The sequence below is a fragment of the Ascidiella aspersa genome, chromosome 5, assembly GCF_963924565.1.
Source record: "Ascidiella aspersa chromosome 5, kaAscAspe10.2, whole genome shotgun sequence".
NCBI lineage: Eukaryota > Metazoa > Chordata > Ascidiacea > Phlebobranchia > Ascidiidae > Ascidiella > Ascidiella aspersa.
This window is the reverse complement of record NC_139451.1, coordinates 23,552,710-23,696,888: the sequence shown is the minus strand read 5'-3', so window position 1 is coordinate 23,696,888 and position 144,179 is coordinate 23,552,710. Positions and strand designations below refer to the sequence as shown.

The following is a 144,179-nucleotide window of genomic DNA, read 5'->3' as shown; positions in this document are numbered from 1 at the left end:
AAATACAGCCCGCGGCCTACTTTTGCCTTAACTTTTTTTGTAATTTTAAAATATTTTATTGAATAAATTCTACATGGAAGACATCCTCAATTAATTCTATACTTTTACCAGCTTTTTAAAACTGAAGTGTTTATTGCTATCTTTACAAAGAAATTACAATTTATGGTATGTGTATTTCAAAACATTCTTCATCCGGTCCGCCGAGACATTTTTGGTCTATCATGCGGCCCCTTGTTAAAAATAATTGCTCAGCCCTGCTCTAGGGTAGACTATTCTGTTTTCCACTGTTAAAAATGCGGGACGAGGAAATAAAATTAAAGGCATCACACAGCAACAAGTTTGTGATCCCACAACTGAACTGTACCTTCGTTTTGGCGCAGGTTTAAGCGCTGTGGCCGCCAACGGCATCTACGCCGGCTTTCATCTGATCCACACCCGCCAGTATTCCGAGGAGTGGTGGCGCCTGTTCGGCTACAGCTTCTACTTTTCGTTTGTCGGCGGAGTGCTGGGAGTGGTTGGCGGTTGCATGAACGCCTGCTGCGCAAGAACTATACTGTGCTCGTGCAAAAAGTAAAGCGTTCGTTCTGGTTTCCTTATACGGCCTGATGATGCGGCACGCGGCCTATGGTCGCAATTTGTGGCCTCTGACAAACTATTCAAGCGCACCGACTGTTTTTTAAGCGGGACGAACTTCGGTGCAAGAGTATGATTCGAGCCGATTGGACCCTATTTATGTTCGTATAATTACGTCAATCATCAATTAAACGTCTAAACCAGGGGTTCTTAAACTGGAGTCCATTGACCCCTTAGGGGCCCGTGAACTAGTTTTAGAGGGACCACGAAGGCCTAAGTGAAATATTAGTGTATATTTAAAAAGTATTTAATTTATAAAAGAAAACAGTTTAATTAAAAATAAAACGGTTTTGCACTGAATGTATTTAGATTCCATTAAACTTTCACATTTTTGAACCGAAATCAGCAGATTTATGAAGTCTATTTGTACTATGACGTCAATTTGTGGCGTCATCATTTTTTATTTTTTTGTCTACCGTGGTCCACGCGAGGCAAAAAGAGAATTTAGGGGTCCGCGGTAAAAAGATTGTAAGAACCCCTGGTCTAAACCCTAAAGAGAAATCTGTAGCGTGTTTGTCTTATTCGAAAGATGTATTTCAGGTGGTACTGCTGACAAATTTTAGTGTTGTGTTGACAAGCTTTCGCAGAACCGAGCTCCATGTTATTCGTTTGATTGATGGAAAGTGTGTCTCTGTATTCGTTTGGCCGGCAACGGTTTAGCGTTTTTACTCCACGCTCTCGCGCCATTTTACTTTGCTTATGTTTTTTCCTTACTTTTACCTGATGAAGCACGGTGTGCAATATCGTGTCATCACTAAAATACCGTTTTCCAACAGTGCTATCTGGTTTTAGGCGTACGGCTATAGGCATACACATTGTGGAGGTGAAACTAGGTCCACAGCCTTGGTATTTAAAGCAACAGAACCACACATAAAACCAATTTGGTAGATAACAGTAACCCGGAATGTTTGCTACTTTTTACCTGTATTTGTGCGCCTTATTGTTTTTCGTTTTACGAAAACTCGCTGAACTTGACTAATTATTCTAGGTGTTTTGCGTCACATCGCGTGTCGATGCTTTTTTCACTATGTCCAAAACCGCCTCCATTTCACTTGTGTGGTAAAAGGGGGTTTGTTAGTCATCTGGGCACTATGAGTTAATACGTCAAAAGGTCGACTCTAACAAACCTTACTCCTCATGAAACCAAACGCGATGCTATAGCTACCAGCAAAACTTGAAAATCGTAGAGGTAAAAGTCTGTTGTATGCCTTTTCTGTGTTTTACCAAACCGACTACGGTCGTGCAATGGATTTCGTGGATCAACTGCGATTAAACGTTTGTCACAAAAGCAGCGCTACCACGTGACAACTTTTTGCTACTGCTTGATTTTTGTCTCCTTATAAAGTGTAAAAAGTGTTGTTGTGGCTGCTTTCTTTATCGTTTTTCACCCTTTACTTTGCCCTTTGTTTGATTGTGCGCGTTATACAATTTTACTTGATAAATGGTTATCAAATATAACCGCATTGATGTGACGACGCAGCAAAACATATATTTTACAGTTATGCGGCATTTTTAGCCACAAGCTATCACCAATCGAAGACTTGACTTTGTTTGTTTTTGTTTACTCAAGGTATACGGTATAAAATTACGTAAAATAGCAAGTTAAAGGTTTAAAATTACATGAACGCATATTTTGTTTTTATTTTCGACTCAAAAATCAAAATTTTGTTAAAATTTACCTGTTAGGTCAAAATTTGTCAAAATAAGTTCAAGTCATAATCGATTAAAAATGCAGATAAATCGGTTACAAAATTAAAAAAAAAATATAATCAACTTATTGAAATTGTCGTTCAGTTCAAATTTTATAACAACAAAATAGTTTCGAGTTATATTTAATGACATTTGAGCTGAATTATATCTTCATTAGAACAGTGAAAGACACACACAAACATATGTGTTTAATAACATCTGTGATCTAGCCCCTCGGAAGTTGCTTTATGACCAACGATTACGGCTTCCGTATCAATAGTACATCGAAAAGCCATCGCAGACTCGCCGAAATCCGATCTATGATGCAAGCAGAGCAAGCCAGAAAAACAATTGGCCTGCAGTGAGGTTCGAACTCCTTCATTAGAACAGTATAGGCCCACCTACGTATAAGCGAGCAGGCAGAATTCATCACCCGGCCTAATTTATCGGATGAAGTTCAGCTCGAACTTCGTTTTATATAGTTTTTATATCTGATTTAGACAAATGTATTGAACAGTATTTCTTGTTTTTTCTTTAAAAAATTGGCCTTTTTAAGTTGTTTGTCTGCTTGAAATAACAAAAAATATCTACCAAACATTTTTCACAGTTTTGCATAAACCCGAAAAAAAACTAATTTGTGTTCGACCGCTCGTCAGCAAAAAACATCTAAAACATGTGGTACAGTACTTCAAACAACAATATATTGTTTGACTTAATGTAATTCTAATAGGTGAAAAAAAATATTTTGAGGTCAAAATTTGTCAAAATTACTTTTGTTTGCGTCAAAAAATATTCGCCCTAATGATGACCTATCAATCACAGCAAAACGGAAAACGTTGGTAATCAAAGCATTTGCATATTTCGGTAAACTGAAGTTACTATTTTCCACGAACTATTTGTGAATGAAAGGTAACATCCGGTGAACAACAAATGAACTCTTAAAATAAACACAGATAAGTGACTCTGATGGAAGCAAAACAACAGGTAGGTTGGTGTCAAAACAGGGCGAAACATATAACGCCGGGAAATGCTGTTTACCTATCAGACATACGTTCCACGAGGGAAACTTAGCTTTTCCGCTACCGAGTGAATTTAATGACGAGTTAGCCTCTCATCCTGTTGAGTAATTTCAACGTCCCGTCGATGTATCTTACCGTATACAAGTCTGTGTGGGTGCTAAAACATTAAAAGAGTGCGTGTTTTACGACGCACTACTATTAAGAGCCAACTTGGAACTCGGTAAGGTATTCAGGGCAATAAAAACGTAAGTGGAATACGACAATGGTTTTTAATCGAAAATAGACAACGATGATAAAGAGTTTAACAATGATAAGCATGCTGTTACACTCGAACGTGTAAAAATCTGCCCGAACGTATAATTGGCAAATACATTTAAGGGTTTTATCTAATTAAGTTGCTTTGGACAGGTCATTCTGTTAATTGTCATACTCTTTGGTTTTGCATTAAGGGAGTTTAAGAAAAAGTTTTTTTTTTAGTAGATCTTAATAAAAAGTTACAAAACGGTTTTAAGTGAAAACAAAAGCGTTAATTCTTAGGCTTAGTGACATTTCGTTTCCAATCCCGACCAATTGGCAATAGGAATGTTCAATACTCCGCAATTTTTACGGATAGCTGTTGGAAAACCATAATTTCATTAATAATATAAATAGGCAATTTGATAAAATATAAACTTTAAAATGTATTTTTTTAAATGCGCAGTCAAATACCGTTGAGTTGCAACAAACGGTTAAAATATATTAGCTTGGTATCGGATCGACTAAGATCCAAAATTGTTTGAAATTACTAAACCCATATCCTAGTTTTCTCTCTCAATATAGGTAATTTATCTAAAAACTAATTAGTGCCACTGTATAGTTTCGACAAAAGCTAATTGAACAACGAAATGCTGGACAAGTTGTTTTGCGTCGGCGGTGCTTGCGGCAGCGTGTCGTTCTTGTTTCTCATAATCGCCAGCTACACAAACGGATGGATCATCTCCAGCTATCTTCAAATTCACACCGGTCTGTTGTCCACTTGCTATCGCGGCTATTGTGTCAGCGTGCCAATATGTAAGTTCTTTGGTGAGGTTTGTAGTTTAAATTACCCAAAATAATAGTTTAAACTTTAAATCATCCAAAATATCGTTGGATTTTTAGTATACATACAAATTACAAACTTATAGTCAACGGACTAAACTAATGTTAGACGAAGATCGTGGCAACCCTGTCGAAGGTTGTAGTAACACACTAAATGTCTGGTAATAAAAAACAATCATCCATTACCAAATTGTTTTATGATTTTAAGGTAAAAATGCTTTGAACATTAATAAATATCTTATCAGGGAGTAAATCAGGGGTCGGAAACCTATAACTCGCGAGCCATATATGGCTATTTTGATGACGTCATATAGCCCTTTGAATGATGTAATCTTGCTTGCAGAAAATCCAAGCTATATCATTGTTTATCATGACTTGAATAAAACTGCAACCAGACATGACCACTTTCGAACTGTATTTCTTTTATTTTAAAACTAGTCTAATAACATTTTTTCCGTGCTTCACGCGACATTTGTCTTTTCGTGACTGTTTACCGAGTGCGTATATAGACCTAACATTTTTTGCCCAAATCGAAAGTATTCTTCTACATTTACCCAACTATATGTTTCAGCGACTGCGTTTTACGGCATTGTGACCATTCTCTCGCTAGCCTGGATATCACTGCTGGTCTGTAGCTGTCTGACGTGGAAAGGCATATTTCAAGAAGACCTCAAGTCGGTTAAAATAGGAGCAATACTTTCACTGGTGGCAGGTACAATTTTCAAAAGCTTTTTTTCTAAATGGTTACAGTGTCGTTGACTACTTTTTGTCCAAATCCAATAAATTGTAACAAATAACAGAAACGTCTTCTATATCTTCTGAGACTGTAGCATATATCTTCTGAGACTGTAGCACTTTGAACATTAAAACGGCAACCTTTATAATTATATAAACGCAAAAAAAATGTTAATGACAACTTTCCGCAAAGGTATTTCCAACGTTTCATTTTTAGTTATGAATAAAAATCGTTGTCTCTTTAACAGGTTCTTTGACCTTCTTGGGGTTAATAATTTTTCATGCCGTCGCCACAAATACTAGTCTAGTTGGCTTCAGTTACTTCCTGGCTTGGTTTGCCGCGATACTGTCGATGTTCGGTGGATCATACAACATACACAAGTGGAAATCTCAACCAGCACAATAGGTAAACGGTTAAATAGGCTTCTCTCCAAGTCATAAATCCCGTGCATAATGAAGTGCTTCAGAATTAAGGCAGCTGTTACCAGTAAAAAACTTCAGGGAATTGTTTCAGTATATCGCTCGTTTTTAGACTAAATAAAGGAAAAGTGACGCAACGAAATTTGGGATTAGTTTTGTAGCTCATATAAACACTATGCTACCTTATGTTTACAGATCATGCATAGTCCGGATGCAGGAAAATCTTACATCAAAGCAGTTAAATATTAACCTATTCATTATATTTATTATTTAGTGCTTTTCGGTTGGATTTATTGCTTTAATTATTTTCAATTCCAAAATATTCCGTTTTATTTATATGTGTTATATATATACAAATGTGATGAAGATGAAGTATTAGTCGGGAAGAAATTCGAAATGTTTAAGAAATCACTTAAAAAAATAAGATTTACTTTTTTGCACAAATAGCAAGTAAAACAATTCTAACAAAATTAGGCACTTATATAGATAGAACTGTTCATTTTATTTTTGTACTGATGTCGTTATAGGCCTACTGTCATTTCAGCTCTTTTTTGAACTTTTTCTGTAATCGTTTCAGTGTTATCTTTCATGTAAATATCTTGTCTTGCTTGGCCTGATAAAAACAGTTGCCTATATTCTCTACAATTACAGAATAAACATATATTAAACCATGAATGAACTCGAGTGATTTGGTTTATAAGCCAAACGATTGATTGTTAACAAAAACGCCATGCCTGACAGTTTATTAGCATGCATGTGGTTTGGAAAAGCAAATAGTGCACAGGCATCAGCGCTGAAATAGATCCCACAATGTAATAAAAATGTCAGAATGATGTTTTCTCTTGTCAGAATGATGTGTTTTGGCCGACGTTTACCTAATACCAATATGCTTTTTGTAATAGTTTGTATGGAAAACGTGAGACTGACGCAACCAAGTAATAAGCAAAATCGTTGGCCCTATATTCAAATTTAAATCGGCACAGAATCATAACAAACAGACAACCAATTATGTTACCAAGTGATTGCAATAATCTTACAAAGGGAAAACAGGGCATGACCATAGTATTTAGACAGAGAGCTTATTTTTTAAGAAAGTAACGATTGCGAGTGTTTTTAAAGAAAACCGTTTGATTAAAATAAAACGGTTTTGCACTCAATCCTATTTAGACTTCATTTCACTTTCACATTTATTCTGCTATATCAGGTAGATGACGGAGTATATCATAAACGTAATAAAGGAGGAATCTCCAAGTCAAAGTGGATTGCATGTTTACCGGGAAACAAATTAGTTTTAAGTATAATTGCAGGGCAAACCAGAAAGGTTACTCAAATATATTGGCACGTCAAATATTCTATAACAAAATTGCTTCTAATTACGTCAAGGGAAATATAAGCGTCAAATATAACGAGCCCATTTCTTGTTAAAGTATATATATCAATGTGCATTTTGAACTGCTTATTTCTTAAATTGATATATATCAGGAATAGATAGTCAACGCTTTTGGTGGCATTGCACAAGCCTGATTTTACTACGTATTTCGCAACCTTGGGTTTGAATGGAGTTAAAGGTTTTGCTCTGTGGACTGTTTTCGTTACTTCCAATAGTCTTTCTATTTCTGGCAATAGCGACAAGGGGTTGGCTCACCGCCTCGATCGGGTACAGCGGGTTGTTCGTGGCCTGTGGAGATTTTACACGTCTGCTGGGCATCCAGCTACCACTGGGATTGTTCTCAAAAATACCGGGACTGGGTTCGTTGGCGAAGTGTGTTTCTGTTGCAAAATGTAAGCGCAACAGGTGGCTTTGCATTAATCAAGCAGAAATGCGTTCAATATATGTTTTTTTTACTGAAGTGCGTATATAGACCTTCGATAATTCACCTCACTCCAATTATTCTGTATCTTTAAACTTATAAACTAGGGTCGGCAACATTTTCCTAGTCGCGGGCCAAAGCCAAACTCGGATAGCCTACATCTCGGCGGGCCGTACTAAATTTTAACTGACTTTTTTGTTGTTGTTAAAACGTTTAGTTTAAACGTGTATAGTAATGACCGTCACCATTCAGATACTCATAGTTGTCTTCCGACAGCCTGATGTTTTGTTTTTAAACTTTTAACTTAATCTACACTGATTTGATATGTTTGAGATCTATTTGTATTTTACTTTACTTATAGAAACTGATGATGCCAGTATAGGTGAAATATGGATTTCTTTAAAAAAATGTCTTATCCTGGTTTTACTCGTTTTTTTACGTTCAAGTTTTATTGTTTAACTGTTGATAATAATTAGCCTCGTTCGGCTTTAAAAAGAGATGGCGGGACGGATGATTTACATTGACGGGCCGGCTCCTACCCGCGGGCCGTAGGTTGCCCACCCCTGACGTAAACAAAAAGTTCCAAAATATTTTCCATATACAAGTAAAAGCTATTACTCTTTGTGCATTGCACATTTTTGCAGATCCCGGATTCCAAGTAGCTGCGGCGGTGCTAATAATAGCGCTGCTGATCCTAATTTCGGGAACCGCCTGTGTCTTGTATGGCACCAATAGCAATCAACTGCCTAAAATACGCACAGGAGCGGTTTTAATCCTTGTTGCAGGTTAGTTGAAACGGAAACATCAGAAAATGACATCGATATAATGTCTTCGCTCGTATTTAAAGAAAGCAACATTCAAAATGAAACGTTGTTTCTTCATTTATTGTTTATGTAATATTAATACTCGTTGTGTAATAATAGAAATGTATTTTGCTATATTTGCGGCAGAGTATAATACAGCCCGAAATACATTTTTTGGGTGAACTAAACAGGCCAAGACAGCGCACTAAGTACTAATAGTAAATACATTGTTGTTTATCAATACTTTAAGGCAGGGGTTTCCATTTTTTTTTATGTGGTGGCCACTTTGAAAAATTTGAGAAATCAATGCCAACCCCCCCCCCCCCCCCCCTATTTTTTCAACCTTCTAAAAAATTAAGAAACGTCATTTTAATCAAAAAACTGGTTTATACACTAACCGGCAGTAAGAATGAAGTTAACTTAGAGATGATAAATTTAAAAAATTAATATTTTTCAAATTTGTTCATGACCCCCTTAAAAAAGGGTCCCCTAGGGGGTCATGGCCAACAGGTTGGGAACCCCTGCTTTAAGGTATTATTATAAACTTTCATTTTGTGTTTCGCAATTTTATATTAATGCACAAGTTTCGAGGCTCAAAAAAAAATTGACAAACGCTGATTTAGTAGACTAACAATTACGCGACTTTTTCGTTTTAATATAGCTTGTTTCACAATGGCTGGAATGGGAATATTTGTCCTTGTTTCTGGAAACGGTCTACACAGCTTGCTGGGTGCATCTTTCGGCCTTAGCTATAAGCTAGGTTGGACTTCAGTTGCATTTGCGCTTATCGAAGACTTGGTGTTAATCTTACACTTGTGCAGCAGTAATGGAGCACGGGTAAATCTAATTTAGAAGTGTATCTATGATAAAGGGACACCATTTTTGCTGAGGTTTGATGATAATTGTCCCAGGTGGTTGTACAGTAACTATTTTTAAAGGTGATATTTGAAATGTTAAAGTCGTAGGCCTACTGGTACGAGATTGCTCTTCTTGTTTAAAAAATCTACTTGGCTAGGCTACTACATATAAAATCTATAAAGGAAAACGCCCATAACATGAAAACACCTATGTAATATAGCCTTTAATTCCCCGTGTTTTATTTTATTACAGCCTTGGAAGGTGCTTGTATGAGCTAAACCGATGAAGCATTTCACTACAAAATTTTCAGAAATGGATAAATCGCAATATAATAAATTAAAACAAATTGTGTTTAAGACATTTTGACAACATATTTCTCGCAATCTTTGAAGTTGAAAAAATGTCTTGTTTGAAATGCGTTAACGTGTTTCTAGTGTAAGCTTAACTGCTAAATAGTTTGCTAAACAATCTAAAATTTTACGAGGGTTAAGAGATTAAAAAGTTAAATCACCTCAGCTTTCATCATCGGTGATTAACATACAAGTTAGCACACACCCGTAGACATTAGCATATAGGCGCTTGAATATATAGCACTAGACTGCATATACATGCTGTTTTACAACTTAACTTTATATTAGGCTTCAGGTGTAAGTGAGTTTTCCCGTTAACCGTTTATCTTAGTCGGTTTTTATTCAATCAACGCTGGCGCAAGAAAACTTAAAATACACAGTGTAACGGTAAACGATAATACACAGACACAGTTAACTATATATATAATCGCAAATAAATAATAAAATAAGTAACTAAATTTTTTATCTGATGGAATGAAAAATGTTCGGATTTATTTTTTTACATTGTAATTGCCTTTTGCATCGTACGTTTCGTTCAACTAAGATCAGGCAGTATATAAACTGTTGCTACCAGGCATGGTAATATAAATCAAAAACAGCTCCTCTGGTAATGGTAATTGTATTGTACAATTACAATTACCAGAGAAGCTGTTTTTGATTTATATAAGATCAGGCAGGTTTAATAACACAGACAACAAAACACAAATTTATGCTCGATATAGCCTATCCATACAACTACAGGCTCTATTTCCAGCCTCTGTCAACTGATAAATATTATCAACTTGGCTTTCAAGGCAATTTCGACAATTTATGAGAATCATTCCAAATTGTCAAAAATCGGCACACAATCAACTATGAAACAAATGGACTTGATATTGTCAATGTTGTTTGCTGAAATGGGGCACTTGGCTAAAATTCAGAGCCATGAGGAAACTATAAATTTATTCAAGGAATAGAACAAAGTGATAATTCTATGAAACCTGTGCAACATTTGTATACTTAAGTTCATTGAGAACGTTTTTATAAACAAATATCGCATAGGAATCTACTTGCGCAAATGTGAGAATGCAATAAAGCAGAAATACTACTGAAATACAAAGCAACAGGCTTGCATTGTATAACGCTTGACAGAAAAATAACTAAACTTTAGCAAAGCACTAAAAAAAAAATGAAATGTTGCTGCTCTGAAATTGAACTTTTTCAAAACTAACAGTGGAACCCTTTTCAGTTAGAGGGAGGCTTAAAAATTTGCAATAAACGTTGAATAAATGCTTTAAAATAACGATTGAATCACACAACTTAACTATAGTGGTAAGAAGACAAAATATGCAGAAAACTTAACGATTTAAAATATGATGTTTCTGCATTAAAAACTAGAAACAGTAGTTTTGAAAAAAAAAAGCATCGGTAAAAATAGTCAAATTTATTGTAGGGGAAGGTGCAACAAATTTGTGAAATTAAAAAATAGTTTTTAAGTATAAGGATCTCCCAAAGAAATCCTACGGTCCTTACTGAGCACAAATCTCCAATGGCATGAAAGCTTTTGATTAAATCCAACACTTGTGTGTGTGATTCCATAGTTTTACGCCATCTACAAACGTCACTAAACCTGTCTAACCACAAAACGCAAAAAAAACACTGAGCGTAAAAGAATTAATTAATTAATCAGAACAAAGTACTTCATTGAATGGCAAGAAACATTTCCAAACCGGTCTACAGATACTTCTTTGCTTATTTTTAGTGGTCAAAAGCTGTATAACATTTTACCGCCTAAATGTCAAAACGACAAAGCTGAATTAGGGAAACGTAAAACAGTTTCTATAAAAAAACAAAATCCTCCGTACGCACTTACAGACTGATTTCGAATGCCAAGCAACATTTTCAAACAATTTTGCATTTTTTCCGGCACAATTATTTTCTATCATACTTTGCAATTTGCATGAAAGCATCACTAAACCTGTCTCTCTCCCAAATGCAAGATTGGACCATTGTGATAAGAAATAAGTATTCAGAGAGCAAACTTAGGAATCCCCCATGACAAGAAACATTTCGAAGACTGTCTGAACCAGTGCTTGTCATTCTTTCGTTGAATGTGACCCCTTTCATAGACTATATATTAACACTTATTGCCAGTCGTCCATCCATCACTAAGATTTATTGTACTATCTTCAAGTGTTTCTGAGTGAGTTAAACTAGCCCGTTAATTTTTTTAATACAAAGCCTATGATTTAATTTCAAGAAATAAATGCAATCACCTTTAAAGAATTAGACAGTTAACACTCAAATTAACTTAAAAATAACATTTCACTAGCAAATAATATTCAACGTTGAAAAACAAGTTGGCCAAGGAAAGTCTCAAGAGTGAAGTGTTTGAGGATATTCTACACCACAGTATTTTAGCTAATAGTTGATGATGTCATGAAACTTGAGTTTTGCACTATAAAGGCCCGTTTACACTAAAGCTGCGCTGAGCTGAGCAAAGCGCAATTTACATTTAATCTCTATTGTGGCAAACGTTTCACGCTGTGCTAAACTCAGGCTCCATGCAGCTAGAAAAACATATTTACGTTTGCTCGACTACCATCGAAGAGTAAAAGTGAATTTGCTTGGTCTGTTACGCAGCCATATTGCAAACACAATTTTGCGCCCATGTTCAGCTCAGCTGTAGTGAAAACAATTTCACGCCCAGCGCAGCCTGTCGTGTAAACAGGCTTGAAAGGCTACCTATATATTGATCGCGGAGAGCCCCAGTCGAGGAACCATGGAAACTGAACGCAGCATTAGAGCCTAAACCAGTGGTTCCCGACCGTGGTGCCATTTCTATAGCTCAAGGGTGCCGAGAGACATTTGAAAATTTTTAAGAATCTGATTTTTGCTCAACTCTTACAATCCTTTGTGTGAAATTAGAGTGGAATTCCTACGTTTTGTAGAGTTGGTGTGTGCCGCAAACTATTTATTATTTCTGAGGTGTGCCACTAGCCATAAAGGGCTAAGAAACAATGGTTTAAACGAATTCGTCCCCTCCTTCGGCTCCCGCCGCCTCCCCAAAGTCCCCAACATCTTCCTGCTGGTCGTTCTCGAACATCGAGCTGAGGTCCTCCGAGTTGAAGGACTCCTGATCCTCGCCGGACTCGGATTCCGAGGAGGAAGTGTGAGTTTTGGTGTCGGTTGTGCTCCCGGAGTCAAATCCGCCGCTGGAAAACAAATTGAAAAGAAAAAATGTATTTTAAGCAAAAACCAGGAGTCGCGAAACTTATTGGACTTCGGCGCTTTTAAATTTTAACTTTTCGGCGTCCTTAACAGTGATAAAAGAATACATTTCTCGTATCGCTTTTTATTTATTCGTTGGTTGTTGCATTTCAATCTCCTTTTTGGCGTTTTTTGTTGTAACTTTACGTTGTGTTGAGCGTGGTGTTGTTGCATTCCCCGAAAGACATCGTGCGTAGGTAATCAAAACGTTGAAAAAAATAAACAAGTGTCAGAGGAGCTTATTTTTGGTAAAACTATGTATGGTAGCAACGTCATATCTACATTTATCGATATATAGCCTGTGGTCATTAAGCAATGAGGCAACATAAAACTGTGAGTTTATTTCTGTTCAAATTTTACTTTAATAAACCCATTGTGGTTTATTACCACAGAACTACTGACAATGGTACTTGGTATACTTGGTACTTGGCTTTTAACAAAATATACCAAAAATAGTTTACCATCACCGTGTTATGGTTGGGTCGCACATTGCAAAATGCTGTAACCAGTAAAACCTTTAAACAGCAAAAATCTGTATAGCGATAAAAAAATTCGTATACTACTAAAGCTAATAAAACGAAAACTTGCATTGTATCGCCCGCCTGTGCAAGCTATACCAGCATTAGGTGAGAATGGTTTAGGCTGGTCTGAAAATAGGGGCAAATTTGCAATAGAAAGATTACTGTGATGTTTTTAAACGCCAAAAGTTACAGTGGGTTATCGTTTTGAACAAAAATGTGTATGGTTTCCTCGTGTAGTTACATCGGGGTTTAAAATGTAAGCAAAACCGGAAATCAGTAAGCGGCACATGAAACTGAAAATGCTGGATCGTTTTTTTAAGATGTAAAACAATTGTGGGAAAATATTTTAGGTGAAGAATAAGCGGTTTTCAGCATTTTTTTTTTGTTCATCAGGTGCTATACCTGATCTAATACAGACCTTTTAACAAGAACCGCGACTTTCCTTGGTTGTATAACATTGCTCACCTTTTAGCTTTAATATAGCGGGCGTAGCGATCGAGCAACAGAGCATCATTGAACCCGTCCCCACGCCTTCCTTTCTTTCGGTCGCTTTCCAGTTTGGCAAAGTTGGCGCGAACAGTTTCCGACGTCACTGAAAAATGTGAAACGGCACGTCATGATTTTTCGATATGAGAAAAAGATATTTATATGGACCTATGAAATGGTCGGGTAAGAAATACGAGCAAATACCTCGTGGACCATACTCGGTTTTTGAATTATTTATAATAAAAAATAAAGGGTTGCGAATATTTTATTTAGATAAAACATTTAGTTTTTAACTACATACAAACACAAAAAATTATGCTTTCTCACGCGTTTGTTCTTCTTTGGCTATGTGTTTTTTAAAATTGGCTTTGGTGGCCGCTCGAACATTTTGTGTGGCCCGCAACTGTTCCGTCTAAGTACCAACTTTCATTTCTCTCCTATAGTTACAACTATGTGGACCGTTAAAGCAAATTGAAAGGCCCCTCAAAGCACTAAACAAACACTGGCTAATAATGGAGTATCTTAATATTTGGCAAACGGCCTATCAAAACATATTTTGAACAAAAAAGAGGTTAAAATGTCAACGATAAGCAAACCTGTTCCAGTGTCTCGGTGTTGAAAAACTCTCTACTTACCCACCCCCTTTGTGCTCGTCCGAGCAACACAAAAATAGCTATGACCTAAAAAAGTGTACGATACACATTTCAATGTAGAACAAAGACATCGGACAAAATAGGATAAAAAAATAGCTCGATCCAATCGACGTCTGAAAACTAAATAATCACCTCTGCTTTTCTTGCTCTTTCTCAATCGCCTCGCGTGCTTCACGAAGCGAGCAATCAGGGTGACGATTTCGTACCACGTGAGTGCGATGCACAGCGCGGTGACGCTGAACATGAAATAAAGCAGCGTCGTCTTTTCCTGCGGCCTCGACACGAAACAATCCACCTATCACACAAAGCACCGTGTGATGGTTAACAGCTGTTTGGGGAGGTTTGGCTTTGAGTATTACCTGATGGTTTTAACATGTTTAAACTGTTTTATCTTAACACGCAAAACTAACCAACAGTAAGTCATTTTAAACTGACTTAAGTTCCAGTCATGTCATTTGCAAAATAAGTCAAGTACAAGTCAAGTTTTTTTTTAACTTATAACAAGGCTTGGTGTTTAGTACTGATGTTAATAAGCGCAACGCGACCAAAATGTATGTGGTGATTCGAGGATTAGATATACATTTATAATGTCAGATACAAAGCGTATGTTAAATTAGTTGCGATTTCTTTATATATTTTTTTCTACTGACTTATGTACACTCAAGTCGGCGGATGAGAGGGTCAGGTTTGGGCAGGCTGGGATAACCTTTCGTTATTTCCACGTCAGAGCTCTCTTTGTGTCGCTGGCCGCATACCGTTTTCGCTTTTAATATTTCTTATTTACGCTGACTGCATTTAATACAATAATAGTAGACGTCTCGTGTAGTGCTCAGGCATCCGACAGGCCGTCAAGTAGAGAGTCCTGAATATTTAACGTCTGCAGTTGCAGATGGATTTGGTGGGAACAATTATAAAACGGAAACCCTTTTGGTCTCTAAAAAACAAGTTTGCCTTAACAGTTTTATCTCAGCCGAAAAGCTAGCCATAGTTTATAAAAAATAATCAATAAATATTTTATTGTTTTTTGCGGCAGTTGCAGATTTGAAAATAGTGTTAAAGAAGTTTAGAAACCGTTCGTTTTAGAAAGAAATTCTTGAAGTGAATGGTCGGCTGGTCACGCTCTAATATGCTAAGGTTTGTGTAATTATCCTACTTTATTCTTATTTCGTTTTTCCTTGTATTGGTCAAGTGAGAAGCCAGCTCAATGGAAAGAGTTTAATTAGTTATTGTACTACTATAGGATAAGATTAGTGAAGCCAACCATGGTTTGTCGTTTCTAAAAGCAATTTTTCCGTTTTTAATATATCTTTTTGCGACTTTGTGCCAATAGCTAATCTACCGGAAAAGCTACGGGGCCTTGTTTGATTAAGGGTTCACACTAATCCGATGTCGCGACCTCCCTTCACATCCTCTCTGCATTTGGTCCATTGAGCCCGAAAGCCAATCAAGGCACGCGTCGGCTTTCGTCGGCTTTCACGCTAAATTAACCCAGCCACATCCGCAGCGCACTTGATTTCTTCGTGACCGCATTTGATTGACGTCGGGGCAAATCGACGACTTCCGCAAAGCCGTTTGTGCGCAGCTCGAGTCCCTTAAGGCTTTAAGCCCACAGAGTTCTGGCTAACTGAGAAAGTCGCGCGGTTAAGTATGAAACTACGAAAATATTGTGTATTTTTTCCCCGAGCAATATTTTTGTATTTGTGCATTTTTTCTAACCTTCGTATAGCGCACAAATATGTGCAAAGCATTTGTGATTGTGCAAGGTATGTAATTAATCAATATAAATATGTCGAAAGTGCCCCGACTATTTTACGATTGTTCGCGATGTTATCTTCTGTGCGAACTTCCGAGCAATGTTCGGCTTCAAAAAAAGGAAGTATCGCGATACACAAAACTAAATGGTCGTTATAGCTGCATAAGAGCTTTCCTGTCATAATTAGTTTTCCTTGCGGTTTATTCGCCGTTTTATAAATAAACAAAAAGAAAAAGAAAGTGCCTTACTAGCGGCCAGGCATGCAATCGATAACAGGCCATGAATCCGCATTCACCTGTCAAGGACCGCGCGGGCCTCCCGCAAACCAGCGCCCTGCCGAATGATTAAGACCAGCCGTGGCAAGAACCCGCAGCCCTATCGATCGCCCTTACCAGCGACACAATAGCGCTGACCCGACGACGATCAGACTGTGGGACTACGGCAACTTTGTTTACGTAAAGCGTTCCCGCCGGGGTTCGCGCAGCACAATGCGACGAATGAAAAAGTGATTGGTTCAAAAAAATGTATTATTATTGTCCGTCCCGCGCAGCTGCTATCTGCATCGAACACAGCTGGCACCAAGTCGTTTAATTTGGCCAAGGGTAGCAGATGCTTCGATTATTTTGATAAAACACTGCAAACAACTCGGGGGGGACAATGTACTTTTGGGTGTTATTAATTTTGAATAACATTCATACCATGCATCATACCGCAAGTTACCGCAGCGGATATTTTAAGCAGGTACAAAATTAATAAGCAGGAATTTGATCAATATGAGCCATGTTTTCGTATTGCTCCCTATTTTTTCAAATATTACAAAACAAAATCTATCTAACCACATGAAACTAATGCAGTCGTCGACCCAACGAAATCAAAGGCAATCCAAATTTGGGGTCGCGACCGATAGGTTGAGAAACACGGCCGTAAAGCAACGTATCAGTCCGACAACTCACCCGATGCGGGCACGGCCAGCGTTCGCACTTGTACAGCTCGGGCACCGTAAAGCGAAAGAGCATGTACTGCAGAACAAGGAAGGCGGTCTCGAGCAGGAGCCGGACCACGCACTGGAACACGTACGCCACAGCAATCCGTTCTTCAAGCTTCCTAATAACTGCCTTTGCTCGCTGCGCCTTGGAGTGACTTGACGTGACACTGGGTGACGCCCCAGAGCGCCGCACCCGCGAAGAGCGTCCGCTAGATGGCAGTGCGCGCTTTAAAGGGCTTCCGCCGAAAGAGGGCGACTTGTTTAGCTCGCCGCCGCTTATTAAGCGCCGGTGGACCGGTGGCGTGACGAAACGAGCCTGTGACGTCATAAAGCGTTTTTGTTTGGCGCGATGCTGATTGGCCGGCAGCCTGGGAGGCAGGGCCGGTCGGAAAAAGAGCTTCTCGGAAAGTTCAGATGGCTCCGAGAAGGCGCTGTCCTTGTCCGATTGCGGACTCGCAAGCGCACTTGCCGGCGAGTTGTACGAGTAGGTGCGATTCCAAGATGGCTGCCGGCTGCGGATGTTGTTCTGGGCAAAAAATCGAGTTTGAGTATAAACGCAATATTTGGAAGAAAGGAAAGGGTTTCAAGTAAACTAAAAACTAAAACTAAAAAGGTTAACTCCATTCATGAATCCCAAAATGTGGATTTTGAAGATGGGTTTCAGTAATACAGGATTAGTTACATGTCTGTTTACAATTTGGAAAATGTCCATCAAATTTTGCGAGACATGCCGGAATTTTGTCGAACGACTCAAATTGTTAAAGGAAAAAAAACACACAATTTTGATCCACATAAATCGAACAACAAACTGACTCAGTTAAATGTGCAAAACAAAAATTTACTAGGTGAATAACAGTTTGAGATTATAAGCAAAAAAAACAATCAAGTTATAAGCAAAAAACAATCAAAAAATTAACTTACAAGGCTGCACTCCTCCGCCGCCGTATACTGCCTTTTGGTGACGTCATCGTGTGACGACAGATCGAACGATGACGCTGAAGTGGTCTGCGACCAGCCGCGGCGCACGCAGTTTCGCGTTCTGGGCTTCTCGGGCGTCAGGTCGCTGTCGCTGTGACGTCGACGGCGCGGCTTCGGCAGTGTTCGCGAATCTTCGGAATTCCGAAAGCGGCTTTCGACGTCCCTCGAACTGTACGACCTGATATTTCGAGTCTTTACCAGCCTTGCGTTTGTTTATTATTACTGCGAATGGTTTTAACAATTTTTTTTGATGATGACGACATACCTTGTATTCTAGTTAGATGTCTGGATTATTTTTGATAGATATTTGGATAATGTGCATTGGTAGGTCTTTACCACCTTTTTCGTGCCAATAGTAATTAATTTTTTTCCTTGCGACCATTGTACACTTGTGTATTTTTGTAACAAGGTTTCATCGCCTTAGAAGTCGTTGTCAAAAAAACGGCTTCGTGGAAATACGGTATAGCATTACAGAGACAATCTTTTAAGTCTTTTAAGTTTCAAGCCTAATCCTATAGTTAGATTTGACATGGCGCTACGTTTATACCGTATTCTTGTCTGAAAACTTCAAACGCTAAAAGGCACTATACAATTCTGATTAGACCAAATACTTTTTTTATCAGCCATTCGGAAGGCACCCGGTGTAATATAATACATAAAGGAATTAGGGATCGGATTACATCAAATCAAAGCCGATACCCGATGCCTAGTAGTAGTATCGGTAATCTTGCGATACTAGGGCTGTATCGATGGCGATTCGATACCAAATTCATGTATGGATTAGCTATCTAATCCGGATATTTCTACTTTAAAATCCACCTATTTTCTACTTTGAAGTTAAATTTATCAAAAATCAATTGGTTAACAACTAGAGTGCATTAAACATCTTAAACCTGAATGAAAATTTTAAAAATAAATTACTCTCGAAAGTTTGAATTTCATTTCATCAATTACGTCATTTAGGATCGGTCCGGGTCGCGATAAATTTTGGCCGAAATTTCGGGAATCGGAATAAAATGTCAAGTATCGGACCACGCCAAAAGAAAATTTTACACTTCTTACCAAGGATGCAGAGGTATGGTTTCGTATCTGGGACAGCCGGGGTAAACGTCGTGGAACGGCACTTCTCTGTAGTAGTTCTGGTTGACTGGAGGGTCGTGGTTGTAGGCGGGCGGACTTTCCTGCCAAAGGTTTTGCAAATATGTTACTTCACGAAATAGTTTATACGCGACTTATAAAGTGCAATGCTACTTTTTCAATCACTCCTTATAGTGCACCGAAAGGCATTGCAAACTAACCGAATCTTTATAGGGCGTTGAAAGAGGTACTTTTACCATAGGTCGTTATAGGGCGTTAAAAAGGGAATTTGCAAGCCCACTTGCATGTTATGATGATTACTTGTTTGTCAGAGCTGTAAAATTTGTCCTTCAACTTTAAGGGTTATGGGATCTAACACTTGGAATACCAAAATTAGCTGCCTTAATGTAAATAGTCTTTTGACAAATGATTTTACACAGCAGCTAAAATGAATTGTCCTTGCCTAAGAATAATTTCTAGAGTGACAAAGATCAGATTCACTTAGAAACGTGTAGGCTTATAACTAAATACACGGGAGGTTATTTTAAGTTGCAGTATCGAGCGAACACAAATTTTAAGCCACATTTTCCCCTCAACTTTAAGGGGTAGGGAAGTTCAAAAAAGTTAGCCGCCTGAATGTAAACACTATATAGTCTGCCGAAGCAATGAGTTCGCACAGCAGCTGAAATGCATTGCCTAAAAATAATTCCTAGAATGGCAAAGATTTGATTCACTTAAATACTGGGAACTGATTTAAATATGGGACTTGCAAGCAGATAATCACAGACCTATAAATGTGTAGGCCTAAACAAATTTAAGGGAGTTTTTCCTGCAGTAAGGCGCGAACACAAATTTTAATAAAATAACTTGGGATTTGGAAGAAAATTGTCGGCTTATTTACCAGACAAATTAAATCTTTTGGTTTAACTTAACATAATATAAAAGCGAAAGCGACAAATGACAAATGACCAATATAAAAGCAAAGGCGACAATGAACCATTAAAGGCGTTTCACAAAGTGACCATCAGGCAACATAAGTCGGATGTGAAGAAATCGATCATAGCGAACAACTTGGACCAAAGGGGGGGGGGGCGTCTGGGTTTATCGATTATATCCGTGTAAAGTGCAGGCCTGGGTGTCATAAAACACTTCATTAATTCAGCAGGATGACGCTTAGTCGCGCTCTAACGCTTCGTCACAATGCGCTCACTTAACCGAATTAGTCGCGAGAGTCCCGTGGGTCGTCAATTATACTAATAAATCTAACACCAGCGGTCAGGGTGCGTGTAAAGGACAGGGTTGTCGACGGCCAGAAGATATCAGATGAAAACGTTTCAAACGACTTGCTTTTTATAGCTTCTTTCCGCCCTCCAAACGTCGACCCTAAAGTTACATGTGCACTTTTATACGCATTAAAATGGGTAGAAAGTCGTAAAACACGTATACAAGTTGCATTGAATATGTGATGGGATGTTATATATTGGAACCCTTGCTAGATAAATGTCGTCCTCAATTACTGATCAGTAACAGTAGAATGGTCTAACAAAGCTTGTAACGCAGATAAAATACTCTATCAACACCTATATATGTGTGCTTTTTACACAACTTGAAAGAAACAATTTGAAACTGACAAACAAATTTACGAACAGGCGTAAAATCTTCTGTTCGTTAATAGGTGAGGCCTTTATGTGATCTCAACTTAATCCACACAAGCTCAGGTTGTGGTTTATCATGTTCAGAAAACGCCTAAAAATTAAAAAGCCTCTTTTGTCTCGTTAAAACCGGCTTGTTTTACGAAATAAAATTGCTGGAACCGCCCTTGTTGATGATCTTCTATATACCAAAGATAAACTACTATCAACCCAAAGATTAACTACTAAATGGCTAGTCGTTAGGCGGGCCTGAGGAGGAAACATAAAGAAGTTTTACGTCATTCACCATGAAGGAGGCAACTTTGAATAGGTTGCCGAAACGTTGAGGAGAAATATATTTGTCAGAGGGGATGTGTTTTGATTAATATTATGCCTTGCGCCGCCAAACAACGCATATAAAAGCGATAATTTTTCGTCCAAACGTGCCACCTTATTTTCAGTTAATCCGGCGAAACAAGCAAAGGGGTTTCGGCGGACCGAAGCGTAAGCCAATTACGTTTAAGTCTCGCCCGGCTGATACCAAAACCCCACACAACAGTCCTTACAAAACGAGTGACGAGGCCTAGGCACGCTTTCTCTGTTCAACCCACTCCTCTCGTTACTAATTCATGGAGCTTACGCATGTTAGATTTCACGCGCACACCTGTGCCACTTCGCAGCCTAAACTTGAGGCGGCGCCGCGGTCAAGCTTTTGGGCGCAAGAGCTCTCACCTATAATAAGGAACAATACTGGACTGGGCCGCTACCTATAGCTTTGCAGCAGTGATGGAATGACTAAAATCAATTACTTGACTTAAGTCTTTTGAACAAATGACTTGGGTTAAAATTTAATGTTTTCATTTAGCATTTTTTTTATAAAATTGGGTTATGCAGTAATTCGATTTTTAGCTGAATTTGTGTAATGGACACAATGCGATTACATGTAAGATTGTAAGTCAAACAAGACAGCTGTCCTCTGGTCAAGCACATTTAGGTCAAAACAAAAAAAATCGAATCATCATCAATGTGTTAACGTTTAAAATTATAAAGCTATTTAAGTTAATTTAAAATTTCTGCGATAAAAATTAAGGGTCTCAGGAGACGGCCAAGAAGATAATTGTATTTACACATTCCTTGCCAAACAATAAGGAGCGGGTGCTAAAGCCAAAAACTGCAAAGTTTGACATTAATATAAAATGAACATCCGACGTAGGGCACCTCGTACGCCAAAGCTATTAAAGATGCAAAACTAAACAGGAAGGAAATTAGGCTAGATACAACAAAGTCTAAAGAGTAATTAGTGTACAATAAACATCCCCAAAATAGTACCAAGTACTGCACGTTCATGTCCAAAAATGTAGAAATACAACTTTTATTAGACTATCTTAATTGTGCAAAAATATTTAGTGATTTTTAAAAATGCTTAAAAAATATTTTTATTAAAAATACCTCAAGTACAAAGTGTATCAATAAGAATTATAGGGTCGACACATGATGCAATAAAAAAGTTCGAGAACCACTGCTATATACCCTCACAAAACAAATTATTATTTTCCTTAACCTCTTTACTAATTAAAACATAGTAATGACTTCAATTAAAACAGGATCAGACTATGCCGTATAACTTGGTCCAATTTTCGGGGATCGGTTTTAAAAGACAATATCAGCAGAAATCCTTATCCAGAATTGCAGAGTTTCGCCAAAGCAATTAATATCACTAAACTGATATCTTTAAAAAGAACTTGTTTATTTTCCCCCACCTGGTCCGAGTCCCAGTCTTCGGTAGAGCGTCCGTACCCGAAGCTGATCACATTACAAAGTCCTTTGCGCGGAGGCAAGTGGCTCGGCGGGAAATTCGGGGCGTGAATGCGGTAGGCTGCGACCGGCGTGATCAGTTGCTTACGCGATGACGAAATGATGACGTCATCGGTTGGCACCTTGGAGATCGCTTTGTTGTTGTCACTGCTCTTGCTCGAAGAGGCTACTGCTCAAAAACATTCAAGGATAACTTTTAGGTTGCGAGTTACATTACTTGAGTTACCAGTTTATCATGATGAATTGTTGAGTATGGCGATCAAATAGTAGTTTGAAGGGGTCATTTAGTGCTCGAAATTTTACCAGGAAGCAGTTGTATAGTAATGTTGTAAGGGACCGCTTACAGGCGAAGACGAAACTCGGGATTCTATTGACTTATATTGCTATCATAGATCTAAGATTTTTCTTGCTTTAATCCAGGGCCTATACCTTGCTTTGGATATAATAACTGCCAATACTCTATATCAGGGGTTTTTAAACTGGGGTCCCTGGACACCTTGGTGGTACGTGAATTAGTTTCCGGGGGTGCATGAAAGTATAATTAGAATATTAGTATATAATTAGAAAAAGCATCATTTTTCAAAGAAAAGGGTTAAATTAAAATTAACGTTTTTTTGCACTGAGTGTATATACTATGTTTAGACTCCATTGCGCTTTTACATTTTTTGTACCAGAAACAGCAGATGTTTATAGTTTATTCGTATTGTGGCAGTAATTTATGACGTAATCTAAAAAAACCCTTGCCTACACTGGTCCACGCGAAGCAAAAATATTTTTTAGGGGTGCGCGGTAAAAAGTTTAAGAACCTCTGTTTCTATACTATACCATGACTGTTGTTTATATACGTGGTTGTACGAGCATTTTAATTCGCAGCCCACAATACCATACTTGTAGCAGGCTGATATCATTTCTCAGAAAGCTCAATCAATTAATTATAAATTGGCCGAACATCCTTACAATGCTTTGGTAAATCAAAATAACTAACAAGGCAGATATGTTAAATAACATAAATTACTATAAAAACAATATTGTCAATATCATCGACCCAATTTTAATAGCGATGTTGCCGAGGTTAAAAAATAGTAAAAACGTACAGCGTTTCCAATAGCTATGCGGCTTATGCCAAACATTTTTCTTGCACAACTACTGGACTAGAAACGTCAATACTACAGTTTGCAAAATAGTCGAGTGGCGCGTTCCCAAGACTCACAGTTCTTTTTGCTCTTGAAGGTCACCACTTCCACGTGTCTGCCGCTCAACTTGAAAATGTTCGGCAACTTTGCGACGATGTGCAACGCGTAGACGATGAAGATCATTGGCGGCGTGGCGACGATAATTACCTGGAAAATAATTTAGTTGCAGAAGGTATAAATTTTATCGCATGTAGGACAACAATTGTCGTTTTTTTAGGACGATTTAATTACCTAGAAAACAAGTTTGGTTTACCAACGTTTGGATTATTTTAAGACAACCTATACGCAAGTCGGCTTTTTATATAGGTGAATGGCAGCGGATATATATCACAGTAAAAGTTAACTTAAATGAAAGAGAACGCTCGATATGGAGTGATTTAGGAGATTATATGCTCAAACTAATTTATGCACATGTCATCCGAAATAAATTTAATTAACTGCAGAAGGGTTAACATTTTTATCGCGTGTAGGACACCAAATGTCGGTTTTCTTTGTTGATTTTTCAGCAACCACCCGTCTGCAATACAGGAACGTAGGCTTGACTTAAAAAGGGGGGCTTTCGCAGAATAAAATGATTCAAAAAAAGTGTTCGCGAAATAAAATAATATGATTGGGAAATTCCTGCTTTAGAGTTTATATAAAATCACTTTTGTAAAGGATAGCAGTAGCGGTACTTTGCAAAAAAAACGAGCAACTTTATTTTAAACACGCACCTGAAATCCCCAAAAGCGAACGTGGGAAATTGGAGAGAAGTCATTGAAGCAGACGTTTTCGCACCCCGGTTGCTTCGTATTGCATCTGCAAGCATAAACAAACTGCTGAGTTGATATTGATAATAAACAGGGACAATCACATCTTTTAGGTATTTTTTATGTTTACTGGCCCATTTAGTACTGTAGATAACAGCTGACAAATTCGCGTGTTAAATTTACATGAAATAGAACACTCGCTATGATTTGATTTAGGCCATATATGCTCAAAAAATTTGTGCGTATTTCATCCAAATATGAAAAACCTATGTTTACTTTAGAGAAAAGGGTAGACTCTGTTAAAACAATTGCTGTATTTGCTTGAAGAAATGTGGGGTGCAATCGTTTCTTTCGAATACAGCACACGAATTTTCGTATAAATTTAGAAAAAAAAAACAATTAGAAAACCTTTCGATATTAATCGACATATATTAAAAATCTAAAAGTCATAACATTAGATAAGTTAAACATATAAATTCAAATGCAAAACTTTAAATTAAATAAACATATTTAATGTAAAAGCCAGAACATTCGATACGATCAATATATATGTAAAAGCCACAACTTTGTCTGAAATCGACATTTCAATAAACGTGTTGAAAGTCAAACATTCGATAAAGCCGTCATTCGATTGGCTTTCAATTGTAATTAAATTTGAAATTGATTGATTTCAATAAATGCGCAAAAGCGAATTGCGAAGAAAAGAAAGCCAAACAAGGACTCTCAGGTCAGTGGACATTTGGCTTGTTTTTCCCTGCATAGGACCAGTCTTTAGAAACGCTGCGCATTCTCCCCGAACGGAACACGCTCATTAGCTTAACAACCTTAAAAAAAGCGTCAGCGTCAATTCGAAAGCACCGCGTTGATCGAGTCTCAAAGCACTCAAGGGGCGGCGAAATGCCAACGGACGAGCGAACAAAACAGAACCGAGCCGCTAATTTCGCGATATTTTCGCGCACGAGTGTTTTAACTCCCGCTGGCGCGCCGGCCCACCAGCTCGGCGCTCTGCCCACAAGCGTGCAAGGGCAGCCCGCCGTCAATTTGATCGGCCTGCATTATGGATGAGCGGGGTATTAGGGCTCGTTTACTCCCCTGGCTTTGGAACAGGCCGTGCTGGCCCAACAGGAAAGCAAGTGGCCGTCGCCGGTCTGGACCACTTGTCGAACGGTTTTGGGCTCTGGATAGGACTGCAAGTGAATTTGTTACACATTAGGTCTGCAACTATACCCACATGAGTTCACACAAACGGATATTTACTCTGCACTGGTTCAATTTACAAACTTAACTGCGATGTTACTGTATTTCATTCCAAAACAGGTACCCGACATTTGGGATGAGAGCCACATCCGTACGTTACGTCACAAAATTTCGTCAAGATATTTTTAAGTTACCATGTTTGATAGCATTAAAACGTGGAAAAGTGGTGCATTTCACGTTAATATTGTAAACAGCTGCAGCGTTTGTTTTTGAAATCTGTTCACTTTCAAATGTTACCTCATTATTTTTTTAGAACAAATGACTGAATTATCTGTGTCGGCGACCACACTATACTTTACCAGGCCAGTATCGAAAGTAAAACATGAGATCGGGTATCGGCCGCAATCCGATAATATAATACATCCCTATGTATGGATCGAATCTTTTTTCTGTGATTATGCATACGTGTTGACAATTTATTTTGCTGATTCTTGTTACCTTTTCTCGTTCTAACTTTTTGTATCATTTTTTCAGGTTTTATGCAATTGCGCAACAACCACCTAAGAAACAGTAACTCGACAGGTCAAACAATTTTTTTTTTGTGAAATATTACTCATTCAGAAAAACATTCGCAGATTGGAGTCCCGCTCACATCATTTTATTTCGCCGTAATTATTGAAGAGGTTGTACTGAAAAGCTGTTGCTAAATAACGTCGATTTGAATGGCTTTATTTTTATGAAACCGTTCACTTTGATTTGGACAGCTATTCAACTAGGATAAAAACTAAACAGCTTTGTTATGTTTTCTAAGGATGCGACTTTCATAAAATGCGGTCAGTCATTGGCGTAATAACTGCGGCAAGCGGCTGAGATCGAAAAAGTTTGTTAAAAATGCATGGGACGCGAAAGGAATGGCCGGGGTTATAAATAATAAAAGCGTGTCGCGCTTTTGCAGGTGTCGAGCAAAACTTGACAAAGGCAGTGTTTGCGAACACAACAGCTGCGAATGGAAGATGGGTAAATTCGCTTTTTCGCAAAGTTATCTTATGTGCGAACTTCCGAACAATATTTAGCTTTAAACAGAGGTAGTGTGGCGATGTACAAAATGGTCGTTAGCCGCCTAAAAGCTTTTCTAGTGTAATTTGTCTTTCGTTTATATTGCTTAATGTCCATAATTAGCCGACGACTACGATTTAACAAAACCAAGTTAGGTTATTCGCATACTGCCATGGGCGCCCTCACGTGTGGACAAGGAGGGGCAGTTGACCCATCTGGAATTTTAAAATGCGATTATTATTATTGTGTATAAGTGTAATATGAAATACTTATAAATGTTAAAAATTATGACGTCATGTTTAGTACATCTCAGTTACTAAATATTGAGTAACTCAATTTTACTAAGTTATTAATGGAATAATATTGATTTGTATATAAGTTTCTACTGATATAAAATCGTATGTACATAGGTACTAGAGTTAAATTATGTGCATATATACATATTGCCACCCCTGGAAAATTTTCTGCGGGCGTCTCTGCATGTCGCCTTATTAAATGACTACCACCAGTTTAGCATCGCTTATACCAGCAAGAGAAAACGTCATGGGAATTTTCAGAAACACAGCGTAAACGGCAGATGGCCTGGGCCTCTTTACACACACTTTATGCGCAGGGGATTTTCGCAAGTTGCTCTATATAAGCTCGTCAAACTAAGAGCGAATTAATTGACAGACGGTCTGACGAAAGCGCTTCGCTTCTGATTAGGGCGATCGGCTAAAAGCCACGGCGCAAAAAATTGGGGTCTACGCCACGGCCCGGCGAATGTGACTAAGCGGGGGGAATCTTTTTACGTCACATCTTGTGCCGTAACGAAATCCTTCCAAAACGCTGTTTTCGCAGTTGGGCCCGACCACGGTGTCGTGGCACCCTGCGATATTGTGTGTAATGCAAAGGGGTGCCAAAATATATTTTACATATACCTTATAGCAGTGGTTCTCAACTTTCAAGGTTACGGCACCCCTCAAAAATAATAAATAGATTTTCGGCACCCCGACTGGAATTTTCCTTAAGCATTTTATTTTACTGAAAATGTCACTATAAATGGAACTGGAGCAACACAATCAACTTAAAAAAATGTTGGAAAATGTCATTTGACATAATGGCCTCTAATCAAATTAATTATTAAAAATTCTCAAATACCTATCGGCACCCTTGAGCATTAAAAATTGCACACCAAGGCGCCGCGACCCCGGTTGAGAACCACTGCTTTATAGCATGACGATTTTATCCCTAACTGGCAAACTTTACACTGTTTGTGTGCGATTAGAATACAATGCTTTTGGTACTATGTTTTCTCTGTGCAGTTGTGCGCAGTTGGTTTGCTGTGCTTGTTTTATTTCCATCAAATATCACAATATATATATTGCAGTAAACCACATGCTAAAAACTCTAGTAAATAAGCCTTTATCTATTTTTCTTCGGATGCCGTATATACTAAAATAATTAGGAACCACTGCCACAGAACAGCAAATTACATATTTCTTAAAGAATTTAACGCGTTAGACCTCTTGTAAGTTTTTAATGAGTAACCGTCGCTTGCCATAAAAACAAGTTCAAATCGCAAAACGTCACAACATCCAGACCTAGTTTAAATAAAAAAGGTAAGTAGTAGAATTTCATCGAGATGGGTTAATTCGCTCGGGCTCAGTTCAATTTTAATCGCTTCCTTTAAGTTGAATTTTGGAGGAAAACCTTTTCATTCGGGACCGGGTTAAAAAAACTGCTTCACGGAACCAATTTGCCCGCGGAGCATTAAATATCAGGCTCTGATTAAGATTTATTAGGGAATCGATAGCAGCAATAGCGTCATACTTCGGGATACCGCGACTCTCGGCGGCGGTATACGATGGTTACAAAATTATGGGGAAATCCACGCAGCCCGCGCAGAAAAAGGAGCATCGCGGTGGTTTGTTTTATGGCGAGTCGACGAAAAATCTATACACCCTCTCCTAATGCCGAGTGTCATTTGCTTTCGCCTCACGGATGCCGTCGCGTCGCGTCCCTTTGTGATGCCACAATGAATCAATAAATAATATATACGGCGGTCTCTACCCCCTTAACCGTGTTTACCTTTGCGAGGCGGGCCGGTGTCGATTTTCGTTCCTCGAAAAATTCGCAATGGCCTTGGGCCTCCCGACGTGACAATCCCCTGTTTATCGTTTTTGAAAAGATTGTAGAATAACCTTCCCTACCCAATTCACGAGACCACTTTTAACAACCAACTTGAACTTGTTTTAACGTTTGTTAAAATAATATTTTGGGGCCTTATTCCCCCTAGACCTAGACTAGAGGAACACAAGACCAGCTTTCAAGGTTTTAATTTTCAGTGGTATAGATATGTTTATCTGGTCCACGTCCCATACCATAATTAGTAAAAAAGGAAACCAAGTTGGTTTTGAAAGTTTTATGAAAACAACCCTTATCAGTTTGTTGGGGTCAAGCGATCTATATTCGGAAGTATGGCCACGGCATCTAGTTTGCACTTTTAACATTTTCTACGCGGTTGCACTTTTAAAATATTATCGGTAAATCTGTAGTCACTTGCTTCCATGTTAAAAACATAATCCTTTTGAACAAATAAACCATGAAAAAGGGCAAAAAGTGATTTCTGCGGCACGCTTTTGTTTTATATATATATATATATATATATTGCCTACAAAACGTTAGTTAAATATTCCTAGAAGTAGTTAATTAATAGCAATATAGCAGACAGGCAATCCCAATCCTTTAAAAAACACAATCGCCCAATAAAGTTCTTCTTGCCAAAAGCCAAATGTTCCGTGGACTATTTAATAGCAAAATTACCAGGGAGCTTCGTTAGAGCACTTCGGATTCTGGCATTCTTATAGAACTATCATTTTATCACAATTGTGAACAATTTACTTGACCATGTCAAATTTCGATTGTCCAGTAAATTAGGGTTCATAGCCCGTATGCAAGAAAAACAGTGCATCTTTAAAAAAGAGTTCAGTTATGTGGAACATTTGTGTAATTAAAACACGCGTCCGACATATCACAAGTGGGTTAAGAAATTTTGCCTTGAAAACTGACTATAAAACTCACTATAAAGACTATTTTCCTTGTATACAAGTGTCACAAATTGTAAAAAAAAAAGAGTGTCCCTTACTTGAAAGCGGCCTGCTCGTCGGCATAAACGGTGTCGGCGATTCGCGTGATGGCGATTATCCGAAAGACGAAGAGAAGTGTGATCCAGATTTTGCCGACAAAAGTCGACTGCTTGGAAACCTCGTCGAGAAGCTTTTCAAGCAAGTGCCAAGACATGATAAGCACGAATAGCGAGTGTTGTTCTCCAGTCGCAACCTCTCTTTGTCAGTTACCAGCATAACTCTATTCAGCCTGTCATTTTTCGGCTGGTTTAGCCCTAAACAAAACTACACACAACGCAAACATATAGAAATGGGTTTGAAGTAGCTATATATATAACTTACACTCCGAAATTTAACTTGTAACCTACGCTTTTGGCTAAGGCTTGGATCCTGCTCTTACGAGTTTCGGTACAAATGATTGGTAGATGTGCGATCAAACCTCTATTATTCTATACATATTTGGTCCACATACTTCTTATTTTTTTCAAACGCAAGACATCACATATAACTGAGCCGGCAGTTTTAAGCTGGATTTTTTTACTCTTATGTAGTAAATACACATGTAAAATAACCTTGACTTAAAGCGTTCGCAAACTTCACCCCATCCAATGTGCTTTTTCTCGCCACAACAACAAAACAGCATTGGCAATTAGCTACAATAAGCGCCGTATTGTCAAGAGCTTAGTCGTCGATACGTGGTGTTTGGGTTACAATGTGTTACCGTAAAAAGAGTTCTTGTTCTAATCTAGATCGAAGTGACCGCTCTAGTTTAAAATGCCGAAAGTAAGGTTTACACTAATAACATATTTTTTTTATAAAGTAGCAAATATGCATATTCAAACCAAATATCTGATTTTCAAACTTGAAACTGCGTTACATTAACTCACCTTTCAGAGTGCTCGTTCTTCAATCTTTTATTTCATTACACGTATACCGGGTATCTTAATTAGGTTTTGCCGGTTGCCTTTCGCCCACTGCAGTAGTAATCCAGCCTCTCGACCACACGCGCATTCACCTAAAGCTCAAAAGCACACAATGCACACCGCAGCGGTAATTCGCAATTTCACTTTCGCTCTCCGGTTAAACTACCTCGCCCTAGCTAGTGCGGTGCCCGTCTGTCAAACCCTCCACCCGCACACATCAGGCCAGTCAAGGACGGCGGGCCTTTATACGCAAATTGAACTGACAACCCACGATGCGTATTTAATCGACTAAATCCGCGCGAAGCTAGCAACGACTCGGTCGAGGCCATGCCGGGGCCGCCCGCCGAGCGTTGCGCATAAAATTCTCGATCAATCAGTTCGGCTTTTTGCTGATTGTAAATCGGCGGCGGCGCGGGATTTCAGCTAATAAGCTTTCCTTCTCTCGGCGTGCGCGCGCGGCCGCCGACTACAGGATTTTGAGAGATTGGCTGGCGTGCGTTGTACACTATACCGGCATGTCGCAATGCAGCCCGCAAAATCTGTCCTTCTTTTTAAAATATGCTTTGACGGAAGGTGAAATATGATATAAAAAGCGCCACTTTGGACAGACAACTTGTTAACTCACACTTTTTGTAAAGAAGTTTTACGCGGTTGTAGCGAAAATTGGGTATTGCAAAGCAACCTGGAACGTGTTTTACGTATGATGTATAGTGTATACGTTACCTTTTTACGACCTTAAACACTTTAGACGCAAAAGTATTGCTTTCGTTGACTTTATAATTTAAATGTTCGCTGACATTCTGTATATAACAGTGCTTTTACTTCTTGAGCTTACGGACGCACCTATTTCTGTCAAATTGCTTGCTGCGTTAAACAGAGGTCAAGATACGCGGTGTGGTTTTTCTGGTCGCCCTGACTAGTTTCAGAACATCTTAGTATTTGAAGAACACCCAGATCTCCATCTCGCACAGTTGATAAACTGTAGACTTATTTTTTCCTTTGTCACAGTTTGAAACTTCATTCTGGTCAATAGCATACGGGCATGTCACTCGTGCGACTGATAATAGCTTCTCCACACAGTTCAACTTGCTAAAACGCACCATATTATTACGGGAATTTCTACCGTAGAAAGGTAAATTTTGCAGAAGTCAACAAAAAAAGCATTCCAAACGAAAAAAGATTAGCCTCAGATGGGACAATTTAAAATACAAGAGTAGTTCTTCAGTATCTTTGTAGGATTACGCAACGCAAATCAGCCAGTTCGATGCAAACCGGGGTTTTATGATAAAACATCCGGATTAATGCTTTGACCACCCGTGGTCGTTTTGAAATTAGCCTTTATTAGACCAAAGTGACGTCTCAAATCATGGTTGTCACCAGCAGCTCTGTGCTCGTTATCCTATTCCTTGCATTAAAGTTTCGACGGATTTTGGGCCTTCTATTTTTGGGACCTTATAGAGAAAAGTATTACGATCAATATTTCGACTCAACGTTTTAGATGCGTTAGGCAAAAGTGAAACGAAATAAAACCTACACAGGTGGGTTTAAATACGAGGTCTGCTTAAATCTGTATGTTGTTTACTGCGTTCGGTAACTGTTTTTGCAAAACTCCTAGTGTTGTTTTACTATAGAGCAGGTATTTTCAATATCTATAGAGGACATGGGCAAACTACAGTCTGCAGGCCGAGTCCAAGTGGTCAAACAATTTAATCCGATCCGCACATTATTTTCCAAAACTTTTTCAACCATAACTAACGTTTTTTCCTCTTAATTTTTAGAAATATCTAATTACAAATTACGCTTCCAAGGTATTCTCATATTCTTATCAGCTTGTAAAAACAAGGACACATACAGATTTATTTTAAAAGTCGTAGGCTACTTCATATTGCATGTATTCCAGATCCCCCTTTTTCCCTTTTGACCCATCCGTGAGATGTTTCGGTTTCTTATGCGGCCCTACGTCAAAAATAATTACACCCTTATCCGATCCAAGAGCGATTAGCCTGTTTGATATATACATTAGAGATTTTGATTTTTTGTTATTTACTGTTTAAGGATGACGATTGCCAGGACGTATTACCTGTATTGCCAACCACCTACTTCACGTTTCGGGTGGTTTAAAATTGGGTATTTGTTATAATCCGGATTATTACAAAGTTCAATCTAGGCCAACTTAAATCTCAGAAAATTGATATGACTGTCAAATCATTCAGCGTTTTCAACAAAACGAACTTCGAAATTGGTGTCTGGAGTAGACTTGGATAATTTTTGGTGTCTAGTTAAACTAAATGTAACGATTTGCACCTAATTCTAATTTCGATCTAACTTAATATGACTGACATACGTCTCTTCTAGTTATTTAGTTTTAATCTAATTTACGCTTTACAGCTTCATCTTTGACATAAGTTTTCTTATGAGAACATATTTTTCGGCAATTTGGAGTTTGTGTGTGCCAACATTGCAGAAAACTTCGATTGCTGTTCACGGAACCTAATCTTGCCCAAACACAGTTTTACAGTGTTAATGATGTTGGAACGTTTTGCAAATAGGTGGTATAAAACATGGTTAAGCTAGGGGAAAGGGTAGGCCTATAATTTTCTGTCAATTTTGTTTCGTGAAGTAAGTTTAGGTATGCTGATTTTTTAGTCGATGTTGTTATCCCGTTCAGCACGATACAATTCGCTGGAGGGAAAGATTTCTGTCGTACATAAACCACTCATTGTCGCCACCTAACGAGTCTAAAAACTCCACACATTTCAAAAAGTTAGCCTCGTAAGTTCACAAAAACTGTAATGTTACCTAAATAACCAGTTACAGGCTTTATAGTCATGCGGACTACAAATTTCTATTCTAGGTTGTTGATTCTTTGTAGTTTTGTTAGTAATTAGGAATAACAAACATCATATCATAAAGTAAGAATAATGCGACAAGTGTAGGGCTTTACTTCGTACAAGACAAATTGTAAGTGCACCATTTAGCTTACTCACTCAACTATTTTACTTTAATAAACGATAAACAACTTGAAAAATAAAATTTATTTACGGTTTTGACTTGTCATTTGGGCAGCTTTTTAACGAAATGGTTGTGAAAGTAGCAGCCTGCCAGTCAGTGCAATATGCTTTATCCCTATCTTCCTTATTCATGATAGGTTAAAACACAGGTAAAACATCCTATAACTATTACCAATAAATGTGTAAGTGTTTTTATTCCAAGGTATAAAGGGCAAAAACTTTTTTTTTTCGATTACTGTCAGGTAAATTTCATTGCATCATCACAAAAACGTGAAAAGGGAGTTTCCCCAAACAGTTGTTTATTGCCAGTATTTCTTTAAGCCTAATAGAAATTAACATGAAAGTAAAATAGATTTTCTTTTCGTTAAAATAATTCCTTCTTGTCAAACTTAAACTAGGTTTTTATAGTTGTCTGATTACTATTTTTGTGAATCATTACGAACGGGGCGCGAGCAACGTACATCAAAATACTACAGCGGCTGAGCAACCTGTAAGAGGGTGCAAATATCAACCTGCGTCACACGTTTATGCAATTCAATATTAAACATTTTTATTTCGCTATTTTAATTTAATCTAGTAAAATATATATCCTAGCATAGTACATATCCTGAAAGCATATTTAAACTTCACTAAAGATTATATAGTTCATTTTTTTTGATGGCAAAAATAATCTGGCAATGCCATATGGATAGAATTAGGCATGTGAAAGTCTATCAAGATATCAGTTCAGTTTTTACGTTCGTTTGTTACATTTCTATTTTCATAAATTGTATGTTTTTTTTTCTAGAATCTTACCACAGCGTTCAAACAATTATTAAACCAAAGCAAATTATTTTGGTTAGGGTGTCGGTTAGTGTTTGGGTGAGGGTGGGTCAAGTTTTATTATGTATTAATAATTGCTTAACTACCCAAACCCGCACCCTAACTAAAATAATATGTGTTGTGGTAGTAATGTAGACCAGCGTCCTTATACACCATTTTAAAAATATTGCAGTATTTATTGTAAACAGATAATCAGTTGTTTTATCATTTAGCGTGTGTTTAGCTAATTTAAAAGAGGATTAAAAGTTCGCTGTTAGAAAAATGTCAGTCGAGCAACTAAAACAACAAATTGCCAATTTGGAGCAACAACTAGATTTGCTAAAGAAGAACAATGAAGGACAGGCAATTCGGGCAAAAATTGAAACCATGAGTTCCGAAGTAGTGGACACAAACCCTTACAGCCGCTTGATGGCACTGAAACGGATGGGAATTGTCGACAATTACGAATCAATTCGGCAGTATACAGTTGCAGTAGTTGGAATTGGAGGCGTGGGCAGCGTAACTGCAGAAATGCTGACCAGATGCGGCATCGGAAAACTGATACTGTTCGACTATGATAAGGTGGAATTGGCCAACATGAACAGGCTGTTCTTTCAGCCGCACCAAGCAGGGCTGAGCAAAGTGCAGGCCGCCGAGCACACCCTGCGAAACATTAACCCTGATGTTGAATTTGAAGTGCACAACTACAACATTACCACAATGGACAACTTTCAGCACTTTATGGATCGCATTAGACTCGGTGGAATGGGTGGCGAAAAAAATGTTGACTTGGTGTTAAGCTGTGTGGACAATTTCGAAGCCAGAATGGCGATCAACACTGCCTGTAACGAGCTGCAGCAGGTCTGGTTCGAATCGGGTGTCAGCGAGAATGCAGTGTCTGGCCACATTCAGTTAATTCAACCAGGTGAAAGTGCTTGTTTTGCCTGTGCGCCGCCACTTATTGTTGCAACCCAAGCAGACGAACGCACCCTAAAACGCGAAGGTGTTTGCGCGGCCAGTCTACCAACCACTATGGGTGTTGTTGCCGGATTACTGGTTCAAAACACTTTGAAATACCTACTGAAGTTTGGGACCGTTTCTAGGTACTTGGGATACAACGCGTTGCTTGACTATTTTCCGACCATGGAATTGAAGCCAAACCTTGAATGTGACGACGAGGCGTGCAGAAAATGCCAACGAAAGTTTGCAGAGCAAGAAAGACTTAAACCGAAGGTGGAAGAAGCAGAAATCATAACAGAAGAGTTACCGAGCACTGTAAACGAATGGGGAATCGAAATTGTCACTGAAACTACAAAGGAAGATTTAAGTGAAGATGAACCAAAACTAGCAGAGGGTCTACGTTCTGCCTACACCCTTCCAGCTGCAACCACAGAAGATGAAACGACAGTGGACTCCAATGGTGCATCATTAGATGACCTTATGGCACAAATGAAGTCCATGTAGCACAAAATTAGGCCTATTGTTTATATAATTGTGTTGGGTGTCTGGTTAATTTCCTGGTAAAAGGGTTTTATCGTGGAACAGGAAATAGACTTTGTGTTTATGGTATGAGATATTTATGTATGTGTTCATTTTTGTGAGCTGATTTTTTTCGTGAAATAACTGGCTACATGCTGCAGTGTAGTAGGGGGAATTGTTTGTTTTTTTGTCGCATATTAAAAATTTTACCTTTTTGCTTGAAATGAACTCATTATTTCTCAAGTTGGCAATTTGTGTGCAATGTATTTTATTGGACCTGTTCTGCTTTGCAAAAGAAGTAAAGTGTATTGAATCGTGTATATTTTAATGTCTTGCAGCTTACAAAATCCTATGTCCCTAAATGTAGGGACTGCTGTTTGATACCATGTGAATAAAAAATGAGTATGATGGAAATAACACCAATGCAACAGATTGTGTCATCCAGCTCAGGTGCCTTGGTTACCTCTCTAGTTGGTAAGTGGAATTTATTAGTAGTAATTTCATCAATAGAATGTTGAACTTACTTTTTGTTTGTGGTTCTTTGGTAAAACCAAAATTGTTTAAAAATAAATTTTGATGTTGTCTTTCTAGTGTTGCTTTTCCTATCTAAAATTCAGACAGTTGTCAATCTTAATAAAATGTAGTGTTCAATCTTTCGACATACAAACATGTTAAAAACTGTATTACCCACCACTGTTTAGTCACACCACTGGATGTCATCAAAATACGACTGCAAGCACAAAAGACGAGTACAAAGTGTTTTCTTTATTGCAATGGCCTCATGGATCACCTCTGCTACTGCGTGAACGGCAATGGAAACCAAGTTGCCAACATTAAGTGGTACAAAAGACCAGGACAGTTTAATGGCACCTTTGTAAGTAGATTGATTTAATTCATAATGTAGCTTTATCTAGTGCCATGGTTCCCGAACTGTGGGCCACATGACCATTTTCAGTGGTCCATCGAGCTATTTTAAAATATTGCAACTAAATATGTTTTATTTTACAATAATTGTTAAAAAAAGTTGGGAACCAGTGATCTAATGTATGTTGGCATTTGCGTCAAACACGATTAATAACAACATTGTAATAAAAATTTAGTAAAGACTTTGTTAAGACCAAAAATTCCCTGAAACTGAAGTATCATGGGTTGAGCAGAGCTAGGAATTTTTTTGTTTTGTGATAGAACCTATAATTTACTAATCCATTTTTTATTTTATAGCATGCAATGGTGAAAATCGCCCAAAATGAAGGCATTGCATCATTATGGAGTGGACTATCCCCAACTCTGTAAGTCCATCATAAAGCAAATCACTTTTTCTGTAAAAGTATGTTGTTTAAAAAGCAACAAATTTCTATTTGTATGTGTTTCACTTGTAGGGTGATGGCAATTCCTGCTACTGTCATGTACTTCACTGCATATGACAACCTGCGCACACTATTTGTTCGGAAATGGAATCCATCTATGGAGAAATACGCTCCCATTTTAGCTGGTGCATTAGCCAGAGGTTGGAATGCCTTTTTCGTTCATATACATTTCTATGAGTTCGTGTTTATATAACCTTTTTAAAATTAGAAGGCGTTTAAAAATGCCTGTGTTTATTTTTTTGTATCTTTTTAATGTGTCTTAGGTGGAACAGTGACAGTCATTTCGCCACTGGAGCTTGTAAGGACAAAGATGCAATCAAAACGCTTGAGTTATAAACGTAATTAATTATTATATCTAGCTATTATTGGTATGCTTATCAACTTGTTGTTGATAAATAGTACAAATTAAGAAAAATGCTTTTTTAATTTCTTAAATAAAAGGCTTTTGCTTTTTTATTTTACCCCAAAATTGCACAAATGAAACTTTACCTGTTTATTACAGAATTGTCTGAAGCTGTAAGAGCATCCATCAAATCCTCTGGATACAGATCATTATGGATAGGGCTTGGACCTACAATGCTCAGAGACATTCCATTTTCAAGTCAGTATTTTGTTGACATTTAACATAAAATAAACTTACAGTTTTTTGTTTGAAATAAGTAATAAATATATGTGAGCAAACAATATCAAACCCATCATAATACGATTCGTTTTATAACAGTAGGTTTTGTCTTACTGCTTGCAATATTTTTTTAAATATAATCCTATACGTTACCTATTTTGGATTTTATTGAAACAACCAAAGTATTTAATGTATTAACCTTTTCTTTTCATTAAAAGAAAGTAAAAAAAAATACCTTTTATATATCATTAGTTTCAGGTACTCAATTTTAAGAACGTGAGGCATTGCTTAATTTAAATTTGTTTACATTTTCTAAAACAATAACGCTAGTTAAAGCGTTGTTTTTCAAACACTATGTTTACGTATGTGATCCAGGCCATGTTTTGTGGGTCGTGAACTAAATAAATTGTGCAGTAAAGCTGTGCGTTATTTTTGTACCATTACAAACGCTTAATTTTCTATTTATTTATTCCATTATAAAAAATAGAGAATCTCCTACACTACCAGTAACCAGTCTTGACTTTAAGTATCGTTTTTTGTTTTGTTTTTGAAATTAAACACCTAGAAAGCTTGGTTCGTCGAACTCCGGTCTATGTTGTGTAGGTCGTGCTTGAAATAATTATATATCCTCGCTTGTGTCATTTTTTTACTTTTTACTTTTTGCCTACAAAATGACTTTAATGCGCTCGTCGCTTATTATAGGAACTACGAATAAAGTAAAAGTGACAATCCCCGTTGCCCTAACCACTATTATGTTTGTTCAATTTTTTCTTTTTTTTTAATTTTAATTTTTTTTACTAACTAAAAGAAAGTAATGTAAAGTAAGTGGTGACTGTGTAGTGGCTTTCCATTGGCAAAAGTAGGCCAGAAATGCCTAAAAGTTCACTAATGTTCGGACCCAGTCCTCCGGACAACCATTCTTCTCCTATAAAGAGGCGGTGCGTCCACTTGTAGATAGGGCCAGAGTTGAAATGCGCAGTGGTAGAAGGTCAACATTTTTACCTATGGTGTAGGTCGGCGGTCGGCAAACTGTGGGCCGCAGAGCCATTTTTAGTGGGCCGCGAGTTATTTTTAAATAACGTAGTGTTATCATGTAGTTGTGGGCAGCGTGAGCCGTACGTTCATAGCACTTATTTTCGTGTGGCGAAGAATTTTTATATTGTCTCAGCGTGGTTTAGAGTTAGACCCACGTGCCAAATGTGGTCCTGAGAGCCCGGCGAACTATATTTTTTTTGCCAACTCAAATTACATGTAAACAATTTTTTTCAGTCTTCGTTTTATAGTATGTTTTACATTATGGCATTGCCGTGTTTTAGGCATCAAGGCCCCCGTGTTATATTACACCTTAAAATAAAATATCCTTAATCCGCCACTGTTTTCGTAGTAGGCCTTCAATAGGGCTGAAAAGAATGCGTTAGGCCGCAACAAAAAAAGTTTGCCGACCACTGGTGTAGGTAATAATATAAGTGTCAGTGTAAGTTACAAATATATTCGTTCAGTGTTGTACTGGTTTCTGTACGAGCGATTCAAGAAGATGGTCGACCACCCCTCGGTGTTTTTCAAGTCCTTCACCTGCGGCTTCTCGGCAGGAATCATTGCCGGTGTCGCAACCCTGCCACTAGATGTCGTCAAAACGCGCAGGCAAATCACCCTGGGAGAAATGGAAATGCGAGGAGGTACCGTTCATTGTTATTGGAGGTGCCGTTTATTGTTAATTTTCAAGCCCCTGTGCACACTTTTACAATTTCGCCGAAAAATACGTTCGCTGTTCTCAACCTTATTCAACTGGCTGACCGAATTTGCTTTTTTGAAGTAATGGACAACCCCATCACTTTTAAGACAATTAAAACTTTCTTTTAAGACAATTAAATTTTTTTTTTTTTAGTTTTATCAAGTTCATTAACATTGGTACCAGCTTTCCAATTAGATAAATTTTGAACTCCAATGGGATTACAATAAAAACATGCACTAAATTTAATTTTTTTAAATTAAAAGTTGATTTGTTATTTCCAGTAACGGGCAACGGTAGCACAAAAACATGGAACGTTTTGAAGACGATTGTTCGCGAAAATGGCTACAGAGGACTTTTCGTCGGTAGGTGCCCAACAACCAATATTTGTTTTTCATTTGGCGCTAATTTTTTTTTACATTATCTGTTGACACAAGCTGTGCGTGTTTATCAAGTGGTATACTTGCCTTTGTATGTTTTTAAATTGCTATAAAAGACTTGACACAATTCCTTGTGGTTTACGCCTTTGTGGTTTTAGCGTAATGCATAACAAATCAGACGCCCACCGGCCCGCATTATTTAAACAGACATTTTTTTCATATAAATGCTAGTATTCTATATAAATCGTATTTGTAAGGTAGAGTGACTGAGTCATATTAATATTTATTCATTTGTTAAGGACTTTTACCGAGATGCGCCAAAATCGCTCCGGGTTGCGCAATCATGATTGGTTCGTACGAGCTTGGAAAAAGGTCGGTAAACTTTTTTAAACAGAAGGTTATTTTTTTATTTCGGAAGAAATCCAAATCCTTTATAGTTATTATATAGTTTTTTTGCTCTATAGTACAAAGTTTACTTAGTAGTCAAGCGAATACACGATTCCAAGTGTGTGATAGGTAGTTGTTCGACAGTAGGGTGGTATTCGTACCTATCCGATACCAAACGGTCACACAGCTCAAAGCAGACATTTCTATATTTTTCTTTAAATAAAAAGTCAAAAGGTAAAAAATATCACTTAAACTTTCCTATATGGAACTTTCGCACAGTTTTTTGTGCTGATACGTGCACACAAACGATCGCCTAAATCAGTGTTTCTCAACCTTTTATGGCTAGCGGCACCCCTCATAAATAACAAATAGATTGCGGCACCCCTACAAGATTTTTTTCGTAGGTAATTCACTAAAGTTTCACAATAAACGTAACTGGAACAACACACATCAACTCTACACAACGTAGGAAGTTATAATTGTATTTATTCCATTCTAATGTTTACCAAAAAAGTTGTATGAGTTATCAAAAATCAGATTCCTAAAGATTCTCAAGTATCTCTCGGCACCCTTGAGCATTAGAAATGGCAACCTGGTTAAGAACCACTGGCACAAACCCACTTAACTTTTCAAACTTTGCCTTTCGCAGTTTCTTCAGCGCCCGAAATGCGGCAAGAAACGGTTCTTCTTTCAACAAACCAGAAGACGCTTCGCTAAGCTGGACCGACCGGTGATCCAACTACCTTGCTCGCTCGTTTGCAATTGCGCTTTTACTCTATGCAATCTGTTTTCAAATGTACAGCGCAGTGCACGTTGTGTGTGACACGCCGTGGTTTTTAAGTGTTGGAACACCATTTTTGACCTCCTGAGCCATACCGTACTGGACCAGTATTTACGTTCCATTGTTATGACACCATTTTTATTCCAGTTCTACATAGTGTTACTTTTTCCAGACAACAAACTATCAAAAAATAAGCATTTTGCGCATGTGTGCGATATATTGGTACACCTTTTTGGGGCGATATGACCTGATTTTTATATGGAGAAATCTGTTTTTCATTTTGTTTTGGCTAAACGTAGTGACTGGTGGCCATAGTTTTATAAATCAAACTCGTCGCTTTATAGAGAGTGCTCCAATATGTACTCTTCATGAGTTTATACGAGTTACAATGCATTTAGAAATCTCAAAACTCGCCAATTTTTGTCTGTTTGAAATTTGCTTTTCTCAGACAAAAGACTAAGAATAATTTTAATTCCGAATTTGGTTTTCTCATTTACTTCTATGAATATTATATGAACTGTTGTCGTCTTCTTCAAGGTGAATGACACCGATCGCTCGTAATACAATCCATGACAAAAACAAAGGCAAAATGAACGAATAAATTCCCGCAACAACACGATAAAAACACTTCTATAAAGTTCGCCTTTTTCGAGCATTTAACTTTCCTGTGTACTGCCTTTTTTTAATTGACGGAGGCTCTTATCGGAAAGTGTCCGCTTATTGCCAATGTGCTAGCAATTTTTTTCCGTGCTTCACGTTTAGTGCTGCTAACGAAATAAATTCATGACTCCCTTTCTTATGCAGTTATTTCTTGCGAGTGAACACAAACATATTAATTTCCACTAGATGTCTTTCGCGGGTAGGTAAAAATGCTCCGAGGTCTGCGGCTCATTGAACAGTACGTTGGGTCCGCTAACTAAATGGCTTCTCTTTACCTAGTTGGCCTAACGCCATACAAAGAGACCTGTTTCAAAATGGTCGTTTAAAAAGTATACAAATAAGAGCAATTGGCCACCAAATTACCTACTTTGAATGTCGTCAACTGGAAAATTTGGTTAATACGGAAGTTTCTTCCGAATGTTCTGCTTAATGTATTATTTTTTTTAAACAATATTTCTGATTGTGAAGAATTTGAATATTTACCACCTTATGATTAATTACTTTAAAATAAGTGTTGATAAAATTTTTTCACTGCACTATTACTCGCATCTAACTGTAATGTTTGGTGAGACTTTTTGAATCTTCTTTCGAAATTGTCAGTTTATAAATAATTATTTAATTGTGGTAACGACTTTTTAGGCAGCGTGTTGGAGGTCTCTTTATATTTGGCATAGATTTTAAAACAATTCTTTAATATTACGATTCGGGATATTTGTTACACGTTAAGTGTTTTCTGGCCAGATTGTATTGTCTAAATTTAAGTTACTTTCAGCTGTAAAACTCCTATTTCTTGATACTGATAACTTTATTTTCAAGGCATGATCGCAAGTCATAGCTGAAATTGTTTATTTGTAATCGGTCCGACGAAACGCGTTATAAAATTTGAAATATTTACAACCTTATAATTGGGTTCAAACTTTAAGTTACTTTCAATTGTAAAACTCCTATTACCTGATAACTTTATTTTTAAGGTGGGATCGCAAGTCATAGCTGAAATTGTTTATTTGTAATCATGTCGGACGAAACGCGATATACTACCACTTGGCATAAGTTATCCGATCCGATAATATCGGACATCTTTAACTATACGAGAATAAATCCTGTCGAAAATTCGATCAAAATACAGCCAATTGACGGTAACGAGAAAAGGTTGGTTATCTGAGGTAAAAAATAATGGCGTTATGCGGGCAATTGATACGTTAAAATTGCGGTTAAATTGGTTGGCCTCCAGAATTCCCTCAAATTGCTAACAGAGAAGCCATTTGCTTGGTACGTATCGTATACCTTAACGCAGGGTAGAAAAGTTTCACCTGCACTGCGGTTTTCCCTTATCACCAGTTTAAATCTATCGCAGGTAACGTAGGCACTGTTGCTGTGTGTGGGTTAAGCCAACGCATGAGCCGTGCTGTGGGTTGAGACTTGGAAAGGTGGTACAAGCTCTTCGTGGCAAAAGCTGCTTGATGCATATTTGGAACAGAGCAAAGCTATGGCGATAAGCGGCAATGTACCAGTGATATGCATTTAGATGCGTCAAAAGATAGACGGAAGCTCTTCGGCGGCTAAACTGTATTACAGACGTGGCGGTGGTTTACAGAACTCGAAACCACTTTAAATTGTCTGTTTAAAGTGTTTAGCATGGATAGGAAGCTATGTTTTAAGATGTCATTTTTTGCAATTAAAAAGAGTAATATTTTTAGACAAGTTTATAGCACACCTCAAGTGAATTAAACAACATTAGTTTAGTTTGTTATCTTTAATTTCTGTTTGACCAATATGGCTAGGTTTTTTTATTTTCTACATTTTTCACATATTTTAGTTGTGGTGCAACGCACAAGAGAAGCCATTTTGTCAGGCAATTTAAATTAAATAAATAAAACTTTTCAGGCGTTGTCTGGAGATTTTTAGGTTGCTGTTACTCTCTATCGGATGCAAAATCGAGACTGTAGGTTTTTCGTTTTAAACTTTTACTAAATTATTTAAATTTTATTATTAACTTTTCGAAATTTTGCTTGTTTTCTTTTAACTTTTCGAAATTTTGCTTGTTTTCCGAAATTTTGCTTGTTTTCTAACGAAAGTATCGCTTTATTTCGAAGTGTCATTTGGCTTGATCTAGTGTAAAACCGAGAAAAAAAAACATTTGAACGCTTTTTTATAAATTACGTTTAAAAACTATTTTCCACTGGTTGTTTTAAAAAAAATATGACGTCACCATTTTATTCCACGACCGGCGCGGGAGAACGATTTCACGCGTTCTGTAATGGCGCGAATTTGTCCAAACAAATACTCAGGCGTTTAGTGTTTACGCGAAAGCAATCAGGCTTCGTTGAGAAACGGCTTTGCGTACGTAAACTAGTTCGCACCTGTTTACGTTGCGACATGTCCTAAACAAACATGAAAGTGTCTGAGGTGAAAACGAAAGCATAAAAGCTTTGTTCATTCCCTATAAAAGGGTTGGCTATGTTTCGAGAAAAACAGACATTACACTCAGCTGTTATGAACTTATGCTACGTTCATGTGATGTCAATGGGTAAGGCAGTTTAGACCAAGGGGGGAAGTATGTCTGTCAAAAAATGAACGGAAAGTTGTCAGTGTAAAGTCTTTAAACAAAATGTTTGCGCGTGGGCTTTGCAGGTCTGTATTGCAATATGCACGAGTTACAAATCCTTCACTTACAAAATAACGTAGCATAAAGATGATTTGCTTTTTGCTCGTAAGTTCGAATGTGAGAAGGCCACCACCGGTATATAACGAATGATAATTACTCGGTGAAATCGCTTTTGTCATGCAGATAAACCAAGGTCCATCAAGTATGAAGGCCTACTTATAAATTCCCATTAGCAAGGCTAGACGCTGCGGTTTAGGTTCAGTTAAATTTTATTACAAATCAATTCAAAACAACGCCGCGGGTGCGCGTTTAGAACCAATAGGAGCAATGTGGCTTTAGAACGATCTTATTGAATAAGGACGCTTGATAGATGAGGCACACGTGACTTTGTTTGCGACAACAAGATTCTAAAAGTAAATATGTGCAGTCAGACAAAACGCTTTGCTTGAACTAAAGTGCGAGTCAATGAGATCAGCTGTTTTAGATCCATTTAAACAGACACTGTTTTGGAAATATGTGTGAGTGTTTTTGTAGCGGCATAGTATAGGCCAGTGGTTCTTAACCTTTGGTAACCTGTCGAACCCCTATGTTATTCTGCAAGCGGTCGTTAAACCCCACATTTTCGCTCAGTATTAGTTTCTGCCTCCTAGCAGCTGAAACTGGGCATAATCAAATTATAAACCTGCATTTATATACCGTAGGTTAAATTGGCCAAACTTTCAATTTATAACGTTACATACACTTTGGGACATAAAAGAGATTTGAATTCAGCTTGAAATAACAGCATTTATGTTTGAGAGGGCGTTCTCGCCGAACCCTTGAAACAGCTTCGTCCAACCCCAAGGATTCGATCGAACCCTGGTTAAGAACCACTGGTATAGGCAGAATTAGATTCGATGATGTAGAACTGAATTCAAAGATGTGCGAGAAAGTACGTAGGAAGAAGTAAATACAAAGTACAAAGACAAGGTAACAAAATGTGCGTCGTAAACTCAAGTCAATTTGATGCTTTTACAGACATCATAAGTTCGCCGAGACATTTAAATAAAACTTAACCGTTGCGAAGATAAAATATAAATCATTTGTCTGCCATTAAAGTTGCCACAGCTATAGACAAATAAATATTAGTCCCTTATGTTCGGCCGCATTTTATGTTCAAAATTGTTGACCCGAATTCAGCAAAAATTTGCCAACTAAAATACAGGAGTTCAGAGAAAAACCTCAGACTATAAACAGAAGACTTCCAACCTTCGCCGAACATTAGTCTCCCCGTTTCGAAGAAAATTCAATTTACCTGACCTAATGCAACACTTAACGCGATTATGTAGCCCAACAATCCGGCTTAAATATACTTAAATTCTCGAAAGCCAACAAATTGCGCGACATTAAAGACTGGTTTCGAAGAGTCTTGCTTTCTTGTTTTACTTTCTTGCCAATGAAGCTCGTCGGTCTGTGGTGAGACAAATACATGTTTATTTTTAGGGACCCCTGCTGTGTGATAGAGAAGGAATGTAGTTGCGGAAATGGTTCAACCATAAAACTTGTGCAAATTTTAACGCTTCTTTTCGATTTGACTTCGAAGTTCAACTCGTCGAACCAATATGGCGCGTCTTGGAATTTTTGTCTTTCTTTGTACAGGTAAAACTATGACCCATTGTTGGGCTTTAAAATAGCAAACAAGGAAGGTTTATCGAAGAAGTAATATAAAAATAAAGCAATTATTCCAAATATTTGCAATGTTAGTTACGATAGGCGTAAATCAAAAGTAAGATGAAACTGAACTCTAGATTAAGAGCAACGATACTACTGTAAATCGTTTGCGGAATTATTTCTTTTGGAAATAATTTAGGACAAACGCCTTTAATATAGCTTTCAAAGGCAAGTTCGTTTTTTCAGGTACATGTCATTTTATAACAGAAGCCTTATTAGCTACAATTTTTAGGACATAAAGTATCTTCCACAGACAATAAAATTTCAACTTTGGAACACAATACACGGGTTTTTTTAGTAACTTCAATAAAAATATAAAAGCCATAATATTTGATAAAAGCGACATTTCGCAATTTACAGACGTTTCAGCAATAACTCATGCCATCATCAGTGTAAAAATCAAGTCACTTGGCAAAAACACAAAAAAAACATAAAAGAGTTTCTTCGCAAATGACCGGTTATTACATTTTATGTTTAGTGGCATTGGCCTTCTCTCAATCGTGCAACTTCGAGCTGGACTCGATTTACCACGAACAATTAATCAAGACGCCCAACTACCCCAACTCTTACCCCAATCATCTGGAGTGCTCGTGGTTGCTACGGGCGCCTGGCAACCAGCAAGTCCAGATATTGTTCAACGATTGGCAAACCGAGTTGGACTACGACTATATCGAGGTATGTAATTGCTTTAAGGTTCTTCTTATGTGATTAAGTTACAACTTGGTGTCCCCTTTAGAGTTTGAGATCCCCACTCAAATTAAAGCGACACATATATTGTTCATTTAACAACTAGCCAAAAAGTAAGTATCCAAAAAGCAACTGTGAGGTTCTCAGAAAATCTTGCTGTTCATTGTATATTTTTAGTATTTATTAGTATGTCAATTTCCATACTGCCCACCGCTTATATATAAATACGCTATTTCGTAGCTTTTCTGATATAGGTGAATGACCCACAATATTACCAAATGTTTACTAAATAACAGATTTTCCAATAAAAATGTTTACATGTGTAAACATCCGTACTATAGACCAGCGCTCCTTAATCGGTGCGTCATGGAAGATTGCCAGGTGCACCACGTGCAAATAAAAAAAATAAATTGGAAATATTTCACATATATTCTTTAACTTTCTCTACAAATGCACCTATGAGGTCAATGTAATATAAACTTGCACACGATCTCGTAATATCTCGGAAGTTAGGCAACCTCGTGTTTGGTTAGTACTTAATCGCTGGGAGACCGCCTAGGAACACCAATTGTCGTGGGCAAAAAATCAAAATAAAAAATGAACGAGCTAATCAATATACCCAGTACCGTCCAAAAATACGTTCGACGTTCAAGAGGTCCCCTGGGGTAAAAATGGGTTAAGAAACACTGCTTTCGACTACAAATGTTTTTCTGCAAAGATTAGAGCAGTGAAAGCTTCACAATCAATCATTTCGGTTTAATTCATCAGTGAAACCAATTTCGTGCATTTACGCCAGTGTTGCTCAACCTTTTTTTCGGCCACCCAAATACCAAGCGCAAGTATAACTGCGAAGAATTTCACATGAGTCATGTCTACGTATTTTCTCTCTTGTCACAAATTTTAAACAAATCTTGCTGAGAACCTCATTATATATAAGCACGTGAACTACTGCAGCCGGCGACCCAACAACATTACTCGACGACCCGAATTTGGTTAAGAAAATACTGATTTACGCCAAGGTGCGAGACGGAAGTACGAGAAACGCAACGCTCTTGGACACAGTGCAGGGAGAACAGGGAAGAAGCAGAAAGAGGTTTATCTCCTCTACCGGTATCTTGCTCATAACGTTCACGTCGGACCGGAGCATTGGCGCCAGGGGCTTTAAGGCCACATATAGAACAGGTAAACGAAATTTTGCTGATAAACCGATAAACGTATTTGCAGCGAAGTTTAATTTGACTTAACTTCCTGGTGTGCTTCAACTTTTAGGCAAAAATCACACACGTGTGTCTTTCATTTCCCGAAAGGCATATTCCATTTTAGCAAAGGAGTAAGATGTTAATGTTACGTGCTACAGGCTAATTTAATTATAAAATGTCTATTGCTTTATCTAAATTTTTAGAGAATAACATCGACTTTCTCGATAGAAACAAAAAAACGTTTTTCTTTTTACATAAAACTATGCGCTCAAAAAAATTGAATGTATTAATCTCAACACTCAAAAGAGTACAACGTAACTTAACCTTTCTACTATTTGACAAAAACTTACACGAGTTGCTATCTTTGTACAGAAATATACTGTTTTTAACATATACTTTGTTTTCTGGGTATTTAATTAATTATTCCTTCTATTTATCGTGATAGTTCTCTATCAGTCAAACAATTCATTTGCAATTATCATACATAAATATATTTGCGTTAAAATATTCTGTTACTTAAATACTTGTTTTTTTGTGACCATGATTTTATTTGATTATAAACCTGTGATATATTTGGCTTGCAGCTCTTCCAATGCAGTTCAACATTACGACAGTGATTCATTCGAGTTTAGCAGACACTCTAGTGAGCAGCAGAGTGACGAATCTTGACAACATTACCAGAGAGGTACAAAATTGCATTAAAAAAAATAACTTTCAAACTCACTGTAATTTTTATAAAGTTTATAGACATAAAGCGATGTAAATCGATGTTAAAACATGCCCTATTTAATAAAAATAAAACATAAAAATATGCCTAGTTTAACATGTTTTCAATAACGTTGTCCCCTGTAACAGTAAGGCAATTTAGTTATTCCAGTTTTTTTTGTCAAAACTTTTATTGTTAAAATTTGCGTTTCTATTTTAAAGATAAAGTTCGAGTACCTGCTTCCGCGATCGGCTGCAGTGACGTCATTCGAAATGACGACACGCGGCGTGACGTATCGTGGAATTCTTGAGATAAAGAGAGAGGCGTTTGTGAAATATGAAGAGGCGTTTGTAAGTATGCCTTGCTTCAATATTAAAGCCCCATAACTCGTATATGTTACGATACTTATGCCTGGTATTTTGGGCCAACGGTCCGGCCGTTCGATTCGATACCAAATGACGCAATTTCTCGTTTGTCAATCAGGCAATTTAGATAAAATAAAAACTCGCATACGTGAGATTTTATAAGTTGGGAAGTTCAATTTGCTTTGGCGCTAATACATAGGTATATTATTGTATAAAAAAATTACCTTTCAGAGTGGAAAACGCTGAGTTAGATCCCAAACCATGATTGAAATGCACAAAATTATATGGCATCAGATCTGCACCGATACACATGTATCAGATATCCAACTTTAAAAAGCATTAAAATGCTGTCAACTGAATATAACATTTTTGACTTCAAAAAAAAAAAAAAAAAAAAAAAAATACTGATGCAAACTGCAGGGTTTTTTAATATTGGATTTACGTTCCATTGTAGCCTACAATTCGTGCTGTGTAATTCCGTGTTGAATGCCTTGACAAATACGCGAATAGAAATCCTGTAAACCGGTTCTCTCTTTCAGGTAATAACAAACAAACATTAGCATGTATTCTAAACGTTATAAAGAACGTTTAACCCAGGTGTACCTAATTCAACTGCAAACACTTAAAGGATTTATTGCAATTAAGCAATTTAAAGCTGTAAAAACGTGTTTTCAATTTAATTTCCTAGACGAAAACAGCTAATAGCGCTTATGCAAAGGCGTGCCGGGGAACATACACGAAATAGACCGTCCACCCAAAAATACATGTCAGTAATTTTGACCAATAGGGAAATCTGACATGTTTTATGTTATATTTGCAAAACTAAAAAAAAACGGAATTTGTAACCTCGCATGTTGAAGACTCACTTTATATTAGACACGTTCACACAACTATAACCGTAAAATGTTTGCCTATTAAAATGATTAAACAAAAGTAGAAAGACGGAAATTAACGTCATTGTGGGGAGCAAAATGCTCAGGCGAAATTTGCATGTTGCAGCTTTTGGATAACGCGTATATAGAGTCGTATACTCGACACTGCAAAAACGCGTTCACACTTTTTTTTAGATCCAAGCGATCACGACGCCTTACATCAGCGGCCTCAAGCTCTCCATGAAGCTGTTCGACACCGCACTTTTCGTCCTTGCCGGAAAGGACGTGACCTTCAAGCTGAGATATCAGGAGATTGTCAGAGAGGCTCAGTCCAGGTAGGCATGTGCTGGAATCGAACAAAGGCCCCTGTCATTTTCTTTCTTGTGCCCACATTCATTCGAAAAATAAATCATATAAAGGTATTTACCTCTGTGAAGATTGTGACAAGCAAAATATTTTGGTTGCACAATAAGTACAGAACTAGAAAACCGGAAATATATAGTGGGTATTTTTCCATGCGTGTTTTATTGCCTTGTTAGTTTCACTGCAAACATTCAAATTTGTCTTTTACATTTAAACCATCTGACTTCTGTTTCTTTAATTTCTGTTCTCACATTGCTTCTAGAGAACTTTAAAATTGATTACAAATTGAATACCATTCTTTCTAGGTTGCCCTATATGCGGAGTTTTCATAGACGTATGAATTTTACATTTTGTCCGACACCAACTATAAGTTTCGCGATATCTATCTATAGATTACCTCATGGTACACGAGTCGCACATTAAGATCATGTTGTAAATTTCTGACTGTTCGATTCCGGAGTTTACACACACACGGCGCACGTGTATAGGATTGCGTAATACGACTGGTAGAATCTAATAAAAACGATATACCGCCAACGTTCCCCAAAAATGATAACGTTATATAAAACATATGACTATTTAACAACCCAACTTTTAAATTTAGGAATCTTATCCTCAGAACTAATAAGGTAAAAAATATATTATTCCATTACTAGTGAAAGAATTATTTAATTACAATACGGAAGAACAAAGTAAGATTTCAAGAACGAAGTAAGATTTCGAAGCCTTTTTATCGCGAAATATTATTGATGTTTTTCGTCGATAAATCGCCACTAAAAACTATTATGTTTTTTCGTTTGTAATCGTCTTTAGGTCTAACATTGCTTGTGGAACGTGTAAAATGTAAGCAAGGTACTTCGGAAAAACATTTGCTGTGGTGCTAGCATTTTTCCCGGCCTATACCCGTCCGTGGCCAGTTTGCAAAAAGCTAAGCAGTTAAATAGTGCCATTTAATCGGTCATTTGTGTACGGCCGGTGCTTGAAAGGTTTGCGAGGCTAAACATTACGCCGGGCAAACGGCATTTATCTCGCGCGCGCCTCTGTGAAGCACAAGTGGCCTTGGCACAATTAGAGCTTGTCGCACACACAGGCGGTCGGAAAAGATGTGAAGCTTGGTGCGAAATCGTGCCTCGCCAGCTGTAATTTGCACTTTGACGTCAAACAAGCCAAACGCGTTGGCGCTGGTTAAAAAACCCGTGCGCTTTTGTGCAAATACGCGTGGAATGCGCTCCGCTAAACCATCGCCTATATACGCGAGCCTTGATGACGTTTCGACAATATGATCCAACGGGCTAAAGGTTATCGTATAAAGTAAACATGCGAGGAAGTTTGTGACGTTGGAAGCGGTAAGGGTCCAGGGTGTTTTTACGAGGCGGCAATATCACGTTTTCTTTAATTCCGCATGGTAATGTAAATGCACCAGAAAGATGTAAAGGCGATTATATGCTCAAGCTTCGAGAGGTTATGTATTTTGAATTTACGCACCTAAAACTGACGTCTTTCAAAGGCCAAACGTTACATCCGTTTGTTGTTTTTTTGCATTTACAAACAATATAAAACGGTTTGGGTAACAACTAACAACATCCGATTTTAATGGATATAATTGATAACAATCGTCCGGTTACTAGATGCACTAGATGTATATATCATGTAGGTTACAACATGTTGCAATCTATCACTTCAAAGAAAAGAGATTTTCTTAGAATACGGGTGATGTTTTGCAGTGATGTTTCAATTCTAAGAATTGCGGCTAAACATTCTCGGTTGTTTTCCTGGTGTGAACAAAAATACCGATACATTCGCCCCGCCCCGCAGGCCTGCTTAACATACTTTGACCATTAAGTGCAAAATTTGACCCTTATTGTCGCAGCATTGAAACAAAAACGTCACTGTGGATTTGCTGTAAGCAAAACCGCACCCGCAATCCGTCTTATTTTCCGTTATGACTTTAGCATTTTATCAAAGTCGAGTGGAGCTGTGCCGCGAAATTACTTGGCGTAAAATGCCGCCGACATTTGATATCAAATCTTATCCAAACAAGCTGTAGCAGGTTAGGCCTTCCCTCCTGGTATAAGCCCTGGCCTTTCGGGCCGAAAAATAGCTTCCGGGGTTTGTCGACGTAACTGGATAGCAAAAGTGGATGTAGGAGATTGTACAGAATTGCAAAATACTAACAACACGGATTGACGATGACCATGGGTTGTCGAAACCAAGTGACAAGGCGTGTAAAGCAGTTCTTCCCAACCTTTTTCAGTTCGCGACCCACTTTTAATGCAAGTTTTATCGTGAAACCCACAATGAGATATGACCAAACGAATAAGGTTACCAAAAAACAAAAAAATATTTTCTACTGGCAAAAGTACTAAAAATTTTAATGTGACACAACACATCTAATTATTACGTATTTGTTACATTGTTGAATAAATGTTACGTAATGGTAATGCAATAATTTCCTGATCTAATAGATAACTAAAACATTTAGAAACGCTTCGCGACTCACCAGAAATAGCTTCGCGACCCACTGGTTGGGAAGCACTGGCGTGAAGCATACCGTTTATCGTATACGGGCCAATAGAAAGTAAGGTCGTCAGGTGTTGACCTCCACTTAAACACGTCACACATAGGGATATAAATTAATGCCATGTTGTTGGAATCATGTACAATTGACTTAGTTTGGAAACGAATTTACGTGGCTTCTAATTCGTTTATGTCGACATGACTGTAGGCTTTAGACGTTGTTTATTTTGGAATTATTTTGTTCGAATTTAATACAAATATTAAAATTTCGTATATGAACAATATGGTAAAAATATCTCATACAACTAGCATATTAGAGCCTAAACACTCGTGTTGAATAACTTTGCGTTTTCTTTTGAACGAAGATGATTGAAGTTGCATTTACCGCCATAATGACATTCGGCGCTTAAGTAAAATACGTGCTTTATATAGTTGAGACTTTAAATATCAAAATGTTAAGTTTAAATTCTCCCAGAGCCAGAGGCCTAAGTAAAACTATGTCTGCCTTTTCCCTATGTTATCGCATTTAAAAAGAACAGGTGTGAAATGGCGTGGGCTGTTTTTTGTTTAAATGTGGTTTCAGTTCGAGACAACATAGCTGCACTTTAGATCCGAACCTAGCCTTGCAGCCTGCGGCATAAATAGCGCGACACGTCGTATGGCTGCTGTACACCCCTTGTTTATTTGCAATGGTTACCCTTGAACATATTTCAGTTGATAAAAAAGGGCAAGAAACCGGTTTGTGTGTTTCTTATGACACTCTTCTCTTCCTTCCATATTCCGGATTCAGCTTAGAAGGCAGAGTGATACCCATAACTTCTCCTCACGTACAGTCTCGCCTACCGTGCTAAATGTCAACCCGTTTAACCTAAATCCTTTTTTATCATGCCCTAAGAGCGTGCTCCTATAACCTCCAGATAAGGTGCCTAAAATTTCACGCTACGTTTTTAGGCCCTTTGCTTGCTCTAATTCTGGGGCTTCCGCTGTACTTTGACCAAAGCACTGTAAAAAAACTATCGGACTTTGCAACGTTAGAATTCCAATTTTGTGCAACGTTAGATTTGAAGTGGTACTTTGACCATAATTCGCATTTTGCTTAGATTCATTCGTAATTTGTATCAATGCCTAATTCAGTTTCAATTCTAATAGCGAGATATCAAACCACATACACGTATATAAGGTTAAGATAGTTGTTTTATCATCTTTATATCAGCTTCCTTCTTTTTTCTTATATATTGGTACCTTGTATATATATACATAGCCTATAGTAGTAAAACATGATGCATTCAGAGATACATTAGGATTGCCTGATGAAACAAAGTACATGATGTGTAAGACTCGCCAAAAAAAAAGTAGGACATCGCCAAAGTTAGGTGGTCTAAATTTTGTATATTGGTTAGGGCGTTTGCCATCCTTCTCGGCAATCTATGGAAAAGTAAAATTCTGTTTTAGACTATGTTGTAACATCACTTTATCGCCTAGTTTGTAAAAAAAAATAGTTGTAAGAAAAATCACCTTTTTAAATAAACTGAAATAAATATGAAAATATTGTAAATTTGCCTGAAAATTGCAAAAAGATGATTGGCTATAAGCACACATGATATAATTTCCCGCAACTTCACGTGATCATACAAACAGTAGGACTTGATTTGCCGATGGAAATCATTTTTGTTTTTGTTTTCTATCGGTAAGCAACACAACTAACCTCGAGCCTAACTGCATTCCATAATTTGTGGTCGCCAAAGATTCACGCCAAAGTTGTTTTCGGCTTAAATCCTACACCAAAATAAAATTATCTATATGCCAAAAACGACAATTTGTTTTGGTAAATTGCTAGGCCGGCGATATTCTACGCCAAATGACATCACCTGCGTGGTTATGGACAAGCATTCCACACCTAAGATCTCTGGCGGTAAGCCCCACTAGAATGCAACCGGGACGCCAAGAAACTCACTTGAAAACAACGCGAGCCCGACATACAATCAGACAGTCTTGAACGAAAATCTATATACAGCGAACAAGTTCAATTTCCCGATTTCTCCCAGGTTCGTGTACCGAGCGGCCGTGTTGAGGGAACAGCTCTTCAGTGACATTCGTGTCGATTTTCACGTGTGCGGTCGAGCCCACATAGACCTGGTTCGACTCCCGCCCATCGAAAGCAGCAGCAGCGGCCTGCCTCATGCCGGCAACAACTCGCTAGAGCTGCCCAGAGGCTTTAACGTCACCAAGAACGGGTAACTTTATTTTGTAATCCGCTGGTTGCGGGATCACTCATATAGAAGTTTAACTGACCCCTTAAAATCATTCAATTACAACAGTGATATATTTTTTCGTTTTTGATCGCCATTAAAGATTCTGGTCTGTAAGTGTAAATAAATTCTCAGAAAATGTTTAAATTTGCTAGCTTCTATACGTAACGTATACTTTTTGGCCGTTTTTATCACTTTGTATTGGCTTAACCTTAAACGCTGAACATAATGATATCATAAACAACTTATATACTGTTAGTATTATGTAAAATATTGTTGTTTTGAGGACCGTAGATGTATGGCAGCAATGCACCCTGTCTGTATGGCGTTAATGTTAACCGTTTTCAGTTATATGGCAAAGTTTCAAGTTAAAACATCTTCTCAATAGACCTACTACATGCAAAATTTACAAGATTAACTGTATTTCAGCAAATTTGTTCACGCCGCCTACCGACCACCCTCTGCAAGGGAAACAGCGCCGTTTGGTGGCCAGTTCGAGATCCAATTTAATTACACGGAGCCTACAAAACGCGCCGGGGTGTTTTACATCAACAACGGGTAAGGTCTAATCATTTTTAAAGTAACTTACAGCGGGACATGTGGCCATGACCACCCAAAAGATCAAAAACGAACAAATTTTTCTACTTAAACGATATTATAAAGGCTTTCTCTTTTAAATATGACCTTTGTATGAAATATAACACCTCTCCAACCTAAAACTATAACAAATGAACACACTGTGTAGTCTTCTAAAGATTACTTCTGTGTCACATCACGTTTTGACGTAAGTTTGTGACGTCACGTTATATCGTAACCTTGTGACGTCATCTCTCAGAAATATTTTCATGCCCCCTAAATCAAATAAAATTGGTCAGAATAAATATCTCGCTTGCGTCAATAACTCCTCGTATTTGAATTTAGGTCACGTCTTGGTATAAAAATGACATTGAAACAAGCAAATAAAATTCTTCAAAATGGCTTGGATTTTTTTAACTTAACAAACCCATACTATCTAGCAGTAGCAGCGGTCGATCAAGTTTATAAAATAAATAGCGTTATCAGCTCGTAATAAATGTGGTTTAAAACTAGGTATTTCATGCACAATTTGGCACCAAAACTTCCCGAGATTCGCCGAAGGATCGTTTTTGTCCTCGACATTTCTGGTTCAATGGCCGGAGTCAAAATGGAGCAAGTCCGAACCGCAGTGAAAAACTTCATAGAGGCCATCGATGAAAAGGTAAATACTGCAAAATTATTTTACAAGTTTCGCAAATCAATAGGAAACAGTAATATAAGATTTTTATTTGCTTTAAGCTGTTAACATCTGGGTTTTATTATGGATAAAATATTTAACGCCAAACGTTTGGTTTGTGTTTTCAGCTTTATAAATTTCCAATAAAGCTATGCCATTCTGTCACTTATAACCTTTTGTGGGAGTTTTAAAGCATATTTTTTCTAATGAAAATATGAAAGCCATAATTGTCGATAAAATTGACATTTCGCAGTTTACAGACGTTTCAGCAATACCCGATGCCATCATCAGTGTAAAAATCAAGTGAAGATAAAAGCGATAAAATATTCTTTCTATTCAAAACAAGTTATACCGGCAATACGTCGCGTAGTAAATGTCCCTTCCCTGTCGACCAAAAGTTGTTTTGCTATTAAGGTTTATGTTTCAGTATCAAAGACAAACCAATACTTTATAACTGCTGAATCGAAATGCAAAGTTTGATTTTTTCGCAGGTTTTGCTAAACATCGTGCTCTTCGAGTCGGTAATCCGAGTGTGGAAGCCGAGGGCTGGACTTGTGCCTGCCAGTCCCAGGAACAAGCGGCTAGCGCTCGAGTTCATGAATAGTCTCGAACCAGACGGCGCCTCCAACATCAATGGCGCGCTTATGACTGGCCTGAGACTACTCAAGCAAGGTAGAATTTGACGTAAAATAACAGAGATTAAACAACACTTAATAACAGAGATTGAACAACACGTTTGGTATTAGAGAGCAGTAGTTGTTTGGTTCGTTGTTAGTCAATTTAACCATATATATTTCTAAACAATTCAAAGATAGTTACTGGTACTTTGTTCTGCCATTTTCAAATTTTAAATGGGCTGCATTCTGTAAAAAATACAACATCACTCTTCACGTTAAAACAACTACATGCTGTTGGGTAAAGAGCAATCTGATGATTGTAGAGGGTTCGCCAAACTACAGTTCGTGGGATGAATCTTTGTTAGGAAGTAATATACCTTTTATTTTTTTAACGTTGTCCACGACTTTCCAAAATGTTTCTTTTTTCCAGACGCGTCCATGACCAACCGTCCACCGCGCAACTTCATTCACTCGACGACCGACCTGCTGATCTTTCTCACCGATGGCAAGCCAACCATTGGTCGAACAGTGCCGTCCGCTATCCTGCGAAACGTAGCAAGGCAAAATTCAAGAGGGTGAGGGCAGGGGCGTAGCGTGGGGGGGGGGTGTCTAGACACCCCCCTTTGAAATCTCAGTAAACAATGATCAAAAAACTACAACCGTGATTGCTGCGATGTTACATCAGAAACATTGCACCTGTCAATGAAAACACGTCGATGCTTATCGCCGCCAAAGCCTAATCACCGCTCATTATCGTTGTTTCATTTAGCAGTTCGTCTGTCACCAGCTTAAGTTATCTCTACCACGCCTGATAACTTTAGTGTTAAAACGAACATTCTCAATAACGTAGGAAACTGGCGTGTAAGCTACAGCAAACGACTTCACCGCAGGTCGCTCTATTGAATGTTTTTTATTAGCCTCAATCTTGAAAAGGACCGCTTGACCGCCGTATTTTCAACATAGATTAAAACGTCGGCAAACTATAGCTTCCCGCTAAACTGATAATAAATGGCCGTCTTAACTTCAGTAATAAGCCATGTTTGTATGTTTTTATCCAGTTTCAGCTAAATAATTTACTAATTATTCAGAGTTCAAAAAGGGCGATTTTAAAGCCACGCTTCATACCATCGGCGAAATTAAAGGCAGTGATATTATCGTGTTTTGTTCGTTTTGGTCAGGGTTTAGCAAACTGTCCGAAGCGGTAATGTTTTTAATGAAAAAAAAACATAAAAAAAACTGGGTCACGCTTCTCAAGCTAATGCGTAACCAAAATCTAACGCAAAACTCCGTTTTTGTCTTTTTTTGGTCGACCGTAAAACGCAGTATATTTTGTCTTTCGCTGTTTGTTGAGGTTGGTTGATTATATTATCAAGTGTGAATTCGACAATTAACAACGCTAAGACAAACAGTCTTTCCTTTTTCCCGCTAAAACGTCGAAGTTAGGCGCAGCTAATTTCTCTCTGTTCGTTGTCTGCTCTAATATTCGATGTTGGTTAACAACGGATTTTTTAACTGAAGCAGATTCTTAAAAGGTGGTATAATTATGACTGTCGTGCGCATTTTAAAATCACCCTTTTTAAGTTATGATAGTTAACGAAAAATTATTCTCTATAAGCATATTCATTGGCCCACGTATTTCGTGTGCAATTGACACAACTTATTTCCCCTAACCGCAGCTTGTATTTTAACTGACTTGGCACACTGCTCAGCGCAGATGTTGCGCTAATTCTGGCATAATAACACCTTGGAAAAACGATTTTCGTTTAGTATTGCAGGTGGCGAAAGGCGTGCCTGTAATTTACCTCTAGTCCCGTACATGGAACTTAGGAAACTGCGCTGCTGATAGTTTATGATTCTTCCGAAATCAATCACACATATTTTACGGTCTTGGTTTAGTTTTTCGCCTGGCAGGAGTGTCGACGACGCACGTGTTCACATTTGCTGGACGTTAGTTGTTTCTGATTAGAATGTTTTATGACGTCATTACAATCACTATTTTATGGCGTCACACCCGTCACTGTTTTATGACGTCATTATTCATTAACGTCAGACGAAAAATAGGGGAATTCCCTAAGTTAAATATGGACACCCCCTTTGAAAAGGTCACGCTACGCGCCTGGGTGAGGCTTTAGTGGCCTACACTGAGCTATTAGCAAAATTTCAATTTTAGATGCATTGCCGCCTATAGTTAAAAGACCCAATACACAAGTTTGTTGTAGAAAGTTATTTTACAACATAATAAGCTGTTTTGCACAACTTAGTCAGTATACCCAAGTCTGTGACTCCCAAGGAGGTCGATTATGCCGTTTATTCTCTCATTTTCTAGCTATTTCTTTTTTAACATATAGACTACTAAGGTATCTCACAGTGCTTCTATACGTTATACTGTCTATGGATAGAAATCTAATAATTAGCAGTTTATCCCGATCTGATATCAAATCACGTGATTAATGTGGTCCAATAAACATAATTCATGAACTTCGAAAAACCCATGCTTACGAAATTATTGAGCGATAATTTACGTTGATGTTATAGCACATGTTATTTGCAGACAAACTTATAATTTCCCAGACAATCACATATCAGGGAAAAAGTTAGTTTTAATTAGGTTTCGGATCAGCACTGCTATACATCTATCAGAATATTACTTCTACCTGTCCTATATTGTGTTGGGTTTTGATTCTTGTATAATCCCTAGTTATGGCCTGTGGAGTTTTAAAGCCCATAAAAATAAAAATAAAACTTCAAACTTTTATCGATGAACTTCGCTTTCGGTAGGTTTGGTGTTTTTAAATACGCTGTTAACTCGAAGCAATTGCGCATGAAAAAGTGGACGAGTTTGTTACGTTTTCGAGCAGATACGGCATCATCACTATCGGTTTCGGACAAAATGTGGACGTGGACTTTCTGCGGAAGCTGGCTCACAACAACGGAGGAGAATGGAGGCAGATATACGAAGATGCCAGCGCTGGTAGACAGGTAAAAACTTATTGCATATCTACCAAGGTTTTTGCGGCCGACAAGTAGGCCAACTTTTTGGTGGTAATTATAGTCACACAGAAATGAGGGATTCAGGGAGCTTTTTTCAGACTGTTATAGGATATAATAAAAGCATTTTTCATTAGACAGGAAAAAACATATCGAGTTATTGAAGTTATTTATAGGAGAAAGATATTTCGCCAACAATGGCGTCGTCGGTTCTCAGAAGTGAACGGCTCTCAACAGCTTAAAGATTATTTGCTTTATTTCGAGTCATTGTCTTTATTGGTGAGCTAGGGTTACGCGCATTTTTTTTTAACAATTTCGGTTTGCTGAAATACAAAAACAAAAAACTATAAGTATCCAAATTGACGGTAAAAATGTTACGATTAAGTTTGGATAACATGTAGTAACGTATTTTGTCATGACGGGTCTGAAAAAAGTAAATGTGAAATCAATATTTAATTTGATTTTTTTTAGTTCCTGCATTAAAATGTCTTAAATCGTATTTTATCAATAAAGGTGAATGAAAGACACACACAAACATATGTGTTTAAAAACATCTGCGATCTAGCCCCTCGGAAGTTGCTCTATGTACAACGATTACGGCTTCCGTATCAATAGTACACCGAAAAGCCATCGCAGACTCGCCGAATCTGTCGATCTATGATGCAAGCAGAGCCAGCCAGAAAAACAACTCGCCTGTAGTGAGGTTCGAACTCACGACCTCCGGTCAAGCCGGGACCGTCGCTCTACCAACTGAGCTATGCAGGCTCAGAGAGGAGCGAGTCGAGAAACAACCATGCGCCAATACTTGCACATTTTGTTAGTACAAGCAACTTCACACTGGGGGATCATCAGTCCGTATCAATCAATGAAAGACACACACAAACATATGTGTTTAATAACATCTGCGATCTAGCCCCTCGGAAGTTGCTTTATGACCAACGATTACAGCTTCCTCAGTTGGTAGAGCGACGGTCCCGGCTTGACCGGAGGTCGTGAGTTCGAACCTCACTGCAGGCCAGTTGTTTTTCTGGCTTGCTCTGCTTGCATCATAGATCGACAGATTCGGCGAGTCTGCAATGGCTTTTCGGTGTACTATTGATACGGAAGCCGTAATCGTTGGTCATAAAGCAACTTCCGAGGGGCTAGATCGCAGATGTTATTAAACACATATGTTTGTGTGTGTCTTTCATTGATTGATACGGACTGATGATCCCCCAGTGTGAAGTTGCTTGTACTAACAAAATGTGCAAGTATTGGCGCATGGTTGTTTTTCGACTCGCTCCTCTCTGAGCCTGCATAGCTCAGTTGGTAGAGCGACGGTTCCGGCTTGACCGGAGGTCGTGAGTTCGAACCTCACTGCAGGCCAGTTGTTTTTCTGGCTTGCTCTGCTTGCATCATAGATCGACAGATTCGGCGAGTCTGCGATGGCTTTTCGGTGTACTATTTATCAATAAAGTTTATACAATATCAGTGCGTCAGTCCCTTGAATAGGTCGTCCCTAAAACGTTACTAACCTAAACCCTTACTCTTTACTGATCGATCAGAATTTATTAATTGTTTGCAAATATTTTTCAGATTCAAAATTTTCTCGCCACGATCGGCGCCCCTTTGCTCACTGACGTCACAATCAAGTACCCACCCGGTCAGGTCGAGAGGTCAACTCTGCTTGACCACAACGTACTTCGTCTGGGTGAAGAGGTCATAGTGTCAGGGATTTTACCCAAGAACTCGACGCTGACAGATGGCGACGAAATAACGATAACAGTTACAGGTGGGACACGATATAAGCTTGCCATTTTTACTAATTCTTTCAGGGACATTTAAGTGCATTACTTTCGTGTCTAAAATAATGTCCTCGTTTCATCCTTGCAGCAACGATTATAAAGTCGCGCAGCATTTATAAAAAGCCTAAATTATAATCCACCCTTCGAGGTGCCCATCGGAATTCTATGTGATTTTTAAACATTATTTTTTTAGTACAATTTAAGTTTATAATTTGGTCTAAAAAAATTTTATTCGAGTCTAAACATAAAACTATTTCAGTCTAAAAATAAAACCTGTTTTCCACCCGTTCACCAACGATTACAAAGTCGCGCAGCGTTTATAAGAAGCATGAACTATGATCCAAACTTGAGACGCAGTTAACAAGAATTCTCATACCGGAGATGAAATAAAAATATTTTCGCTACTAAAGCTCTGCAAAATAAGAAGGGGTCTTGTGGCACTGGGTACGCCACATCACGCTATATCAAAAAGTATCAAATTGGAAGTGTTGCTAATGGTTTTGAACAAACACTGTTAAAACGTGACTATTCGTAATAATAAATTCATGAATAGGAAAAAATGTAATTTTTAAAACCGGCTTTTTCGATCAGCTTCTGCCATTGTTTAATTGTGCCAACAATCCAAATATAGTTATGATAAAATTACTTCCCCATGATGTGTCTTATATTTTATGTTAAACAATTCTAATCTGTTTTGTTTCTCAATGTGAAATGTATTACCATTTTTGTCCTTACCTCGTAGGCCACTCCCGAGGCCAAAAAAAATATTTTGCCCCTTTTTCTAACAGACCCTACAAATATATATATTTAACTGGTAACAATACTTCCTACATGATATGTTTTCTTTTGGACGTGGCATGATCCTAATTATTTTTACTAATTTGCACTGTGTTGACGTATCATCTCGTAGGCCACTCCGAAGCCAAAAACAGAATGGTGCATTACGACCTAGTGGTGCGCAACGCCACCGTGTGTTCGCAACTCGACGGCGTTCGAGAGTCCGCGAACGTCGGCGAACGGATCTACGGTCTGCTGCGCATCATGGAGCTCAAAGATTTGCTGGAAGCAGCTACCACCGAAGAAGAGAGAAGAAAGTACAGAGCGGAATCGATTGTTCTCTCAATGAAGTAAGATTCAAGAAAAGTTAACCTTTAGTTTTTGTTTTTTATCGCAACCTTAGAAGGTTTGTAAATTAGGCGAAGAACGAACTTTTCGCTAACATGCCACCGCCTGTTTAAACAGTTTTCTTAATTCGTAAAATCAAAATAAATCTTTTATCCTAATAAACGAGGCATAGAATACTAAAAAAACAGAGTTTAAGGTTGATTTTAGACAGTTTATACGGGTACCAAGCATAAATCATCCTCGCTGAATTAACTGTGATAACGAGTTTAGCATCAAATTATTAAGATCGAAACTAAGTTGTTACTACTTATTAAAAATTAATAAGCAAGGTTTAAAAATGTTTTTTTTTTAACTTGGCCCCTGCATTCCAATTTATAGATAAAGTAGTGTCATTTTGAATATTTTAATTTCGTATTAAAACCTTAACGTCAACAGATTTTTATAAGCTTTTGACATGCAATACTCGGCACAACTGTTCGACTCAAGTGTTAAAACTGTGTATTAGTTCTTGCGTTAACTTTGGCGCATCCCTTCTGAATACAATTTATTTGATTTGCTAACCTTTTTCGTTCGATTCATTCCAGATACGGATTTGTAACGAACGTCACGGCACTCATCATAAGATCTAGCGACGCAATCCCAACAAGACCTTCCGTAACTCTGACGGAACAACCGATACTAATCACCAGAGCACTTCGAGACTCGACGGATCAAAGGAACCTGGACGTAGGTCCGGTTGCCAGGACGAGTGCCGACACCAAGGAACCACTGCCGTGGATTTTCCAGGTTACTATTGGCGAGTGTTTCGCGACGTTAACATTCTGTGACAACAAGGCCGCATATCCCGAAATGAGAGTTCTATGCTATCTCTAAAAAGGCAAAATTATTTCGCTCACAGTTGTATTCCTTGTTGCTTAAATAAACTTCCACTCAATCTATATTAACATCGCTTGTTCTGAAATATATTTCATAAGAGCAGTAATTTCAACATATTACAATACTGACGAATTGCAATTCCAAAAAGGTCAAGCAGATCGACTTCATCGTGATTAAGAAGTTGCTAAACGAACTTGTACCTTTTTGGTTTTGCAATTCATTATTATCAAACAACATTACAGATCCATGCCTTGTACACCCAGGCTACTCATTATCTTACACACCATATTTTACCTGCTTTATGTCTTGTTTGCCGTTAACTGCAAATATTTAAGTTATTAACATAGTTTTCTATACACCGATTTTTTCAGGGAGATCCCCATTTTATTATCGCGTTGCACCAGCATATGAGAGTGTGTTTCACCTGGGGCGGAAAGCCCGGCAAAGTAAGTTGTTAGAATAATCGCCTTCATTTTGCCTATTGCATCTTAGAAATTTAACGTTTTTTAAGTTCAAAAAAGTTACTAATTCATAAACAAAGGAAAGAAGACAAAAAATTACATGGCTGCAATCAAACTTGGTCGTGTTCACTGTAGCCTATACGTATGAAGAAAGTATGATTGATTTAAAAAATCGACTGACCTACGCATACGAAACTGCGAGAAATATTAAACGCTCAACTTTCTATTTAAAATAAGGCTTATGCATTTTTGATAACCCGTTAAAAGTAAATTAAAAAATACAATTACCCAATGGAGGCGTTTTATAGATTTACAATCTCCTTGGCGACCCAGACAATCAGATTCGCGTGAACGGTCTTGTGGTGGGAGCCCCGCCTCGTCCGGCCACCGAAATCCTCAAAGTGCCTTGTATGGCACACGAAGAGAGGACCTACTTCAGCCAACTGTCGTTTCGTTTCGGAAACGCCAAAGTCGCTTTCCTGGTGGGTGATTGAAGTTCGGATTTGTTGAACTCTGTGGCTTCGATTTTGGGGGGCTCGGGTTTGGGGCTTATGTTTAGGAAGGTATATCTTATGATTTGAGGACTCTTGATAGTGTTCATTGCTACAATAAATCATTTAAACTATTAAAGATTGTTAAAACCTTGAGTCACCAACTATCAAATGTTCGTCATAAATCTACCAATGCTATAATAAGCGATGCCGATTTTTTGACTATTACCCAAGACCTTCACAAACCTTACTTTAGGTTTGTAATAAACTGGGAACAAAATACAGCATATCTGTATAGGAATGTATGGTTATTCCTCCAAGTACTTCAACCCCTTAATATGGATTTAAATCTTAATTGAGTTTCAGGTTTGTCATACGCATTCAGCATAGCTAACGATGTGAAGTATTGTCGCGCTGTAAATATTTTGTGGCTTATCGTTTTCAAAAGTCTCAAATTGTTTTTTTTAATTTTGGCATCTCAGTATACACAAATGCCAACACTCCTTCGCGGTAGAACTTTATTGCGAAGATTCTTACTCAAGAAAGAATAGCCTAGGCCCTAGGCCAGGGGTGTCCAACTCAAACATGCCGGCGTGCCAATTTTTTATCCTAAAACTTCTTCCCGTGCCAAAGTTTAGTAATATAATTCTTTCTAATAATAAAGGCGCTATTTTACAAATAATAAAAACGTGTAGATAGCAGTGCGCATTACTGCATCTAAATGTCCGTTGGTGAGCTGACTTTTGCTTTTTGTTTCTTCACACCAAACTTTAGAGTTATGTGCATGCTAGCCTCCACTACAATATAATGCTATAGTAGTAATTGTAAGTTGTTTGTAAACAATATCAATTTACTGTATAACAAATTAGGTATTTTTTTACAATTGGGTGAATAGCAAATTAAGTAATTTAGGGGGGCTTGCGTGCCATTTTTTATTTGGTCGCGTGCCACATTTGGCACGCGTGCCGCTTGTTGGACACCCCTGCCCTAGGCCCTATAACTAGTGTATAGGATTGTAAATTGACAGTTTGAGGTCTCATATAATTAATTTGTCCAGGTTACGCCGCACAAGGTCACAGTTTTAAATGCAACAGATGGAAAGCGCGTAAAAGAAACAACTTTCGACGCTTCCGATGAAGCTGTTACGCTTCAGGATGAACTCACGCAAATGAAGGTCTTCAATATTTCTCGAATGCACTCGGTGGTTAACGTCACTCTTCGTGGCATTGCTACCTTCACCGTAAGTTTATTTTTGGAGGATTTTTTTCTGATGCTTTACATAGGATATTTTTCCGGCTTTTTAATTTGTTTCTGTGGAAAACTTAATGGGGCATATCGTAAAGTGTGGATGTGATTTTTAAACGTCACACTTTCATATACACGCACTTAAAGTGCTTGGAGAACTAAACAACTTAAATTCCATATTTTGGAGTGGTGAGAACATTTTTCTAAAATATTTTAAATACATCTGCAATGATGTATGAAAAATATTTAAAAATTTGCATGCTTTATTGTGTCGTAATCGTTAAATTTCCCGCATCCAGCAGCACAAATAATATAATAATGCCTGGTTGGACAACATACTATATGCTTCAATTAAGATAGAGGAATAAAAAAATTCATCATTTATTTTCTTTGCACAAAAATGACAACATTGCAGCGCACATTTTAATCCATCAATTCCCCCGAGGAGGAGGTATGACCAAGTTAAGATTCAGTGGTTAATAGAGTCTAAGGAAAAATACACACACATATCTGTTCAACAACTGTCATCAAGCCGTTCTGAATTCATAGAAAACTATAGCGTATATTGTAGTAATTCAATGACCTTACTTTGTTTCGCTCAGGTGAGTCTCCACAGGACGCAAGACAGACGGCTACTGCATCATCCGAAGCCGATGTCCGATCACGTCGACATGATTGTAGACGTCATTAAGCACTTGTCGCCAAAGTCCAGCGGCATTTTTGGCGAGTTTCTTTCTCGCAAGATGCAGCGGCAAGGAAAAAGAGCCCACGTCGTCGACAAGGACAAAAAACACTTTCTGAAATACAGGTAAGGTTTGAAACATACGTGTTTTAGTCTAGTCTTTGGGCATTTGCCCCTTATAGTTAAACGGATCACAAGAAAATCGTAAGTTAAGCTTTTCAAACGCATTGAACAGTGTAAAACGGGCGAAAAAATATATAAATTTTAGCATAGTTAAGGAACTGAAAATATGAGATCAAAAGTTCGAACCTCACAGCAGTTCCAATATTAGCGTAGAGCTGAAATTCTAAATCGAAGAATACCGTTTTAAACAGCTGCGTTAACGATCATTTTATTCCAACAATACGCTATGTAAACTGATTAAGCAGCAATCAAAGCATAAAACAACGTGATTTTATGTGGATTTGCAGGCAAAGGCAAGTAGAAGTGGAGCGAATCGACATGACCGATCCAGTCACGCCAAAAGGCGTCCTTGGTTGCTACTACGTTTGCAACTCTACGGATTTTCTCCGGCGAAATGCGGACTTCTTTCGGGTTCCGCAACTACTGGACGCAATTACGCCCGAAAACGCGCGATAGCTTGCCAATTGTACTGATTTACGTTTTATAGCTGTGGTGAAAGACGACGTATTTTTTATACTCTTCATGATTCCTGCTTGTTCGCAAAAGCGCTTCTTATACGCGACAAACAGTCTGACGGCAAATGGGGCTCATAATAACTGCCCCGACCGAAGTATGACTTTCAGACAAATCAAAATTGCGTATAGACGAATAGGAACGCTTTGGTCGCAAAAACAATTTTGTTGCCGGCACAGCAATAGCAGGTCCAATGGTGGCACTAGTAAAACGGTCTGCTTTCTCGGGATGGGGGACTAGTGGTGTCAGACATTGAGAATTTCAGTATACTTGTCAACATAGATTACAGAATCAGTTAATAAAGGTAATGAATTTTACTAGGCCTATACTTTATAACGTCACAGATTGTTTTTTCGCACAATCCAAGGACAAAACGTATCTGCCTTTGTGACCCTATGTTGTTTTACAGCCTGTTACAACTTCAGTCAACGCCCCCTTTGAAGGATTCAAACATTGAATGCCACCCTAGCTTACATAGTCCGTTGCCAATATGAGACGCCATGCTTAGCATTAAGACCACTTTATTTCAATTACTTCCACATTGTCAAATTCTGCTGCCCGTACTAAACGACGTTCTTTGTTTTTCGGCTGGAACCCTACGATTTGTATCGTACTTACAAGGTAGTACCCATGTGTAACGTTATTCCGCGCCTGTATAAATTTGCACGAAGAGCTTTCTATACATTTTGAAAGAAATACACTGCAAAAAATCCTACGGTTTTGCTTGAATATAGGAAATTACCTAAAATACAAGAGAAAAAATTTGGAGACCCTAACCACAGTTTCGTGTTAACAAAAAAATCGACTTCGAAAACCAAAATTATGAACTTTGATGTAGACAGTGATAAGGACTAACGAGCGACGTAAACTAAATATACCGTGCAAAAAAATTCTTAAATATCTGTACATGATTAGAATTAAAATGAAAAAATGACGCATTTATCACAGACTTACAAACTAAAATTTATTTCCTGTCTTAGTGTATGGTTACATGTTTTGGACGGTACATGTAACCTATTATAGAAAATTAAATAAATTCTATACAGCTATTGCGTAAAACTTAATATCCAGCTTTACCAGGATCAGGATGACCTTAACTTTCTAAATTGCACTAAAAACGCTAACTTAGCTAAAACTCGCCGGGCACACAATATGATCGAGGCAATCTGATTTTTGTTAATGTAGCACTAAAAGAGCAGGTTACAATAGAAGAAAAAAAAACGAAAAAAGAGGGGGCGGGAGGGGAAGGGTCAACTGTGCATATCTGTACAAAATACTGATTGTATCGCGCCGTTTTTCACAGGCGCGGGTAAAGCGACAAACAGGACACGAGAAGGCGGCGAATTGTAATGTGTAGAAAGCGCATGCATTGAAAGCTTGCGAAGCAACATAACTGTTTTTTCGAGACGGTTCGAACCGGTTTCAACCGGTTTGTTTTAACCTGGTGACGGCCCAGATGAGCACAGAACACTTTAGCAGTTTAAACCGGTAGCGTTTTCCCAACGTGATTCGGAAAAGGTAAGACCGGGAATCCAGACGAAGGACGATCATTAGGCGAGCGCAATATTCGGAAAATTGCACGGTTATGTGGAAAGACTGAAATTGGACCAGTCGGTAACATTTAATCAATAAAAAGTGTTCGCATTTGATTTCAAATATTTCCAAACTTCACGTCAGCACAGTTTAAATAACCTATTGTAAAAGGTAAGGCAGCCTTTTCAAGTGCTGCTTAATTCAGGAGATACTGGATTATTTCATTTTCACTTTCAACGATTCGCAAGGCAAAAAAAACACAAAACATCGGGAACTCTTACAATGTAAAGCCGAGCATGCGACGGGCTTTGCTACAAAAAGAAAAAAACAAACGAAGGGTTTGCCGAAAATCGCGCGCTTCGATTTTTACCTGAAAAGCGCAAGATTTTCAACATCTCTGAGAAAGGAAGGCGCGTGTAGGTGCAGGACGCGGTGTCGCGCAAAGGTGCGTTGACACTTGACGCAATACTGACGTAATGTTCCCTTTATTGAATAAAGTTTGAAGTGTCGGTATCGGGGAGTCCCCAAAATCAAAACTTGCCCCAATATTTTTTTAAGATCCAGACCATATCTTTCCTGGGAAAAAAGATGACCGAAACACTTGTGGCACTGGGTAAAGTAATTGTTTTAAAACCACCGAAACAAGGTCCGACTTCGCCGTTATTTCATGTTCTTAGTTCATGGGCAAGGTTCAATTCGTCGTGTAAATATTCGTGAAACTTACCGGCGTAGGCAATCGCAGAAAACGACACAATACAACCACATGCTTATTTCCCGCAAGAATTGCCATTGATACAAACGTCTAGAAGTAAAAAAATCGGGCGATAAAAGGATTTGAGACTTGCTAAAAGTATTACTATGTCGAAAAGTGTAAATTAAAAAAAACGAATAAATATAGTAAAAACATGCAAAAAATGCAGTTTTTACAATTGCTCATATCGTATATATCTTCAACGAACTAAAATCCCTATCGCCAAAACAGATTTTTTGTGTTCCAACGACACCATGTTGGTGCATGTTTCTAATTGGGCACTATAGTCCCAAGAAACAGCCGATCGGTGTAATATAGACTAAATTTGATTAAACCAATTGGATTTCGAAAATTCAACGCGAAGAATTACGGCTTCCCGGCGCGTTTTTCCTAAAACAGAAAAACTGTAAAGGGAGTCCGTATTGCGTTAGGTAAGGGAACAAAAAAAACAACGGCGAGAAAAATCACGCGCAACGGGCGAGAAATAAAATTTCGAGATAAAAACACGCGGACGCGATAATATTGGCAATGTATGGAACACTAAGGGGAACAAGAAAAGAGTAAAAGCAAAAAAACATAAAAACACACGGCCTCCTTGCGATTCTCCAAACGACGAAAAACTAAGTACAAACCGCAACAATTTTGCAGGCAAGGTCGCCACTGCATTTGGAATGTAGAATCGCTAAAAAATAACACGCAACCTATGGCTCAATTGTAAAATTGTTTTTCGGGCAAAATTTTATTAAAATGCCAACGATTCGATTAACTATTCGAAAACGTTGGCACATTGATAAAATTTTGTCGAAAGAACAAATTTACAATTGAAACAATGCCTGACAGCAACACTATATTGTCTGTTTCAGGTCGCAATGGAATATCGCAAAGGGGCCAGTGTGACGTAAAGAATTGTACCATAATGCTGCGCGCGATTTTAGTAGTAAGAGTAGGGCGTAGTATAGGGGTAACGAAGAAAAACAAAAGGCCTCTCCTGATTGGCTGGAAGCGCTCGTGAGCCGAGGTCACGTGGTCGCCGAGGTGCTGATGTTGGGAAAGGCGGAACGACCATTCGTGAGTTGTTCCTGCTGAAATAGTAGACCTTGATTTAATACAGGGGTTCTGGAACTGCTTGAGGTCCATGAAGGCCAAATTGAAATATTGGGGGAATATTTAAGAAGTAAGCAATTTAAAAAAAGAGATTTTCTTAAGAAAAGAGAACTTACTTAAAATTAAAACGTTTTAGCCATGTATTTAGACTTCATTTTATCATCAGCATATTTCTAAAGTCTATTTGCTTGTGACGTCAATTTATGACGTTATTTTTGAAAAACTACCGTGGTCCACGCGAAAGCAAAAACAAAATTTAAAGGTCCGCGGTAAACAAAGTTGAAGAACCGCTGATTTAATTCGAAGCCTTTTTCATTATACGACACGTCATTTCTTAATCTTGTGCCAGTGGCTGCAAAAGCGTGCAAGTACGGAAATTTTTGCTCTAGATCGGTTCTTACCACAAATAAAGTTAAACCGTTTCATTGGTGAGCGGAAAGCACGTGCTTTAGTGGTCTGTTTTGAGAAGGCACGTATCATGAATGCTCAGGATAACTTGACAAACTAAATTCTCTTTCGTATGTAAAATCGTGATGCAGAAGACATGCTAAACGTTTCTTGAACAAAATAAAAAACTTAACTTTTATAAATTGACTGATTTGCAAAATTTATCGTCGGTTTGTTAATATGCTATGATAAAAAAAAATTAGATTTAGATTTTTAATTTAGATTACTTTTTAATAATCTGATAAAAAAAAACATTTTTACAAGCTTTATAATCAGTGCAAAGCAGCGCATAACGTTAAAAATGGTTCAACAGAAACAGATAATAACTTTGCAAACCTGCGCAGCACTGGAAGGCATGGCGAGATTCGGGTTGGAACCTCGCATGTTGTCATCAACCGACCCCGTCGAGTAGGTGCCCGTCAAACTCGGGTGTGGTCCCTCTGCGATAAAATCAAGACAATATATATAATAGATAACCTTTGCCTAAGCGATCAGTGAGTAGAGTAAAGTGACTAGAGTGTCAAGTGAGCAGTGTCAAGTAATCAGAGTAGAGCGACTAGGCTAAAGTAACCAGAGTAAACAAAGTGACTGGTGTTAGTAGTGCCAAGTGGCCACTAGACTAAAGTGTCAATGGACCAGTGTCAAGTGAATAGAGTAAAGTGACCAGCATCAGGTAACCACAGTAAAAGTGACTAGATTAAAGTAACCAGTGTAAATTGACGATTGTGAAGTGACCGGTATTAGTGGTGTCTATAGTAGCCACTAAACTGTAAGTGACCAGTGTCAGGTGAACAGAGTAAAAAGTGACTAGACTAAAGTGACCAGTGTCAGTGTCAAGGGGCCAGCGTAGGTGTTAGTGACCACTGCAAGGGACGGTATTGTTAAGGTATCGGTGTTAGGTGGCCATAGTAAAAAGTCACAAGACTAAAGTGGCCAGAGTTGTCAAGTGATTACTAAAGTGCTGAGGGGCCAGTGTAGTGTTAAGCGTCAAAAGCAGTGTCAAGTGACCAGTGTTAAATGACCAGTGTCAAGTGTCAAGTGTCAAATAACCAGTGTCAAGTGTCCAGTACATGACCAGTATAGTGTTAGGTGACCAGTGTCCAGTCGACTAACCTCCAGCGCTAGAACCGGGCGACTCTGACTTGACTACGATGTCCATGTTGTTGAGAGTGGACGGTGTGGAAGGCTCGAGTGTGTTCAGGTTAATGCCGGCCATCGCCATGCTCTGCTGTTGCATCTTCGTGATGGGACAGTCGCTGTAAAACAAAGCAAACATGGTCGCCACACTTTTTCAGTTACCAGCAATATATAGAATACCAAATTGGGGGCAGAAAATGTTTTTAATCTTCTCTATGAAGAAACAAAGACGCTTTTTAGTTCAAAGAACAAATCAAAACTTGTTTTTTCTGCTTTTACGCAAGCGAAGACCTGGAAATAGATCACTTGACGTGTTTTGAAAATATTTCGCAACAAAACAGTATCAATGCAATAAATAATAAACTTATTTTAATACATTTTTTTGTTACTTTTAATCAAAAAGAAAACAGCATCAACAGAGGCGACGTTCACCATAAAGCAAAAATTTTCCGAAATAATTTGTGTACAGCTATCAGGACTAACCAAGTTTAATTAGAACAAATGCTAAAGCACAATAGCTGAGTCGGGTAAAATTTGCCCATAGATATACACAAAAATCAAAATACATTGAACAAAGTGTCCTTCATAGGTTAAAATCCAGAAATTATTAAAACTTAATTAACAAAGTAAAGTATTTTTATCAAATAACCCGTACCGGTGTGACAGAAGTAGTTGCTTTAATGATGCAATCTCATCTTTTAAGGAAGCAATTTCGTTCTGAAACAAAAATGTCGATGAACGCTTTAACAAACAATGCACAGCAGTGAATAAGAGTATTAAAAGGAAATCGCAATTGTTTACTTCCAATACGTGACGTGACAGTGTTCCTACAAAACGAAATTAACACCAAGTGCACATGTTGTGAGTTGAAATAAGATGGACGTTTAAAAGCTTCAAAACATACCTGAAGTTGCATGTTGAACGAAGACAATCCTTTTGCTTTGGATTCCAAGCCGTTAACCCACTTCTTTTTCTTGTTTCGACACCTGTATGGGCAAGAACTTATTCATAATGAGATATTATCGTAAGACATATTATGAGTATCAAAACAATACAGTGTGTGGCATGCTTGTGTATAGTTTTTTAAATAATTCCGTGTTTAGAACACGTTTACATGGGTGTAGGACTGTAGGATAAATAGCGATACCATTAGAGAAGTATAGGTGGTATTTTGTTAACGTTTGGAATATTTCTTTATTCATTTTTACAGCATTAAATAAAGACTTTTTTCTTTCTACAGTACCTATACTTCTGTATTGGCGTTGATTAATTATTATTATTCGACTTCAAACTACAACCTCCAGTAATTATTTTAGGATTTATTCGAAACATTCACAAAACAAAATCTGCTCCTGAAGGGACTTTAATTATTGTCATTCAACAGTCAAACTATAACCTCCAGCTAGTGTAATCTCAGTTTAACATGTTCTTGTTTAACTCAGTGTTTCCCAACCAGTGGGTCGCGAAGCATTGTAAATGTTACAGTTTTCTATAAGATCGGAAAATTGCATTATCATTACGTAACATCTATGTAACAATGTAACAAATACGTAATTAGATGTGTTTTGTCGTATGAACTACTTTAGTGCGTACGCCAGCAGTGAAGATGCAGGCTTTGTGTTGTTTAACTGTTAACATTATTTCCAATAGTTGCATTTTAAATTAATCATTGCTAGAACAATTTGGTCACATCTCATTGTGGGGGTCGCACAATAAAACTTGCATTAAAAGTGGGTCGCGAACTGAAAAGGTTTGAAAATTATTTAAAACGTTCACAAAATGCTACTTGCTTTCGTGTGACCTTTGATTAATTATTATTATTATCATTCAACGTCGAACTACAACCTCCAGCCAGTGTGATCTCAGTTTAACATGCTTCTGTTCAACTAACCTGCTGGCTGCTGCTCGGTTCCTTTCAAGAAATCGCTGCCGTTTCACGTCAGGGTCAATGTCCTGCTGCTGCCTTCCCCTTCTGCGTGGCGTCGGCTTCTGTTCTTCGCCGGTCATTTGCATGGCGCTCGACTCGCTCGACGAGCTCAGGCGACGCTCCGTCTTTTGTTAAGGTAAAAAAATTGTATTTAAACACTTTAAAAACGGTTAAACTAAGTTTAAGATATATAAAACTTAGAAACGTGCAGAAATGCAGTCTTTATAAACTCATTTTTGTGTAAATACAACTTGGGAGCACGTTTTAATCACCATCACGTTTGTAGATTTATTTTATTTTATGGAAATTACATTGACTTGGTAAAGAAAAATAAGGAAAACAAAGAATAACAACGCTGTTTCATTAAAAATGTAGTGTCTGAAAACCGTTCGTAAGAATGCACGAGACTGTAAGCCTGTTCATAACTGTATTGCCTATAAAGTTATCGTCACTTGCACTACAAGTTATCGTCACTTGCACTACAGCAAAAATAGTATTTGTATTACAAACGTAAGTTACCTCAGCTGCAATAACGTGCTGCAGATTTGGGTTGTTGTTCGTTAATGTTTCTTTTAGTTTCTGCAAACAAAAAAAAAGCTCGAGAGTCGGGCAATATTACCTATTTATTAGTAAAGTTTAAAAGCAAAACGTTGAGTTAACCTATTTATTCATCTAACCTAACTCGAATGCGGCATAATCGCAAAAATACAATACAAGATAAGGGCGAGTGCAGCGACATTTTTAATTTTAAAAATCACTAAAGCAAACCCAGAGAGATAAATATGTAAGCGACGTAAAATCTAAAAAAGTAGATGAACATTTAACATTTGAGGCTTTAGTTTAGGTAATCAAAGTTTTATCGAGTGGTCCGCACGTCATCGAAAAAAAGTTATTAAAATTGCATGAATAAATCGCAATACGTGACCTATGGTTGTCCTTATTTTATCTGTGGCAAGTAAATGTACTATGTGGTGACCTGCTTATATGGAAAACAGGCTTCCTATAGACTTATAGGGCTTGTACTTAAAGGTTGCAAACAGGATTAATCGTATTCTGTGCTATGACTTGGTACAGCATTCTGAATATTAGCTCGCAAAACTTCCGATATTTCAAAATGCCCAAGCAGTAATACAACAACAAAAAATTGTTGTTCACTTCTATGGGAAAATCTATTGAAATTTACAGACGCATTCAAGTTTGAGAAAGTAAAAAGTGAGATTCACCCTTCTAAATGGCATCCTGTGCAGAAGTTATTTCTAGCCATCTTGCCTCCGTCAAAACACCATTAAAATGATCATTACGCCTACAAAACGAAATGCGTAGGTGTTCGAACGCTATTGGCAAACATTTTTTACAGCCCGGTGCGTAACAACTCGACATAATGTCGAATACCATTCCGCCAAAATAGTGTGGGTGCTTTTAAAGCTATTTAACTGTCAGTTATAAATTATAAATATCAACAAAGAACGGCTTTTCGATTTTAGGAAGCAAGCTTTCACAGAAATGTTCATATTTTCTGCTGTGTTGATTCATCAAATAAACACCTTAAAGTCATTAACAGAAGCCACAATATTCGAAATTATTTTTATTTCACTTTGCAAACCTGTTTAGCTTCAGCCAAGTTTGATGTGCTTCCAAACTCGTTTGACGACGTTCTACTTAACGATTGCTGTTGCTCCTGGGAAAAATATTGCAATGGTTAGATCAGTGTTTTCTTAAGCTTTTAAAGCAGCGTTTTTCAACCTATTTTGAGCCACGCAAAATTGTAGCATGAAAATTGCTTTGCGAAGTACCAAAATATTTTTTACAATTTGCGTTGAAATAAACAACATAAACAACAACGTATTCACTTTAAGTTCTTCGTGGGATATCTGGGACCGTTTGAATGAGCACAAAATTGATATATGGACCGTATTGTAATTAGCAGCAACTGTAGCCCACAAAATAAAATTCGTTATGTATATTACAAAACGAGTTTTGTTATTACACAACAACAAACAAAGAAAAACACGATGGAATATTTTAACTGGTGATGGCTTTCGTAAAACAAAAGCAAATTGCAGTTAAACCAGTGTTTTTAGACAATCATTCTATGGAACATTATTCAAGTTAATAAATTTCTTGCGAAACACCCGACTAGTATTCCACGGAACAACGGTTAAAAATCACTGCTTCAAGAAATATGCATGACAGACCCTTGTTAACTTTTTAGTGATTTTGTGTTACAGGCCAATATTGGGTGAAAAAACAACCGTAACTCGAAGCACCTCATACATCTGTTTCAATTACTTAACACATTTTCAGTTTTTAAGAACAAAAAATAAATCTATTTGTAGATTTTGTGTTACAGGCTAATATTATGTGAAAAACAACCCGAACATGAAGTTTAATGAAACATAACATCGCTTTCAGTTATTTAACATATTTTCAGTTTTTAAGAACAAAAAAAAATTATTGACAGGTTTTCAATTTTTTAAATTAAAAGAATTTGTCGTGACTTACGAACCACTTTGAAAATGCGAACCGTCAGTGAGGAACCTTTTTATTTAAATTGTAATGGCAATTTATTAAATTATACTACGTTTTTTACCCTTTTGCTGAAAAAAACTCTCCGTGTAAATCGTAAACAACATTTTAAGTGCATCAAAACTTTGCAAAACAAACACTTAAAATTTTACTGTTTTTTTTGTTTTTTTTACCCAAATCAGTTTTGGCTGTATACCCAACAACCATAGAAATAGCTCGGTATAGTCATACATGAAAAAAAAACTTTGGCGTCATTTTTTATTACAAGTTGCTGCATTGTCGGACATAATACGTGTTACTGAATCCAAACTCGAATACAAACCAGTGTGTTGTGGTGTTGGCTCATGCTCAGGCTCGACACTGACGGCAGAGTGGCCATGGTTGGCATAGTGGAGTGGCTGCCAGCGGCCATTGCCACCATCGAGCCTTTTATGCTTCCCATCGTTCTGGTTTCCGACATATTCTGGGAAGGCATGGGGTACGACATCGGCTGCGAGCTGCAACAATCGAAACATAAATCTTGTAATGCAGGGGTTTTTAAACTGGGGTCCAGAGATCCCTTGGGGGTCAATGAACGCCTAATAAAAATTATTGGTGCATATTTAAGAAGTAAATCAGTTTATCAAAAAAAACAACAATATAATTAAAAATAAAACGGTTTTGCACTGACTGTAGGACTCCATTTCACTTTCACATTTTTGGACCGAAATCAGCAGATTTATGACGTCATTTTTAAATTTTTTTTGCCTACCGTTGTCCACGCAATCCCCCAAAAAATGTTAGGGTTCCGTCGTTAAAAAAGTATAAGAACCCCTGGTAATGCGAGTAATTAGAAATGTCACACACTTGGTGTTAATCCAGTTTAATCAGAAACAACAGAAGTCTTTATCTGTTATAATTTACATAAACTTATACCACAGTTACATGTGCAACTTAATTCGAATGAATTAATATAAAACAACAATGTTAAATGAAGCAAGTAAATATGATAACGATAATAAACATATTAGCATAGTGAGCAAATGTAACGTAAAGACGAACAAGCTGAAATACATTGACTAGAGCTCCCTACTGCTCGAAGCACGGACAAACTAAGATTAAAGTCACGTGAGCCCAACACATAAATTAAAGCGCATGAGAGAAAGGAAAACATAGAATACTTAAACATTTTAGATAACTTAACAAACTCATCATTGTTTTTTTCTTAATTGTTTAATAGTTTTCCATTTTGCAAAACCATAGACAGACGAACTGCCGAAGCCCCTTTCTTCGTAAGGCAATCAGCAAGTTGTTCTCTGGTATCTATCCATGAGATCGAAGAGATTTGCTTTTGTGTAATCATTTCCCTTAATGAGCTGATGTCTATTCTTAAACGTTTGTCGTCAACGTTTTTTGTAGAATACACAGAAGAAAATAGGGAGTGGTTGTCCGTAACACCTTCTATTGGCAAGCTTTCATGTGAATGATCTTTGTAAAGGATTTCATTCCACAGTGAACTCAGAAAGATTGCTGCATCAAGGCCATCTGACATCGCTAAGGTTTCAGCAGCTAATGTACTTCGAACAACTCTTCTGATCCTCTTTGACTTCCAGCTCAATAAATTACAAAATCCATTTTGGCCCACCAAAAACACAAGATAAGCGCCTTGGCTGCCACCATCCATTAGATTAGCAAACGCTGCATCTGTAAATACAACTAGCTTCAAGTTCTTAATATCTCCAAGATCAGCATATTTCAAATTAATATGGTTGCTTTGTGTTTTGCGTATTATCTTGTTGCATTCAAGAAGATCACTCACTTTACATTTCTTAAAATTGGTTGCCAGCAAACAAACATCAAAACCGATGTCCGGCCTGGTTTGAGTTGCAACCCAAAGCAACATTCCAATTTTTGAACGAAGAGCTTTCTTTTCTGATGTATTTAATTCACATGTATGCTGTTGCTTCCGTTCATTTGAAATTGGAATTTCCTGTAACACAGCCACATACTTTTGCTGGTTCACACTAATTAGATCGCTTGTCTGATCTAACTCAAGTCCAATATACTTAAAGCAATGTTCATCTTCCTTTCCAATAGAGAACGTTTGCCGAATGTTGTTAATCACCGAATTCTCAAATTCAGTAGAGCCTGCCCATAAAAAATCATCAACATAGACAGATACAAACCCAAATAACGACTTGTCATTAAACCATAAAAATATTGCACGGTCTAACAAACACAGTTTAGCTCCACATGATAACATAAACTTCTTTACTCTTTCATACCATGACCGTGAAGCATCCACAAGTCCATAAACACATTTCCTTAGTTTCCAAATAATACCTGTTGAGCAGTTTGCCTCCTTAGGCGGTTTAAGATAAACATTTCTATCTAAGCTTTCCCCTTGTAAAAAGGCAGTTTTAATATCAATAGATTTTAATTTCCAACCTTTTTGTTTTGCAACACAAAATAGAACTCTCAATCCATCTTTAGAGCACGTTGGAGAATCCTTGTCAAGTTCTTCTCGATTGTGCTCTTCGAAACCACGTGCAACCAATCTTGCCTTTGGTTTCAATCCAAACGCTGTGTCCTTTAATGTGCAAACCCACCTGACAGACACACACTTTTGATTATTAGAAGGGACTTCATCATATACTGCATTTCTTTTCCAACTATTTAGTTCATCCACTTTCGCTTCTTTGAAAGAAAAATCCGTGTAATAAACTTCATCCACATCAACGGGTTCTGAATCTGGCTCTGGAATTAACTGTGATTCAGCATTTTGCTCAGATACTAGTTCCAAGCCCGTAACATTTTCCAGATTTAACCAGGTCTTAGTACCCTTAACATTACTTGGAATGCAATACTCTATATTATATGCATTCTTGTATTTGCCCTTTGCTTTACCAGCACGACTTAGCACTTTAGCTTGGCACATATGTCCATCATGGACAAACTGAATTCTCTTACTCAAGAGTGAGGTGCCTTTGGACAACAATTCAGTACCTGTTGTAACATTATCTACTGTACTTCTTTTTTTCACATCGGGAATAGAATCTTCATCACTTGATGAAGAATATTCTTGACTTTCGTCTTCTTCATTACATGACTTTTTCGGTTCAGCAACCACAGCTGGAACAGCAGGACTGTGTGCATCGCTATGTTTATTTACATGTTGCACCCGACATGTATGAACCCTTACATACTGACCACCATGCCTAATAAAAACAATAGGACCATCTTGGCCTAAAACATGTGCAGGTCCATGCCAAACATGGGTATTTTCTCTCTTATAATACACTTTGTCTCCCACTTTGAAAGCACCATTACTTGACCTTGTTTGTTTTCTTAATGCTCTTCGAATTTTCTCTGAAGACTCAGCTAAAACAAAGGCTCGGCGTGCTGCATGTAATGCAGAAATGTGCATGCCAATATCAAAACTTGTCGTCTGACCCTCTAACGCAGGAAGAGAGTCCTCAAGTACAGAAGGTAAGTTAACATTCTGGCCGAATACAAGTTGACATGGGCTAAAACCATTATTAGTTATAAGAGAATTCTTAGCACTTAATGCCCAAGCGAGAGCCGTTTCCCAATCACATTTAACATCTGATTTTATTTTGCACAGTATCTCAGACAAAACTAGGTTATGTCTTTCGCACAAACCATTTGACCATGGTGAGTAAGCAGCTGTAGTCAAAATATTAATATTAAAATTCTCACACATGTCATGAAACTCTGCATTGTTAAATTCCAATCCATTGTCACTTAAAACCTTCTTAGGTGCACCAAATATACTAATCCAGTTCTTAAGAAAACACTTAACGATAGTAGATGACCTTTTGTTCATGATCACTACAGCACTACTAAATCGAGAAAACATATCAATAAAATGTAAATACCATACGTTTGGTTCCAATTGATGTAAATCCATTGCAACTGTTTCGTTGAACTTTTCAGACCAAGAAAAGCCAACAACTGGTCTCGCCGGAGGCTTTTTGTGCACCTTGCAGATATCACATGAGTTTATGACTTGTTCAAGCACATCAGAATACTCTGGAATCCATTTGTCAGCATTTTTTAACAACCTTTCTAAATTAGTTGCAGATGCATGTCCAAACTGGATGTGTAGCTTCTTTATAGCTTTTATTCTAGTAGCCCTGGACATGTCATTTGAAAGTAAAACATCTTTATGCTTGTGTGACATACTACCGCCAGGACTGATGTCAATACAGTAATGGCCACTTGAAGTAAGAAGTAGATTAACCCATTTTTTAAACATAAAGGCTTTATCTTGCTGCAGATCAATTACAGTACCAGCTCTCTTTAGTGAAGCCTTACTTAACAACAATGGAATATTATCAGAAATAATTGAAGCATTTATAAAACAATGTCTACCAGCAATTTTCGCTGGAATAATTGCTCGTTTTGCTGAAGAAACTTTCCTTCCATCACCAAATTTAAAAACTGTGTTGTTGGAAAACTGCCTAATTTGTTTTTTAGAAGGTACATCAAGAGAATTCACATAATTATCAAACCATTTATTACCACATACAGTTTTGCTACAGGCTGTATCAATAATAGCTGACGTAACCGTTTCTGTCACAAATATTTCATTTTTATCCAAACCAGTCATTAAAATTAAATTAACTTCTTCACTTCCTTCCTCCCATTCTTCAACAGCCCTGTCCAGTGAATCAGTCAGTTGAACTGGACGATTTTGAATTTTATGTGGACAGCATGCTGCCCAGTGCATTTTTGAATCACAAATTACGCACCTTGAAATTTTTCCATACTTGTCAAGAGGATTTTGTTTCTTTTTAATAAAACCAGGTTGCTTCCCTCCATGATTCTTGTATTGTTTAGTGACAAATGCTTCACTCTTCACTTTAATGCTTGAACTAGAATCAATGTTATTCGAAAAGATCCTTTTTAGAGCACTCTTCATGTTGGCATATGTAAGATTGCTGGCAAAGGTCAATGCCATTTGTCTTTCATGTTCACTTAAACATGCCCCGTCTAGTAGTTTGAATGCTAAGACTGCATCGGGTAATTTCATATCGTGGGTGCTCATTCTCTGAGAGCAATGTTCAAACTCAATGAGATAGTCATTCATAGATAACTCATTTTTCTGCAAAGAGATAAACTGTGTGTATGCACTATATGCATCATCATTCTTTTCACTTTTAAAGGCTATGTCAAGTTGTTCTAACAGTCTTGCCATACCTTCATCAGAATGTAAATCTGCTGTGGTCAGGTTGGAAACAGCCTTTTCCGCCTTTTCATGACCATCCAAAGCCTCAAGCACAACCATGATTGCCTGATCTTTCTTTGCAAATGATGTGACCAGTTGCCACATTTCTAGTTTGTTTCTCCAAGAAACATATGGAATATCAACCCTAAACTTGGGTGGGTCCTTCTTTGAACTTCTTGACATTCTTTAGCACTGTAGACTTGGTATAAGAAATCCTCTGCTACCAATGTTAATCCAGTTTAATCAGAAACAACAGAAGTCTTTATCTGTTATAATTTACATAAACTTATACCACAGTTACATGTGCAACTTAATTCGAATGAATTAATATAAAACAACAATGTTAAATGAAGCAAGTAAATATGATAACGATAATAAACATATTAGCATAGTGAGCAAATGTAACGTAAAGACGAACAAGCTGAAATACATTGACTAGAGCTCCCTACTGCTCGAAGCACGGACAAACTAAGATTAAAGTCACGTGAGCCCAACACATAAATTAAAGCGCATGAGAGAAAGGAAAACATAGAATACTTAAACATTTTAGATAACTTAACACTTGGTATTTCATTTCAAAAACGATAACCGATATTTTGGACTAAACGTATCGCGATCCGAACCGATACTAAATGACGTCATTTCTTTGTCCAAACAATCAAGATTTATTAAATTAGAAAGTGCTTTTAATACTTAAACAATATATTTGTACAAATTACTGGACTATGAATTGACTTGCAATGGCAATGACTTGAATTGGACTGGACTAGACCTGTTATTTATTAAAATGACTTCACGTGGACGTAAGTCATTTTCGGAATCACTTGACTGGGACTTTTAGTTATTTTGTAATGACTTGTTTTCAGCACTACGTAAACAAACCAACAAACACAAAGTTTGCTAGGATGGAGTCTCGCCCTTGCAAGTAAATAACCACAATGGTGTAAAACAGTGTTTCTTAACCTTTTTTTAGCCGCGCCCCCCTTTGGTAATTTTCCTATGCGTCGCTCCCCCCTGCATAAAACAATTCGGATTTTTCAATTAAACATCACTGAGATAACTTGAAAATGGTGAAGTTTGTTGTAGGTCGCGAGAAAAATTGAGCTTTACCTGGTTGAATTGGCGCTAACCTGTAAATTCAGGAGGATTTTCGCATTGGGCACACAACAAATTGCTCGTGCTCGACACATTGATTTTTACCGAGCTAATATAGACAAACGTGTTGTGGGGGCATTTACTCCACAGTTGTCAGGCTGTGATGTCGAGCGCAAATATTAAACATTGCGTTATCGTGTTTCAAAAGATATGACGGCACACAATACAATGGCAATATTGCAAAAACGTTATAGATTGTTAAGTTTCCCTGTTGCTAGCCTGTTATCATATATAAAATATTGAGAAAAAATAGTTCGCGCCCCCCCGGTTAAGAACCGCTGGTGTAGAATTAAAGCAAACATTATCGAAAAGATTCAAAAGTATTCTAAAATAGTCTTTAAAGTACATTTACTAAATTGCTCTTTCCATAACAAATATTTGTTTTTTATGTCATTAAAAAAGTGATACAATTTTGTTGGGCACTTACAGTGTTTGCAACAAAGGGTCAAACTAATGGCATAGTTCAGTGGTTCTCAACCGGGGTGCCGCGGCACTCTAGGGTGCCATTTTTAATGCTCAAGGGCGCCAAGATATATTTCAAATTCTTTAGGATTCCAATTTGTGCCCCATTGGTGAGCTTCTTGAAAGAATTTTTTGTGTACGATAAAAGTGCCAAAAATTTAAAAAAAATTCCAACCTTGTTGCACAGTTGACGTGCTGTTTCAATCTCGTTTATTGTAATGTTACAGTTAACCACTCAGCAAAAAAACGAGCAAGGGTGCCGCAAACTATTTATAATTTTTGTAGGGTACCGCAAGCCGAAAAGGTTAAGAACCACGAGAACCATATTTTTTGCCGGAAGAACAATTTTACCACTGAAGCAATGCCTGGCAGCAACAGCATTTTCACTAGCACGTGTTTATTTATTATTTATCGAAAATTACGCTTTAAAATCAGAGATAACCCTGTAGTATTAATAAGGGCTAGGCCACTTACACAGTGTTGTTGTAGGAGGTGTGATTCTGACTTGGTACTTGGGTGATTACTGTCGGATGCGACACCACGGCAGACTGACTGGCCGGCTCCGAATACGACGCAGAAACAGATTGCGGCCGTTCTTGCTTCGGAAGAATTAGGGTCGGCACGGAAATTGAAGGCTGATGCTGATGCTGATGCTGATGATGTTGCTGATGTTGCTGTAACTAACAGTGAAATGATAACTTTAGAGGAGCCTTACAATGATTTCATTTAGCCAGACTTTTTTTTCGCATTTAAAGCTCAGCGCAATTAATGCCATCGCTAAATACATTGAAACGCATTAAAAAAAAACGTGACAAAACATGGCAGCTCTTTTTTTCGATTAAACATAAATGAACATATAATGTTTGTAAAAGGCTCCTAGTCCTACTTCATCAATATTTAAAAAAAACGCTTTACAAATTTAGAATGATAAACGTATACGCCCAAACAACAACAAAGTTGCAAGAAAAACTATTGCCACAAATAAGATTTTTTTTCCGTCATTGCAACGTAATTTCGATAACACACTGTCACAAAGCCTTTATACGAAAATAAACATTAAAACAATCGGTGTTTTGCCCTAAAGTCTTTAATGTTTATCACGATCACGTAACTTGCAAGATGAGTTTAAAGAAGTAAATTATGTCCAACATAACGGTGACAAAACAATCACAGTTTAAGCTTAAGACTATAGTGAAAAGTTAGACAATACCTGTAGAATTCACATCCGCATGTTTTAATAGGTTATTATATGGTCAATACAATAATGACAGTTTTATGTAACAGGCGTATCGTTATACATTTCGTCTTACATTCCAAATCTATATGTTTTAAAAACACACAGGAACATTTAAAACAGTTATCATACGAATTTAAATTTAGAACTTTAGGCAACAGTTGTACAAACACGTACTTCTTGGCTGTTGGTATGGGCAGGATTGGGCCGAAAGCTTGACATATCCTGGGAAGATTTATTCAGTTGGTCCGGCGCCGTGACAACCGCATTCGCTAGCGGCGATGAGGCAGCAGAAGCAGCAGCAGCAAACATTACCTGATAAAAGAATAAGTTTCTTCGTCATACTGCTCGTGCAACGAGTTGAGAACAAAAAGTTGAAAAAAATTTGAGGATAAATTAATTATTATCATTTTTTAGACCTACTTAAATTAGAGATATTCTATAATATTGGATAGTACCCGACATCTGACATTAGAAGAGTAAGGTTGCATCTTGCAAATCTGCTACTAAGTTCAGCATTTCAGCCATAGTTTGCGAAAAAAATGCAAAAATTTAACTTTTTATTAAGTATAGTAACATAGTTTTTATTAAGTATGTAAAAGTTTTTTTAACAAGGTATATTAACAATGATCAATTCGTTTCCCAATACTAAAGCAAATTCTTGCTTAAAAAAAACAGAAAACGTAATGTTTGCACATTTCGATTATTTCAATATCGCTTATTTAAACTTTCCTAAAACATCAGGTATCGGTAGGGTAAAAAAATAGTACCAGAAAAAACAAAAATGAATTAACTACAGGATTAAACATTACCTGAGCAAAAGCTCTTTGATGATCAGCCATCATCGGACTTTGTAGAAAACCTGAAATTAGACGATCAATTTTACTGATACTTTGCAGCTTCATTCTTTTTATAAGTTTAACAAACCAAAATCACATTTGTTCATTTAAGCAACTTACCAACTGGCATATTTCTTAATTTGGTTGTTCTTTTGCCAACCACAGATGCAATAACATTAATTACAAAAAAGTTACAAATAAATGTACACTATCTCTTTGCCGTTACTTGACAATAAACACCAAACAACCCAAACAAATTGTCTCAGGCAAGAGGAAAAAAGAGATTCCGGCATCAAAATGATTAATTAGCAACATTTCGAACACGTTTTGGACAATTAAGAAACAATTCATCCCGTATGTGACAGTTTAACAGGAAGTCATTTTTTTTGTTTGGGAAAAACAAAATCAATCAAACAATTTTTAATTTAGCAACCATGCATCTCATTGTTTATTTTTTGTATGATCTTAAAAAATGTTTTAATAATTCTACCTTGTCTTTACTAATATTTAATATTTTCTATTAAACCTCAACAATTTTTTCCTTTGTTTAAAAACTATAGTATTAAAGTTTTCACAAAACCTGACAGATTAAAACGTGCCATGCAATCTACTTAATGTCATTTTCAGTCAAATCACTTTGATTGAACAGACAGGGGGAAAGTCCTGCCAAACTCTAAATTTAGGTCTGGAAATAACATTGAGAATGTATGTACTCTTGGTTTGAAATAGCTGTTGTAAACCTTCCACAATGTTATTTTTGTTAAATAAAACTTTTGGTGCAAAAGTATACAATGTCTCTGATGTGATTATTTTGGATGGAAAATAAATTATTAATCACTTTTCTGGGACATTTAGATCCTGGTTGCTCGGGACTTTTTCCTAAATTAAATGTTTTGCGGTTCGTTTTAAAACTACAATTTATCACAGGTGTTGTACTAGAAACATTGGGGTAACAAATACATTCTCTGATGCTGGGACTAACTTAATTTTACTAATATAAATACTGAAACAGGTCTGTGTCATCAATTATATATAAAGTAACTCTAGAACTTTGCTTATTTAAAGCTAAAAGCAATGTAGTAAACAGTATATTTGATGTAGCTCAAAACAATTTGATCTTTATGTTTAAACTTAACCTTACAGATAAGTCTTTTAAGAATGTAGCCGGCCAATATTTCCTAATTAAATTTTCATTGATTTTGTATATAAATTTAGTATAAAAACAGTTTAGGTAAGAGAAAGATTGTATATGGTGTGAGGAATATCATCCTGACACACAGTAACTATTTAAGAATTAACCTAGCTCATGATTAGAAAAGACTTAATCCCAGGGCGGGGCATTTGGGCAAAACAACACATAGTCAGCTCGAATTATTTCATTATAAAGATGCAGGAAAAGTAGTTTTAAAACTAGACTTGACCACTCTATCAATTAGTACTATTAAATAAATGATAATAAAAAAAATTGAACCACAAAAGTTAAAAAAAGAAAAAACATACAGTTGCAAAAAAGTTATTATTTTGTACAATTTGTGATTGGGAAAAAAATCAACTGACAATGTTGGCACAAATAGAGAAAAAACTGCACCAATTAAACAATTGAAGAAAAGTCGCCTTACCTGCACCAAATGGGACAAGGGTGGGGCTCAACAAGGTGGCAGGCACTTGCATGGGTGATGTGGCGGGGTAACCGGGAATGGAGGGTGAAGGCAGCAAAGGGGGGATGAAGTATTGACCCGACGCCGACAGCATACCGGGGGAGGGGAGGGTCGGGGTAAGGGTAATCACATGAACCGGTTGCTAAAGAAATAAAATTGTAAACATAATATGTATTATGCGAGTGTTACTGTTTTTTGTCTTTTTTTAGGTAAAAATTGTTGATTTTAATTTAAGATGCAAATTGTAGCGCAGTGTTGGGCAAACTTTTTCGTCAACGCCAAAGTACTCTATTCAGAGCTATTGAACGCCCACTACATAAAACCACTAAGAAACAGTGGCCATTTCAGGATATTTGATTTTAAAATGAAATATTACACGGCGTCTTAATGCCCCAAAACACTCACAGTCATGTGAAATATACTATGACCCGAAGAAAATGCATGCAAGGCGCTAAAAATTTTGCCTTTACATATAGTTAAAGTTGGCAAAAAATATAGTTTGACAGGCTCTCAGAAACACATTTTGCATGTGAGCCTTCCCAAGCTGAACCAATTTTAAAATTCTATGCCACACCAACTTTTAAAATAAAGTCCAATGAATAAAATAAAGTGAAATGAATGCTATCACGCAGCCCACAACCATATAATAACACTAATACATCAAGGTTTTGATGAAAGTGGTAATAATTACCACAAATAAATGCCGATGTGCAATAAGGATAGCCATATAGCAGTAATAATCTCAAAACTATACAAATTATAAGTGAAAAGTAAAAATGGCTTCAAGTGGTATATACGTTATACAGGTCATGTCAAATTAGGTAAATTATTAAAATTCTAACCCTAGGGAATTATTACAATGCCAAACCGTCTATTATTTTATTGGCCGCAGACAATATTCAAATGACAAATGAAAACACAAAAAATGTCAAAAAGAAAAGCTGACAGATTGTTTAACTGAATACAACAAACTCTTACACAGTAAGAATATCATAGCCCATATAGAAGGATATAGCAATTTGAACGTTTCAAATATCTCTTCATTCGAAAGTTCAAAATGCTATCTACTTCTACCTAGGATTCAATATTCTTACTAAGTCTAAGTAAAACCTCCAACAGCTTCAAACTCTTACATGATTTGCTTCAGTTGCAGCTGATGACACGAAAGTAGCAGGCCACGTTGGAGTGGTGGGAGTGTTCGATTTGTGGTTGTTGGTTCTCAGTTGCAATTGCTGAACCACCGATGCTGCCCTTCGCTGCTTGGGCGTTATTCCACCCTGAAGACAAAGTTGATAATTATTTCAAGATAAAAAAATATACTTTGAAACAGTGCAGTACCTGTACTGACAGTAAACACAAATTTAGAAATTAAGTTGTACTGCATTATGAATTGAGGTCATTTAATGTGGCCCTTGTTAATTTCTTCGGCACACAAATAAGGGTGATGTTTGGCGGCAGAATTATTAGCATATGAAAGCCAAAACCTAATAAATCAACCTAATTTTTTTTAAAAGCCAGTTGTACAATTCCAGTAAATGTAGCTGTAGGCTTCCAAATCCTGAATTCTAACTTCATATTCAAAATAATAACCCACAAAAAACACAATACACATATCTTCAATTAGATTACAGGATACCAAATTGACAAGGAAATATCCACTCTAACTTCCAATTTATTGCTAGTTTTACTGATTAATTCCAAGACAAAGTTACCATCTTCTTAAGCCACACTAATCAGGTATCATTCCAAAGAAACATTGACTTTCAAACTTTTAACCATTTCTAAAAAAAAGGTGATGTTGACTGTTGTGTTTCATACTATGGTTTCTTATGTAAACTGCATAACGTCTAGTTAATAGAAATAAATTGTGGCTTTTACATATTTGTATAGTTTCAAGTTTAAAAAACAAATCTCGAGGGAAAACGTTTTTATAAGCAAATTGCAAAACAAATTTAACCACTGTCTGCTGTTTAACCCTAACCCAAACTAGTGTAGTAGTAATTTGGCGGTAACTGTATAGTACCCAGCATTATGTCACTGGAACGTTACACGCCTGCCCAAAAACAACCATGTTAAATCTAAAAATAGCACATGGCTCTGGAAACAACAAAACTGCTCTACTCACAATAACTAAATTGCTTTACAGCTGAAGGCTAAAATTAGATTGCCATATGTGCCATAAAAATGCAAACAATTCAGTACTGTAGGACAATTTTTTGTGAAAATAGGTGCATGCTTTGTGGGATTGTTGATTAATTTATAATGGTAATGAAAATAATCAACAACAAACATAAAAAAATTTGGTTTGAAAGTAAACAAAAGTATAACTTTTTCGGACAAAACATTTTTAATGTATAGATATGTGTAGATATAAACATATACTAATGAAAAAAATTAGGTGGTTAAGACACAACACGTCACAAAGTCTGGTTGGACTGCAGGGGTGTGATACATGCCACAACCAAACGTGACATAATTTCTAGCATATATTTATTACAGGGATTTACAACCACCTTAGTTGCCTGGAGGGCTGCCATCGGAAGATACTATGGCCAGGCACGGGCTTGGCTAAACCCTTCACTATAACATGGCATTTACCTTTCTCAGAAGAACATAATCGACAGCTAGGTACGATGGAGAAATGGGCTCACGGTGGGAAGTAGGAAGTTTATATTATCAGCAAGGATTTAATAAATTTTAATCTAAAACAAGAATATAGATATATATATATATATATATATAAAATATATAATACCATGGCGAATCATAGTCAAAAGGAATCTCTGAATCCAACACAGATATTAGATTTGTTTAAATGTTTATATAAGTTTGCAAACCATATGTCACCAAAATTCTGGCAAAATATTATGGCAGGTTTTTAATACAATTGTGATGTTTTTTCAACAATTTAAACTTAACGTCTCCAACAGTTTCTTTTTGTTGTTAGTGTGGAATAGTCTTTTATATTTTCGACTTTTAAATTAATAAACAGTTTTTCTAACAGTATTCACATAATTAATAGAACAACTGGTTCAAAACATAACAGTGCATAAATGAAAAAATTTAAACGTCCAATTTAAAACTTTTTAAACCTTCTACATATCTTATAATGTTCAGCATATTATAATTGCAATATTAATTAAATCTTGATACATGTTTCACAATATTACACATAAATACCAGTCCCAATTGGTATTGAATGTGCTTATGATTAGCATGTCTTAATGAGAGGATTATAATTATAGAGCATTTATCTTCTAACAGCGTCAAGTCATAATGGCCAACTACAGCTCAATATTACTCCTGGGTGAATCATGCCATTACATGGAAGGAATTCAGCCATGGCTGATTCATATTTTATGGATAAATTTGATCCTCACAGGGTGATTTGCCACATCATAATATGCCTTTTCATAGGCTTTAAATAGATATTTATGTGGCGATTGGGCATTACATCACGTTGTGTTAAAGTAATACTAAAAATGATATGTCAAACAAAAAAATGCAGCAAATTAAAACACCAGAAAAAAATATTCCCCAAAAATAGCATACAATTGCAGTTATTAATTCAGAAAAACATTTATTTTGAAATAAATTTTAATTTAAAACTGTGCAATCAAAAAGATATTTAACGAACCTCCTTTTGTGCAGACTTGAATTCCCTGTCGAATGGATTTTCCTTTAACTCATCAAAGAGTCCAACTTGATTTCCCAGATGTAGAAATCTGGTTGGCGTAGGTGTTTGATCTTCATAACAAGATAAAATATTTGTTTTAATTGGATATTAAACATATTAAATATATTTATGTATATCACACAGAAAAAAGTTTTAAATCTGTATATATATATACTCGTTAAGAAGTATGATCTTAAAATCCTACCGTCAACAAATTTTGATAAGTAGTCTATTTAGAGAATGTTTTATAGGGACATTGTGTTCTTTATTCATGACTATGTACTATAAAAAAATACATTTGGGTATAGTACAATGCTGCGAAATTTGCAATTACGCACTTTGTGTGCTTGTAATGTTTTGTGAATACGAGAGCCTGCACATAGCTTACTGACGTAGCACGTTTCTTTAAATAGCACGCTGAAACCCGATAGCTGAGTTGAAAAATACATCCGAAAGTTAATTCATGGATTTCATATTTAAGCCATTGGTTTGTAACTACCGGTACTTATATAACTGAATTAAACATCAAAATCAGAACACCTCTTCCATAACTGTAAGGGGAACAATAGTGCTTTTCTCGCAAAGCAAAAAACAATCTACCATACGCTGAACAAATGTAGGGTTGTAAGCACAATGACATAATATATATACAACAGTTTTTAATCCAAAGGCCATGCCTTTATAAGCAAACTTTAGACTTTGGTCAATTGATTACTCAGGCAATACAAAGAAATAACAAAAAACGGTTTTAATAAAAGTTACCTACTAACAACTGCTTTTTATAGCTTAGGTAAAAACTTGCTACAAATGTACATTCAATCCTTATATTTATGTAGTTTTGACAGTTTTTATATGTAGTTCAGAAATTTTTAACATAAGACAATATTAACAAAATATTGGTCAGGGTTGTTTAATACTTATAACCTACACTTTAATAAAAAGAACGATTTGTTAATATTTTTGGCCATATTAAAACAACACAATAAGAAAATGAAAAGGTCATATGTGATTTTAGACAATTTTGTCATGTTGAGTGTTATATAACACATGTAGCTTTACTTAAAAAAGCTTTTTACATATATATGTGGAAGTGGACACATAAAAGATGTTCGTAAGACTGGCCACCTAATTTAACGGTATGACACATTTCATATTATGCTCAAAAAAGTGAGTTTTAATGCCCAGTGTTGTAAACAAGTCACAACTAACTGACCTTGATGCATGTTACATCACTTTTAATAAATAGTTAGTTAATGCCTAGTCAAAGTTAATGGCCACACAAAAGTAAAGTTGCAGTAAAGACATTTGCCAAAAAATTAAACTGTTGAATATGACAACTTGTGAAATTATAAAACCTAGAAATAGGCTGACATATTGGTAGACTGATACTATTGACCGGTATTTAACTCCTACTGATATAATGAAATCAGTAAATGTTGGCTAATCAGGGTTGTTCCTAAGCAAAAATTTACACTCGCCAGGCGAGCGGGCTATCAATCAGCACTCGCCCGGACAAAATAACACTCGCCAAATTTGTTGGCATATAGTCTGCAAATTTCCGTCCTAGTCTTCTTTTCGATCTTATGACGGGACAAAGAATCTTTATTAGCTGCTTTGATTAACCTTAATTTGCGTAGTGTTGAATGTATTCGCGCCTTAGTGTTTAAGGAAATAACTGGCGCTAAGAGATATTTTGCTTAGTAGTAGTGCTTAACACAAGTTGTCCTACACCAACTAATTAAATTTTTCGCCGAATGGGTGTCAATCAACACTCGCCCAGGGCAATTTGCACTCGCATTGGCGAGCGGGCGAGTGCTTAATCCCAATCCTGCTAATGTTTTTGCTGATAAAGTGATATGAAAACGATATATAGCGCTATCTTAAAAACAAACAAATTTCCTAGGTTTTTAATATCCAAACAAAATCTTATTCACTCGCGTTTTCGAGGTTGACTGATTTAACAAAGTGTTTGGTTCACTGAATTTAGCATCGTACAAAGTTAATATTCATAATAACAAGACATGATTAAATGGCTAGATAAACTGAATATAATTTGCTTTATATGTTCAAATACATAAAGTTACTATGGTATGCCAAGCATATATATACATATAACATAAAAAAGGTAAAAACATAAAAAAATCAGCGATCAATTTCAGTTAAAAAAATTGCTACCTGTCGATCCCTAATAAAATGAAGCCTAGTCATTTGTAAAATTTCAAGTCAAAGACAAGTCTTTCGGTCAAATGACTTCTGTTAAATGAAATCAAATTAGGAACAGTAAGTAATATGCACGTAAGTAAAGTCAATGACATAACTCATTGCAACATCACCAATATCATAACAACAAATAAAGTTTAAGTCTATACAAAATCTTATTCCAAGTGAATTAATCGTTAAATCCAAGGATATTCTTTCAAGAATCATCTTACCAACAGGTAAAACATCTTGCAGTAAATTTCCTTTGGAGGGCCCAAGCATCAAAGTCATTTGATGCTTTTGCTTGTGAATTGCCAGTCTCTCTGCAGTAGAAAATCTCTGCAAAAAAGAACAACATAAAAAGTTTGTGCTCGTACATTTAATGCCATGTAAATAATGTCAATCATTAACCTAGCTTAACAAACGTAAAAAAAAAACTTTTTACTCGAGTTGCACAATTGAAAATAAATTTTATTGCATATACACAAATTTTTTGCTGTATTTAACATTTTAAATAAGTTCAGTCTCAGATAATTTTGCATTTCTATTTACAGATAGACCGCTATATATATATCGGTTTCCACTAATATGGTTGGTTTTTCACCCCCCTACTATATATATATACGAATAGCTTTAACTGATAAACATCACACTGACTATTTTTATTGGGTAACAATTAAAAAAACGGTATCGTTATGAGTCCAAAAATGTGATATTGATAGATCTCTATTCTTAATATTTATCAGATTCAACTGTGGTAAATCACAAATGTCCAATATAGGGGAAAGCCTGCTTACTATTTTAGCACATTTTAAATTTATAAAAAGTAAAACTGGCTACCGCAAAGCAGTCAGTTTTAACAAATTTGCAGCCAACCTTTCATAGTTACCTGATTACAGCCGAGGGAGGAACAAACAAACGTCTTTTTAGACCGGTCCTCATTTTCACCGACTGAGGATTCAGCAGATGACATTATTAAACAGATAAAACACTAACAGTACACACACCCTATTCACGTTAACAACAGGTAGTCAAATATGTCTGCAAGGAAGAGAAAGAAATGCTGCCGTTAGAAACAAAAGAAAAGAGAAATTTGAATCACACCAAGTCGTAAGTGAAGTTTTGGAATAATGCGCAATTCAAATTATAATATGGTACATTCATTCTGAAAAAACAAAGTGAACTTTAAATAAAACACAATCGCATATTTTATTACGGCAATTTAATTGTGGTGTATCATTTTAAACCCGCCTATTACACTGTTTGCAGGCGTCAGCCAATGGTTTAGGTCCAGTTACTGACAAACTCATCATGTCTAGAGCCTACCGAATGGCAGTTAACATATTTACAGGACTACAACATGAGAGTAAATAGTTTTAGACGTCCAAGGCGCAGAACTGCTTTGCTTGCTCACGAACCCTTTTGTCGTACTCGCTTCTGTTCTGGCTGTAAATGGCATAGGCTTCTGCCTGTGCAGGATCATTGATGTTCGGCTCCGTTAGCAAGTCTTGAATGCCCAGCAGGATCTGCTTGACTGTGATCGCAGGCCGCCAATCTTTTTCCTCGTCGAGAATCGACAGGCACACCGTCCCCGATGGATAAACGTTGGGGTGAAAAAGGGCAGGCTCGAATCTGCACTTTGGCGGTGACGACGGATAGTCGTCTTTGAAAATCATTCTAAGTTTATAAAGTCCGCCATCCCATGAAGTTCCTTTTTTTCCTGGAATGGCGCATTCCCAGTTCATGAGATTAAATGTTCCGTCACTGTTCTTGACTGGCTTTGCAACGAACCCGAAAGGGTGATCCTTTCTCCATTTTTTTCTCTCTTCAGACAATCGACTTACGGCAATACCGTCCATGATATTTTTTTTACAGGGAATTGAAAATCTACAACAAAATTGAAACTATGATCTGCAATAAGAAATAACATGAAAGAGAATATGATGAATCGTATTTACAGTAGTAAACACCAATATTGTAAAAACACATGTTTTTTGCTTTCTTTCCTTTGAAATTTCTTTACAATTAGAGGGTTTAAGAACATTTGCGGGTTGTGTACATTTTAAAGCTTAGCATGGTTAAAAATGAATATATCACTGATTTTAAAATATATGTTAAAAAAACTGTTTGAACTGTTGCTAACTGTGATCCTATTTGTTGCCGCAATTCATCCACAATATCTTGCCAAGATCTGCCATACTTTTCAGACAAAGTTTAAGATTACCTAATTTGGGAAATAAAAAAGGTATATACCCTGATACAATGTGTGCCATTGTGCTTAGACTCTCATCTGGGTGGGAACTTATGAATTTTATGCAATACACAAAAAATCTATTAATTTACGTTAGTTTAGGTAAAATGAAATGCAGGTTTGGAGCTGGTCAAAAATCCTACCACATTTTTGTACAGGGTTTTGTTTTTTGTTTCCGACAAGGTAGGGAGCAACTTTGTGCTCGTGTAAAACCCCCGATTGTGCACCAGTTTTTTTTCTAGTAGTTTTTAAAACTATTTAGATTATCTGCTTCTGCAGTTTCTTTGTCTAGACGGTTCCATTCCGAAATAACTCTTTGGGAAAAGCAAAATTTTCTACAATTAGATTTTACTGAAGGCTTGAAGATTTTAAAAGAATGACCTTGTGTTTTGTTGCTTCTAAGTATAAAAAAATCTTCCTTATTTCAACCTTCTTTTCCATGCATTATTTTCCAAACTTCTAGGGTTCCTATTGCTAACGTTAATAGGGTTAGGGAGAACAGTTTTTGGCTGGGCCAAGTATTATTATTATATTTATGCTATGATATTTATCCTTTATACGCAATTTTATTTTTGACAACTCGTTTAGTTACTGTAATAAAGGTGATAGGATTCTAGACCAGTGCCGGAACATTTTGTCCTATGACTGCGTATGTGTGAGATATTAACACGGGGCAGAATATTTGATTATAAGTTACAATAGATTATGGAGTGGTAATTCTAATTTTTACACGTTTTCATAGGCTTTAATTTCTTTAAAAAAAGTAAATCTAGACTATATGCTTACCACCCTACCTAAACAAACTACATGATTGGTTCACAATTCAGGCAACTGTAAAAAACTCTGGTTTAGAATCCTATCACACTTTCGCTCAGGCGTTCATATTGCTATCAATACTTGGTTTAGGATACGAGTTAGCGTTTGGGTTGGCCAAGTATTATTATTATATTTATTTTTACACAGTTATGCCTTCCTTCCAATTCAAACTTCGCCAACTCGTTTCGTTACTGTTAAATTAATGTGGACCAGCGCGCAAAACTCCAACATGGCCTGCGAACAGATAATTCACCCGTTTATGTTTAGGTTTTTTGGACAATTAACATTTTATTCTCAAAGTACAATAATACAGAGAAAAATATTTAAGAAATACATTAGGAAAACATCATCACATTTTCTGATAGAAACCTTTGGTGGGCAGATAAAGAACTTAAACAAGTGAAAGTTTTGGACCGAAAACAACTAAAAAGATCCACTATTTACTGCAAATAAAAACATTTCAAACCTCGTTAAGTTAAAAAGAGTTTAGATTTATTTTTAACGCTAAATTTTATTGATATTACAATGACGTATATCAACGAAATATATTTATCATTAAAAAAATTTGGTGCTAACTACTGAGATGATTGAAAAATTAAACCTCCATTTTTTGTTTAGTAATCACGTGATCACATCTGATTTGCATAAATGTTTTGCAAATGTAATTCACATGTTGACAATGACTTTCAATTGATGGAGATTGGTAGTGCTGACCGTTTATGGATTTAAAACATGTACAAAAAGCAGAAAAGTGGTAAATCCAGCGGGGCTTATTCAAAGTTCGAGGAGCCGCAAGATTTCCAAAGAAAGCATAAATGGAAGTCACCGCCTGCAAAGGTAATAACCGTAATAATAATATACGAAGCATACTTTGCTTCAATTCCATATTTATGTTTAAAAAATACCTGAATTTTAGGAAGCCAGTTACAGGTCAACAACAAAAAGAAATGATATTGAAGGTAATTTGTTTTGTTGTAATACGTTTTGAGAATGTTTTTCCACTACAATCAAACTTTTACAGATCATGAAAGAGGAAGACAACAACACAAAAAATCAATTTTACAAAGATTGCCACCTGAAGATCAACATCGCTCAACTCAAAAGTATTTTTTTTATTTTATACAGTTAAATTCTCAAATTTACACACATACAAAAATATTATTTTGGGAGTCTATAAAAAATGTGGGCGCTCTTTCACTATTGTACGTGAAAAGTTATGCAAAAAAAAATATTAATACCGCTTACCACAACACATATTGTTTGGGTTAGGATGCGGGTTAGCGTTTGGGTGAAGGTGGGTCAAGTAATATTATGTTTATTATTAATAATAATTTGACCCACCCTCAAACAAACGCTAACCCGCACCCTAACCCAAACAATATGCGTTGTCGTAAGCGGCATTTGAAGAAAAATATTTTTTTATTAATTTTTACGTACACTAGTGAAAGAGCGCCAAAATGTGTTTGGTGGAACCTGTCTGCATCATTTCTAAGTAAATTCCAGTGCTTTCCCATCAAATAAATTTGGCGTGTAATCCTGCCCAAAATCATGCCGGTTATGTTATTTGGTGTGAAATATGCTTGACCAAATGAATTTACAATCAAAACAGACATTTTAGCATATATATTAAATCTTTGGCTGCAACAAATTATGGAATGCAGTGGTGTCAACAAACCAGTCTGGAAAATATAGCAAATCTTGGCAACATCTTGGTGGTGATGAAACAAAATGTGTAAAACATTTCTTCCCACAAGAATCGTTTGGCACTTTAGATTTTTAGGATAAAGTTTTGGTCTGTTAAAAGAAAAACTTCCTTGCACTTTTCATAATTTTCAGAGTGGTCAACAAATATTTAGGCCCAATTATTTTCTTTAAATTCAACTGTATATAAACATGTGTCACAATCACAAGGAAATTTAAATCAATATAGTAACAGCTTGTCTTTAAGTAAAGTAAGCATTATTTGACAATGTTGTTGTAAGTTTAAATTGTTCACTTTAACATGATTTTCCCATACAATGTTCAACCTGTAACTGTTTTTTGTTAAATAATTTTTTATGCTTCAAGACAAAAAAGCGAGGATTTGCGAGGGCGTAAACGAAAGCAACTGTCGCCGGCCAGCTCAAATCACAGCTCTTCAGTATCACCTCCACGATCAGCCAAAATTACCACCAAGAGACAGAGATATCAAAGTCCGTCACCTGAGAAATACCATGACAAGGTGAGACAGTTAACTAGCACAAAGCTATTTTAGGTCTATAAAGCAGAGGTTAATAAACAAAGTTAAAACGCCTTGTGAAATCTTTCCTAATTTGATTTTTAAACTTAGTTTTTTATTCTTTGCATGTACCTAAGATTTTGGGCATGAGCAACGTGCCCTAATAAGTAAAGACCATTTATTGGTGTTCACATTTTTCAGCCTGCTAATGTCAATATGTCAATATCACGTTTGCAGCAGATAACCACCCCTGTAATTCCCAACTTTTATCAAGATCACAAACATAAGAGACCATGCAATTTTGGTTTGCACAACCGCGTTACAATGAAATAAAAGTTTACAAAATGTTCATATTACTAGACAGAATGTTGCATATTCATAATCTTTAGAATTTATTGTACCCGAACCACTTTGCCAATTTTTTTTTTTTGTTTTGTTCCATTTAAATATATATATTTTAGGACTTTGAGCGAGGTCGCAGCCGAGAACGCAGAGGGAAAAAACATCAACAACAAACCGAGATTATAAGAGATGAAGAAGAAGCTCTGCTTAAACTAGCAAAGCAACTCAGATACGCGCATCATTCCAAAAGTAAATTGTGTAGCACTACTATTTTCTTCTTATTTTTTACAACAATCACCAATCAAGCACTGTCCTTTAATTGCTTTATCCCTTTCTGAAAATAATGAATGTTTACCCCATTTGTTATATGTCTACTGTTGCAAATATCACAGAAGGCAGTAAATTGTACTTTGAATTACAACACATCACATAGAGCTTTTATTAGACTAACCAACTCAGATGCATAAAATAAGATTTGCTCTATCAGCAAGGTCAGAATAAAAATAGTAGTCTAAAATAAGGTTTCTAACCCATGACCTTGGACCAACTAACTGTTTTAGTTGATCTTCTGTAGGCTTTAAGCCAGTGTTCCTGCTAAATGCAAATTTTGGGGCAATGCACACGTTTTTTATAGAAGTGCTCAGGCAAAAAAAAGTCAAATGTTTTTTTTTACAAATTTTGGATTCCACTCTTCTCCTGGATTTTAATCATCACTATTTTGCAAGGATATTTTAATAGAATACCTTTAGAAGTAAAGTTAAATGTTTGTTCAAATCAAGCTGTTTGGGCATAGGGCCAACTTATGATTGTAGATCAAATATGTTTATATGTTTCATTGATTTATGATAATGAATTTCAATTTTTTTTTAATTTACAGGTGTTCTAAGCAAAATGCAGTTAAGTTGTACATCCTGGGAGACAAATTTGCTTCCATTTTACTCATTTAATGCTTGTAGATTTTTTTCCAACTTGCTTTATTCTTTAAGAACATGCTGATGAGCTGTTAGATGGTGGCAGAAAATCCAGTGCAGAAAATAGCTGGCAAGAAAACCGGGGCAGAAAAGAATCTGTGGATGTCAAAAGGTAACTTTTACTTGATAAAAACGGTAATTCCTGAATTTCTGTCAGCCAGCCATTTCAACACCAGGAAATTGCATTATCTTGTAATGTTTTTTTAACTTTTAATGATCTGCTGGGGATCCACTTTGACAACCATTGGCCATATTTAAGCATCATATGACTTTTTGTTTTAAAGTTTGATAACAAAGCATCCAATCCTATCTAGTAAATTTTCCGGAATTAAGTTGTAGTGCAGTGTAATTACAAGCGTTGCCGTAACTATTACAGTGTAACACTACCAAACCTATTTTTGCTTTGTATCCAATATGAAAGTACAATTAATAACTGCTTGTCTATAGGGCAAGATATTCTAAAGAAAGAGAGTACTCTGATGATAACTTCTCAAGAGAACGCAAACACACAAGAGCTGGTCAGTTAAAAATCAATGTAAAACCCTTTTCTTTGTTAAGGTGCTTTTTTTTATTGTTTCATTGAAGTTATGTTACCTGTTCTTGTAGAAACTGTTGTCCATTTTCTTTAGCATAGGCACCGAATGTGGGTGTTCAGAGCATTTTTAGATGCCCTGGATTTCTGGTAGGGCACCATCCTCCCGGAAATTCTACCAAGTTTGATATTATTATGCAAAATAATTCTTGTAGCACAGTTTTAGTCTACCAAAAGTGTTTAAAACTTTCCTGAATGACCATAAAGGCACGAGGCCATAACACCCCCACACTATTTTTTTTAGGATTTATGCATTTTTATTTTTAAATTATTGTTACATTTTGCCCACTTCAATGAAAACTTTTTTAGCCTAACGGTGCAAAAAAAGGTAAATGGTTGGCTCAGTGGTAACAGACAACAGCTGTTATCTAAGAGTTCACATTTTGATTTTTAAAAGTTTGGCGCCTATGTTCTTAAAGCTTTAACCAGCCATGACCAACCTGGCATTCTACTGCACAAATTGTTTTACTTTTCCTTAAGATGCGATACAACTAATCACGACGATAACTAATTGATCCTTACTGAACAAAAAATTGAAACATTGATAAGTTACTTTAATGTATCATATCTTAGTTATTGCCCGCTACTTGTTTGTGCCATAGGTTGTTCATCCTTGACATAAACCAGTTTAATCAGCAATACCAATAACTTCTGCTATAAATTAAATTTGTTAGATGAAGGTCAAAGTGTTTCCTATGGCTATGATGATCGCCAAAAGATGGACAAAAAGCATTTTAAGGAGAAGCATAAAAAGGGTAACCTAAGAATTACTTTATCTTTTATACTCAATTGACGTATGGTTTATCACCGGTTTTCTATTTTTTGAAGGTTTTAGTGTGGAAGAACAAGATGAATTTGCTTATCGACAAAAGAAGCATAAGAAGTTGGTGTACTGTAGCATTTACATATATATTACATGTATACTGTGTTTACAAGATTATAATATCTGGCAGGATAATTCCTCGTGAAGTCCCTGGTATAAAAATTGAAATTATATATTTCATTTTTTGTGTGTCATAAATCTCTAGGTAGTGGAAAACAGGCATAATAAAGCCTGTAAAACACTGTACAACACTTGATTTTTTCAAGTGTTATGCAAAGTTATACTAAATTAAGTGTTTTAATAAACAAACCTGTGTAAATATGTTATTTTAAGGGCTGTCGAGGAAGAAGTAAAACCTAAAAAGAGGCAGAAGTTTGAAGTTACACGACCTCGGTCGCCACAGTTCGAACCCGCACATGTGAGGTAAGCAACTATAACTACGGAAACCAGATGCTGTTGGGATGATATATCAATATGGGGCATGGTTCAAAAAAATACGGCAAATATGATCTGGGGTGTTATAAACATATTCCATATGGCAAAATGTTCATAATTCTATACGGTTTGATCCAACATTTAGCAAAAATATTTAAAATTCCCAAAGATACTTTGATTTTTACATAAACAAATAATGCAGTGCAACGTCTAGATTGGAAATCACTGCTGTTTGAATTTGGCAGAAATATTTTTGTAGGGGTGCCCTTGTTTTTTATCACCTTACATAACTAGTAAATAAGCTTAATAATGCAATGTATTGACTTTTAACCATTCAAGTGAAAAAACCATTTAGGCAGGGTGAAACATATGCGATGCATGGCAAGTCTGATTTGTATTTTTTTTTCAAGGAATTTAGAAAAGTTCCGTAATAAAACAATTTCAAGCTATTTGTTATAGAGTTAGCAATGGAATTTTTAATGTATAATTTGGGTTTTAATGAAATTTAAGACATGTTGAGTAATTTGGTTTTAAGTCGTTGACAACCTATAAAAATATTCCTTTAATGTATTTTAATATATTCAATAAAATGTGTGGAAAGCCTGTCACCCTGTGATCCTTGCATGTGAGTGCACCTGTAAAATTACTTGTTTGTAGTGACAAAAAAGTCAGCAAGAAAGTCAAAGATCCCTCTTGGAACGCTTCAAGGAATAGATCACCATCGTTTTCCCCACAACCGCAACACAAGGAAACTAAAAAGCATGCAAAGTTTGTACATAGTATAAATGTCATGTCTTGAGTCACTTTTAAGAGATTTCACAACCTTGATATTGCTAAAAGTATCACTAATACGATAAACATTTTGATGGCACAAACATAGTTTATATTGATAGTTAAAAGTATACAGACTTCAATAAATAATGTTTTTTGTACCAACCAAATTGTTTAGCTGGGTTGCCGTAGGTCTAATTAGTCTATTTTAAAATTGCAAAAGCCATTAAATCCTCAATCAATATTTGTTTATTAATTGAATAAGATCACGCCGGTAATTCTATTTTCTTTGCATTGCAGACATGTTATAGTCCGTGAGGAGGAATATTCCAGCGATGCCATGACAAGTAAAAAAACAAAGCTAAAGAAGAAAAAGAAGGCAAAATCGAGCCAGGAATCCGATGGTTACGAACAAATGCCGCAAAGAAAAGTTAAAGAGGAAACATACCATGTAACTATTTTACATTGGAAGTTGAAAACTAATATTTATCGTTTTAAGTACGGCCGAATGCCCTAAATTAGGCTTAATAAATTGTGAAGTTTTTAATTCTTGTAATCACCTATTACGCCGACTGTAAATTCTAACATTCAACTTCTCTTGAAGTTTTTGAGCAAAGAGCTCCAAATCCAAATAGTTCTATATAATTTTCAGTTGTGTAAAAATGCCCGCTATAAATTGTTCTTATGTAAATAAAGAAATTCATGGGAAGCTTTAATTCTAAATTATCCGTTTTGTTTGTTTAACAGCAAGAAGAAGTCGTGCACAAAACAAAAAAGCTTAAAAAGAGAAAACGGCCATCCAGCCAGGAGATGTCAGCAGAGAGCTCACCAGGGAGGCCAGCCCGGCCTGTAAAGTACGACAATAATATGACATGTTGAACATCACACTACAAGTGAAATACTCGATTTTCATCAATTTCTAACGTTTGGCTTTATGGTTGAATTACCAAGCACTTAAAACTTAAAGAAAGTTATTTCTTTATAATAACAAAAAATGCACCAAAATTAGGCGATTTTGATTTTGAGAGGCACCTACTTTAAAATGTAACCTGCACAGTTAGTCTGACTTGATGTAACGAAAAAACAGTTTGGAGATTTTTAGTTAAGACGTTTTACCAAACTTCGCTATCATTGTCAGGGCACCACATTTCTTTTTCAATTCCAGGAACCGGTCTGAATGGCTGCAGAACGACGATACGAAGAAAAAAGATCGCCAAAACTTTGGCAACGAGGGTCATCGCGCCCCCTCGCCCCCACGCAGGGTCCCTCAATCCCCGCCCCGCCGGGCCCCACAATCCCCGCCTCGCCGAGCCCCCCAATCGCCCCCTCGAAGGCCCCCACAATCGCCCCCTCGCAGGGTCCAGGTCTCCCCACCTCGCAGAGAATCCCTGATTCACCGAAAACGGGAGAGTCCAGAAAGAAGAAGCTCATCTCATAGCGAAAGGTAGGCCATCTTAAATGCTGTTGTTGTATTTTTGGAGCATCACGCATATTCTCTGTTGGACAGAGTTGTTTTTATTGTAAGCAAAAATTATTTGATTTGTTCTTCACGTTTCTGTAGTTCCCTATTAGATTGTCATCATAGAGGTTTATTTTTTGTTAAACTTTTGCGCTTGAAAGCTGTTTGGGGCCTTACACTTTGTGCGGATTGCTTTTGTTTGGACGCCCGAAATTATCTTGTTGAATTAAACACGTGTTACCAGGGGCGTTATCAGATAGTTTTCTATAATTTTTTTTTTCAGTTTGGTCATACACAAAGCCTTCTGAACTTGTGATAAAAGTCTTCTTGATATTGGTGTCTTTAAATTTTTCTCATCCAAAATGAATTTTCTCTGTACATTTTTGCGCTGGTAAACTGTTTCTTTACAAGCAATAGCTTCTTTTGTCAATTGTTTTTTTTTAAAGATATTTTTTGACTAGTTAATGAAGGCATTAACTGTTTTTTTTTTTTCTAGATATCGTTTTCTTTGCCCGACTCCACAAAATTATTCTATTTCTTGTAATTGTGAACATTTCTTGTTCCAATGGTGTTACTACCTACAAATTGGTTTATTTGACAAACGCTTAAACATTCCCCTTATTGCCCAGCCAACACCTGGACCCCTCTCCGCGCATTCTCAAGCTGTTGGCCGAGCAGGTTTTGCAAACCAAGGAGAAATACAAGCGAGGTCACTTTGAAGTGGACAAACGCCACCCAAGCGACAAGCCGCTGCAGGAAATGGACCGCAGGTTGGTGACATGTTTGCTGGAATTCCTCGCTCCACTCTGAGCCTGTGTATAGCTCAGTTGGACAGAGAGACAGATATGGCTGGAGGTCGTGAGTTCGAACCTCACTGCAGGCTAGTTGTTCTTCTAGCTTTCGGTGAACATCATCTGTTTTGTTAATATTTTCGTGCAAGCAAACCGGGCTTAAGTAAACCAAAAGGTTTGGAAGGCAGGAGAAAACTGTAATTTTCAACATATATCGCTAAGCCCGATGCCTGGCATTGTTGTGTCCGATATTTGTTTAATTCCGATTCCTTGATTTTAGTTAAAACGTACAGTCATACACCCGTTCGATCTGGTACCTAATAACGCCATTACTGCAATAAAATCAGTAAAATTGATAATATTTTGAAATCATTTAAAGTTTTAAACGTTTTGCTTTCATAAAAAAAATCACTGTATTTTACCGAAAAGGATGATTAAGAAACCTATATCAATTAGGTTTCGGAATTGCACCAATACCACCCAAGTATCCCACAAATATAGATTTAACCACTTAGCATCGGGTATCGACCCCCAAAGATCAATTATTTTCTGAGATCCTAAAGTCCTTGTATATGTTTCGTAAGCAAAGTTGCCTTCAACGTCCTAGCTTCAAATTTGCTTGCCATTTTTAGATGGAAGTACTGCAACTTTAACCCTTCCCTAAAAAAAAAGTTCCCCTCCCCCCCCAAAAAAATAACTTATACAAGCGACCCAATTCGCCCAACAGGTTTAAATGACTGTTTACAGACCGATCCGTGATCAGCCGAAGAGGTCACTTCACCCGATGGAAGACAACAGAAGATTTCGGGATGCCAACCAACCAATCATAAGCGAGAAGCACCACGGTCGCCATAGTAACGAGCCTCCCTTCTATCAAGACAAAGGCCAACCTAGGTAGAAATGGCCCCTAACTAAAAAGCTGAAGTTTTTGATTTAAAAAATAAATTGTTTGTCCGAAATCAAACAGATTATTATGACGCTTTGACGCCTTCTCCTTGGAGCAGGCTTCTCAAGTCTACTTAGCCGTAACTGTTTGTATAGTCTGTTACAAGAGCACAAATCCTATATGGTTGATTAGGGATGTCCATTACCCAAAAAGTAGGCCGTCCTATCCGATGTTAAATGACGCCATTACTATGGTTGGACGAGTCCGTATATATCAGCCCCAAACAAATATTGTTGGACAATCTCTTGGATTGATGTAACAGTGTATCCAGCAGCCAGTGCAGTAATGATAAATCAGTGATTTAGTTAAAGTCAAATTTGCGCCTGTGGGCGAACCACTACTCGACCGCTTTTATAAATTTTTGAAAACAACCCTTTTAAATTATTGCAATCGGAGTCAAATTTTTTTTTTTTTTACTTTTCTTCCGCAATTAATTGACGATTTGTTGGCAAAACTATTTCGTTGTATTTCAAAACTATTTTGTTGTATAAGTTTTTTGTCGTATTACTATTAGAATCGAAACCAGGAAAACAATACTTGTATTATTTACCTAAGGGTAAAAAAAAAATTTGGTTCAAAGTTAAAGTAAAAACTTGAAATTTAGTTTGTTAACGTTTTAGTAAAATTTGGGTCTTAGTTTTTTCAGGTTAAACTAAAAAATTAGTTCTCAAATTTTTAACGCAAAAGTAAAATTTGGATCTTATTTTCATACGTTTAGGGTAAAATTTCAACACAAACCTTTGTAATTTGACCTTCGTAATTTCTTAAAATTACACCAAACAATAAAATAAAACAAAAAATGCATCGCGCTCCCATCAACAGGTACAAAGAGAAGCTGCAGCGCGCACCATACGACGCCCGCGCTCCACCGCCACAGCAGCACGTAAGTGCCTCGCGCTACCCCGAGAAGCAACAACCGCCTCCGCCGCCTCGCAAGGTCTCAATTCCCGCAGAAACGAGAAGCCGCTCCCGGCATGACGAGAGGGGCGCATACCTCCAAGCGCCAAGGCCCGCCTCTTTGGAAAGACGGAACGAACCTCCGATTTTGCGCCGAGAGATGAAACCGGACTGGAAGCCCCCGCTCCTGGAGCGTCTTCCGCCTTCCAAGAGGTCCTCTTCTTCCGACTTTCGGGACGCGGATCGCTCACGTCCGCCACCCGGCGGTCATGATAGAGGTCGAAGGTGACAAGAATAAGTTTATGTTGAAGTTTGTTTTTTATAGGACAGGCAACTTAAGGATTGCTTTAATTTGTGACAATTTCTGATGAAATCTAAATCACAAAACGAGATAATTTTTCTTGTAAAATAACATAGTTGAAGAAAGTTTCTAAATACAATTTATGAGATGCAGAACAGGGTGTGTCTTCAGGAAGGATAAATTTTAATGATGTGTTAACTACAATTTAGAGTTTAGTTTGATAAAAATAAATTGATGTTCATTGTCTAAAATACATTTTTAGCGTTTTTTGTTTATAATAAAAAAAGTAACAATCAGTAAAATCAAAGTAAAATTGTGTAAAAGACACCGCCAAAACACACTACAAACCTGTTATTTTAATTTAACACCAACACAGCTCCGTGTCTCTTAAGCTGCCTTAAAAGAAAGTGCTAAAAACAGCGTGTGTTTTGTTCTAACTTGTGGTAAACACTGGTATCAGTATATTACCAAAAAATAAATACCCGAATTACAGGGAAAGAGAACCGCTCCCTCATCCGAAACAGTTGCCTCCAGTTCACCAGGACTTTACCCGGAGGCCTCAGCGTGTCACAACATGGGTGGATAGCAGAGACGGTGGAAAGCCAAGAAGCGATCCCAGAGATAGAAAGGTATTATGTCGGGTGTTCTTAAAACTGGGGGTCCATGAACTTCTTTAGGGGGATCCATGAAGGCACAATTCAAATCTTGGGTTTATAAGAAAAGTGGCATATTTTTTTTATTAATGAATCGGGTTTAATAAGAAAAAACACTCGGCGAATTCTACTTAAATGTTTTTAGATTTCATTTTTGGCCATCAGTATTCTTGTTTTATGACGTCATATTGAAAAAACAAGACTAGGGTGGTCCAATGCCGTACCAAATCGATATGACAATTTCAGCCGTGATTTGAGATCAAATGCAGCTATTTCTAATTTAGAGGTGAATATCACAAAAACTGTAGGTAGCTAAACCTTTTTAACTCTACAGCAAATTTTGGTCTAATAATGGAAAACTTTTAAATTACATCTAATTTGTTTTCTAAGCATAGCAACCATCAGATCGGGTCGCGATACTTTCTGTCCAAAATGTCGTGTTTTCGGAATACGTTGTAAGAATATCAAACCCGTACAGAAGTAGGTAGTATTTTGAACGTTTAAAATATCTACTTGTTAATTTTCAACATCTATCGGAATAAAACATCAAGTATCAGACATCCCTACTGACAAGTGACAATCCCTACTGACAAGTGACAATCCTTACTGGCAAGTGACAATCCCTACTGACAAGGGACAATCCCTACTCGCCAGGTGCCAGACAAGCAGTGGCAGCCTCCGCCCGACCAACCGCGTCGTCACGTGATCGAGCGCGTCACAGAGGTCCGCTACAAAGACGACAAGCGGAGTCTTTCGCGCGACAGAGGAGCAAAGTATCCCGAGGAACGGCAACCACGTCGACCTGCCTCGCCGCCGCCATCTGCTAGCTCCCCGTTCGGCGGCGGAACCTACAGGTGTGTTTTTATTTTTAAACTCGCAAACACAAACTTATTTATGGAATCTAAATCCAAAACCATTGTCAGCGTACCAATATTATTATCGATACTCCCTATTTCGCACAGTTTTTATTATCGGCATTGTAGTAAACCACCAAGCGAAAAATGCCAATAGGGAGCCGCGGTCTGATAATACTCTTTTATAGGATGCCGTAAGCTAACTTTTTGTGAACAACTCGGGTTTAAAAATATATTTAATCTTTTATATGTTATATTATGTATATATAAAAGAGGCGTATCCTTAATAGAATCCAATATCATTGGCAACAGGTTTTCGCTTGTTGGCCACTTTTTCGCTGACGTGTGTATAAACAATAACACTCGAAGTTCAAAAAACAGAAAAACAAGGATGAATCATTTTTTATTCAAAAATATATTTTGCCTATACTGGCATCGTCAGTTCTTTGATTGGAATAAATCGAATGATCCTGGTTTCATTCGGGTTTTGGACTTATATTATTGTTTATATACGCGTCTGTGGAACAGTAATCGACCAGCAGAAACCTGTTGCCAATGGTTTTGGATTCCATAAAGATATATATATATATATATATATATATATACTCTTTTTAAACCCGAGTTGTTCTCAAAAGTTTTAGCTTACGGCATCCTACTAAAGATTAACTGCTCACGACGTCCTTATTGGCATTTTTCGCGTGGTTTACTGGAATGTCGCAGCAAAAATGGGAACTGTGCGCAATAGGTGGCGTCGATACTTGGCAGGGCGTCGGAAAACGCTCTGCACACCCACGTCGACGCCCATGTTTATACAAACTGGTCAAGAACCACTGTTTTAATGGAATCCGAAATATCTCTCGTCACCCTTGAACGACACCCAAGGGTTCCGCGGATTGCGAACCACTATCACAACTTCTTGATCGATCGTTTTTTTTTCAGGTTAAAGTTGCCTCTAATTTAGGAATACAGCGTGAAATATTGGCATCAGTATTCAGTAATAGCCCTACCATGAAACCCATCACTGACTTTTCGATTTATGAAATAGATTTTTTTGAGCCTTCTAGAAATACAGCGTGAAATGTTGGCAGGCAGTAATACCGCTACCACAAAACCCATCCCTGACTTTTTCGTTTTATGAAATGAATATTTTAAGCCGTCCGCATTAACTGCGCATTTAGGATTCCAGTTAAGCCACTATTCCGAACTGTGCTTCAAGCGACCCAATAAGGCCTGCCTTATTTTACGCGTCGAACTTTTTAGATGTGCTGTTAGCCAATTCATGCTCGTCCAGTTAGCAAACTTGTTTTGAAGATTCGTGCACTCGAAATTGATTTTTGAACATAAAATATGGAGCATAATATGTTGGAGGTTGTAGTAAGACGTAAGAAGACTATCAATCAATTTTGAACATCAATGATGTAAATGAATAAAGAGATATTAGAAACGTTCAATATGATACCTACCTCTGTATGGGCTTTGATATACTTACTATATGTTATGTAAAATAGTTTTTCGAAGGTATTTTCAGTCTTTATAAATTGAAGGGTCGGTAAGCTCGATATTATTTTTGGACGTGGTGTTTGACTGAAAAAGATTGAGAACCACTGCATAAGTCGAAGGCAAACAAATTTAGAAATCAGAACGAATTTAGTTCTGGCCAGGAAGGCATAACTGCATTGCAATGCAGCTTTTACAAATATTGTTAAAAGGGGATTGTGACGATCATGGAAACTTACCAATAGGTGTAGATAGCCACAAAGTAAGTTAACCGTAGATCTTTAAACCTACTATGCGATGCACGTGGGAACAAAATCGTGACCAAAATATCAGCCCAGAGTGGTGATCTTAACATAAAAAAGAAAACGAAAATTCGTGTTATAAATAAAAGCATACGCGGTGATCTAAACTCTCGTGATACTTTCCGACACGACAGCACAACTTTGTTTGGTCAGGACACGGTTATGCATAAAACTTTCTACATTTTTTATGCATTTTGGGCGCAACACAGAGTTCGCAGGCGTTGATTTTTTTTGGAAAGTTGTTAAAAAAGGTCAACAAAGTTTAATTAAGAATAAAAAAAGTGTAGGTTTGCTTAACTCCATTTACAGCAGATATTTTCAAGAATTGAACACGCGTGGTCTACTGTGAAACTCTCCTAAAAAGATCTGTAATACATCAATAAAAACAGACCGGTTTCAGACATCAGTCAGACACTGCCTCTCCTAATTTTTTTCTCCCAAGAGTGTTTTATTTTGTAAACTTTTTCAATCTTTTTTATACGTAACCATTTGGCCAATGAAACCCAACGGATCTTTTATTTTGCACTACAGAGCTTCAAAGAGATTAAAACAGTTTGATTTAAAAACATAGAAATACTGCAGTTCGTCAAAACCGGAATCATCTGTTCCACTAAAAACTGCAAAGAAAATACAAACCACAAAGAAAATACAAAAAAGGCTTTGCATATTAAAATTGCAAATAAATAAAACTCGATGTTGTAGTTAATATAGTGAACAAAAAAAAACAACTATTTATCAATGTAAACTATGTCTAAAGCAAAATAAAAAAATAGTTAGTAAAAATAAGGGCGTGCAAAAATTAGGTTACTCGAAGAAGAATTAAAATAAAATAATATAAGATAGCAACTAAGATCCAGAATTAAGTTATAGTGGTTGCTATAACTTGTTGAATGTTTATTGTAGCTCTTAACCAAATATCTTCGTACAAATTCAGATGGGCATTAGTATCAAAATATGCTACTTCAAAGAAAGCCTACACGAGTGTTACACTATAACATTTTAACCAGAAATGGCCCATCTGGATTTCTACGAAGATATTTGTTTAAGTAAACTACGGGAGCTACAATTAATATTTAGCATATTATAACCTCCACTATAAAATAATTCTGTATTTCTTTCGCTATGTTTTCTTATTTTATTTTAATTCCTCCCTAAAATTAGTGACCTACTTTTGAACGAACTTTTAATTTATGCTACTCCTGCTTCATGCAAAGCTTACTTTCATAATAGTTGTTCCGTATCTCTATACAACTTGGAGAATTATCGGACTGTATAGTATTCTGGGTTTGTTTTCTTATATTTGTAATTTTATTTTGTAAATCTTTTTCTATTTTATTTGAGTTTGCAACTTTTAGCAGAACATATGATGCCGGTTTTGGTGAAACTGCAGTATTCTGTTGTTTTAATTGAAGTTGTTTAAGATCTTTTTTAACCTCTATGTTTTTTTGGATTCATATGGGTATCGTTTAAGTTGTGTAAAGTACGGTAAGAACTAAACTATATAAAAAAGTCACATATTGTTATGGCACCGACAACACCCTATTTGCATTCACACTTTCTCATCTCACGTTTTTGTTTAAACAAAAGTAACTAGCGATAAAAAGTAGTTCTTGCTAAGTTCACGAAGCTTGATTTTCATTTCCTTGGTTTGCACAGTCCCCAATCCGAAACGTTTGAAAAAGCTGTGATTTTTGGTTCATTATAAGCAGGCAGATTGCAGTTCACACGAAGTTTTTAAAGCTTTATTAAGATTAATGACCGTTTCCTCAAATCGACATGCCCCGAAATGGCCAGGAAGTATTTGCATCTGGCGTGCGTTACTTTACTAAAAGATATACAAGAAAGTTACCTGGTTTCTTTATTAGGGTAGTCAGGCTTATTGATGGCCTATTCTTCGTATACCTTAGCCGTTGTTTCAGTGTAAACAAACGACCTAATTGGAAGATCCCACCAGTTTCGATACTAAAAACTTATACATTATATGTATAATGCACTTTTGTTTCAGAAATATCAAGGTAAATACGATTTTAGCGGCAATTTTGTTGAAGTTAGTGTTGTGAAAATAATTCTCAATGGTTGCTCATTTTGTTTACTAAGTAATATAATGTTAGACAGCTAGCTTATTTCAGTGTATTTTTAGCAAGGTTTTCATCGTTGTCCTTTCTTTGTAGCTTGGTGATTTCGAACAAATCATTAAAAATCTAAACATTTCTCTCAGTAAACAGATTAAAAGCGTTTATTGATATCTTTGCATTTCTGTTCGTCCGTATGTTTTTTTGTAAAACAATAAAATAAATTTTAGAGCAGGGATTAAAAATGAAACCTAGCGAAAAACAGTTCCAGCTCAGAAAACAGATTTTAAGCCGTTTTAATATTGATTTCTGTTGTATTCGCCGGGTTGAATGAACAAATTTAAAAACATTTAAAGCAGGGTTTTAAAAAGTCTTACGTCCATTATAGATTAACAGCACAAATCAACGCCAAAAAACAGTCACCCATCGGCGTTTTATCTCATAACTACTGCACCAACCAACATTTAATCACTTTTTACCAGGTCTCGGCACCATACAATAGTTAAACGCGCGCAATGCTGCTGATGCATGTGCGCCTTTGTGCTTTAATGGCACTCTTCGCCGAAATGGCGATGGCCGAATGCGGTTCAAACCAGTTCAACTGCAGTCTTTCGTTCGGTCAGTGCATCCCCAAGACAAAAACCTGCAACGGGCGACCGGACTGCCCTCGTTCCGAAGACGAACTAAACTGCACGTCTTGCAAGCCTGGTACAAAGCGCTGTATTGGCGTACTCCAGTGTATATCGATGCTTAAATGGTGCGACGGTGTGCCGCAGTGCGCAGACGGCAGCGACGAGCAGCACTGTACCAGTATGTCGTGTAAACTCGGTGGCGTTATGTGCGCCGTCGGCGGCATTTGCTTGCCTCCGTCGTGGCTCTGCAACGGCATGAGCGAATGTCCTTACGGCAGTGACGAAGTCAATTGCGCCGCCTGTCTCCCGGGAGCTTTGAAATGCGGCGCCGGCGAGCGCCGCTGCTATCTCGCCAGTGATCGCTGCAACGGCAACTACTACTGCGCCGACCGCAGCGACCAGAAAAACTGCTACAAGTGCGGCGAGGGTGCGGTGCGTTGCCGCGACGGAATGTGCGTGCGCGAAAGCTACGTGTGCAACCTTACGCCCGAGTGCTTGGACGGCAGCGACGAGCTCTACTGCGGCGCTTGCCGCCAGCGGGTTTCCAACGGTCGAATCCAGTGCTCAAAGCGGCATAAGCCCTGCAACGAGCGGCCCATCCTGGTCGACAACGCTTGGGTCAGGATTACGCACTGTTCAAGCGAGGTCAATAAGAACGCGTGGCTTGCGCTTTACCCCAACACATCTTGTCGCGCTCTTACGGGAGCGTGCGCGAACCGCAGAGACCGCGTTTGCCCAACTGGCGAGTGGCTTTGCCAAACCTCCAAGCCGCCCGTCAACTTGCTACGATGCGGTAACGGAAATTCGCTTTCATCCCGGGACTTTTGCAATGGCAGGACGAATTGCAACGACGACGAGACCAAAATCGGACTCGGTTTCAAATGCGCCGGCCTCAGTCGAACTGGCGTTTGCGTCTTGCCGCAAATCAACCTCTACGACGACCAAGCCCAGTGCGCCGACAAATCGGACCTCTGCTTTGTAAACGGACGCTTCCTCTGCTTCTTATGCTTAGACGGCAAACTTGTGATTCCGCAGCGCGCGGTTTGCGACGGGGTCGTGGACTGCCCAGACCTTTCCGACGAGCGTTTGTGCGGCGACCAGGCGGTGGCACGCGCGATATTAGGCGACGCAAGGTGCCCGCGAAATGAAATGCGCTGCCGCAACGTGACCGACTGCGTAAGCATGGCCGTCACGCTTTGCAACCCTAATGTGTCTTGCGTCGGAAGAATCAACAGGAAATTTTGCGCGGCGGCGCTTAAGAAAACAACGCGCGGCTTCATGTACTGCCGCACCTACCTTGGCTCGCCGTTTTTGCGGGCGGCAAAATGCGACGGACGGCCCGAGTGCTGGGACCTGGCCGACGAGTGTCTGGACTGCCCGACCCGGCCAAAGTTCTGTGACGTACCGTGCATACGTCACGACGCCACCGGCCTCGATCTGGCTTGCACCGGCCAGGCGCCGCAATGCAACGAAACCGGACGCTGTCCGATGCGTTTTGATTGCGTCAGCGGCGTGCTGACCAGCATCGACGTCAGAAACGTCTGTGACGGCATAATCGACTGCGATGACGGATCCGACGAAAGCAGGAGCCAATGCGACAAAACGCGGTATTTCTGCCGCAACGGTAAGCCGCTGTCTGTCGACATTAGGTACGTCGAAGATGGAATTCCGCAGTGTTCGGACGGCAGCGACGAATGTCCGCCTGTGAGCAAGAGAAGCACCACATTTTCGAATCAAAAGGAAATGATCGCCAACCCGGTCTACAGGGCCTTCTATTGGTTGATGGGCATCATGGCCGTAGTCGGCAATTCGGCCGTCATCGTCATTACCATAAACGACATTTACCGCGCAAAGCGCATTGACAACTTTACGAAAAGCACCTACGTTTTTCTGCTAAGTTTGGCCTCGGCGGATCTTCTTATTGGGATTTACCTGATTTCCATCAGCGTAAGAGGTATCCAGTTTACGGGAAGATACTGTTCGTTTGACGCGCAATGGCGCACCAGTACCCCCTGTTCCGTATTAGGGGTCTTTTCCGTCGTAGGCACCATGTCTTCATCCGGCACGATGGCCGTTATGACCGCTTTCCGACTCGTGACTGTGTGTAAACCCTACCTTGCCAGAACATTCGCTCTAAAGTGGATTTACGTTTCGTGCGCATTGATTTGGCTGTTTTCGCTTTTAATTGCAACTGTTCCTTTGTTTAACTACACCACCGGATACTTTGTTTCTCACGTTTGGTTTTCAAACCGATTTTTCAAAACCGACCGGGTACTTAAGCGCAAAATAATCGATCTTGCCTACAAAATAAAACCGGATAACGTGACGTCACTCTCGTGGCATGACGTCATGCGACTCATCAACCAAACCTTTCCCAATCAACCGATGAAAGGGGTGTTCGGTTATTATGGCGAAACCAGTGTTTGTATGCCTCGTCTCTTTACGGCGTTAAACGACGCCTCTTGGCAATACTCCGTGTTTCTTATCACGCTCAACTTTTTAATGTTCGTTTTCATGTTGGTCGCCTACGTGCTCATTTACGTGCAAAGCAACAAAATGGCCTACGCCAGGAGCGGGCAGCAAAACGCAAAGTTGCAAAAGCGAATTTCGCGGTTGCTCTTTACTGACTTTTGCTGCTGGATTCCGACTTGCGTACTCGGCTACGTGGCCCTCTCCGGTGTTCCGCTGTCTAATGATGTCTACATTGTAACCGCCGGTATTTTGCTTCCCATTAACAGCGCCGTTAACCCTTTGCTCTACTCGACGCTGTTGGACCGATGCGGCGATCGTTTTAAAAAGCTTAAACATCTCGCTTCGCATGAAAGCCAGGACGGTGTTGATATCGCTATGAGCCAACTGTAAAATCAAACTGATAAATTATATTGTCGACAACTGTAACTGTATTGCGCCTGTTTATGTGATCGATTTTTTAAAAATACAATAGACGAAATATGCAATACACTATGCAGTTAAGAAGGTTTTAAAGGGACAATAGTACAAGTATAAACGTAGTGATGTTGCACCGTAAGGCTTAACATAGAAGAAAAAGCATTGGGGCCTAATGGTTTTGGGGATCTCTAAGCTCTGCTTCATCAACCACGAAATGATTGTAGGCCAGTAAAGGAAGCACTTTGAAAGGTTAAGCACCAAGAATTTAGAAGCTCAAGCTTCAAAATTAGTCCTGTAGGTGTACTGTTATCCTTTATATAAATCCGCCTGTGATAAAAATTGAAAGCAATACCCTGGCTCGGTACAATTAAGCACCAAACAAGTCAAACAAAGGTTTCTAGGGGGGCTCCAAACAATTCGTAGGTGGGGAGGCTAGATCTAAGTTAGTGTTTAAATTTTTTGCTATGATTTTAATGGTATCGTTTTCGTTTTGGTTGTACACCACTCCTACAGCGCTGTACAAACTCTGTTTTTGCCAACTTTAACATTAAAACTGCCAAAAAAAATGCGAATCTTCTGTTATCTAATTTTGTTTACTTTGTTGAGCAAGTCTCTTTGAGTGCCATTGCATGTTTTCATATCATCGAAGGTTTAACGGCCTTATTTAATTATAATTTTTCTAACTTATAGATAAACGATTAAAGTCATCCCCGTTCGATCTATTTTTTATCCATATTTTATATAATTGGATAACAGGATAGCAACAGGGGGACGAAATGTTTTGCGAAAAGCCTCCTGATTTTACATTTTAGCGCGAATTCAACCAATTAAATCCAATTTTTTTCGCACTTCGCGTGACCGACAACAAACTTCACTATTTTCAAGTTGTCTCAGTGATATTTAATTAAAAATTCCGAATTGCTTTTCGTAGGTGTGCAAGACAGTTTTATCATGCCATGAGACAAGGGTGAATAAAATCTGGAGATAGATGCTAGGGGTGGACGAAACTAAAAAAGTTTAAGAAGCACTGGTCTATTACACCAATATTTGTCAACCCTTTTTGGAACAGTATACACACTTTTACGTTTACTGAAGAACTTGTACACCCCAGCCCAAGCAATGCACTGAACTTATCAAAAATACACCCTGTTGTGCTGCAAACAGAACTATTAACCGTTATGAAGAACTAGTATCTCGCAAATAACGATTACCTAGGAAATATTTGGTTGTGATGTCACAAATAGAATATAGTATCTCACAAGCTACTTACGCCTAAATAAATGTTGTGTCATACACTCCAGTCAGTCTGGCCATAAACCTGTTTATTTAATATGATGCCTGGTCATAGTCTTATTATAATGCAGTATCTTGTACACCCCATCAATGTGGTACACCCTGGGGTTTACAATACACCCGGTTTAAAAGTTGAAAATCATTGTATTACACCACCAGGGAAGTGCGAAGGAGCGGCGACCAGCATCGAAATCGCGACCTCGGCTTGGAAGTAACGATTCGCGACAACAGTAGCAGCAGCGGTGGTGGCCGAACTGGCGGAAGTCACGACTACAAGGACCAAAGCAAGTGAGTCAATGGGCTTCTGTTTGTTGAAAGTAGGTGAACGTGCGATAACGATGCTCGTTATATGATAATATTGCGTTAAGGAGATGAGCGCCAAACTTTGCATTTTTAATCGAAATCGACGTTTTCAGATTACGTCCCATTTTATTGGCAAAAAAAACAAATTGTATTGCGATTTTATCTTCGCTTTGTGTAAAATCAATTTAGAAATCGATAAAAATAAAACAAAAAAGGTAACTGAAATGAACTTAAATTATTTCACAGCCCATTACAACCTGAAACGGTTACTCGATTTTTCTTGGCAACAAATTTTTGAACAAAAAGTAGACCGAGGACATTACAAGCACGAGCGATCCGCAAAAGAAGTAAAGTGTGACAAATACCATTAACGTGACAAATATCATTAACATAACTATTTTCAACACCGAACTAAGTTTATCTTTTTAATCGAAGTCGATATTTTCAGGTTACGTTCAATTATTTGCAACAAAACCCAAGTGAATTGCGATTTTATTCATTAGTGGTTACTTCGCTTTGTTTTAAATCTATATAGACATCTGTAAAAATAATATCCATACCTTTTCCTACTTCTACAACAAAACCAAATGCTTAACGATTTTTACATACTTCAAATGGCTTTTTAGTTGTTGTTTTTACGCGAAACTTGTGTTTATTCCACAGGTTACGAAAACCCGAAACTCTCTTTTTTCAACTTTTATAAAAAAATTGAGACTGAACGTATTGCAAGCACAGGCGATCATTAGTATAATGTGAATCCAATATTTTGAACTTTGCTATTACGTTCAGCTAAAAGAGCCGTATAGAATTTAGTGGTTGTCAACGTTTACGGGTCGCATACCACCTAGTGGATTTTACTATCGCTGCCTACCAGCTGGTTTCGCAAGATAGACTTTTACTCAAATATACCTATGTTTGTGAAAGTTGGGTGTGAAAGTTGGACTTTCACAAAGGAACTGATTGACAACCTGAGTGCCGCTGAGATGTGGTTCCTGAGGAAAATGCAGCGTATATCTTTTACGTCCCATAAAACCAATCAAGAGGTACTGATTCAGACCAATCAACAGAGATCACTGTTAAGCACTATAAAACTTAGACAACTCAAGTTTTTCGGCCATATAACCAGACACCAAAAACAAGAATTCATAATTTCGTGTGGCAAAATATGTGGAAATCGTGCACCTGGACGACAAAGAAAAATGCTTATAAATCAACTGAGGGACTTTCTGAACATCAAAGCAGAGAATATTTTTGAATTAGCAAGAAATAGTAACATATGGAGAAAACAGTGTTTCATGGCAGCCGAAGCCTGGTTCAGGCATGGCACTGAATGATGATGATGACCTATGTTTATCAAATAAAAAAAATATATTACACCTGAGGTAAATTTCATAAACCTTACATTCGGCCTGAAGCTCGCGTGACATCAAAAAGCTTTTGTAGACCACGCGTTGAACATATTGCTCTTTCACCAAAAAAAAATAAATATAGCCACGAAAAAGAGTTCTTTCTTCGTCTGCAGGAGACCGCGATCGCCACCGCCCCGAATGGTGTCGTCATACGACACGTCACGTCCGGCGCCGCGCGATCGTCTGGCGCCGGTGACGTCATTGGCGAGGAGCCAGGCTCGCAGCGTGTCCGAAACGAGGCGACCCGATCACAGGTAAGCTGGGGATTGGAATCATCATTAAGTGAAATGTCTAGTTTTTGTGCTTTGCTATTCGTTTCCTATTCCTATATGGCAGCCTTGGCAGGGGTGGCAAGATCCGGCCCGCCAATGCAAATCAACGCCACCTATTCTACAAACTAGGCACAAAGCCATTCCTGATATTTTTTGGCTTTTCAAAACTACATTTTTTGCGCTTTGCGTAAATCTTGTTTCTGTATCGAATGTGACATGTATAGTTATAGATGTTAGATCCTTTTCAACTGCAAAAACCTTAGTTTTATCCCTTATTAACAGTCGTTGCAGTTGTTGCAGTAAGATTTGTATAGTCTGTCTACACCAGGGGTTCTTAAACTGGGGTCCATGGACCCCTTGGGGGTCCGTGAACTATTTTTAGGGGGTCCATGAAGGCCAAATTGAAATATTAGTGTATATATCATTAGAAAGTAATCATTTTTTTTTTTTAAGAAAACAGTTTGATTAAAAATAAAACGGTTTTGCACTGAATGTATTTAGACTCTATTCCACGTTCACATTTTTGGACCGAAATCAGCAGATTAAGAAGTCTATTTGTACTATGACGTCAATTTATGACCTCATTTTGATTTTTTGCTAACGTGGTCCACGCGAGGCACTACACGGTTAACATTTGACGGCACGCAGAAACCTTTCTTTTTGGCTCGTTGTGCTTTGGCTCGCGACTGAATAAGGTTTTCCACCCCTGCTATATAGTATGGCGTGATCCTGTATTAACTAAAGGATACCTTTTATAAATGTTTTGTTTTGGGTGTCGCGAATCAGTTTTGGAGGTAAACAAATATTGGGGTATTTACTTTGCCGAGTGACGAACACATACTGCGCACACTGAGTTTGTTTAGCCGCATAACATTATTATTAATTAACTTTTTATTCCAAAATAAATGTCAGGAATTATAGGTATTTTACAGTTACGCAATATTTTAGGCGAAAATACCGCCGACCCATACTAATCCCGTCATCACTGCGATCAAATATTCGAAATTGATCAAATTAAGACTTGCAAACGTAATGTTAAATGGTTTTAAGCAAATTGAATTTTTAGCGTTGGGGTCTTAACTAAATACTCTGTTTTCTAAAAAAGGACTTATGGAAGTAGAAAACGTCTTGGTCGCATACCACGGCTAAGGGTCGTTAGTTAATTTGGTGTCGGAAAACCAATACCATCGTGATTTGGCATCGGGTATCGGTTCCTATGCAGTACTTTCGAAATCCCGAATCATAATATAAATATGTTTTACTTGAAAGATCGACCGATATCACTTTTCCAAACCGATTTTGCAAGTTTTTGCCGACCGATACCGATCAGGATTTTTTTTATTTACTTGACATATACTCTAAATTTGAATTAATTGCCTTTAAAATCCAAATAAAACTTTTTATTAAACTTTTATTTTGCATGTTGCTAAACAAACAAAATTTTCGTTTAAAAAATTAGAACATTTGTTTGTTTTTTAGGAAAACCAATATCATATTTTGTAATAAATAAATTATATCGGCCGAAATGTCGGCCAAATTTTACCGATACCAACATATATCGGTAGAAACGAAGCAGTTGCAACTACAAAAAATGGCCCTTGCTTAATAAACCCATCGTGTTAAAATTAGTCGTTTATATTATTTTCCTTGGTGCTATCATTTTAAAATACTAAACCTTTTTGCAACTTACCTTCTTACCTCGCCTTCCCAGGGTCGTCGGTAGAAGTAAAATGTCGGCTAAACTTTACAGACACTAATACATCAGTAGAAGAGAAGTATTGGCTGATATTATCAGTAAACCAAATATATATATATATCGAGATATCTGTACTTTAATTACCTCGTCTTCCCAGGGTCGACGGTCGACCGATGCCGCGCGCACGCCCAGACAGCCGTCAGAGGGTGACAGAGGGCAGTCACCCAGGTTCGCGTCATCAGCAGAACCTGGCGCCCCGGGTCCGACCCAAGAGCCGAGATTACCCCCCAAAACAACACCCCATGAAGACCGGCAAACCGCTACCCAGGTAAAAGGCCCTTTATTAATGTAGTTGAAAATGTTGACTGCAAAGCGTTTTTTTCTTGTACTGGTTTTGGCATCAAAAATTTAGGCTGATTTGTTTGCTGAAAACGGCGGTCAGTCACGATTAGTATCCCAAAGTATATGTGTATAGATTTAGTTTTTTTGGACTAAAAATAGGACTGTGGTCTTGGTACTATTTTGTGACTTTAAAAGAAATAACCTTTATGACTTCTACATCGGACAACGTTTCCGTAATATGTTTTTGAGACATACAACTTCTTTTTATCACCAATCTGTCTTGGGTTTTTGTCCATTGCTTGACTAACAAGGGCCGCAATTGTAAATAATGCGTATTATAAACCAACTGGATGTATATTAAAAGACTAGTATTTTCAAAAGAAAAGGCGTACAAAATTTCCGAATTGCATGTGTTAGTTTTCAACCTTTAATAAAAATGCTTTTTTCTAGGCTAAGGGTATTAACGCTTTGCATTTAAATGTTTTTTTGTAATTGTGTGCCGCGAGCACGACCAAGTATGGAACAGTCGATACTCTTCCTTTCGGGTCTAAGTATTTGTTTTCCACCATTCCAAAACTTTTCTCCTCAGTCGCAACTTTCAAATTGTTTTACACCTTTAACAAAAAAGTCGATTCATTAACAATTATCCGTGTTTTTTTTAGCTACCGGTCCTTGTTATTTTTTACGCTCCTGCACAAAAATATCTTAAATCTTAAATCGAAACTTTCTCCATGTTTACTCACTTAAGTAACAGTAAAGTCTATTCATTCAACTCCCGTGTGTTTTTAAGCTACCGAACCGACTCTCCAAACCTTCAAAATCGCGGCAAGCTTCGACCAAGCGCCGCACCGGGCGCGTCCAACCGTGACCGATCACGTGGTTCGTCTACGTCACAAAGCAACAGCGGAAGGTCGCCGAGGCGAGCGCGCCGTTCGAATCCGCCCAGTGACAGGTCACGTGATAGGAGGTCGTCTCGAAGCAGACGCACAGAAAGAGGTAAAAAATGTTTTTAAGCGTGAGTCTTGGAATTCCCTCTTGATTCTTGAAGCAAAACAAAATTAGGGATGTACAATTGTGTCGGATCGCAGTATAAACACTATATCAATATTGCTGAAAAAACTATCAAAGATATACTGCAGTCGGCGACCCAACCAAATCAAACAGCGACCCTTTTGCAACCCATAGATTTAGAAACGCTGTTTTAAACCAATAGTGCATTATAACGACGCACTCATCTGACCATACTGTAGAAGCCATACGCAAAATATGTTTGTGCCTCGGTATAAGCAATTAAGCATGGAACCTGTGATATCGAATAAACAGCCGAAATCTGTCGGCTTTAGAATTTGAATGGCAATCGTGACATAGCATTCGAATAGCCTGGGGTGAGATTCGGTCTCACGTTCACAGACCAGTGGGACTTTCGTAAAGGTCGATTCCAGTTCAGATACAAACAGAATAATGTGTATACAATTTAGTTGAAAGGTATATTTTTGTAAATTTCCGTAATCTGATCAGATGCCGAGCATTCGTCCGAGCGACAGAAGAAAGAAAAGGAATCGTTGCAGGCGTCAAAGGAAGTTAAGGAAGAAACTGCTAAAGGTGAGATTAGCCTGGCCAATTAAACGCGGTCTATGGATCTCGTTTGTAACGGAAAACCACTAAATACCGTAAACTTTGTCAACGTAAAGTATTTTCAGCCAATTCTGGTAAAATCAACAGCTAAATCTGTTTTGTTTTTTGGCTGACAAGCAAAATACAAAATTGTTAGAATTTAAAAAATTATGCTTACACTATGCACGGATCTGTAATGTAGCTTAATGAATCTCAAAGCCAAAATAGTCGAGTAAAACTTCATCTTGATTCTTGTATCACATTAACTAAAGATAATACTAGTATCGAAGCATCTTTATCAAGATGGTGTCGATTTACTCGACCTTTTGGCTTTAAATTTATTAACAAGTAAACAATTATGGGTTAGAATTTAAACGTTTGATTTTCAAATTGTCTCTTTTAATCAACACAAAAAACAAACAAAAATAGAACTCCTATATTTATTATTTAATCTCTTTTTACACCGATCAGTCTCATCGACACGTTAGCGCAAAATGACCGATCACGTTTTGACGCACGTTTTTTATGACGTCATTGTTTGCAGAAGCTGCTGACGTGCTGGATGTGGACTGGAAGGAACTGGCGACCGAAGGCGGCCAGTCGGACAAGGCCGAGGACAAAGCGGAGCCCAGTTCGGTTTTGCAACGATTTACTCCCGGTCAGTTGTGAAATATTTAATGTTTTTTCTTTTTTTAACAATTTTTTGTCATTGGCTCAACTTAGATATTTCAATTTGTTTATCGACAAACAGCTTAGGTTTTTAGTTTAAATGGCTTTTACACTAACAGCCAAAATTATTTATAATTTCCAAGGTCGGGGTTTTTGTTTTGTTAAAAGCTACCAAATTAAATTTAAATAAATAAATATATTGCGTGTTTTCCATTGGCATCTACTCCTGATGTTTAAGAACATCACCTATCACTATTCGGAACACTGTAAAAAGAAAAAATAAATAGCCAATATTTTAGTTTATGTAACATAAGAATTCCATAAGAATAAATTAAAAAAACTATTTATTAGGTTCCATTGGGTACATGCACTTTTAGTTTTGCCTGATAGGTGAAAATTTAGATACTAAGAAACGCATTTGAGTCCCTAAACTGTCGGTTGTTACTTACAAAAAAAAATGTGATTCGAAAGAGTTGTGTCATAGTGAAACAAATCTATTTTGGAGCATAATGGTTGGAGGTTGTAGTAAGACGTAATAAGAATATCAAAGCTTTTTATGAATAAAGAGTTATTCGAAACGTTCAAAATGATACCTACTTCTGTATGGGCTTTTATATTCTTATTAAATCTATTTTAACGAGGCTTTTCTTCGCACCTCTACTATACAGGCAACGTTCTACTGCGAATGGGAGTTTCCACCAATCTTCTGCCCGACGATGTACTTAGCAAAGTGGTCGAAACTTGCCAGCAAGAAACAAATAAAGGCAAGTGCCTATGGAGATTTAGCTTGTTTTCATGGTTCTTAAATTTGGATCCGACTTATTACTTAACTTTGGATCAGAAATTGGGTAATCAGGTGGCGCTATATAAAGACAAATTATATTGATTCTCGACAAGCTTTTGCACAACCGTGCTTCATCAGGTCAAAGCGGAAACTATTTGTCTTTATATAGTGCCACCTGAAAACCCGATTTAGAATTAGACAAATACCACCATTATTTTACAAAGTTTTCGTTTCTGATTTTGCCGGATAGTTTTGTTGCTTTTCAAATTGTTGGATATCTTGTGAGGTTATCTAATTAAAAGCATATTTATCTGGTATACCATAGCCTAATTTGTTTTAATTATTTTTAAAACGAAATCTCTTGTTTATAACGGTTGTAGTAAAAAGGCAAACCGTACTTATAACATTTCACTAAAATTCTGTATTACTTTAAAAATATTCTAAAACGAACAGAAAAATTTTATTTTTTTAAACATTTAATACGAGAGAACTTTCCCATTTCCTTACAGTTTAAATCTTTATTTTCCAATTGCATACAATTTAAATCCTTTTTTTATTTACATAAAACGCAAACCCAAATCGTCTATTTTTTATGATAATAAAGTGCATGGTCGCAGACTTGGACCACGAGATTATTCTAGTTTTCTAGTTCAATAAATTAGAGCAAAATTCTAAGTGTAATATAACTTGTGAATTGCTTGTGTGCTCTAATTCTGGTTCTAGTCGAATTCGGATTTCAAATGCTAAGTTGTCCAACGGCATTTTTAGTCTCTCGGCCTAAACAAAGAATTTGAAATAAGACTCTTTGGTCGAAACGACTTGTTGTTGATTTTTACATTCTAAAAATCATAGGTGTATAAAAAATTAAAAAAACGTAAATCTAGTTCAAATTCCAATCGAATTTCGTTGATAAAATGATCTAATTAAAATCCTAATCTAATTTGGAAAACCCCAAATCATCGAACTCTAATTCTTATTTAATTTTAAAAAGGTAAAATAAATCTAGTTGTTCAAGTCTGGTAGTCGGATGTCAAAAACTTTCTCGTCTCTACTCGTCAAACATGGCCTTTCTCTGTTTAGGATCGACGCCTTTGGTTGTTGAGCAAGGCCTTGGCGCTCTCAACCGAGCTGAGTCGTTGCGTCGGTCGTCATGGCTGAGCACCTTCGAAATGACGTCACGCGCCGCGCGGTTGACGTCATTCGCCGACGCCAGCTTCCGCCAGAAGCTGCTGGGAATAAACGAGGTACTGGCAAAAACAAGTCAATTGAAAACTGGCGGCTGCCAATTGGAAAGCCCGCGAGTCGATTAATTTGAGAATTGGGTTTCAATTGCTGGAAAGAATGAGCGCTTGTGATGTTGCGTAATATGGTTTACTTTTTTTCTTTGAAAAGCGAAACTTTTTTTCATTTTCTCTCCCTTGCCTTTTTTGTCTGTAGCCGTATTTGTCTGATTCTAAGAATCTAAATCATTGAAATCCTGACAAGCTTACGCACAACCGCGCTCCATTCGGTCCAAGTAAAAATGAAAGATATTTCTACTTTTTTTTTTTTTTTTCTACTTTGAAGTACACCAAAAAGCCATTGCAGACTCCCGGAAACTGTCGATAAATAATGCAAGCAGGACAGGCTGAAAAAGCAACTTAGCCGTAATCGTTGGCCAAAAAGCAGCTTCAGAAGGGCTCGATCACATTTGTTAACACACATATGTGTGTGCAGCTTTCATTGGCCTAAAGTAGCACGGTCGTGCAAAGCTTAAGATTTTACAATTTGTCGGTAAGAGCACCACCTGACACCCCTTGCCTGTTGGTTTGACACTTTAAGCGATTTAAAGGGAACGGTAACTATTTTCAGGTCTGAACCAACAAAGTGGCTCGTAAACACACCAAATGGAAGCCAAATTTAATTAGTATTAGTTTTCACTGGTTGTGTGTTTGTCTTAACGCAGGTTTTTGTACAATGGCGACACACTTGCTCTTTTAGAAAACTTGTAGAGATGCGTAAAATTTTATTAAATTCAGATGCCACAATACAACGACCTTGTTTAAACGTTTTTAAAAGTTATTTATAAAAAATTTATTCTGCCTTGCCCAATTATATCGACGTAGCTTGTTTATTTTATAGCTTGTTTTCATGACATACAAATGTTAGCTAAATTTAAAAATCGCGTGAATATGTAAATTTAATTAAATTGCTGATTCAGCCATATCCAATAAATCAGTGATTCACAACTAGGGTGCCGCGGCACCTCTAGGGTGTCGAAAGATATTTTAAATTCTTTAGGATTCCAATTTTTGCTCCATTGGTGAGCTTATTGATACAATTTTTTGTGTGCTTTGAAAGTTCCAAAAATGAATAGTTTTTTTGAACCGTGTTTCACAGTTGATGTGCTGCTTCAATCTTGTTTATTTTAACGTTACAGTTAACCACTCCGTAGTAATACGAGCAAGGGTGTAGCAAACTATTTATAATTGATGTTGGGTGCCGCAAGCCAACACTGCGCTAAATGTAATAAGAATGTTAAAGGCCATGCAAAATTAGGTATTACTTTGTACGTTTCGAATAACTCTTTATTCATTTTCAACATAGGCTATGTTATAGGCAATGTTCAAAATAAATAAAGAGTTATTCGAAACGTACAAAATGACACTTATACTTCTGTATGGTCAGTGATATTCCTATTACGTCTTACTACAACCTCCAACCATTATACTGCATTAAATCTTCGACATTTCGCTTCAAACCTTTATTTTTCACCAGGATCTACGCTTCCCGACTCGTCCGCCACAGATCATCAACGCCCGGTCGTTCAGCGCCTCTATGAAGCACTATCTCACCAAGATGAACAAGATCCCGGTCGAGGTGCAGTAATGACGTCATCCCCTTTTTCACCTGTGACGTCTTGTGCTCCCTATCGCCGCTCACGCGCGTGTTTTTTCACAACGGAGTGTACCGTTTCGTTTAAGGCCCTGGAAAGGTGCTGGGATATCGGAATAAAACTGGAACAAAGAACTCCCGGGAACCCACGAAACGAGAGATATTTTATTGTTTTTTTTCTAACAAGACAACGTTTTTTTACCCCTAAAATACTATAGACTATACAACAACACACCCTTTTTTTTAACTCAGCATTTCGAGTCTAATTATAGTCGTATCCACTGCAGTTCAAGTTTTTGATTGCGAAAGTTTGATTTGGAAGATATATTTCGCATAAAGGCAACTCTCAACTGAACATACAAAAACAAAATCGCTTGATTACTTTTAACCACACTGGATTCAGCAAAAAAAGTTCGATTGAATGACTTGCATTGAGGACCTAAGTTTATTTTTTGTCTACAACAAAACAACAACAAGTCTAGTCATTACAACTCTGCGGAGACCATAATAAAAAATCAAACCAAAGTCATTGCCATAGCCAGCTTTTGTTAAGTGCATTCATAAATATTGAACTATTAAGATTTGTAAATTGATTCCATTGACAGCAATGTTTACATTAGACAAATTTAACTAAAAGTTAAAAATAAGAAAATCCATCGTTTACAAAAAATGTTTTGAATAAACATTTAAGATTAATGTAGCTCACGTTCCTAAGCCTGGTCATGTTGCTTAAATTAGTTAAGTCAAGTCAGGTCTTTACAGAACAGTGACTTCAGCCAATTCAGCTTCTTGGTACACAGCGAAATAAATAAATAAAACTAAAAATTTAACCCTACGGCGGTAGACGTATCCTCAAGCTTGGAAAGTTTAAGAAAACTATAAATAAAACATATTTATCCTGTTGGGAATCCAAAGTTAGAAACTTAATACCATAACGATTTACAAGCAAGTTTTTCGATAAGTTCTCTCGTGGAACAGGCATTGCGACTGCTAATCAGAAAAGGCCATCGAGGCCTATTTAGGAGAAAAAACAGGGCAATTTGGCGGACTGACAATGCATTTTTCTTAGTTCTTTCCTTTTTCATTCGCAGCACGAATGTGTGCGGGCCGTTTCCCAATCAGGCGATGAGCTATTCTTGCGTCCCGCGCGTAGCTGCTTACGCACACTATGTAAAAAGACGGGCGTCAAGTCTAGCTGCGATTAACGGGTTTGACGACGCCCCGAAGGCAGTTTGGGAGCGGCGTTCGCAGCGCACGTTTAGGGCCGTGACGTTGCTCTTGGCATTTTCCTTGGCGACTGACGATCGCTTGCTTACATGTTTAACAACTGTGCGTCACGATTGTGCAACACGCCGTTTAAACAAAACGACGGGCTTGATTTCGAGATTAGCGAAGGCCTAACCTTTACTGACATAAAAGTAAAAAACGCTAGTATTTGCACTTTAGGAGTAAATTGGCCAAAGAAACGAACTTTTGTTCAATCTATGAAGTAAACAACTCTTACACAAATAGAGCTATAACTACAAAGTATGGAAACAAGATGGCACTTTTAAACGGCATGTTGCATTTTAACGTTGACAAACACGGATGTGAAAATGCTGGTCAACAATGTTATACAATGTTTATTTTCTCAGTAACACCTGATTTTACAGATTTTGAATCATATGGTATCAACAATTGATCTACTTGGCAGAGCCTAATTGTTTTATTAATTGAATTTACCTGATAATAACAAGTTTAGGTTGTTTAATTTTATTGTATTTTTTGTGAAAGTTTCGAAAACATGTAATAGAAAAAGAAAAAAAGAAGAATAGCCTGAAGGGTGGCCAGCATAGAAAACAACAATGTATGCTGTAACTGTACAGGGAAATAAAAATGGTCATTAGAATCGTAGAAACAGTTATATTTAAAGGCTGCAACACACGCACAATAAATGGCAGTTAAACGCAGTGTGGCTGTAAAAAAGGGCACTTTGGAGCTTTATGGTGATGAGTAATTGCAAATTGGACGGTCCATAGTAGTGAAATTGCACATTAGCGACGAAAGATGACAAAGTTTTGCTCATTCTGTCCATATACAACGAACAATTACGAAGCAATTCGACACCTTGTCGTGGTTTTCAGTGGCAGCTGTTTCTTTAAGCATTTATGCACTTTCAAAAGTCTACTTAACTTTTAACCTTGTTAATTTCGAGTGAACGTGTCATAGTTAACACTCGGATTGTACGATCGACGATTGCGTCAATCAAACGAGCGTATGATTCAAAAGTCCTTGAAATTACGCAATGTAACCTTATACGTGCATAAGTAGACTGGCGTTTCCACGAAATGTTGTGCTCGGTAGACCTCGACCAGGGTTCAACTGTGAGTAAAATCACACATTCGGAATGCAAATTAAACCAAAAATCACGCTCACATCTCTGAGGAAAAAGTAATTATCATGGTTGGCCGTGTTTCAACCGATGTTTTAAAGATATTTTTAACTTAAATATAGAGATCTTGTTTTTTATTATTTTAAAGTTGGAAACCTTGGTGACAATTTATTTTAACGATGCTTTAAAGATAAAAACGCCGATAGAAATTGATCTCGAAAAATATTTCTCATTTTTGACAGAAATATAGCTTTGTTTCAATGGTGTTTTCCGTTTGATGTAAGAAAACTTGGTCAAGCAGTTGTGATTTCTCCGAATCCGTACGCGTCCTTTTGCGCGTCTGTACGCTCTGACAAGCCTCCTGCCAAAGTGATCCACCGAAAGCTCATATCAGAAAGGAAAGCGATCCTCCTCGCTTTTAGTACGTCCCGCCGCTGCCGGTTACGCAACGTTCGGTGTGGCGCGTCCGTACCCGGCCGGCGCCGATTCGTCGGACAGGCTGCCGCCGACCCTTCGCACGCTACCGGCGCTACTGGTCGACTTGGTGCGCGAATTGGTCGAAGTAGTCACCGCTGACTCGCCGGAAAGTGTACGCATCGACTTGCCGCTTGCCCCACCTGCGTGCCGTGCGTTCCACAGGCTACGTCCAGCCGGCGACTGCCAATAGGCGACTGTACGCTTAACGGCCGCGGCGTTGGTGGCTTGCCGCGGCCCTCCGCGTAGGAAAGCGCCGACCGAGCGCGCCAGCTTGCGCGTTGCCTCGCGGAACTCCTTGTTGCAAGTGTTGTAGACGATCACGTTCAAGAAGCTGCCGCTTACAAAGAGCAGAAAGCAGGGAAGGAGCGCGTTGCCCACAGTGGGGCCTGTACAGCGGCGCGGGTCGACCGCCTCCTGCGCCATGATGGCGAAAACCGGGAGGACGGTTACGGTAAAAAGCAGGAGGACGATGACAACAGTTCCCCGCAGATTTCGGTCAAGCTTGTCGATTCCCGACTGGGTGCGCGCGCTCTTTCGTCGCGAGCTTTTCATCCGGAGCAGCATCCGTCGGCTCTGCACCGACGTGAGGATGGTGAGGCACCAGGTGGCCACGAACGGGATGCCCCAGATCGTGACGGCGTAGATCATCAGGTTGGTGTAAGGAATGGTTGATGATGTGGAGTTGTCCGGTTTAATCTAAAACGAAAGATATTGTTTAGTCTACGCGCAAAATACATCATAAAGCTATACGACAAAAAAACTCTTTTTTAACCTACGTGGACGCATTAAACCGTGCTTCGAAGCGTTTTATTTCAAATGGGTATGAATTTTCAATTTAAAGCAAATCGAGTTGGGCATAATCATAATCGCTGTGTTCACTTGATTTGGTGAATTGTTTAGGTCTTTTAGTAAAATAATTTGGCAATTTGAGAAATGAAGTGACTTGGAAACTACAGTGTTGAATAAAACATTTTTTTCCCATCTTTGTTGTTAAAGGTGTGTTCAGTTGCTGATTTACATTAGGTTCATTCAATTTGTTCTCCACTTCAGTTTTATATCGACCTTATCTGGGCAAAAACTTTTTGTCAAGTACACACAGCAGCAAAGTACAACAACCTCAACAAATCGCTTCTCGTCGCAAGTAAACAAAACGCCTCCTTACCAATTTGGCCTTGGGCATGTAGTAGAAGGTCAGCAGGCTGAGACCGAACGAGAAGGAGTCCTTGGCGATGGCGGGCAGAGCTGCAACGATCAGGGCAACACTCCAGACCAGCGCGATCGCGAACATGGCCCTCTTGGTCGTTACAATCTCACCGACGCTGTACTTCATCGGCCAGCGGATCGAGATGTAGCTGTCCATTGTAAGCAGTAGGAGACTGCAAAATGTACAAAGAAATGGGTTACAAATTGAAGCAAGTAGTGGATGTAGTATTAATGTTGCAGTAGCGTTGGTTACGACTGATGAAGCTTTGGTGTTTGGTGATAAGCAAATGTTTAGCTCGACAAAATGTTGTTGTGATCAATTTTCCAAAAAGGATGCGATACACGAAACAACTGGGACATTACGCGATCCTGCACAAGAATAAAATGAGCCTTAACAACTTTAATTTTTCTGTGCATTGTACCTTGTAGGATGTTAAAACAGGGTGTCGTAGTTATCGCGTTCACGCCATACATGCTAACTATTTAAATCAATACTTTTCTATAAAGCTTTCTTTAATATAAGAACACTACTCTATTAGTAAATAAGTCGTCAGAAATTCCAAATGAAATCACATTAAAATAACAAAGAATCCATCTTTGGTCGTTAACATTACTCACAAGTTAATCCCAAGTTTGCAATAAGCATGATGCGGAAAATGATCTTCCCAGGCCAAGATAACCATGGTATTACGTTAAAATAATGTAAAAAACGGCGAAGAAGCATCGAATTACCTGTAGAGGGTTGCGATCGAAGACAGGATGCCCACAATGCAGAAGAACATGGCCGGCGCGCTTTCATCGGTCTCAAACTGGCGAAAGAGGGCCTGGTCCTTTTCCGGGACGAACGCGATGCCGTCCACTATGTTCTTGACCATCACTGGCAGTACGATGAGTCCAGCAAGGATGTCTGGAAAAATTATGGGGTTATTTTTGGGAAAAGAAAAAAATTAAATCGGTTGAGCGAAGAAACTAATCAAAGGCTGCTTTGAGGAAGATGCAGTCTAAATCAAGTTAACAAAGCGTTATTTTGTCTGGGTTGTATGAGTTGTTTTGTGTATGGAAAGCGAAAAACGTAATAAGTTCTAATAAGGATATCAAAGCCCACACAGAAGTAGGTATCATTTTGAACAAAACATGATGTTGAAAATGAATAAAGAATTATTCAAAACGTTCATAATGATACTTCTATGGGCTTGATATTTTTTATTACATCTCACTACAACCTCCAATCATTATGTAAGTTCTATTTTGCGTTATTGTATGGTGGTGTTCTTATGTTTACGTCTAGAGGAAAAGACCTTTTTTAATTTCATGCTCTCAAAACTTGTATAAGGAGAATAAATGCGCACTTCGTAGAACATTGCCAGCCTATTGATTGTTATCAGCATATACGTGTATCGGACACGAAATTGCCGATACAGTGTTACACGAAAATTTGAGCCTCATTTTTGTTCATTTTTCAGGCCTTAAGGGTTGTATCGCGAAATCGGATGATCGCTAATGGGAAGAAGCGGTTAGACCTAATTGTCGTGTCTTTAAAACGCTCGTTTCGCTTGTTTTACAGGCAAAATATAAGCTTTTGACGTTTTATCTAAAGGATAAAAGCCCGATTGTCGCCTCTTCGATTTTAGGTATGACCGCATCACATCCAAAAGCATGCCAGGCCGAAAAGATTCGACGGCGCCAGAAAAGGCATTTTCGCGGCGCCCGAGGTTGTTTTGCAAAATTCCGGCTAAACCACGAGACGCTGAGTAACGGTTTGAAATAGCCGCTGGTGAAAAGTGCTTTTCGCGTTTTTTCCGATTTCTTTAAGAGTCACACCAGGTCGCGACATCGCCGCTCAAGGTCGAACGAGAAGCCCTTACTGGCGACTGTTTGTGCCAAGTTGAACACTACACTTCGAGTTTACATGGAGTCTACAATGCCACTTTAAAGCCATACGCTACTCATTTTAACAGCAGTAGTTGGACAATGCAAGTTTTTAATGTAGATGTGCAAAATATATACCTACTGTATATACATTTCGCCCAAAAGGGTATGATTGGTATAACCAAGAAAACAACGACAACTGTTACCACATCAAACGACCGACCTTGATTAATATTGCTGGACTACTGATATCACTTATAAGAAGATGGGGTCTACATTTGTTTGTAAGGCGATTTGAGTGACTCACATTCAGTGCAAAATCTATACTGTTTTTTTTGTCAATTTAGCGATCTAATTGGAACTTAAATTGGAGTGAAAGCGAAATTAGAGGAGGCCATGTGGGCCTATCAGAAGCAAAAAATACAAATGCTTGGCTAAAAATCAGTTTGAACGATGAATGACATTTGCGTTATAGGTTACAGCGGTTTAGCTTGTCGTGCAGGCCATAGTTAAAGCTTAATCGTTTAAGACGGTATCTTATCCACGTAACACTAACCAAAAGCCGCTGCGGGCAGCAAGATTAAATTTTGACTTGACGAAGGAAAATATTTCGACCCAAAATACACTTTTAGTTCAAGCATTATATGACATTAAAACATTCGAAGGTATTTTTATAAGGTGTTTAGGCTATGTTTGCTTTAGTGTTATGTTAAGTTTGGTTTCCATTAAGTTATTAAAAAAATGAAAGACGATTGCACGAATAGGTTGTCGAAACGTAGGCGCTTTAATAAAATTTTGCCGGAAGAACAATTGTACCATTGAAACAATGCCTGGCAGCATCAGCATATTGATTCTTATTAACATACTATTTTTTAATAAATTTACCTTTCAAGGTAGAATCATTGTGTTGAATCAAAAACTATGAATTAAATTAGAATATTAATTCGCTATTGGATCGGCACCGATAATGGCGGACGAGTACCGATACTGCCACTTGACATTGGATATCGGCTCCGATCCGATATTATCGTACATCCCTATAGTTACAGTTAGGAAAAACTTCAATATCTTGTCTCTCACCTGCTACAGCTATTGACAGCTTGAAATAACCGTGCGGTTTCCTCAGTGACGGCGTGCACGAAATCACGACGATGATAAGCAGGTTGCTCACGACGATGGCCACGGCGAGCGTCACGATCACGAACAGTATCACGGCGACGGCGGGCCGGTGACACGTGACCATGTAGCCGGTCAGCGATTGGTTGTTGGGCTCTACTGAGCAGGCTGGGAAAACCGCGCAGGTCGACCAGTCCAGTTCCAAGGCTGTCTTTTCGGCTTTGCGTGATGCTGAGGTTTTTGTAACCGATTTAACTGAAGCAGTTTCAGCAGTGGATGCTGAAGTGCTTGCGTTGGCGGTTCTGTTCAGTATCCGTCCATGGAACCGCCCCGACTCTGTTTCTGTTGCTGTCGATATCGTGGAGGCTTCCGTTGTTGAATTGGTTATAAGTGTTGTCGGTGTTGGAGTTGACGTTGACGATTCCGTTGGGGCTTTTGTTGTTGTTGTTGTTGTTGTTATAGTTGTTGTTGTTGTTGTTGTGGTTGTTGTTGTTTGAAGGGACGTGGTTGTAGGCAGAGTAAATCCAGGTGGAAACAACGGGTAGCGGCTTGCTATAATGCAATATAAAAAAATACTTGTCAAAATGAATAATATATATATATATTCTAACCATGAGAACATTACTACAGGTGTATATCAAATTGTATTCTCCCACCCATGATAGATTGATTACATCGACTAACATGCGAATGTAGGTCCTTCAAAATGCAATACCCGTTATTTTTAAAACGAAATATTAATACAAATTAGATGCACGAAAAAATATTCCTCTCTTCGTTTTCAACTTTACGCGAGTTGGCCTTTGTACCAAGACCCAATGGACCAGTTAAACAGTCCGTAAAACAGCACCACACAGAAAAAAAAAGGTTTTTATAAACTTACACAACTCATTGAAAATGTCCTCCGCATTGCCTCCTCCAAGTCCGAAGTGCCTGCCATCAACCTGGAACAACAAATCAGTAAATCGTTTGATAACTGGCGAAAAACATTCTCAAAAACTAAATTCTGATGGAAAAACAGACATTGCTGTTTATTTGATACCTTAAAGTTGGTAATGGCATGAAAAGCAGCGAAAAAAATAACCTAACCAACACATTATCATGTTACGATGGTTTACCTAACGTATGACATATGGCTGTTTTTTAATTTGGTTTAATGACCAAATATCGGAATAAATGGAACGAAACGATAGTCTTACAAGCCCCTGTAAGGTTAGATTTAACGTTTTACGCAGCGAGCCTAAAACATAAATTATTACGGGAAATTGCGTCAGCAAACATCATATATGGCCGCGAGTGCGTGCCAGCAACTGTCAGGCATTAATCGATCGGTCATTTCTGTCCAAACCCGAGTCGAAACATCGGGCGTTGTTTTTACGACGTGGAGATGCAGCGAGTGTTAATGTTTTTTTATTGAAGGGCAACTGTTGTTGACTTAATGCGTGACAGGCAAACGTCGCTAAAAAATCGGAGCTGCAATGCGATGGCGCAATAATTGAACTCGATTAAATCTGGCCGTAAACAAATTATTTTGGTCAATCTCATTAGGACATCCTCTAAAATTTTGGGGGAATTGTCCTTTTGTGAACTTAATATTGCATAGTTTATGCAACAAAAAAGTTTCAAGTCGATTTTCGGTTTGGCGTAAAATAAGTTCGTTCAACAATTAGGTACGGCCGGAAAAAAGCTCGCCTGGTTTGTAGGGCATGTTTAATGTTGAAATCGTGCCAAAATACTTTCGATAGGTCATTTCTGGCAGAGTTTGTTTAAAGCAATACCTCCACGTGACGGTTTCCATACAAAACGCAAGGGTTGTCGTAGCCTGGTGTAACACACAACGACTACACGCTATAGATCCAAAGAAACAACGTCGAAGCCGCTTCTGATACCGGCTACGATATTTTTTTCGATTTGCCATCAAATTTTACTGAGAAAGCTGTTGCCTTTAGTAACATTTTGTTACGAAAAAAAGTTATTTTTGTTAAGTTTTGTCTGATATATTTACAAAATGATTTCAAAATTTAACTTAGACTGACCATTACAATTTGACACGGTTTAGGCGCTTATAAGTCCAAACCTAAATTTAACATGGTTTCAAAAAGTGTTTTTCTATTTACATTTTCTATTGCGTTTCAAATAAAAGTAAAACACAAAATTAGCTGTAAATGTCCTTTTTATGTGGCTGTTATTTCTACTGCAAAAGGCCCCTTTATTTATTATGTTTAAATTAGCGATTTTTTTTATATCGCTTACAAAAACACGAGCTCGTATAAACTCGCTCTTGCCACAAACTTCGGCGGTTTTGCTTATTTGCAGACTCCCCCGATGTACTTAATTCCCATAAGGACATACACTAAAGGGTTTAGGCCTATACTTCTATATGAAACCAGCATACACTGTACCGATGTTGAAATGCGGGAAAGCGAAAAGCAATCAACGGCAAACTCACCGCGGAACCAGTAGTGTTGCTGTTGCCTGCGGCTCCTCCTTCAGGGCCGCCGTCGCTTTGCTGACTAGAGCCGCTCCCGGGACTCGCTGGTGCGTTCAAATTGTGGAGTAAAATTAAGAGAGGGTCCACGTTCATCGCCCCGCCCGCGCCGGCAATAGAGGAGAGCGTCGTTAAGAGTGCGGCGACAAAGAAACAGCAGTGAAACGACGACATTGTGCTGTTGTGCTGCGCGTGTCTAATATTCCTACCGTTCTGCAAAACAACAAAGGGGTCAAGACTTGTTTTCCACCGAAAATGTAAACGCGTTTCGTAAGAAACAACCTCACTTACTGACGCCCTTTGCCCTACAACGTCTAAATATGACGTCACCACAGAAAAATTGACGTCACTGGACGCACACTTACAGCATGACATCACGAGCTACAAAATGTTTCATTTTCTTTCCTGAGCGCTGTTCCTACTTAGCTTCCGACTCTATGTTTAGCAAAAAGTCCGCATCAGACAACATTGATCAAATATACTATTTTAACGGTAATTGTTTTTTTGATAAATTTTTAAATAATATGGAAAGATTTAAAAAAAGCCTTTTATTTGATAAATTAATTGCCACATGCAGGATTCAAATTTTTTTCTTGGAGAAGCAAAAACATAAATTTAGAGCGGATTGTAACCTATAACAAAGCTCAAAGAATCCTTGTTTTTTGCCTCAACTGACATATTTGTTAAACGGGAGACGGCAATCTTGTTAAATGCCTGCCATCTCCTCGACACGACCGACGCCGTAATCGTTTCAGACAAGTCGCAATGAGCAATTCGCATCTGCTCGAACAAAAGGCGGGTCGCCGTTTGAAAGTCACTCTGGATCGCACAGGCGACCACGGCATACTGCGGTAATTACGGTGAAGGGCAGGCCTGGCCCGCTCGTAATTGCCTAATTGTTGATGGCCATCTTAAGCGACGGCTCTTAAAGCATCTCTTGGGTTGGTAAACGGAGAGCGGGGCACTTAAAACCGAACTTCTCCACCAGTTTGGGACAAACAATGCGGCGCGAAAAACACCTCTGCGCGTAAACACGGCATTGTTATTTGCTCCTTTCGGGGGCGTTTTGTTTTCGAATATTCACGACGCTACTGGTTAGTCGCTTTGTTATGGTGTTACTGATTTGCATGAATGTTTCTGGTCTTGAAATTAGTTTGCTTTACATGGGTTTTAGGCCAATTTTCATCAGATTAGTCAGTTAAGCTGATTATAAGAGTACGCTAAACACATTTAGGCATCCATTAGCGTACAACAAAGTTCGAAAGCTAAATAATTTAGCCAGAAAATTAGCATATTCGTTAAAATTGTTTATGACAACATCGCACTTTTAGTCCTAACAAACTTTGTTTATCTACAGTCTTTGTTCGTCAAACCGTTTTTAAACAACTCTAACAAGTTAAAAGCTTTTAAAGCATATTGGTTGGAGGTAGATGTTGAAAATAGATAAAGAGTTATTCGAAGCGTGCAAAATGATCCTACTTCTGTATGGGATTTGATATTCTTGCTAAGTTAAAATCGATTTCAGCGAATCAACGCAACCAAAATAAGTTACATTCGTAGTAACGTGATAGGCAAAAAGGCCGTTGGAGCAAAAACCCACCCCAAACGTGGGCCTATATTTGGCCAAACCCCAAACTGACGCGTGTCCCCAAAAGGCCTCGAGCCCACGACCGTAGTTTGGTGACGTCAGAATTTGGGTTACTGAGAAGTCGCAAAATGTTTTTCCCGACTTTTAGGGCCAATAATTTTCCAGGCACGTGAAATATCGAAATAGTTTGCTCACGCCTATACTTTTGCTTTTAATGCAGGGATTGCGCAATTTACCATCAATATACTTTCACTTTGCACTCTTGCATTAAATCAAACCCTTTCGGTACTTTGCTTTCCTTACTCCAACGGTAAGTTTTTTTTTCCTTTACACAAACGAGCGTTCTAATCAACTTTTATAGAGTTTATGAACTATTGAACTTAAATTTGAACGCCTTGTTTGCACCTAACGTGCCTTGCTAATAAAGTACCTACTATTTAAATCCGCACACTTGAACTTTTCGTCTTGTAAAGATATAAACGTAAATTTTATAACACTGAACTTATGATTTACTTAGACTAGAGACTCATCAAAAAGTGCTTCAGTGAGATTTAAACTATAAGGCTTGTCTGCATTTTTAGTATGAAGTTACAGTTTTTAAACGTTGGCTCGTGCAACTCTATTCTGTTTACGCTGCATTTACAGATATAAGTCACAATGCAAAGGGTACACTGCACAACCTTGATAAAGCCATTTCACTATACCGAATAGTTGATTACTATACGCACCCAAACACAACCTTGTACTACTAATACAACTGGTTTCCGAAAAAAAGTTTCTTGCCATTACTACTGCGACAGATTTTACGTGCGTTTGTAAGGATCCAACACACACAAATATAGGTGGTTTAAAAATGCGAACGCTTTTAAAATTTTAAAAGGCTAAGTTGTACCGTAACGCCGTTCGTTTTTCTGTAAGTGGCTAAATCGGCAACCGTTTATGAGTTCACAATGCCGTGTTTTTAAACGTAAACACGTGCATACAGCCTAATGCTGAGATTCTAGCGGACGTATCCTGTCTTTAAAATGGTACGTGCATATATCCGGTGACGTCAAAATCAATCTGACCTAATTTTGCTAGTCGACCTAAAAACTTCTACACCAAGAACGTTACAACCCATGTTTTGCCGGTTGCTATATCGCTGTATACTTTCGTTAAATATTGATCATCAACTTTGCTCAAATGTCAAACAAACATTATGGCATCATTAAGTCTAGGCGATAAACTCTACCTTTTTACATTTTTAAACTGAAATGTAATGCCTTTATACTGAACATTTTAATAGTTAACTTCTGCCAGGCAGGTGTGAAAATAAATAAACTACAATTCGCCTTTGCTTCTGGAAAAACACGACCTTAAATGATAATACACTTATGCGTCGTTCCGATAGCTCGAAAGTCTGCCTTTAAATTAATTCTCCTTTTTTTCTCTCAAAACAAGCAAATTGAATCACAACAGCGCGCATTTGGAATACCCAAAAAATTTCAATTAAAATTCGAGCGTTAAAACGGTTTTCGGCCTAGAGAAAAAATAATAATGTACGCACATGATCGCTGTCAAACGACTGACAAAATTGAGGAAGAAAAGCGATGACATAACAAAAAAGGAAGGAGATTAATTGCGGGACTTTTTGCGTGCGCAAGACGATTTACTGGTGTGTTTTTCTTCTGCCTTATAGTTTAACAATTACAAATTGGAAATGTTTTGATCTTTTCGGTTTGATTACAGTTCGCAGCAAAGTGGACAAACCGGGTAATTGTTATTAGTTTGGCTGGCCTGAAAAAATGCCTTTTTACCACAACATTGTTATATAAGAGAATTTTGCATAATAAAAATGCTTGGCCAGTCCGAAATATTATATGTTATATAGAAAAAAACGTAAATTGTTCGGTAACTGTTAATAACCGTATTGATAACGAATCAATATATATTTAAACCATTCTAAAGCGCCAAAAGGGTAGAAAGATAATTTCCGGTAGTTTTTTCCGATAATACCGGATCGGAGTCGAAACCCTATCACAAGTGTTACAACCGGTGCTGATTCGATACCAAATTTACGAAATTTAAAACAGCGACATATATCTTGAAAAAAATTTTTTTAATATTTTTTGGTATAAAATTTATAATCAAGAGTACCTAAACGTCTTAACGCTAAAGCACATTTTTGTTTAGAATGTTGAAAAAAACATCTTCGAACTTTTCGGTTTATTTATTTTGCATATTCAACCAGAGTAATAATGTAATACGGATACGAAAATCAGATGGGGCTACTTTTTGTCGAAAATATCGGGTATCGGTATCAAAACAAAATGTCAAGTATCGGAAGTTCCAATTTTCAGGTACCGTTCCTCGCCAAAAATGACCGCGCAAAATCTCCAAGGAGTTGAAATCTGTTTGCGGGCGTGGCAATCTTCCCAGGCCGCCCGTAAGGTTAGAGCGGGGAACCAGCCCACCTAATTACACACGTTGCTTCCTCGTAAAGGTTGTGTATTGCCGTGCTCGACGTGGACCGGTACCTTCGGCGCGAATGTCAAGCTTTCCCCAAACGGCCCGCGTGTGGCCCTTTTTGAATGTATACGCTTCGCTGCTACTATGAAGTGCAATCCCGATTACCTTTTAGACTTTTTTCGAATTTTAAGCATTTGGTAGTAAGTTGGGCAACGTTAGCCTTACACCAAGGTTCGAGGTACATTCTCGCCTTTACGGCTCGGAGATGTTTTTAAACAAATTTGATCGCTATTTTTAGATTATTTGCAAAAAAAAGAGAATTTTGACAATTTAAAGTGTATTTTGAACATTCCAGCCCTCATTTTTTATGCCAAACTTAACCTAACGCAGATAAACGATTAATTACTGTACTGAGAAAACTTCAAACAATTGCCATCACAAGTTTTAAAGCCATTTACGCTAAGAATTAGCATTTTCTGACCACTATTAACTGGCTTAAGAGCTGATCAATTTTACTTTTTTGTAAATCCGTTTGACATCTATCAAAAATATTAAAGTTGAATGCGTGAAAATTCAACCTCTACCAATAAAAAGCTTTGTCCTTTTATCTGCTCAATGCCACAACTCCTACCAAGTTCAATCTCTCCTCATCACAGACTTAAGGACTAAGATGCTCAAGAAGAAATTTCCTCGACTACGGCCAAGTTCTAGTTAACACGCCAAAGGGCGCAAATCGCACCTTCGCCAGTTACTGCGGCGAACGTCCGGAAAGACGAGAACAATTACGAGCAAGGGCCGAGCAGCGCCGCGTGTTATAGGACTTAGAACCTGATTAGCCGGCGGCTATGCGTGCCACCAGGCTCGTTTCTCGTTCGAACGTTGCAAAAATAGCGCCGTAAGCTTGACGTTGGACGATAGAACCTACACAGCTCTATAACAATCGCACTTCTAAAGCGGGGTCGGCTCTAAAAATCGGCCGGCCGGAAAAATAACTTCCCGGCAAGGACATGAGGGCAAAAATTGTTTGTTCAAGGCTTGTCGATCATTGAAAAAGGAAGATATTTTTAATACCGAAAACTTTTAGAAAATCTACGGCTCAAAATTAGGTTTAAAGTGGGAAAGTCGACGACTGGCCATTAAAAATGGCCAAAATTAAGAGCTGTCTTGCTGCTTTTTCCCTAGCGGTGTCCTTACGTGCAAAGGAGAAAGCGCGTGTAACTTTTTGAGGTTTGCACTTTGCCAAACCAGTTTTACAGTTGCGGTTAACGCCATTTTACATAAGTAAAATTTTTTTCGTTGCAATTTTTCGATGCGGCGTTTCTATTTTGATTGTCTTTGGCTTTTTTTTAGTGTCTTATTCTATTTCGATCGAGTTAAATGCTTTTGGCTTCTATTTCAGTTTGTATGCGGCCGTCGTGTATCCGCTGCCGAAAAGCCCCTTTATATCTTCGTTCATTTCATTTCAGAAAGCGACTTTATCGGCCAAAGGATTGTGTTCATTTGAGACTAAGTGAATCAGCAACTAAGTTTATGTCGATCACGTGCCATATACGTATTTTTTTAAACCACCCACGCAACCGCTTTTAGATTTGTTTTGGAATCACTGTCGATAATAAATTTTAAAACCAACTGTACGGTTGGTTCGTCTTTTTATAACGAGATCATGTTTGCAAAAACCGCGCTAATGTTTTTACTAAATTTTTATTACGCTTATCGGCCACCGCTCATTTAACGAATATTGTTAGACGATGAATTGTTGTAAAGTTGTTTGTTGTACCATGGTAACATTTTACGATACACCTTAAGCTGCTTGTTATAGTGTTAGGTTACAAAAAAGGGTTCATCCCGCAGAACAAATACAGGTCCAAAAACAATCACTCAGGTTAAAAAAATCTGAAAAAGCTTTAATAAAATTCAGTTTTGTTAAGTTATTTCGAATTAAAGCGGCATACAGTTTAATTATATGCGAATGTGCGTATATAACTAACAGCATTACCTTTTTACTTCGAATGTTCATGAAAAAGCAACATGCCTTTTAAAAAGTTTTTACAAAAGCAAAGCTTTATTGCAAAGAGCTTTAAATCTGCAAATACTAGGCCTACATTCAATGCTTGGCCAGCACACGGCATGGAAATTACTCACTGCAGTACAATACAGTACAATTCGGTTTTCTATTTTGTATTTTCTGTAGCCTCACCATTGCAGCCAATTTTAGTCGATTTTTTGATGCTGGTAAATTGAACGTTAGCACTTTTACAGTAATTTTTAAGAAAATAAGGTTTTCTCTAATTGCTGCTTCACATTTTTTGTTTGCTTAACTCTTTGCGTTCCGTTTCAGAGGCCTTATTTCTATTTATCTCAATACGGCCGAGGCTTTCAAGGTATGCTTACATAGGCAGCAATTTTACAACGACTTTTCGCAGACGGCGATTTCTAGCAATTAAACATTGGATGCAGATGTACCCTGCTAAGTACCACTTTCCATAATGATTCACCCTTGTTTTTCACAATCTATTTTTGGACGCTATATAAGGTTTGGATTGAAGAGTGACTGCCGCGCAACGGGACTTGCATTATTGACATAAAAAGTCAGATTTGGTCTATTTCCCTTCGTTTTTGCAAGACACGCTAGCCCATTTCCAGCTAAACTCGTGTGGCTAACTGCTTACCGGTTTTTAAAAGCTTTCGTTGCAAGCAATTAATTTGTTTTTTGACTTAAATAAACTTCCCGATTGGTATTTCATTTAAAAATGGGGAAAAATCGAAAGTAATTTTCGTAACTTAAGCACTTTTTTATTGGAACGTCTGTTGTTTTAAATGTGATTTTAATTCATGCAGTAAACTTTGTGCAGGAAAGGTTAAACAAATTGATAAAATAATGCGACCATTTTCGTTAAAATTGCTCAATAAGTAAAAAACACCTGAAAAAACCAACGCTCTTGGGTTGTGTTGTTATATTGGTTCCTGTTTTTTCTTAAGCCTCGAAGTGTGAAAACGATTTGCGCCTGACATTATCTTGGCCTGTTAACCGGTTCGACCCAAACCAGTTTTGTGTTGTGTAACGGTGAGCTAGCACTTCGGAAAGGTCACGTCGGGTCAAGCCAGTTCGCAAAAAAGACGGCAGACGCACATAACGGAAAAGACAGGGAGGTGATTCACCATAAGCAAGTGTTTCACCACCGCGTGTAACTAGCCATACAGTTGTTGTGTACCGCAGTTGAATTTGTTGTAGTGGTTACTGCGGCTTCGTAGGGGTATTTAACAACGATAAGCATCAGTAGGGCGTATAGCCCCAGTATGACTTCAGTTTATGACTTGAACAAATAAGGCACTTGAGTTACTGTTTTAAAATTACTTGACTTGACTTAAGTCTTTGGGGTCAAATGACTTGCAACTGATGTCTTGGACTGGGGATTGACTTGTTAGTTATTCAAACCGACTTAACTTGGATTTGAATTATTTTACAAATGACTTGACCGGGACTTAAGTCATTTCCAA

The 144,179-nt window shown here is 37.7% G+C and overlaps 8 protein-coding genes across 8 annotated transcripts; 4 read left to right on the top strand and 4 right to left on the bottom strand.

Annotated features, from left to right (window-relative positions):
• Window positions 1-12,399: 12,399 nt before the first annotated feature.
• Window positions 12,400-30,020, bottom strand: LOC146145508 (uncharacterized). The gene is made up of 10 exons (XM_083390591.1): window positions 29,866-30,020; window positions 24,450-24,534; window positions 23,754-23,883; window positions 22,489-22,712; window positions 19,083-19,201; window positions 17,964-18,198; window positions 17,011-17,568; window positions 14,437-14,599; window positions 13,631-13,757; window positions 12,400-12,589 (listed from the first exon to the last, which is right to left on the bottom strand). Exons 1-10 carry the CDS (start codon window positions 30,018-30,020, stop codon window positions 12,400-12,402), a joined length of 1,986 nt encoding a protein of 661 aa, XP_083246717.1.
• Window positions 30,021-34,818: 4,798 nt separating this feature from the next.
• Window positions 34,819-36,051, top strand: LOC146145507 (ubiquitin-like modifier-activating enzyme 5). The gene has a single exon (XM_083389392.1). The coding sequence runs from the start codon at window positions 34,863-34,865 to the stop codon at window positions 36,042-36,044; it is 1,182 nt and encodes a 393-aa protein (XP_083245518.1). The 5' UTR covers window positions 34,819-34,862; the 3' UTR covers window positions 36,045-36,051.
• A 337-nt stretch (window positions 36,052-36,388) lies between these two features.
• Window positions 36,389-41,341, top strand: LOC146145506 (mitochondrial glutathione transporter SLC25A40-like). The gene is made up of 9 exons (XM_083389394.1): window positions 36,389-36,533; window positions 36,761-36,933; window positions 37,281-37,348; window positions 37,439-37,566; window positions 37,929-38,027; window positions 39,548-39,724; window positions 40,062-40,142; window positions 40,457-40,529; window positions 41,194-41,341. The coding sequence occupies exons 1-9, from the start codon at window positions 36,458-36,460 to the stop codon at window positions 41,276-41,278; spliced, it is 960 nt and encodes a 319-aa protein (XP_083245520.1). The 5' UTR covers window positions 36,389-36,457; the 3' UTR covers window positions 41,279-41,341.
• A 4,735-nt stretch (window positions 41,342-46,076) lies between these two features.
• LOC146145505 (inter-alpha-trypsin inhibitor heavy chain H3-like) lies at window positions 46,077-67,488 on the top strand. The gene is made up of 20 exons (XM_083389933.1): window positions 46,077-46,228; window positions 46,779-46,975; window positions 48,007-48,169; window positions 48,771-48,871; window positions 49,114-49,242; window positions 50,325-50,464; window positions 55,055-55,243; window positions 55,688-55,816; window positions 56,348-56,495; window positions 57,002-57,182; window positions 57,558-57,702; window positions 59,986-60,106; window positions 61,691-61,886; window positions 62,810-63,026; window positions 63,609-63,810; window positions 64,272-64,346; window positions 64,670-64,843; window positions 65,910-66,092; window positions 66,700-66,905; window positions 67,250-67,488. The coding sequence occupies exons 1-20, from the start codon at window positions 46,192-46,194 to the stop codon at window positions 67,416-67,418; spliced, it is 3,102 nt and encodes a 1,033-aa protein (XP_083246059.1). The 5' UTR covers window positions 46,077-46,191; the 3' UTR covers window positions 67,419-67,488.
• A 3,670-nt stretch (window positions 67,489-71,158) lies between these two features.
• Window positions 71,159-94,376, bottom strand: LOC146145504 (cyclic AMP-dependent transcription factor ATF-7-like). Its single transcript, XM_083390325.1, has 17 exons — window positions 94,243-94,376; window positions 93,587-93,692; window positions 91,116-91,225; window positions 88,612-88,755; window positions 87,440-87,620; window positions 85,794-85,843; window positions 85,159-85,296; window positions 84,222-84,427; window positions 77,223-77,397; window positions 75,978-76,052; window positions 74,894-74,953; window positions 74,339-74,499; window positions 73,352-73,433; window positions 73,103-73,164; window positions 72,424-72,566; window positions 71,647-71,750; window positions 71,159-71,420 (listed from the first exon to the last, which is right to left on the bottom strand). The coding sequence occupies exons 1-17, from the start codon at window positions 94,324-94,326 to the stop codon at window positions 71,340-71,342; spliced, it is 1,962 nt and encodes a 653-aa protein (XP_083246451.1). The 5' UTR covers window positions 94,327-94,376; the 3' UTR covers window positions 71,159-71,339.
• A 17-nt stretch (window positions 94,377-94,393) lies between these two features.
• Window positions 94,394-95,260, bottom strand: LOC146145503 (SUMO-conjugating enzyme UBC9-B-like). The gene has a single exon (XM_083390326.1). The coding sequence runs from the start codon at window positions 95,210-95,212 to the stop codon at window positions 94,730-94,732; it is 483 nt and encodes a 160-aa protein (XP_083246452.1). The 5' UTR covers window positions 95,213-95,260; the 3' UTR covers window positions 94,394-94,729.
• A 7,651-nt stretch (window positions 95,261-102,911) lies between these two features.
• Window positions 102,912-127,537, top strand: LOC146145502 (uncharacterized). The gene is made up of 17 exons (XM_083389961.1): window positions 102,912-103,023; window positions 103,320-103,426; window positions 103,738-104,016; window positions 104,661-104,801; window positions 105,570-105,716; window positions 106,591-106,950; window positions 107,460-107,595; window positions 108,274-108,473; window positions 117,318-117,446; window positions 118,984-119,124; window positions 120,996-121,166; window positions 121,971-122,176; window positions 122,699-122,782; window positions 123,339-123,452; window positions 124,132-124,227; window positions 125,328-125,491; window positions 127,005-127,537. The coding sequence occupies exons 1-17, from the start codon at window positions 102,913-102,915 to the stop codon at window positions 127,113-127,115; spliced, it is 2,697 nt and encodes an 898-aa protein (XP_083246087.1). The 5' UTR covers window position 102,912; the 3' UTR covers window positions 127,116-127,537.
• Window positions 127,538-128,869: 1,332 nt separating this feature from the next.
• On the bottom strand, window positions 128,870-138,507 carry LOC146145501 (uncharacterized). The gene is made up of 6 exons (XM_083389562.1): window positions 136,607-138,507; window positions 135,041-135,101; window positions 134,122-134,709; window positions 131,905-132,079; window positions 131,132-131,345; window positions 128,870-130,665 (listed from the first exon to the last, which is right to left on the bottom strand). The coding sequence occupies exons 1-6, from the start codon at window positions 137,018-137,020 to the stop codon at window positions 129,934-129,936; spliced, it is 2,184 nt and encodes a 727-aa protein (XP_083245688.1). The 5' UTR covers window positions 137,021-138,507; the 3' UTR covers window positions 128,870-129,933.
• Between the last annotated feature and the right edge of the window lie 5,672 nt (window positions 138,508-144,179).

Coding starts and splice junctions, on each gene's coding strand:
- LOC146145503 (XM_083390326.1), bottom strand. CDS start 95,212: ATGGACGGTATTGCCGTAAGTCGATTGTCTGAAGAGAGAAAAAAATGG.
- LOC146145502 (XM_083389961.1), top strand. CDS start 102,913: ATGACAAGTAAAAAAACAAAGCTAAAGAAGAAAAAGAAGGCAAAATCG. Junction 121,167..121,970: donor ACCGGCAAACCGCTACCCAG/GTAAAAGGCCCT, acceptor TGTGTTTTTAAG/CTACCGAACCGACTCTCCAA. Junction 122,177..122,698: donor AAGCAGACGCACAGAAAGAG/GTAAAAAATGTT, acceptor TAATCTGATCAG/ATGCCGAGCATTCGTCCGAG.
- LOC146145506 (XM_083389394.1), top strand. CDS start 36,458: ATGAGTATGATGGAAATAACACCAATGCAACAGATTGTGTCATCCAGC. Junction 40,143..40,456: donor CTACAGAGGACTTTTCGTCG/GTAGGTGCCCAA, acceptor TCATTTGTTAAG/GACTTTTACCGAGATGCGCC. Junction 40,530..41,193: donor TCGTACGAGCTTGGAAAAAG/GTCGGTAAACTT, acceptor TGCCTTTCGCAG/TTTCTTCAGCGCCCGAAATG.
- LOC146145507 (XM_083389392.1), top strand. CDS start 34,863: ATGTCAGTCGAGCAACTAAAACAACAAATTGCCAATTTGGAGCAACAA.
- LOC146145504 (XM_083390325.1), bottom strand. CDS start 94,326: ATGTCATCTGCTGAATCCTCAGTCGGTGAAAATGAGGACCGGTCTAAA. Junction 84,428..85,158: donor CCCATACCAACAGCCAAGAA/GTACGTGTTTGT, acceptor TTTCACTGTTAG/TTACAGCAACATCAGCAACA. Junction 73,165..73,351: donor CGTTCAACATGCAACTTCAG/GTATGTTTTGAA, acceptor TTTTTGTTTCAG/AACGAAATTGCTTCCTTAAA.
- LOC146145508 (XM_083390591.1), bottom strand. CDS start 30,020: ATGTCTTGGCACTTGCTTGAAAAGCTTCTCGACGAGGTTTCCAAGCAG. Junction 23,884..24,449: donor TTCGCTTTTGGGGATTTCAG/GTGCGTGTTTAA, acceptor ATTATTTTCCAG/GTAATTATCGTCGCCACGCC. Junction 22,713..23,753: donor CTTCAAGAGCAAAAAGAACT/GTGAGTCTTGGG, acceptor GTTTTTGAGCAG/TAGCCTCTTCGAGCAAGAGC.
- LOC146145501 (XM_083389562.1), bottom strand. CDS start 137,020: ATGTCATGCTGTAAGTGTGCGTCCAGTGACGTCAATTTTTCTGTGGTG. Junction 131,346..131,904: donor TCGATCGCAACCCTCTACAG/GTAATTCGATGC, acceptor TACATTTTGCAG/TCTCCTACTGCTTACAATGG. Junction 130,666..131,131: donor ACATGCCCAAGGCCAAATTG/GTAAGGAGGCGT, acceptor CTTTCGTTTTAG/ATTAAACCGGACAACTCCAC.
- LOC146145505 (XM_083389933.1), top strand. CDS start 46,192: ATGGCGCGTCTTGGAATTTTTGTCTTTCTTTGTACAG. Junction 55,817..56,347: donor GTGTTTTACATCAACAACGG/GTAAGGTCTAAT, acceptor GTTTAAAACTAG/GTATTTCATGCACAATTTGG. Junction 66,906..67,249: donor AAACACTTTCTGAAATACAG/GTAAGGTTTGAA, acceptor GTGGATTTGCAG/GCAAAGGCAAGTAGAAGTGG.